The sequence below is a fragment of the Muscardinus avellanarius genome, assembly GCF_963383645.1.
Source record: "Muscardinus avellanarius genome assembly, chromosome: X".
In the NCBI taxonomy this organism is placed as follows: Eukaryota; Metazoa; Chordata; class Mammalia; order Rodentia; family Gliridae; genus Muscardinus; species Muscardinus avellanarius.
In genome coordinates, this window is record NC_137792.1 from 98,863,356 (window position 1) to 99,000,760 (window position 137,405).

General features: G+C 39.3%; 2 protein-coding genes across 4 annotated transcripts; one reads left to right on the top strand and one right to left on the bottom strand.

The window, feature by feature from the left end:
• Positions 1 to 59,398: 59,398 nt before the first annotated feature.
• MORC4 (MORC family CW-type zinc finger 4) lies at positions 59,399 to 118,337 on the top strand (the record flags this gene model as incomplete). Of its 3 annotated transcripts, none has more annotated exons than XM_080718704.1 (17): positions 59,399 to 59,500; positions 59,612 to 59,684; positions 67,020 to 67,152; positions 74,007 to 74,224; positions 75,719 to 75,866; positions 78,707 to 78,839; positions 79,356 to 79,484; positions 81,509 to 81,628; positions 83,409 to 83,509; positions 94,843 to 94,945; positions 97,483 to 97,607; positions 99,420 to 99,488; positions 99,911 to 99,962; positions 101,338 to 101,513; positions 116,640 to 117,324; positions 117,605 to 117,888; positions 118,184 to 118,337. In XM_080718704.1, 17 exons carry the CDS (start codon positions 59,399 to 59,401, stop codon positions 118,335 to 118,337), a joined length of 2,805 nt encoding a protein of 934 aa, XP_080574830.1. The 3 variants fall into 3 exon arrangements, with proteins under 3 accessions (XP_080574830.1, XP_080574831.1, XP_080574832.1); XM_080718705.1 differs by having other exon boundaries at positions 94,843 to 94,936; XM_080718706.1 differs by having other exon boundaries at positions 117,605 to 117,850; positions 118,184 to 118,264.
• Positions 118,338 to 132,540: 14,203 nt separating this feature from the next.
• CLDN2 (claudin 2) lies at positions 132,541 to 133,233 on the bottom strand (the record flags this gene model as incomplete). The annotated part of the gene is made up of 1 exon (XM_080718418.1): positions 132,541 to 133,233. One exon carries the CDS (start codon positions 133,231 to 133,233, stop codon positions 132,541 to 132,543), a length of 693 nt encoding a protein of 230 aa, XP_080574544.1.
• Between the last annotated feature and the right edge of the window lie 4,172 nt (positions 133,234 to 137,405).

The window sequence follows — 137,405 nt, forward strand, 5'->3', positions numbered from 1 at the left end:
CGCTACACTCTTGGCCTCAAAGAGTATTCTTACTTTCTCCACCTTGAGTATTAGGAGACTTAAATTCAAAGCAAAAATTCATTAAAATTTATCTTTAATGGAACAGAATAAAGAGCCCTAAAATAAACCCAATGTATATGCTCAGTGGATTTTCAACAAAAGCCTCCAGAATACACAATGGGAAAAGATACTCCCTTCAACATATGGTATTGATAAAACTGGATATCCACATGGAAAAAAATTAAAATCAGACCTTTATACCATACAGAAAAATCAACTAAAATGGATTAAATATCTAAACAAACAACCTGAAACTAAAATTACTCAGGAAAAAAGTAGGGGGAAAACTTCATGATATTTGTCTAGGCAATGGATATTTTGATATAACACCATAGCACAAGAATCAAAATTGACAATAGACAAGTAGGGCTACATTAAACTATAGAGCTTCTACACAAAAAAGGAAATATTCAAGAAAATGAAAAGGCAGCCTATGTAATGGGAGAAAATATTTGCTAAGCATATATCTGATAAGACAGTAATATATCCAAAATATGTAAAGAACTTCTTGAACTCAATAATAAAAAGAATGCAATTGAAATATTGGCAAAAGACTTGGACAAATACTCCCTCAAAGAAAACATATAAGTAACCAACAGATACACTGAAACATGTTCTGCATCACTAATCAAAACCATAATGAGACATCTTACCTTCAGTAAGAATGGATATTTTCAAAAAAGACTAAAGATAATATGTGCTAAGCAAAGATGTAGAGAGAAGAGAACCTTGGTGCATTATTGATGGGAATGTAAAATGGTGTGACTGCTACAGAAAACATGGAGGTTACTAAAAAATTTAAAAACAGAACTGCTATTTTGACCCAGCAACCCCACTTCCGTATTCAAAAGAATTGAACTCAGCACCTCACTTGTATTTCCAGTAACTCAAGAGGATGAGGCAGGAAGTTTGCAAGTATAAGGCCAGCCCCAGAAACTTAGCTAGACCCTGTTTCAAAATTAAAAAGGTCTGGGGGTGTAGGTCAGGGGTAGAATGCCTTTGGGTTCAATTGACAGAGAGAAAGTGAGAGTGAGAGCGAGAGAGAGCGAGAGTGAGAGCGAGAGAGAGAAAGAGAAACATGGTTCAACCAGAAGGACATTATTTTAAGTGAATTAAGCCAGTCACAAAAAGACAGGTTTTGTGTTATTCCACTTATAAAAAGGAATTAGAGTAGTCAAATCATAGCAACAAAGAGTAAAGTCATGGATGCCAGGGGCTGGATGGAAAGGGGAGGGAGATTTATTGCTTAATGAGTATAAAATTTTCAATTTATAAGATGTAAAAGTTATAAAGGTGGGTGGTTGTGATGAATGCACATTACTGAACTATATACTAAAGTGAACTATACACTAAAATGGTTTCTTCATATGAAATTTAGGACTGATATTTTTAGGTCTGTGAAAATAGCATTGGTATTTTGATAGGGGTTGCATTAACTGTGTAGATCACTTTTTTGTGGCACTGAGGATTGAACCCAGGGACATTCTATCTCTGAGCTACACCCCCAGCCCTATTTTTTATTCTTTACTTTTTTGGAACAGGGTCTCACTAAATTGTGGAGGGCCTCACTAAGTAGCTGAGGTTGGCCGTGAACTTGCAATCCTCTTGTCTCAGACTCCCAAGTACTGGGATTACAAGCATATGCCACCACACCCGGCTTTTGTGTTTTTTTAAAAAAATATTGGTGCATTGTAGTCATACATCTTTATGGGGTTCAAGATGGTAGAGGCATACATGCACACATCACCCATTTAGCCCTTCCCTATTTCCCACCCCATTCCCTCCCCTCTCCTTCCTTCTCATGTTTGGCTTACTGATCGACTTTGATATGTTTATGAATGTATATTATGAACATTAGGGAATTTACCTCCCCCTCCCATCTCCCTCAGTTAGGTTGCCTTATTTGTTCATCTATGGTTTCTCTTTTTTCATCTAGGGTTCCTCCTATGACCCGTTTTCTCCCTAGCTTCTGTAAAGCAAAGAAAACTATCAAAAACCTCAACCAAGAGCCAACAGAATGGAGGAAACTTTTGCCAACTACTCCTCCAGTAGAGGACGAATCTCTAGGATATACAGAGAACTAAAAAAAACCGCATAGCTAAGATAACAAATAACCCAATCAAATAATGGGCAAATGAACTAAATAGACACTTCACAAAAGAAGAAATTCAAATGGCCAATAAAGGTATGAAAAAACACTCAACATCGTTAGCAATCAGAGAGATGCAAATCAAAACTACCCTGAGAGCCAGGCGTGGGGGCGCACGTTTGGGAGGCGGAGACATGAGGATAGCGCTGGTTTGGAGCCACCTTTGCTGGCTTAAGAGACCTTGTTTCCAAATAAAAGTATAACTAGGTCTGGGAGTGTAGCCCAGTGGTAGAAGGGCTTCCACGAACCCCAATACCACCAGAAAAAAAAAAAAACTACCCTGAGATTTCATCTTACCCCAACTAGAATGGTAATCATTTAAAACACAAACAACAACAAATACTGACAAGGATGTGGAGAAGTGGGAACTCTAATACATTGTTAGTGCAACCACTTTGGAAAACTCTATGTAGGATTTTCAGAAGCATGGGAATGAACCTATCATATGATCCATCAATACCACTTCTGGGTATCTAACCAAAGGAATGGAAACCAAACTACCAAACAAAACATAGATGCATATGTATCTATGTTTATAGCTGCACAATTTACCATTGACGAACTATAGAACCAGCCAAAATGCCAATCAAAAGATGAATAAATTACAAAACTATGGGTTATGTACACAATGGAATTTACTCAGCTATAAAGAAGGATAAAATTATGTCATTTTCTGGGAAATGGATGGAACTGGAGAACATTATGCTAAGTGAGATTAGTCAGTCACAATGAATATAGATAACTTTTGGTAGAATGGCCATTTTGATAATATTTATTCTGCTTATCCAAGAGCAAAGGAAATCTTTCCATCTTCTAAGATTTTCAATTTTTTCTTTAGTGTTTTATAATTTTCACTGTAGAGGTCTTTTACCTCCTTATATATTTTACCACAATAAAAATTTGGGAGAAATATGTGCACAGACTGTTTTGTATTTTTTCCACTGAGAGGCAGGGTCTATTTATATACTGTTTCCTTTAATCTAGGCTTAGTTACTCATTCGTTTGAAACAGCTTACATTTAAATGTCCTTTTACTTTTTTTTCTTTTTGTGGTATTGGGGATTGAACTCAGAGGCATTCTAGCTCTGAGCTACACACAGAGTCTTATTTTATTTATATTTTTATTTGAAACAAGGTCTCATTAAGTTGCTGAAGTCCTCATTAAGTTGGTGAGGCTGGCTAGGAAAGAAGGTTTTATTCAATGGTCTTTCTAAAAATGAACTAACCTGACAATAGAATTTAATATATCAGTAGTCTCTAACCCTGCTGGAATATAACACATATAAATGTACCCATGACTTTTACCAAAGCTTTTAATCATTGAAAAATTAGTCAAACAAAAGTTTATGAACTGATGTACTTCTACTACATCTGTATTAGTCTGCTATAACTACAGTAACAAAATACCTCAGATTGGGTAGCTTAAACAGCAGAAATTTATTTTTTACACTTCTGGAGACTATATGTCTGAATCAATTTGTTCTCAGGGTGGGTTTCTGGTGAGGACACTCTTCTTCTTGGTTGTAGATGGCCACCTTCTCACTGAGCTGACATGACCTTTCCTGTCTACAAATGTGGAGAGGGAGAGAGGGAGAGAGAAGGGGGGGAGAGAGAAAGAGAGAGGGAGAGAGAGAGAGAGAGAGAGAGAGAGAGAGAGAGAGAGAGAATGAGAGAGAGAGAGAATGAGAGAGAGAGAGAGAGAGAGAGAGAGAGAGAGAGAGAGAGAGAGAGAGAGAGAGAGAGATCTGGCATTTATTTCTCTTATAAGAACACCAAATCTATATAATTAAGGCCTCGCCCTTTATTTTGTGTGGTACTGAGAACTGAACCCAGAGGCATTCTACCTCTGAGATACACCCACACACCCCAACTGTTTTTATTTTTTATTTTTAAACAGGGTTTTAGTCAGCCATTGTGGCAAATGCCTGGAATCCTAGTACTTTAGAAACTGAGATGGGAGGATCTCAGGTTTGATGTCAATCTCAGCAACTGAGTGAGATGCTCCATTTACCTAGTGAGACCTTGTCTCAATAAAAGTAAAAGAGGGCCAGGGGCATAGCTTGGAGGTATAATGGCCTCTGAGCTCAATAGGGCTAGAGGGTGAAGCCTAGAGGTGGAATGCCTCAGAATTCAATTCCAGGAAGAAAGGAAGGAAGGGAGGGAGGAAAGGGAAGGGAAGGGAAGGGAAGGAAGAGGCGAGGATGGGGAGAGGAGAGTAGAAGAGGGGAGAGGAGAGGAAGGAAAGAAGGGAAGGGAAGAAGAGATGAGAGAGAGTAGAAGAGAAGAGAAGAGAAGAGAAGAGAAGAGAAGAGAAGAGAAAGAAGAGAAGAGAAGAAAAAGAAGAGAAGAGAAGGAAAGGGAAGGGAAGGGAAGGGAAGAAGAGGTGTCACTAAATTGCTGAGAGCCTTGCTAAGTTACTGATGCTGGCTTCAAACCTGTGATCCACTTGTCTTAGCCTCCCAAGTACTGGAATTTTTTTTGGCACTGGAGATTGAACCCAGGGGCATTCTACTCCTAAGCTATACCCAGCCCTATTTATTTTTATTTTGAAATAGGATCTCAATAAGTTGCTGAGAGCCTCCCTAAAAAGCTAAATCTGACCAGGCACCTTAGATCCCCCAGTCTCAGCCTCCCAAATACTAGAATTATAAGCGTGCACCACCACACCTTGCTTTTTTGCCTGGCTCCAAGTGCTGGGATTAAAGGCATGCAACACGGCAACTGGCTAGGCTTCACCCTTCTAAAGTTCATAGGCTCTATCTCCAAATGTTGTCACATTGTGAGTTAGGGATTTAACATGAGTTGGAGAGAGACACAATTTAATTCACATCAATACCCTAGAGTTATCTGAAGCAAACTGGGGAAAAACTGTTCTAATCCATTCAGACTGTTCCCTTTATCCACAAGGAAGTGGGCCCCAAAGATACTTTCCTGAATGGCTTTCCAAAGGTGGCTTTCCGAATTCACACTGCACTGTAATTCTGTTTTCTGAATTCTGTGGGATCTTTCCTGGCATAACAAATATGCTTTTCTTCTTCTTTTTTTTTTCTTACATATTCTTCCTCTCAGTTCACATACAGCTTTTCACCTATGAGTCTTTATTTCTTTTGTACTGGGAATTAAAACCATGGAGTTCTGCCTCTAAGCTAGAAAACCAGCCCTATTTTATTTTTTTATCTGGAAATAGGGTCTTGTTGAGTTGCTGAGGCTGGCCTCAAACCTATGATTCCTTGTTCAAGCCTCCCAAATATTGGGATTATAGGCATGTGCCACCACTCCTGGCTCTATGAGTCATTTTTAACTGAATAGTTTAAAAACATCTATTTTTCCTAAGCATCTGGCAGAGAATTGAAATCTAAATCCTAGCTCACCCTGGACTCAGCAGAACCCTGGCACTCTACACCACAACACACAGTTGACTCTGGCAAGTCATTGTCTCTTGGGCCTCAGCCCCTGGTAACATGGTGTTAACTATGCTTTACCTGCCAGCTGGCTGGGGTGGAGCAGCAAAGCCACAAAACTCCACAGCTTTAGCTTTAACAGAAAACTGAGATCTCCAGTTCTGTGAAAGGGCCCACTTCATCCCTCCTTTATTGGATTCTATGTTTTACTCTCTCATCATAGTCAAGGATCAGCAGAAATACATTCTGAAACACATCAATCTCATTCTCAGCCAGAATCTCTTCCCATTTCCAGGATGGTGGAGGAGGTAGTGGTGGATTTGACATCAAACTGACAGTCAGTAGATGCCCCTTAAGGACCTGGTTTGACTTATGATTATCCAGAAAATCTGCTCTTATGGAGGGTAATTATTTTTATTGATTGAAATATAATCCACATACTGTAAAATTCACCCTTTTAATATAAGTGCAATTTTGTGGTTTCTAGTACAATAACAGAGTTTCACATCCATTATCACAATTGTCAACTATTTTCATTCCTCTAAAAAATAGCACTGTATCCATTAGCATTCCCTCCTCTCCTAACACACATCCTAACTCTAAGCAACCATTAACTCTTTATCTTTACAGATTTACTTATTCTGGGTATTTAGCTGGGTGCTGTGGCACTTGCCTGTAATCCTAGTACTTGGAAGACTAAGACATGGAGATACCAGGTTAGAGGCCAACTTAGTGAAGCCCTCAGGAACTTAGTGAGGCTCTCAGCAACTTAGTGTGTGTTTGTGTGTGTGTATGTGTGTGTGTGTGTGTGTGTGTGTGTGTGTATTTGTGTATGAGTATGATGCTGGGGATTGAACTCAGGGGCATTCTACCTCCAAGCTGTACCTCAGTCCTGTTTTTTTATTCTTTATTTTGAAACAGGGTCTCACTGAGTTGCTGAGGCTGGCTTCAAACTTGAATCTTCCTGTCTCAGCCTCCCAAGTACTAGGATTACAGGCGTGTACCATAATGCCCAGCAAGACTATGTTTTAAAATAAAAAAATAAAATAGAACCAGGAATACAGTTCAGAAGTAGAATGTCTCCCAGTTCAATCCCCAGTGACACACACACAAACACACACACATTTGGCCAGGCATGGTGGTGCATGCTTGTAATCCCAGCACTTGGGAGGCTGAGACAGGAGGATCACACAGGTTCAAAGCCAGCCTCCACTAATTAGTGAGGTTCTCAGCAACTTAGTGAGACTCTGTTTCCAAATAAAATATAAAATAGGTCTGGGAGGATAGCCCTGAGGTAAAAAGCCTCTGGGTTCCACCACCTGTACCATCAAAACAAAACAAAACAAAACCAAAAAAACCCACACAAATATTTGGGTTATATGTATTTTATTTTTTATTTATTTCACTTAGCAGAATGGCTTCATCCTTGTCACATGTATCAGTACTTCATTTCTTTTAATGGAGTATTATTCATTGTATGGATATTACATATTTTATGTATTTGGTTATTAGTAAGTAGACATTGGAGTTGTTTCCACTTTGGCTATTGTAAATAATTATGCTATGAATATTCAGGTACAAGTTTTGGGGTAGACAAATATTTTAATTTTTCTTAAGTATACATACCTAGGGTTGAAATTGCTGTTTCACATATCAACTCTATATTTAACATTTTGAGAAAATGCAAAACTGCTTTACACACTGGATGCACAATTTTATGCTCTGACCAGCAGTGTGGGGAGGCTCCACTTTCTCCACATACTCACCAACACTTGTTATTCACCTGTCTCTCTTATTATAGCCATTCTGGTGGCTATAAAGTAGTAATGTACCATGGTGTTGATCTCCATTTCCCTAATGACTACTAATTTAACCGAGGAGACAAAGATTTCTACAATATAAATTATAGAACACCAAAGAAAGAAATCGAAGAATACGTTATAATATGGAAAGACCTCCAATGTTTTTGGATAGGCTGAATGAATATTATCAAAATGGCCATACTATCAAAACCAATTTACATATTCAATGCAGTTGCTATCAAAATACCAATGTCCTTTTTTACAAAGCCAGCAATAACAGTCCTAAAATTCATATGGAAAAATAGAAGACTCAGAATAGCCAAATCAATTTTGAGAAATAATGAATATGCCGGAGGCATCACAATACCTGATTTCAAATTATACTGCAAAGCTACAGCAACAAAAACAAAATGGTATTAGCATAAAAACAGACACATGGAAAAAAAGAATAGAAGAGAATTTACAAATCGTCACACTTCAGCTAGCTGATTTTTGACAAAGGCGCAAAATCATACGCTGAAGTAATGACAGGCTTTACAACAAATGGTGTCGAGAAAATTGGGTATCCTAATGCCCATTTAGCGATGAAGACTTGAGCATTCTTTCAGTTGCTTATTCATCCTTTATGTATCTTCTTTGGAGAAATGTATATTCAAATGTTTTGGCTAAAGCTACCATTTATCATTTTTTCCGCATTTTGTAAAACAGTGAAGAATTATGTGATGGAGACCTTGCTGAAGATTCAGCACATGTGAAACTTCTAAGTTACTTATGTTTAATTTCTACTTATTCAGTAGAAATTGTGCTGTGAATGTATCTGTTCTGAAAAATATTTTTTCAACTCTGCATGCTTTCTGACTACTTTGAAGTATACCACAGGATTGGAATGTTCTGGAACAAGATAGGTTGAAATAAAAGGATAAACACTTTAATAAAACAAAAACAAAATAAAAAAATATTTTGCCTATTTTAAAAGCAAATTATTTGATTTAATTTTCAGTTTAAGATTCCTTTATATAAACTGGATACTAGATATTTATCAGATACATTTGGTGTTCAAGTATTTTCTCCTATTCCTTGGGTTATTTTCTTTTTTAAAAAAAACTTTGTCATTCTCTTTAAAATTTTTTTATATTCACTTCTTGATTTTATTAACACTTAGGAGATAAACCAATCATTTTTCTTTTTTTTATTAATTTATTTTTTAAATTGGTGCATTGTAGTCATATATCAATCACATTGGAGTACAGAACTTGAGAGGATATACAAGCACACATCATCCAATTAATTAGCCCTCCTCCAGCCCCCATCCCATTCCCTCCCCCTCCCTCCATCGCACGCTTCTTTGGTGATTTACTTTGATACATTTGTTTATGTACCTCCTGCGTTTTAAAGAGGCTCCGTCCTCCAGTATTACATACCCTCTGATTGGTCACATTAGTTGCTTCACTATAGGGCCCTTTCTATAGCTCAACCTCTTCCTGTTGCCCTTTTCCTCCTAGTTATTGCTGATTAAGAGAAGCGTCTGATTTATATTTTCTGCGATATTTCTCTGTGCATGCTGCGTTGCAAGTACCGATCCCACTCTTGATGGTCCCAATAGTGGCCTGGCTACTCAGTGGACTGATCCAGACCTCACTGGCTCAAGCAGCGGCCTTGCCTCATGGGAGGCCCCAGTTCTGGTCTCACTGGCCCCTGCACCGGTCTAACCCTTAAGCTGGCTTTGGTCCCGGCCTTGGAGGCCGCAGGAGTGAACTTGCCTCACGCCAGGCTCCGATGCTGGCCATTGGCCCCTGCACCGGTCTAACCCCTCGGCAGGCTCTTATCCTAGCCTCGAGGCCCCAGTACCAGCCTTGCCTCAAGGCAGGCTCCAATGCCGGCCTCACTGGCCCCAGCACCGGCCTAACCCCTCGGCAGGCACCGATCCCGGCCTCGGAGGCCCCAGCACTGGTCATGCCTCACGGCAGGCTCCGATCCCGGCCTCGCTGGCCCCAGCACCGGCCTAACCCCTCGGCAGGCTCTTATCCTGGCCTCGGAGGCCCCAGCACTGGCCTTGCCTCACGGCAGGCTCCGATACCGGCCACACTGGCCCCAGCACCGGCCTAACCCCTGGGCAGGCTCTTATCCTGACCTCGGAGGCCCCAGTACCGGCCTTGCCTCATGGCAGGCTCTGATGCCAGCCTCGCTGGCCCCAGCACCGGCCTAACCCCTCAGCAGACTCCGGTCCCGTTCTCGGAGGCCCCAGCACTGGCCTTGCCTCACGGCAGGCTCCGATGCCGGCCTCGCTGACCCCAGCACCGGCCTAAACCCTCAGCAAGTTCCAATCCCGGCCACGGAGGCCTCAGTAGTGGCCTTGCCTCACAGCAAGCTCTGATGTCAGCCACTGGCCCCGGTGCCCGCCTAACCCCTCAGCAGGTTCCGATCACTGTCTCTGTGGTTATTATTTCAAAGGTTCCAGGTGTAATGTATCAGATCTCTGCCTCCCCCGAGTATTGGCCATTGGCATTGCCACTGCCTCCACCGTTTCAAATCCTTCCCAGGCTCTTTTTCCACTCTGAATGTTGTCCAGTGTTCCTAAGCATGCGTGATGGTAGTATTCGACATTTGGTGTAATTTCTCCAAAAAAATAAAGTTGGTAAGATCCGGTTTCTGTTTCTCCTGAATACAAGTCTCCACCACCATCGCGGAGAACTCTTTCAACACCGCATTTCTCCTTGGTCTCCGCTAAACTCTCTCCTTACAGGTGATGTCTGAGATTCTTAACAATATAGAGAAATAGCAGTCCTCTTTCACGGCGAATTTTTCCATAAGTTCCAGTGCATTTAGATAAGTTTTGTCTGCATCTCCAGTGTCCTGGCATCCATAACGGCTTTCTTACCTCCTCTCCGATATTTTTCTTTATCTTTTTCTGTTCTGGGCCTGGTTTCTCCAGGGGTCTGGCGTGCTACTCGCAGTTCGGCCTGGGGCCCAGAGTCCAGCGACCTGGGCCCCATCTGGCGTGCCCCGCCCGCGACCCCCGCCCAGAACCCAGCTTCTTACTGGGCCTGGTTTCTCCAGGGGTCTGGCGTGCTACTCGCAGTTCGGCCTGGGGCCCAGAGTCCCGCGACCCGGGCCCCATCTGGCGTGCCCCGCGCGCGACCCCCACCCAGAACCCAGCTTCTTACTGGGCCCAGTTTCTCCAGGGGTCTGGCGTGCTATGCGCAGTTCGGCCCGGGGCCCAGGGTCTCTTTAAAATTTTTATTGGTGCATTGTAGTCATACATCTTAGAAGGGTACAATATGGTAGTGGCATACAAGCACACATCACTCATTTAGCCCTTCACCAGTTCCCACCCCATTCCCTCTCCCCTCCCTCCTTCTCATGTTTGACTTACTGATTGACTTTGATATGTTTCTGAATGTATGCCATGGGCATTAGGAAATTGCTCTCTTTCCTCTTTTCATCCCCCACAGTTAGGTTGCCTTATTTGCTCATCTATGATTTCTCCTTTTTCATCTAGAGTTTCTCCTATGACTTTTTTTTCTCCCTAGATTCCGCATATTAGGGAGAGCATCCAATTTTTTTGTGTGTGACTGACTAATGTTACTTAACATAATGTTCTCCAGTTCCGTCCATTTCCCCACAAATGACATAATTTTGTTCTTCAGTTTGGCTGAGTAAATTCCATTGTGTACATATCCCATAGTTTTGTAATCCACTGATTTGTTGATGGACAACTTGGCTGGTTATATAGTTTGGCAATGGTGACTTGTGTAACTATGAACATAGATATAAATGCATTAGTTTGATAGTTTGGTTTTCGTTCTTTTGGGTAGATACCCAGAAGTGGTATTAGGTTAATTCCCATGCTTCTGAGGATCCTCCATAATTTTTTCCAAAGTGGTTGCACTAATTTGCAATCCCACCAATAATGTATTAGAGTACCCACTTCTTCACATCCTTGCCAGCATTTGTTCTTGTTTTTGTTTTGAGGGATTACCATTCTAATTGGAGTTAGGTGAAATCTCAGGGTAGTTTTGATTTGCATCTCTCTGATTGCTAATGATGCTGAGTGTTTTTTCATACTTTTATTGGCCATTTGAATTTCTTTTTTTGTGAAGTGTCTATTTAGTTCATTTGCCCATTTTTTATTGGGTTTTTGTTATCTCAGTTGTGAGTTTTTTTGAGTTCTCTGTACATTTTAAATATTAGTCCTCTATTGGAGGAGTAGTTGGCAAAAGTTTTCTCCATTCTGTTGGCTCTTGGTTGAGGTTTTTGATAGTCTCCTTTGCTGTACAGAAACTCTACAGTTAAATGTAATCTCACATATTGATCCTCCTTTTGATTTCTTATGCCTTTTGGATCTTGTTGAAAAAGTTTTTACTTGTGCCTATGTGTTGAAGCGTTGGACCTATACCCTCTTCAAGGAGCTGCAAAGTCTCTGATCTGACTTCCAATTCTTTGATCCATCTTGTGCATTATGAGAAAGTAGGACTTATTTCCGTATTTCTGCATACGGTTCACCAGTTTTGCCAACACCATTTGTTGAAGAGGCTATCTTTTTTCCAGTGTATGTTTTTGGCCCCTTTGTCAAAAATCACATTGGCTGTAAGTATGCAGATTTGTTTCTGAAACTTCTGTTTTGCTCCATTGGTTAATCTGTCTGTTTTTGTGCCAATACCATACTGTTTTTATTACTATGACTTTGTAGTATAGTTTAAAGTCAGTTATTGTGATGCCTCCTACATGCTTCTTATTTTTTGTTGTTGTTGTTTTCAATGAATTTAAAGGCTGATTTTCTTTGTGAGAAATTACCTTGGTAAAATAATGGGCATTGCATTAAATCTGTAAAACGTTTGGAAGAATGGCCATTTTGATGATATATATTATGCCTATCCAAGAATATGGAATATTTCCCTCTCCTAAGGTCTTCTTTGATTTCTTCTTTCAATGTTTTTAATTTTCTTTGTAGAGGTAGTTTACTTCCTTGGTATTCCTAAGTATTTTTTTTTTCTTGTGGAATATCCTGAAGGGAAATGTTTTCTGGATTTCTTTTTAAGTTACTTTATGGTTGGCATACAGGAAAGCTTCTGTTTTATAAGATTGATTTTTGTATCCAGACACTTTGCTGAATTTGTTGATCAGTTCTATAAGCTTTTTGGTTGAGATCATTGGGTCGTCCACATATAGTATCATGTAATCTGCAAATAGGGATAGTTTTAGTTCTTCTTTACCAATTTGTACTCCTTTCATTTCCTTCTTTTGCCTTATTGCTCTGGCTAGAATCACAAGTACTAAATCGTAAAGAAGTGGTGATAATGGACATCCTTGTCTTGTTCCAGTTTTTAGGGGGAATTTTCGCAGTTTTTCCCTATTTAATATGATGGTAGCATTGGGCTTATTGTATATTGCCTTTATGAGGTTGAGATATGTTTCTTCTATTCCAATTCTCTGCAGCACTCTTAGCAAATTGGGTGTTGGATTTTGTCAAATGCTTTTTCCGTGTCTATTGAAATGATCGTGTGATTTTTGTCTTCGGATCTGTTTATGTGATGAATTACATCGATTGTTTTTTGTATATTGAACCAGCCTTGCATCACTGGGATGAACTCTACTTGGTCATGGTGTTTGATTTCTTGATGTGGTTTTGAATGTGTGTTGCTAGTATTTTGTTTAGCAGTTTTGTGTCTAAGTTCATCCATGATATAGGCTTATATTTTTATTTTTCCTGAGCTGTCTTTATTTGGTTTTAGCATTTATGTGATGTGGGATTCATATAATATATTTGGGAGAATCTTGTTTCTTTCTATTTATTGGAATAGAATAAGGAAGATTAGAATTAGCTCTTAGATAAAGGTTTTGTAAAATTTACTTGGAAAAATATCTAGTTCTGGGCTTTTGATTGATGGCATGCTCTTTATTGCTGCCTCAACCTCTTTGATTGCTAATGGTCAGTTTAAACTTTCTATATCTTCTTGGTTCAATTTAGAAAGGTTGTATGTATTTAGAAAATTAACTATTTCTTCTACGTTTTCCATTTTGTTGGAGCATAGTTTTTTCAAAACACTTTCTAATAATCCTCTGGATTTCTGTTCTCTTGGTAATATTCCTTTATCATCTCTTATTTTAGTAATTTTTATTGATTCTCTCTTTTGGTTAGGTTAGCTAATGATTTATCTACCTTTTTTTGAGAAATCAGCTTTTTGTTTTGCTATTTTCTTTTTCTTTTTCTTTTTTTGTGGAACTGGGGTTCCTGGAAGCCCTTCTACCTCCGGGCTACACTCCCAGACCTATTTTTACATTTTATTTGGAAAAAGGGTCTCCTAAGCCAGCGCGTGCGGCTGGCTTCGAACCTGTGCTGCTCCCAAGCGCGGGGATTACAAGCGTGTGCCACCACGCCCGGCCTTGTTTTGATATTTTCTAATAACAAAATATGTTATTTAATATATTGGCTAATGGTTTAACTGTCTTGTTCAGTTTTTTGAGAAACCACCTTTTTGGTTTTGTTATTTGTTAAATTTTAATAATTTCCTGTCTCCTACTGGCATTGGTGTTAGACTTTTTCTGTTTTTCAAGAGCTTTGAGTTGTGTCATTAGGTTATTTGGTGATTTTCTATTCTTATATGGGCACTCAGTGCTAGAAATTCCTCTTAATACTGCCTTCAAAGTGTTCCAGAGGCTTTTCATATGTTGTATCTCTATTTTCATTTGTTTCTTGGAATTTCTTAATTTCACCCCTTACTTCATCTATGACCCATTCTTCATTCAGCAGTGTGTTGTTCAGTCTCCACATGTTTATGTGGTTACTCTTGGTCTTCTTATAGTTGATTTCTACTTTTATTCCGTTGCAGTCTGAAAAGAAGCAGGGGAGTATGTCACATTTTTTTGAATTTGCTAGTGCTCACTTTGTGGCCCAGAATGTGGTCTATTTGGGAGAAGGTTTTGTAGGAAGCTGAGAAAAATGTGAACTCTGTTGTAGTTGAGTGGAATATTCTGTATGTGTCTAATAGGTCCATTTGGTTTATGGTGTTCTTTAGGTCTGAGACATCTTTATCTTTTGTCTACATTTGAGTCTAGCAGTATGAGAGGAGTGTTGAAGAATCCCAGTATTATTTTATTGGGATCTCTGTGTGACTTAATTTCACAAAGAGTTCATTTTATGAAAGTGGCTGCGCCTATGTTTGGGACATAAATGTTGACTATTATTATTTTCTCTTGATTGGATTGTTCCTTTTACCAGTAAAAAATACCTGCTTTGTTTCTTCTGATAAGCTTGGGCTAGAAGTCTAATTTGTCTGACATTACAGTTGCTACTCCTACTTGTCTTCAAGATCTGTTGGCATGAATTACCTTGCTCCAGCCCTTCACCTTTACTTTGTGTCTATCTTTACTTGTAAGATGTATTTCTTGCAGGCAGCATATAGATGGATTCTGGTTTTTAATCCATTTTGCCACCTTATGTTTTTTTTTTAATTGGAGAGTTGAGACTATGTTCAGCATGGTTATTGAGAATTGATTTTTATTTCTTAACATTTTGAGTTTTAACTTCTGTTTGAATTAGTGTTTGTTCTTTGCTTAGTTGTTTGATGGAAGTTATTGTTTCTCTGGTTCTGGCATTTATTACTTATTTCTTCTTTGCAATTAATCTCTTTCAGTATTTTCTCTAGTGCTGGTTTAGAAGACATAAATTCTTTCAACTTCTGTTTGTCATGAAATATATTTATTTCGCCATTGAATTTGAGAGATAATCTTGCTGGGTAGAAAATTTTTGGCTGCCAGCTGTTTTCTTTCAGAGTTTTTAATATATATAAAAGAAAAGGGATGGAGAGAAGAGAGTGGATATGTGTGAGGGAAGAATCTTATAAAAGGAGCAGGGAAGAGACCAAACAACAAGTACACATACACAAAAACACTCCAAAATAGCAACAAAATAATACAACCCTACAAATACATGCATTTTAACTTATAATCTTATTTGAATTAATACCAATTTAATTTCCATAGTTTATAAAAACTTTACTCTTTTTATGCTCCATTTTATCTCCCTGTCCTTTGTTCTGTCATTGCCTCACACATTACCCCTTTATGTGACACTGGGAATTGAATCCATGTGTGCTCTGCCACTGAATTATACCCCCAGGCCTTTTGATTTTGAAATACGGTATCAGTAGGTTAAAAAGGGTCTAAGTTGCTTTTGAGGCTGGCCTTTTTTTTTTCTTTTGGTGGTACTAGAGATTGAACACAGAGACATTCTACTCCCAGCCTGATTTTATTTCTTGGAAACAAGGTCTTGCTAGGTTGGTGAGAGTGTCACTACTAGCTGAGATTGTCCTCAAACCTGCAATCCTCCTGTCTCAGCCTCCCAAGTATGGGGATTATAAGTGTGAGTCACTATGCCCAGCATTTGAGGCTTGTTTTGAACATGAGATCCTCTTGTCTCACCCTCCTGAGTACTGGGATTACAGGCATGTGCCACTGCATCTGGCTCACATTATACCTTTATACCTTATTGGTTTATATAGATTACTTTAAATAAAATAAAAAAGGAACTTTGAAACAAAAATGAATCTATACAGGATTTTAAGTTTACCTATGCAGTTAAGATTACCAATACTTTTTATTTATGTTGATTAAATTTACTGTTCATTTTGGCCTGAAGGACTCCCCTTAGCAGTTCTTATAGAGCAGATTTGCTAGTAAAGAATTCTTTTTCAGGTTTTATCTGAAAAAGTATTACATTCTTGCTTTTTATTGCTGGGTATAGAAATATTCATTTCAACCTTTTTCAGTTGTTGTTTATATATGCCATTCAATTGCCTTCTGTCTTCTATGATTTCTGATGACAAATAAGTTGTTGCCAGGTGTGGTGGCGCAGGCATGTAATCCCAGTATTTGGGAGGCTGAGACAGGGAGGATTGCAGTTCAAGGACAGCCTCAGCTATTTTATTTACCTGTGAGGCCCTATACAACTCAGTAAGACCCTGTTTCAAAGGGCTGGGGGTGGAGCTCAGAGGAAGAATACATCACTATTCTCTTGTTACTTTCAATAATTTTTGTTTGGGTTTGGCTTTTGAAATTTTGATTATGCTGTGTGGATCTCTTAGAATTTATCCTACTTTGTTGAATTTCTTGAATGTGTAGATTAAGGGTTTTCATCACATTTGGGAATTTGGGGACATTATTTTCATGTATTTTTGCCCCTTCTCTTCTTTTGGCATTTACATTGTACATATATTGGTATCCTTGATGACACTCAACCTTTCTCTGAAGCTCTGTTAATTTTTCTTCATTCTTGTCTGATCTTCACATGGAATAATCTCAATTGATCTATATTCAAATTCACTAATTCTTTCTTCTACCTGCTCAAATCTCCTTTGAACTCCTGTATTGATTTTTAAAATTTCAGTGAGAATGTTCAACTTCTAATTCCAAGCTTTAACCTCAGCCCTATTTTATTCTTTATTTTGAAACAAGGTCTCACTAAGTTGCATAGTGCCTCACTACATAGCTGAGGCTGGCTGTGAACCTGCGAACCTCCTGTCTAAGCCTCCCAAGTACTAGGATTACAAGTGTGTGCCACCATGCCCAGCTTTTCAACTTCACAATTTCTATTTGTTTCTTTTTCCATAATTTATGGTTTATTGATACTCTCTCATGAAATATCATTCTCATACTTCCCCAAAGACTCTTTAGATAGAGTTTTCTTTAGTTTCTCAAGAATATTTTATTTATTTATATTTTTGTGGAACTGAGGGTTGAACCCAGGGACATTCTACATCTGTGCTACATTTCCAGCCCTATATTTTTCTTTATTTTGAAACAGGATCTCATTAAGTTGTGGAGGGCCTCACTAAGTAGCTGAGGCTGGCTGTGAACCTCCAGTCCTCCAGCCTCAGCTTCCCAAGTACTGGGATTACAAGCATGCACCACCATGCCCAGCTTCTTGAGAATATTTTTAAATTGATTATTTATAGTCCTTTTATAATAAATCCAGTGCCTGGGCTTTCTCAAGGCCAGTTCCTCTTCACTGCTCTTTACCTATGTATTGTTCACAGTTTCTTGGATTATTTCTTAAACCTCACTTTTTTGTTGAAAACTGAATGCTTTAAATAATATATTATCAAGACTCTGGAAAAATAAAATGTTTATTGTTTATGCTACCTTTTGTTTGTTCATTTAGTGACTTTGCTGACCTAATTCTGTAAGTCTGCACTCATTGTTTGTGGTCACTGAAGTATCTACTCAGTTAACTCAGTGGTCAGGTACTTGTTGAGAAATGATTTCTTTAAATGCCTGGAGCCAATAAGTTTCCCAGTCTTTGCTAAGGGGCACTGTGTGGATATCATCATGCCTTTCACACTTAGCAGGGCAATGGCAATTCTGTACTAGGCTTCATTTCCTACTTATACAGAGACTCTGGGTCATCCAGAAGTGAGAATTTAGGGCCCTTGCAGGTCGTTCCTGTGCAGATTCACAGCCCTACTTGTATGAGTGGATTTCTAGATTCCCAGAATATGTTGACATTTTCAAAGACCCTTTGAACATCTCATTTTCTGGCTTCTTCTTTGAAGATTTTAGACAGCTTATTTGTCCCAACTGTTGTCACTCCTCTAAGCAGCTGCTATGTTAAACAATTTTCATTCATTATTTTTGACAAATGCTCTGAGGAAAAAGGCTTTTCACAGTGGATGAGCTCAGACTCAAGTCAAATAAAGACAAGCTCCTGAATGGAATTTTCCAAGGACCCACTTGACAGGACAAATCATGAAAGTGATCTGAATATGGTGCTTTGGAGTAGCTGTAAAACCATTTGCCCCTCTAGTGGCTACTGCTTTTCACTGAGATGTTGAGATTGTCATTTTTAAGCCTATCATGGTTCTGAGGAGAGATATGGGAATGAAGTAAGTTAAAATGTTTACTCTTTTACTAAAATTAAATACTTTATAAAACAAATGTTCACTGGATTGTTACAAAAATGTGGTTAAGTTTTAAAGTTTTAAAATGTTTATTTTGACTTTTTTGATAGTGTTCTCATTTCTTTTATAGAAAATAAAATAATTGACAAAGGACCTTACTCTGCCAATCCCATGGAGATAACCATTCAGTTTATAATTCAGCAGCAACCTGGTATAGAGACAGCATAAGCTGAGATGGTAATTGTTTAGATTTGCAATATTTGTCTGTATATAAATTTAAATTTATTGTAGTCAACCACTAAGCCAAGCATGGGAAGGAGGGATGAGGAGTGAATGTGGTGAGGACTGTGTTGGGGCTGGCTGGGTGATGTGTGCATTTATGTCTACACAAGTTTTTACCCCATTATGATGTATAAATATAATGCACCTATAAAAAATTAAAAAATAAATTTAAATTTACATTATTTAGATTGGTACTAGAAATGGGTTCTAGTTGAAATAGTTTTTATGAATTAATTAATACAAAAGCTCAGACAATATTGTAGAATTATATAGACATCAGTTTTTACCATGTAAATCTAAGTGAAGTTTAAGGTTGTAATTGTTAGCAGAGTGCCATGATCCACACCTGTAATCCCAGTGCTTGGGAGGATGAGACAGGAGGATCACAGGTTTGAAGACAGTCTCAGTTTTAGCAAAACACTGTTTCAAAATAGAAAAACAGGTTGGGTGTGGTGGCACACGCTTGTAATCCCAGCACTTGGGAGGGTGAGACAGGAGGATTACACACGTTCAAAGCCAATCTCAGCTATTTAGTAAGACTCTCAGCAACTTAATGAGACCTGTTTCCAAATAAAGCATAAAAAATAGGTCTGGGATACAACCCGGACGTGGAAAAGCCCCTGGTTTTCACACCCAGTAACACACTAACACACACACACACACACACACACACACACAATTGAAAGGTCTGGAAGTTTAGCTCAGAGGTAAACTCCCTGGGTTCAATCTCCAGTACCAAAAATTAAAAATAAATTAAAAAACTAAAAATAAAGCTGCGCTACCACAAATACATGCTGTACATGTCTGCTAGTGTCCATATGCCCTGGAATTCTGCATGATTTATTTCAGAAATAGGCCACCAGGCATGGTGGCCCACGCTTGTAATCCCAGCATTTGGAAGGCTGAGACAGGAGGATCTGGATCCGTGGCCAGCCTCAGCTACTACTTAGTGAGGTCCTCCGTAGCTCAGTGAGACCCCGTTTTAAAATAAAGGCTAAAAAATAGGGCTGGGAGTGTGGCTTCGGAGGTAGAATGCCCCCCCATGGGTTCCATCTCCAGTACCAAAAAAAGAAAGAGAAAGAAAAAAGAAAGAAAGAAAGAAAGAAAGAGAGAGAGAAAGAAAGAAAGAAAGAAAGAAAGAAAGAAAGAAAGAAAGAAAGAAAGAAAGAAAGGAAGGAAGGAAGGAAGGGAAGTAAGTCAACAGTTTCCTGGGGCTGATATAACTATGGGCTTTGGTTTGTATTCAGAAGGTGGAAGACAAAATTTTCCACTTGGTACCTGGTATGATGGAAATGGAAGGTGAGGACAACATAGGATGGGAGGTGAGGCTGCTAGGACACTTCCCTTCCCTTCCTTCCTTTTACTGTTCACCCTTCTTTACCATAGCACAGTCTTGACATCCTCAGGACCAGGATTATCTGTGCATGCATGTGTAAGTGCGTGTGTGAGTGTGTGTGTGTGTGTGTGTGTGTGAGAGAGAGAGAGAGAGAGAGAGAGAGAGAGAGAGAGAGAGAGAGAGAGAGAGACTGGAGGTTGAACTTATAGGCATTCTATCTCCAATCTACACCTCAGCCCTATTTTATTTTTATTCTGAAATAGGGTCTTGCTAAGTTGAAAAGGGCCTCACTAAGTTGCTGAGGCTGGCCATGAACTTAGCCACCCTTAATATATGATACATAACGTCCATGCTGCTCAAAATGATAGAATATCTGCAAGTAGAAAATTTGAGTATAATTCCTTTCTCTAAATCTTTCCAGTTGTGTGACACCATGTGACCAGAACTTAGTTAGCCTAGGTTTCAGTTTTCTCATCTGTAAAATGGAAATACAATTGATTAAAGAGATTGTTGTAAGGTTAGATGAGTTGAAACCTTAGTCATGGCTAATGTGCTATTTTTCTTCTAACTTGAGTTAAATAAACAGTGAACTTATAATAAAAATTGTTATAAATTTTTACTTTTGAGCACTTACCTTTACTTTAAAAATCAGATACTGGCATAAATATAATTCTGTTTAGCTAATACTAGCACTAATAGAACTAATGATTCTGCCTTTGGTCAGAGCCTGTCCAGCTATGGGTTGTACAATGGGTGGACTTACACATACAAGTCATAGTTTGTAGGAGCCAGCCTATTGTTCAGGTGGTTGAATATGGACTCTGCACTTTTGTTTCAGTTATTGATTCCTGCATAACAAATAGCTCCAAAACATAGTGACATATTTTCTCAACATCTTGTGGCTGGCAGGATTCAGGAGGCTATCTGTTCCACATGGTATTAACTGTGGCAGCTCAACTAATAGTACAGAATCCAAAATGGCCCCAATCATATATAAGATCTTAGTTCTTGTTATTGAGTAGTGTGTCTTCTCCTCCATGTAGCTTCTTTTTATAGAAGGAACGCTCCCAGAAGGGCAAAAATGGAAGCTACTAAGCCTTTCCAGGCCTCGTTTTGGAAATTGCACAGCATTACTTCTGTTACATTCTATTTGCCAAAGCCAATCACAGAGCCAGCTCAGACTCAAGGGTAGGGAAAATAGATAATTGGGCTTGATGAAAAGAGAATATGGTTGCAGAGTTGCATAGAAAAGATTGTTGGGTCATCTTTGGAAACAATAATATCATACATAGATTGTGATCTGTTGGATCCTAGCTGTGTCTGTTAGAACTAGATTTGGCTTTATCTCCATGTGCTAGTCCAAATGATGAGAAAGGAAAATATCAAGTCTGTTTTGGGCAAGGATGAATGGGAGAGATGAAGGAAGCAGTGAAGTAGTTTAAGAAGATGAATCCTAGGAGGACAGAAGAGAACCAGGGGAGTGCAGAGACATGGAAGCTAATTTAATACATGTTCAAGGCAAAGAGCATAATTACACATGAGGGAAACACTGCTGAGTAGCTGAGTAGAATGATTCCTGTGAGGTTCCTGATGGCAGAATAGAGGCATATCTTGTGAGCCGGCACTAGTTTGCTCCACAGTGTGATGGAGACAAAGCAACAGATGTGTACCTACTTGTGGAACAGAGTGGCTTTGGATAAACACTAGAAATTGACAGCACAGAAAATGAAACTTGCTGGATTCCAGAGGCTGGAGAGAATAAAAAGCAAGAAAAGCAGAATATTTCATTACCTGGCACCTGGCACGTGCAACCTGCCACCTTTTCTGGGAAAGGGGATTCTTTATTCCATGGGACCACAGGTAAAAGAGAATCCAATCACAGCATGCCATAGAAGGCTGCACCTTACAGGTAAATAGCTTAAAAAGTGACAGGAATTTGCACAACAGCTTAGCTTTAAAGAAGAAATTCATCACATTTCTCAGCAAACTCTGAGTGCTATCATGAAGCAGGAGCCATCATGAACAGACAGGTTCTATTGCCTGAGACTAAATAGCTCTGGGGTCAGAATCAGAAACCCTAGCATAATCACATCACAAGGTCTCCATGGGAAACCCTGCTGTAGTAACTGGACAGGCAGTGGCCACATGAGACTGTTGTGGTTTGGGGGAGTTTGTCTGACACAAGCATATTGACAAGTTTATGCGGCAGAAACTTTGGTCTATGTTGTAAGCCACACCCACAGGTTTATAGACTAAAAACCTCGAAAGAAAATATACTCTATGTGCGGTCAGCATTCCACCTTAAACTGTTGAGTGAGAAGCACCTGGTGTAACCTGCATACCACTCCAACTCGTTTGGTAAGAGCTTAGAAGAATGACGAGTTTAGAAGTAGTACCCACTACTTCTCTCTCAATACCTGCAGATCGCAACCTTTAAAGACATGGATAGAAGAGCCAGGTGTGGTGGCGCATGCTTGTAATCTCAGTACTTGGGAGGCTGAGACGGGAAGATCATAGGTTCAAAGCCAGACTCAGCTATTTAGTGAGGCCCTCTGCAACTTAGTGAGACCTCGTTTCAAAATAAAGAATAAAAAATAGGACTGGGGGTGTAGCTTGGAGGTAGAATGATCCTGGATTCAATCCATAGTACTACAAAAAAAAGAGTCATGGATAGAAGTGTTTCCAAGCACGTCAACGAGGATAATTTTTAAAAGTTTTGTCTTTTTTTTTCATTTGTTAAAATTTTTTTTGTTTTTTTTTTTTGTTTTTTTGTGTGTGTGGGAGGTCTGAGGATGGAACCCAGAGGCATTCTACCTCCAAGCTACACCCCCTGCCCTTTTTACTCTTTATTTGAAACAGGCTTTCACCAAGTTTCAGAGTGCCTCCCTAAGTAGCTGAGGCTGTCTGCGAACTGCAATCCTCCTGTCTCAGCCTCCTGAATGTTGGGATTACAAGTGTGAACCATCATGCCCAGTTTATGTTAAAAATTTTTATTGGCAAATTGTAGTCATACATTTAACGGGGTACAAAATGGTGGAGGCATACTTTCACACATCACCCAATTAGCCCTTCCCCAATTCCTACCCCATTACTTCCCCCTCCCTCCTTCTCATGTTTGGCTTAGTGATTAACATTGATATGTTTCTTAATGTACATCATGAACATTAGAGAATTTCCCTCTTCTCCCTCCCATCCCCTCAATATAGGTTGTCTTATTTGCTCATCTACAGTATCTCCTTCGTCTAGCGTTCCTCCTATGACCCATTTTCTCCCTAGCTTTCGCATATTAGGGAGACCATTGATTTCTTATTTTTTGTGACTGACTAATCGCAGTTAGTATAATGTTCTCTAGTTTCAGTCCATTTCTCTGTGAATGATGTAATTGAGTTTTTTTATGGCTGAGTAAAATTCCATTGTGTACATATCCCATAGTTTTGTAATCCATTCATCTGTTGATGGACATCTTGGCTGGTTCCATAGTTTGGCAATAGTGAATTGTGCAGCTATGAACAACATACACATACATTAGTTTGGTAGTTTGGTTTCCGTTCTTTTGGGTAGATACCCAGAAGTGGTTTGGCTGGATCATATGGTAAGTTCGTTCAATTCTTTTGAGGATCTGCCATACTGTTTTCCAAAATGAAACACTAATTAGCAGTCCCACCAACAATGTTTTAGAGTTCCTACTTCTCCACATCCTCACCAGCATTTGTTGTTGATTGTGTTTTAAATAATTGCCATCTAGTTGGAATTAGGTGGGATCTCAGGGTAGTGTTAATTTGCATCTCTCTGATTGCTAATGATGTTGAACATTTTTTCCTCCATTTATTGGCCATTTGAATTTCTTCTTTTGTAAAATATCTATTTAGTTCACTTGCCCATTTTTTATTGTTTTCTTAGTGCTGAGTTTCTTGAGTTCTCTGTATATAGATATTAATCCTTTATTGGAGGAGTATGTGGCAAAAATCTTCTCCCATTCTGTTGACTCTTGGTTAAGGTTCTTGATAGTTTCCTTTGCTGTATAGAAGCTCTTCAGTTTAATGCAATCCCATGTATTGATCCACCTTATTTTTTTGCGGGTCTGGGGATGGAACCCAGGGGCATTCAACCTATGAGCTATACCCCCAGCCTAATTTTTTATTCTTTATTTTGAAACAGGGTCTCACTGAGTTGCGGAGGGCCTCACTAAGTAGCTGAGGCTGCCCACAAACTGCAATCCTCCAGTCTCAGCCTCCCTAATGCTGGGATTACAAGCGTGCACCACGCTTGTAATCCCAGCTTGACCTGGCTTGACCCTCCTTTTAGTTTTTTGTGCCTTTGGGGGTCTTGTTGAGAAAGTTTTTATCTGTGCCTATGTGTTGCAGTGTTGGACCTATGCCCTCTTCAAGGAGCCTCAAGGTCTCTGGTCTAAAATTCCAAATCTTTGATCCATCTTGAGTTGATACTTATGCAGTGTGTGAAAGTGGGGTTTATTTCCATTTTTCTGCATATGGTTCACCAGTTTTGTCAACACCATTTGTTGAACAGGCTATCTTTTTTCAAGTGTATGCTTTTTGCCCCTTTGTCAAAAATCAATTGGCTGTGTGCTGTCTATTATTTTATTGTTTAAAAGATATATTTTTAAATTTTATTTTTCTTCTTTCCCAGTTTCCCTTTTTAAATATTAGTTTGTTTTTCTCCGTTATATTTGTTTTACTTATTTTTTTCATGTATTGGTACAGGGGATTGAACTCATAGGCATTTTATCTCCGAACTACACCTCCAGATTCTCCCGTGTTTTTTTTTGTTTGTTTGTTTGTTTTGTTTTGTTTTGTTTTGTTTTGTTTTGTTTTGTTTTGTGGTACTGGGGTCCTGGAAGCCCTTCCACCTCCAGGATACACTCCCACGGGCTACACTACCAGACCTATTTTTTAACTTTTTTATGTGGAAACAGGGTCTCTTAAAACGCGATCCTCCTGTCTCCGCCTCCCAAGCACGGGATTACAAGTATGCACCACCACGCCCTGCTCTCTCCTTTTTGAAACAAGAGCTTGCTAATTTTCTGAGCCTGGACTCAAACAAGTGATACTGTCTCAGACTCCCAATTACTGAAATTACAGGCATGTGCCACCATGTCTAGCTTCCCTGCCCTTTATGTATATTTTTTATTTTGAAATATTTTTTCTGAGTTGCTGAGGGTCTTGCTAAGTTGTTGAGGATAGCTTGAATCTATGATACCCATGTCTCAGTCTCCCAAGAATTGAGATTACAGACATGCATGTGCCACCATGTCAGGCTTCCTCCTTTTCCTCCTTTGTTCCTTTGTGTGTGTGTGTGTGTGTGTGTGTGTGTGTGTGTGTGTGTGTGTGTTTGTGTGTGTATTATTGGGGATTGAATCCAAGGGCATTATACCTCTGAGATACAGCCTCATCTCTATTTTTATATTTTTTTAATTTTTTTTTTTTTTGGTGGTACTGGGGTTCCTGGAAGCCCTTCTACCTCCGGGCTACACTCCCAGACCTATTTTTAGATTTTTATTTGGAAACAGGGTCTCCTAAGCCAGCGCGGGTGGCTGGCTTCGAACCTGCGCGATCCTCCTGTCTCTGCCTCCCAAGCGCGGGGATTACAAGCGTGCGCCACCACGCCCGGCTATTTTTTTTTTAATTTTGAAGCAAAGTCTCACTAAGTTTTTGCTTGCTGGTCTCAAACCTGTGATCCTACTGTCTCAACCTCCCAACTACTAAAATTATAGGCATGCATCACCATGCCCAGGTCACTTTTCTATTTTTATTCTTTCTATTTATTACTTGTTCTCCCTTTTACCCTTTTTTTTACGCCCAGTGTTGAGGAGGGCACATCCAAGTCCTTGCATGCATTGAGCAGGTGCTCTGTCTCTACTCCCATCTCAGCTAGGAGGAATTAAGCCCAGCTCCAGCCACAACCCCATCCCACTTCAACCTAGGCAGACACTTCTACTTAAAGAAAAGAGAGACATAAGCTTCCAGTTGTTGACTTGTCCCCACAGTGGGCACAGATGGGGTAGGCTGGGGTCCAGCTCTCAAGCAGACATCCCTACGGAAGCAGCAGAAAGGAAAAACAAGAGGCTTGGTGAGATCACATCCATGCAAGTCCTCTTATGTGGATTGCAGAAGCACCTGGTCAAGTCATGTAGAGCTAATAGGTCTAAAGGTAAGTCTCAAGAGTGGGAGGCATGAGTCCATCCCCAGCTCCCTGTGAAACCCCTAAATACTCACTGTTCTATAATCAGAGAACAAGAGCCTCATACTCTTCAATGTGACTATTGCAACTAGCAGCAGAATCATTTTCAAGTAATAATCTACTGTTAATAATGCCTGTGAAAATCCTAAAATCCTAAGAGGGACTACCACTACCATAGTAGGAATAACCATCGAGGGCTCATCCAATGTTTCTGCTGCTTCTGCCACATCTGCCTGAAGAATCAGAGCATCCCCACTCTTACGAGTCTTGCAGTGACAGTGAGTCCCTCCAGCCCCAATATAATATGCTTTTTGTACAAACCCATGAGTTATAACCAAAGAAGCTACAGGGAGAATACACTAGAGAGCCCAGTTGGAAATAAACTCAAAATTATACAATAGCTGGGTGTGGTAGCATACAGGTTTGTAATCTCAATACTTTGGAGGCTGAGATAGGATGATTGCAGGTTCAAAGTCAGCCTCAGCAACTTAGCGAGGCCCTCTACAACTTGGTGAGATGCTGCTTCAAAATAAAAATAAAAATAGGGCTGGAAGTGTAGCTCAGAGGTAGAATGCCTCTGAGTTAATCCCCAGCAAAACACACACACACACACACACACACACACACACACTACACAACAAACCAATACTGCAAGTCAGAGTGGCAGAAGAAAGCCACATCATGAAAATCACCTCATAAGAGTGAAAAAATTATCCACCCCAATGGATATTCAAATTTCAACAAAGAAATGCAAGAAATATGAAAAGGGCAATATGTCACCTCCTAAAGCCCATAACTCCATATCAACACATTTCTAAGATCTCAAAATGGATGAAATGCTAGACAAAATAATCCAAAGGAATGATTTTTAAATGCTCAATAAAACCCAAGATGATACAAATAAATAAAATGTCAAATGAATTAAGGAAGACAATACAAGATATAAATGAGAAATTCAGTAAAGAGAGATTTTGAAAAAAACAAAAGGTAAATCTTGGAAATGAAATGATTAGATTAAAAAGTGACTTAACAGGTATCTCCAGAATATGCTATCCAAAAGCTGCAGAATGCATCTTCTTTTCTTAGCACATTTTTTTTTCAAAAATATTTGGCCACAAAGCAAGTCTTCTCCAGACATGGTGGCACATTCTTGTAGTTCCAGTACTTGGGAGGCTTAGGCAGGAGGGTCACAGGTTAGAGGCCAGCCTCAGCAACTTCTCAAGACCCTCAGAAACACAATGAGACCCAGTTTCAAAATTAAAAATAGGCCTGGGGTGTATTGTGGGTAGAATGCTCCTGAGTTTAATTTCCAGTATTAAAAAGAAACAAATCTTAAGAAATTCAAAAAATAAAATAATTTATTGCTTTATATCTGACCTCAAATCTCAATGGAATGACATTCAACAGCAAGAGAAACTGTAGAAATTTTACAAACATATAGAAATTGAATAACACTATTGAACAAATACAAATAAATCAGAGGAGAATTTTTAAAAATATCATGAAGTAAGTAAAATGGAAACACAACATAGTAAAACATGTGGGATATAGCAAAAGTGGTACTAAGAGGAAATTTTATAGCAATAAATGCAGACATTAAAAACAGTTCTAAGCTTGGTGTAGTGGCACACACTTGTAATCCCAGTACTTGGGAGGCTGAGATGGGAGGATCACAATTCATGGCCAGCCTCAGATACTTAGTGAGGCTCTCTGCAACTTAGTGAGACCCTGTTCCAAAATACAGAATAAAAAATAGGGTGGGGGTATAGCTTGGAGGTAGAATGCCACTAGATTCCATCCTCAGTATTGCGGGGAGAGAGAGAGAGAGAGAGAGAGAGAGAGAGAGAGAGAGAGAGAGAGAGAGAGAGAGAGAGAGAAGAGGGGAGAGGAGAGAGGGGAGAGGGGAGAGGGGAGAGGGGAGAGGGGAGAGGGGAGAGGGGAGAGAGAGGAGCGATCATGTGTTAGTTCTCAAATATATAACCTAATGGTATATCTCAAGGTCTTAGAAAAACAAGAATAAAACAAACCTTGAGCTGGGGCTGTAGAACTTACCTAGCATGCAAGAGGCTCTGGGTTCAATCCCCAGCCCTAAAAAGAAAAGAATAAACCAAACTCAAGGTGGTTGGAGGAAAGAAATAACAAAGATCAGAGCAGAAGTAAATAAAATAAAAACTACAAAAAGACTACAAAGATCAATAAAACCAAGAGTTGATTATCTGAAAAGATAAAAATATCAATAAACTTTTAACTAACCATAAGAAAGAGAAGATTCAAATAAAATTAGAAATAAATAAGAAGACATCACAACAGATACCACTGAAATTCAAAGAATCATTAGGAGATTTTTGAAGAACTATGCCAATAAATTTGGAAGTCAAGAAGAAATGAGCAAATCTCTGATCATGTAATACACAAAATAAGCCAAGAAGACATAGTAAAAAATAAACTAAACAGATAAGTAACAATTGATTAAATTAAAGCAGTAATCTGAAAAAGTATCTCAAAGAAAAGTACAAGACTTGAATGCTTTCATTGCAGAATCTTATTAGGCTTTTAAAGAAGAACTTACACCAATACTCCTCAAACCATTCCGTGAAACAAAAAGGAATGGAACCCTTCCAACCTCATCCTATGAAGCCAGGATTACCTTGCTTCTAAAACCTGACAAGGATAAAAAAATAAAAGGGGGGGGAGAATAATAATATAGGGCACTACCCCTGATGAACATAGATGCAAAATTTCTCAACAAAGTACTTGCAAATCAAATTCAAGAGTAGATTAAAAAGATGATAGGGCTGGGCGTGGTGGTGCACGCTTTTAATCCCCGCGCTTCAGAGGCGGAGACAGGAGGATCGCGCAGGTTCGAAGCCAGCCGTGCTGGCTTAAGAGACTCTGTTTCCAAATTAAAAAAAAAAAGTATAAAATCGGTCTGAGAGTGTAGCCTGGAGGTAGAACGACTTCCAGGAACTCCAATACTACAAAAAAAAGATAGGGCCAGGTGTCACATGCTTGTAATCCCAGCACTTGGGAGGCTGAGACAGGAGGATCACACAGGTTCAAAACCAGCCTCAGCTACTTAGTGAGACCCTGTTTCCAAATAAAATAGAAAATAGGTCTGGGAATATAGCCCAGAGATAGAAAAGTCCCTGGGTTCCACCCCAGTATCACACACACACAAAAGATAATAGACCAGCTGGAAACAGAGAAATATGCATATAATTCCAGTACTTGAGAGGCTGATAGAGGAGGATTGCAGGGTCAAAGCCAGCCCCAGCAACTTAGCAAGCCCCTCCGAAAGTTAGGGAGGACCTGTTTCAAAATGAAAAATAAAATAGGATGCCCGGCATGGTGGCACATGCTTGTAATCCCAGTACTTGGGAGGCTGATATAGGAGGATTGTGGGTTCTCGGCCATCCTCAGCTACTCAGTGAGTCCCTGTGCAACTTAGACCCTGTTTCAAAATAAAGAATAAAAAATAGGGCTGGGGATAGCTTGAAGGTAGAATGACCCTGGATTCAATCCCCAGTACCACAAAATAAATAAATAGATAAATAAAAATAAAGTAGGGCTATGGGTGTAGCTATGGAAGCTAGAGCTAGGCTGTGGAAGCTACATCTACGCTGTTGAAGTAGAATACCCATGGGATCAAACCCCAATACTCCCATACACATACAAAGATCTTAGACAATGATCAAGTTGTGTTCTGTTCAGGACTGCAAAGATGGGTCAATATATGCAAATCAACAAGCATAATACAGCACACAAATAGGTCCAGGGTGAAAATCACATTAATACCTCTATAAATGCAGAAAAAACATTTTATCAAACATTTATAAATATATATATATATATATATATATATATAAAACATTTATCACCACATGAATAATTTAGGTATAAAAAGATCATACATCAACCTAACAAAGGGCTATATTTGATAAACCCTTAACTAATATCATACTGAATGGGAGAAAATTGGTAATGTTTCTTCTAATGTCATGAAAAAAAGGATGTCCATTCTCATCACTTGTATTCAATATATTACTAGAAAATCTAGCCAGAACAATAAGGCAGGAAAAAGAAATAAAAGGCATATGAATAGGAAAGGAGGAAGTCAAATTATTCTTGTTCATAGATGATATGATTCTACACTTAGAAAATTCTAAAGAATTCACCAAAAGACTTTTAGAATTGATAAAGAAATTCATATAATAGTGGGATAAACAACTGCATTTACATAGGCACAAAATAGAAATCGATACATAGGAATATACCTAACTAGGGATGAAAATAACCTCAACAATGAAAATTACAAAACAGAAAAGAAACTGAAGACACTTGAAGGTGGAGAGATCTTTTGTGTTCATGGGTTGGAACTAATAATATTGTGAAAATAGCCACACTACCGGAAACAATTTATAGATTTGATGCATTTTTCATTTTAAAAAACCAAGGACATTCTTCACAAAAATATGAAGAAAATCCTAAAATTCATATGGAAACACAAAATACTTCAGATAGCTAAAGATATCCTGAGCAAAAAGATAAATGCTAGAGGCTTCATAATACCTGGTTTCAAAACATACTACAGAGCCATATTAACAAAAAAGCATGATATTGATATAAAGAGATATCTGTAAACCAATGGAGCATGTCAACAGTCCCTGAAATAAATTAATGGATCTTCTACCAACTGATTCTTACCAAAGTTTCCAAAAACAAACTTTGAAGAAAGGACAGCCTCAACAAATGGTGCTGGGAAAACTGAATATTCACAAGTAGAAGACCGAAACTAGACCCTTATCTCCTGCCACTGTACCAAAATCAGCTCCAAATGTAAGACCTGAAAATTTGCATGGACTAGAGGGAAACAAGGGGAAAACACATATTTGCACATGCAATGAGTTCCCAGAAAAACTCCTATTGGAAACAAAAGCAATAATTAACAAATTATATTACACTGAATTAAAAACTTCTGCACATCAAATGAAACAATTAACAGAGTAAAGAGACAGCCTATAGAATTGGAGAAAATCTTTGCAGTTGTTCATCTAATGGAGGATTAGTATTCTGAATATACAAAAAACCCCAATTTTTTGTGTGTGATACTGGGGATGAAACATTCTACCTCAAGGACTACACCAACAGCCCTTTTTAAATTTATTTATTTAATTTTTTTGCAGTACAGGGGTTGGAAGCCATGGACAATGTTCCTCTGAGCTACACCCCCAGCCCTACATTTTTCTAGTCATTTTCATTTTTGAAATAGAGTCTCACTGAGTTGCAAATGCTAAGTAGCTGAGGCTGTCCACATGAATGTTAACCCTCTGGTCTCTGCATCCCAAATGCTTGGGATTACAAGTGTGTGCCACCATGTCCAGTTATTTTCATTTTTTTTTAAACAAGGCACAGGAATCAACACGAGATGGATCAAAGACTTAGAAATTAGACTAGAGACTATGAAGTTATTAGAGAAAGACATAGGATCAACACTCCAACATAGAGGCACAGGCAGTAAGTTTCTCTACAAGACTTCCAAAGTGCAGGAAGTTAAATCAAGAATTAACAAGTGGAATTGCATCAAACTAAAAAGTTTCTTCTCATCAAAAGAAACCATCAAGCCGGGCATGGTGGCACACGCTTGTAATTCCCGCGCTTGGGAGGCGGAGACAGGAGGATCGCGCTGGTTCGGAGCCAGCCTCGCTGGCTTAAGAGACCCTGTTTCCAAATAAAAAAAATAGGCCTGGGAGTGTAGCCCGGAGGTAGAAGGGCTTCCAGGAACCCCAGTACCGCCAAAAAGGAAAAAAAGAAAGAAAACCATCAAGAGGAAGCCTACAGAATGGGAGAAGATCTTTACCAGCCACCACTCTGATAGGGGCCTAATATCCAGCATATACAAAGAGCTCAAAGGACTCTACACTAGCAAAACTAATAACATAATCAAGAAATGGGCAACTGAACTGAATAGACACTTCATAAAAGAAGAGATACAAATGGCCAATAGATACATGAAAAGATGTTCAACATCACTAGCCATCAGGGAGATGCAAATCAAAACTATTCTGAGATTCCATCTAACCCCAATCAGAGTGGCAAGCATAAAGAAATCAAACAACAACAAATGCTGGTGAGGATGTGGGGAAAGAGGAACTCTTTTACACTGTTGGTGGGAGAGCAAAGTAGTTCAGCTGCTATGGAGATCAGTGTGGAGATTCCTTAGAAAACTGGGAATAGATCCACCATTTGATCTGGCTATACCACTCCTGGGTATCTTTCCAAAGGGCTTGAAACCAGAGAACTACATTAACATGCATACCCATGTTCATAGCAGCACAGTTTGTAATAGCCAAAATATGGAACCAACCTAGATCTCCATCAACAGATGAATGGATTACAAAATTATGGGAAATACACACAATGGAATTCTATTCAGCTATAAAGATGAATAAAATAATAGCATTTGCAAGATGGAAGGAACTGGAGAACATTATGTTAAGTGAGATTAGTCAAATACAGAATGAGAAGGGACAAATTTTTTTTTAATATGCCCAAGCTAGGGATTAGTGATAATACCAGTGGGACTCCAGATAATGGAGGGGAAATTTCAGCAAAGCTAGAATGGAAAGATAGGAGAGGAAGAAAGCTGAGGTTGTTCAATGGAGGAGCTACATTCGAATATGTGTAATAGTATAAATATAGCATGGTTAACCTGGACATTCTTTATTGGGAGGGGGAAGGGGAATGGGGAGAGAGTGCACAAAGCACAACTAAATGTACACCATTTTCAATATGTTTTACGTATAGATAAAATAAATAAATAAATACCATTTATTAAGGCTATTATCTGCCAAGTACTTTTGTTTTAAATGAATTGTTATTTTTACAAAAAAATAAAAATAAAACAGGGTTTCACTAGATTTCTGAGAATCTCACTAAATTGTTGATGCTGGCCTTGAATCTGTGATCCTCCTGTCTCAGTCTCCCAAAATACTGAGATTACAGGCATGTGCCACCACACCCAGCCCAAGAAAATCTTTTTTAAAAAATAACAATCCAATCAGCAGATGGGCAAATAATCTGAATAGATTCATCGCAAAAGAAAGAGTGCAAAAGACCAAAAATTTTTTTTTAATATTCAAAAACTGGGCCTTGTGGCACATTTTTTAATCTCATTACTTAGGAGTCTGAGTCAAGAAGATCCCAGGTCAGGCCTCAGCAACTTAGTGAGACTCTTATTGAGACCCTGTTTCAAAACAAACAAACAAATAAATAAACAAATAAACAAATAGGGCTGGGATTATAGCTTACCATTAGAATGCTCTTGGATTCAATCCCCAGTACCACAAAAATAATATTCAACATCATGGATATGCAAACCAAAGCCACATTATTCCATCTCACTCCACCAAGAATGGCAGTCATCAAAAATACAAATAAATTGAGCTGGGCATGGTGGCACATGCTTGTAATCCCAGCACTTGGGAGGCTGAGAAAGGAGGATTGCAGGTTGGAGACCAATCTGAGCTATTTAGTGAGGCAGGCCCTCCACAATTTAGTGAAGCCCTGCTTCAAAATAAAGAATAAAAAATAGGGCTGGGGGCATAGCTTGGAGGTAGAATGTCTCTGGGTTTCATCCCGGTAACACACACAAACACACACACACACACACACACACACACACACACACACACACACACACTAAATTCTGGAGAGGATATGGGGCAAAAGGAACGTATATACTATTGGTAAAAATGTAAATTAATACATCCACAACTGAAAACCATATGAAGGTTCCTGGGATTTTTTTCTAGCAGGAATTATACAACAAAAAACTAACAAAAAGTAATTATACAGAAGAGGGTTTGGAGGTGGGGTTGGGCTTTCACTTGTAATTTACCATCCTTTCTTAGAACTTTTGAAACTTGTATATGAATTACTTTTTTCCAATACAAATTATCTAGGAGGAGAGATTATGGAAATTTAAACAAAATCTTTAGAGAGTGATTTGTTGCCAACTTTTCTCACCTTTCAATTAAAGTCAGAAAATAAGAAAATCTAAATGTAGGATTGCTCATGTTCCTATGAATCCAGGGCCACTTCTCCTCTTGAATAGCATATATATTCTTTATTTATTTTTTGGTGGTACTGGGGTTCCTGGAGGCCCTTCTACCTCTGGGCTACACTCCCAGACCTATTTTTATATTTTTTTAAAATTTGGAAACAGGGTCTCCTAAGCCAGCGTGCGTGGCTGGCTTCGAACCTGCGCGATCCTCCTGTCTCCGCCTCCCTAGCGCGGGGATTACAAGCGTGCACCACCACGCCCGGCGAATAGCATATATATTCTAAAGTGAAGTACATAAAAATCTCTAACTTCGAATTTCAACCATGGTTTCAGCTTTTAGATAAGGTTTTTTTAGCCTCTGAAATAAAGATAAAATGACGAATCTAGGGGAAGAAATTGACTCTTTGCATATTTCTGGTGTGTGTGTGTGTGTGTGTGTGTGTGTGTGTGTGTGTGTGTGTGTTACTGGGGATTGAACCCAGGGGCAATCTACTTCTGATTTATACCCCCAGCCATTTTTTATTTTTTGTTTTAAAACAGGGTCTTGGCCAGGCGTGGTGGCGCACGCTTGTAATCCCCGCACTTGGGAGGCAGAGACAGGAGGATCGCGCAGGTTCGAAGCCAGTCGCGCTGGCTTAAGAGACCCTGTTTCCAAATAAAAATATAAATTAGGTCTGGGAGTGTAGCCCGGAGGTAAAAGGGCTTCCAGGAACCGCAGTACCACCAAAATAAAAAAATAAATAAATAAAACAGGGTCTTGCTGAGGCTTTCCTCAAAACTGAAATCCTCCTGTAGCCTCCCAGTTACAATTATCCATGAATTAAATTTATCTTGGAAATCCCAGCATTTCAGAGGCGGAGACTGGAGGATCACAGTTTGTGAACAGCCTCAGCTACTTAGTGAGGCCCTTCACAACTTAGTGAGACCCTTTTTCAAAATAAAGAATAAAAAATAGGGCAGGGGTTGTAGCTCGGTAGCCCAATATCCCTGGGTTCCATCTCCAGACCCACAAAAAAAAATGAAAGTCTGATTTGCAACTCTATTAAGCATCCTCTTGATATGAAATAGGGTTTGACCCTTCAGACTGTCAAATCCAGTTTCTCTAACATTAAGTTCCAGGTGCTACTCTAGGAGAGAGATCTATGCAAATTAGGAAGTGCTACAGAGTTTACTCTTAGCCCTTTGGACTCTGCCACTCTGCCACTCCTTCCTTTCTCTCCACATCCATCAGTCGAAGGCTCGGGGCAAGGCCCATTTTTGTACACTGGATTGTTACCAACCTGTAACTTCCCTTTCTTCTGTTCTCTATTCCTGACCTCCAAATGCTCTGTTCTTTGTCCTCTGCCTTACACAGAGCATTGCCTATGGTCATGTGTAGAGCCCCACCCAGCCATATCTCGTCCTCACGCCAGTGTCTCACCACCTACCCTCCAGCCTTATGAGCAGTGCTGTATGTAGCCTGTCGTCTGTTGCACCACAGCACCTGGCAGAACCTGCTGCAGCCTCTTATCATCCTTCCACTCAGATCAACCCGGATGACCATCTCTGATAAAGATACACATACATACAAACATATACATTACCAGTGCATACAAATGCATGCCACACACATTTAAATACATGTACAGCACATCTATTCATACACATGTGCATGTACATATAGAAATAAAGACACACAATCACAGAAGTATGTGTTCTTCAGTTACAGACATGCTTAGGCTGAGAATAATGCATTCACACAAACATGAGCATATATACATATGCATGCACAGAAATACGCATATGTATGTATTCACATATATGCATATATGCATACACATACAGGAAAAGGACTGCTTTCTAGCCCAGCGAGAAAGGTGCCAGCCAGTCATAGGGAAACTTTATGTGGGTCTGATGTTATTCAGATATGATGAAAAATTCCAAATTTTTGAGTGGTTGATTTTGTTTGTTTAATTGGGTACTCGAGATTGAACCCAGGGGCATTCTGAGCTACCCTCTAAGCCCTTTTTATTATTTTTATTTTCATTTTTTTGGTGGAACTGGGGTTCCTGGAAACCCTTCTACCTCCGGGCTATACTCTCAGACACCTATTTCTTATATTTTTATTTGGAAACAGGGTCTCTTTAGCCAGTGCGGCTGGCTTCAAATCTGCGTGATTCTCCTATCTCCACCTCCCAAGAGTGGGGATTACAAGAGTGCGCCACCATACCCAGCGATTTTTTTTTTATTTTGAAACAAGGTCTTGCTAAATTTCTGAGGGTCTTGCTACTTGCTGAGACTGCCCTTAAACCTGTGATCCTCCTGTCTCAGCCTCCCACATACTGAGATTACAGGCATGAACCATCATGCCCAGCAGAGTGGTCCCTTTAAAGGACATCAGGTCTATATGCCAGTTCACATAAAGTTCTACCATCTTGGACACTTTTACACACAAGAAAATAATCAGGTCAGGCCTGTTACCATTTCTGGAAAGTTTCCTTTGTGCCAGGTACCTTGCCAAGTATTTTACATATATCACCTTGTTTTATTCTCATAGCAACCCAATGAGAAGGGTCATAAACACCATGTTATATTGCCTCTCTCCTTAACACACCACAGGTGGCCTTTAGGTTTCTGAAATACTTTCATACACACTACTTCAAGTTGATTTTGCATCTCCCAATAGCACTGTGAAGTAAGGAAGTTTGACATTGTCATACACATTTTGCATCTGGGTTAAAGAAGTGTGTGTGTGTGTGTGTGTGTGTGTGTGTGTGTGTGTGTGCGCGCGCGCAGTAGTAGTCCTTGGAATTGAATCCAGAGGCATTAGACCTCTGAGCTACATAGTTTGTAAGAGTCTTCCTATTTGCTGAGGTTGTCCCCAAACCTACAATCCTTCTGTCTCAGCCTCCAAATATTAGGATTACAGATGTGCACCACCATGCCTAGCTAAGGAATTTTCTTAACACTGTAAAATCTAAAGAATACAAGCCAGATCTTAAGCATGAATTAGCATGTTCCAGTTCTAGGCCTTTTGTATATTTATGTATTTGTTCATTTTTCACACATTTAAGTTCCCTACAACTTTCCAGAGAGTGAGTATACCAAGTACTATAAAAACAAAAACTGAATAAGACACAACCTTGACTTTAAAATAGCTGCCATTCTAGAGAGGGAGAATGACCAGTAGAGTGAGTGATCATAAGATCACATGCCAGATGCTAGGACAGAGACTTGGAAAAACTGGGTAGAATAACTGGTTCTGCTGGGACAGTCAGCAGCAAATGGAGGTACCATTCTGTGTGCAATAATAGATGGTAGTGAGGCTGGTTGGACTCTGAAATACTAGGAAGTCCAGTTAAATTCATCTATTTTTTTTTCTTCTGTAAGGTGTGAAAGGCAGTAGTCATTCAATGAAATATAGTTTCTAAGCTGGTACAGTATGAATTCATCAATTATTGAGGAGCCAATAGGATTTATGCAAAATTGTTATGGGCAAGAAACCACATAATCAAGTCTACCCTTTAAACTACTTATGTAGTTCCCTTGCTATTTTAGAAAATGAGTTACAGGTGAGAAAATTCCAGTCCTGAAACAAGATTAAATGTTATCTTTACAATGAGATCTTTTGTTTCTTTTAATTTTTAGATCTCTCCTTATGATGATGATTGAGATTTTCAAACATACCCAATTTTAAAGAAAATAGTATAGTCTACATTTAATACCTATTTTCTTCAATTATGAACATTTTATTAATCTTGTTTCATCTATTTCTTCATATAGCCACACTTCTTTTCTGGAGCATTTTAAAACAACATTTTATTTTTTGAGAAGGATTTGAAGGAATGTTAAAGTAAACTGAGAAAGTCTATGTCCTTCCAAACTTTAAGAGCCTTTAGCCCTAATTAACTTGCCAGCATATTTTTTAAAAATTCCAGTTTTAGTGAAATCTCTCTTATGGCATTAGCTCAGCTAGCAACACATAGCTCAGCGGAATAAGGTGTCTTTGGCACTTCTTTTTAAATAGTTTTGCCAGAACAAACAAAATAGAGAGTTTTTTTGACTGGACACGTCAGATAAGAACAATGCACAAAGCAGAAATAGATGCATAGGAGTTTTGGCTAAATATAAAGATACCATTGTTTTTGTGCTGGAAGCTCATTATATCTGGATTTTAGGATGACATGTTTGTCCTTTCTGTCATTGAAATGATGATTTCATTTGTTTCCTTGTACTCTATTTCCAGAAAATTTGCCTTTTACTTGGTAAGCTTAAGATATCCTGGAATTCACTATGATAATTAGAAGGGGAAAAATTGCAATGACCGTAGAATACGGCTGCTAGGCAACACCATAGACAGCATTAAAAATAGTGATGGTTTCAAATAGTTTTATTTCCAAAGATATGAGCTTCAACATTACTTTTATAATAGAAACAACCTAAATGTAAACAAAAGGAAGAAAGTAATCAGAGTTTATTTAAGTAAAATCAAATGCTATAAAAGTATGATTTATTGGAAATCACTTATTTTATCACATCACAAAATAAAAAGCAGGATACAAAATTACACGTCCAGGATGAGTTCAACTATGTAAAAAGTGCGTAGAAATAAAATTGGAAGGTAACATGACAAAAGGTTAATAGTGGTTGCTTCTGAGTGGTAGGATTACAAGTGATTCTTTTTCTGTTTCTTTTTATACTTTTCCATCTTTTTCCAATTTTCTACAGTGAGCATGTAATTACTTGTATAATCAGAAAAACATTTTTTCTAAATAAAAGGGACAAGCAAGTCTCATAATCCCCATGCCTAGAACCAGATCAGCAATCTGTTTTGAATGTTTCCAAGGTAGTGAACCAGGCAAAAGTAAGAAGGATGATTTCAGAGTCCCCAGGGGAGACTTGTGTAGTTAGTTCCTAGGAAACCAGAAGTTTTAGCCACTCAAAACACATGTAAGTGTTTTTGGTGTGAATCAAAACCTTCCATTAGACATAATTTCAACAGCAGCTGTTGCACAACCTGTATAAACTATGTTTGGTGTGAATCAAAATTTCAACAACATAGAAACTCTGTTAACTATTTCATGGTCCCATAGGTATAAACCACACCTACCACGGCTGAAATTGAACTGCCTTGCTGTAGGGAAAATGCCTGCTACTTGGGTGGACCTAACAAAAAAGATTTAACCAAGAATTAAGATAGTTTTCATGAATGCTTCTTTTACTTTTATATCTTATTCTTAGAAACAAAATGGCAATTTGAAATGGCGTTAAAGTTACTAGATTTAAGCAGGCTGCATGACACATGCCTGTAATCCCAGTACTTGGGAGGCTGAGACAGGAGGATCAGCTGTTTAAGGCAAGCCTCAGCAACTTAGACCCTCAGAAATTTAGTGAGACCTTGTTTCAAAATAAAAAAATAAGCCGGGCGTGGTGGCACACGCTTGTAATCCCTGCACTTGGGAGGCTGAGACAGGAGGATCGCACAGGTTCAAAGCCAGCCTCAGCTACTTAGTGAGGCTCTCAGCAAATTAGTGAGACCCTGTTTCCAAATAAAATAGAAAAAGGTCTAGGAGTATAGCCTGGAGGTAGAAAGTCTTTAAGTTCCACCCCTAGTACAACAAAAAATAAATAAATAAATAAATAATAAAAGGTGTAACTCAGAGGTAGAATGCCTCCCCACAAAATTACTTAAAAAGTCCTAAGTAATTCATATGCAGTAATAATAACAAAAAATATAAACAAAGACACAATCTCATTACTTCTGGCTCCATCCACTGGAAGTATATGGTACACACATACACGCACATTCTTGCACAAATAGAGAGTTCCTCACTTTATTCCCTTTACAAATATGGAATGATAGGGCTGAGGATGTGGTTCTTGGCAGAAGCACTTAACTAGCCTGCATGAAGCTCAGGGTTCATTCCCTAGCGCCACAAACAGACAAAATATGGAGTGGTATTTTATTTTATTTTTGCAGCACTAGAGGTGGAGACAGGAACTGTACCATGAAGCTCCATCTCCCCAGCCCTTTGTATGTTCTATTTTTTAAATATTTTTTTCAGGTCTGGGGATAGAACCCAGGGGTATTTGACCTCTGAGCTTCATTTCCTGTCCTGTTTTTTAGTCTTTATTTTGAAACAAGGTCTCACTAAGTTGTGGAGGGCCTCACTAGGTAGCTGAGGCTGTCTGGGAACTGCAATCCTCCGGTCTCAGCCTCCCAAATGCTGGGATTACAAGCGTGTGCAACCAAACCCAACTGTATGTTCTATTTTGAAACGGTCTCACGAAGTTGCTGACACTGACCTAGAACCTGGGATCCTCCTGCTCAAACCTCCAGAGCAGATGAAGTTGTTACAGGTGTGTCCCACAGGGCCAAGACTGGAGTAATAATTTATACCTAATCTTATTTACTTGCAGAATTGCCTTGATGATATGTTAAATACAGATTCCTGAGCCCTACGTATTCTTTTTGAATCTGAGTTTTTAAAGTTTAGTGAGTCCTATGATAAGAGTTGATAAGTGCTGCTCTATACATGATTCTGCATTGTGCTTTTATCTCTTAATAATATATCATACTTTCTTTCAGGTTAATATCTAAACACACAAGTCATTAACTTTTCATAGATACATAGAAAAAATGAAAAATCCTATTATAAAAATGAATAAGTTATTCATTTTACAAAAGATACTACAAACACAGGTAAAAGGCAAAAGAGAATATTTCAACAAAATTAGCAATTAGGGAAATGCAAATCAAAAGTACACTGACATTCCATCAAACTCCAGTTGGAATGGCAATCATCAAGAATACAAACAATAACAAAATTGGCGAGGATGTAAGGAAATAGGAACACCTATATAGTGTTGGCATTTTAAACTAGTAAAAGCACTATGGAGATTTGTATGCCAAAACAGCAAAAACAAGACAAAACAAAAAAAAACAGGAATGGAACCATCATATATGATCCAGGAATACAACTTTTCTGTATCTTTCCACAAGAATTAAAGTCAGAATATTATAGGCATATATGTATCTCCACATTTATAGCAGCATAATTCACAATAGTCAAATTATGGAACCAACTCAGTTGTCCATCTGCAGATGAATGGATAAGAAAATGTGGTACATACACACAAAGGAATTTTATTCAGCCATAAAGAAGAACAAAATTATGTCATTTGTAGGAAATAGATAGAACTGGAATATATTATGTGAGATCAGTCAGTCTCAGAAAGTCAAGTGTTAAACGTTTTCTCTCACAAGTGGAAGTTATAGAGAAAATAGGAAACAAAAGGGACTCTAAATAATGTGGACAGAGGCCAGTAGAATAGTGAAAGGGGACTGGAGAAGGGGGTTGGGGAGGAGTCAGGGAGGAGAAAAGGAAGATTGAAGAAGGAAACAGTTCAACTAATACTATTGCGATATATGACGTTATTACTACCAATTTCACTAACATATACGGGGAAATAGAAGGGAGAACAGGGTGGGATGTGGAGGGAAATATATCAAGAGCTGTTTGCATGTATATGTCTATCACATTGAATCTCACTATGATGTGTAATTTTAATGCATAAATTAAATTATTCTCATTTTTATTTGTGTGTGTGTGTGTGGTGCTAGGGATTGAAGCCTGATGCATCCTGCTTCTGAGATACACCCCCAGCACTATTTTTATTATTTTTTTGTTTTGAAACAGGGTCTCACTAAGTTGCAGAGTGCCTCAGTAAATTGCTAAGACTGGCCACGAACCTGCGATCTTCCTTTATCAGCCTCCTGAGAACTGAGATTATAGGCATACACTATCATGCTTGGCTATTTTTAAAATATTTTTAAAAAGACAGACTAGAAGAAATCAGTAACATGTGTAGTAATATTTCTAATATACAAATAATTCTTTAAATTGGGGGGCAGGTGTGGTAGCATAGGCCTGTAATTTCGGTACTCTGGAGGCTAAGACAGGAGGATCACAGAGTCATGACCAACTTAAGCAATCTAGCGAGACCCTCAGCAACTTAGCAGGATTATGTTTCAAAATAGGAAAAAATAAAATAGGATTGGGTGTAGCTCAGAGGTAGAATGATCTTGGGTTCAATCATCAGTACCATAAAAAGGGGAGGTTGAGAAAAATGGGGACTGATAGCATAGGAAGCACTCCAAGACGGTATTAGTAACAAGGATGTTAATTAAGAAGTAATCATTGGATTAATATCTATAGAAGAGAGAGAAAGGAAACAGAAGTGGATAGATGGAGAACTTAATTTATGATGCAGGCCCAAAGATGGTGTCAGCTGAAATGGCCCTTCAGATTTATCTTTCATTACTATCTTTCAAGGCCATCATGAGTAGTGTGATTCACTCATTTTCAGCTTACACCTGCATGCCAAGGCAATCCATCCATTAACCAAACTCAGGATTTCCCTCCTTTGTCAGGGGGATAACGAAAGATGCACACTATAAGTGTGAGCTTAAGAAGAGATGCCACTGAAATAGCAGTAGATAGCCTGGGGTTCTGGGTCACCTGCCTACATAGCCACTTATGTTCTTTGGTCATACTTGGACTGGATTTATCTCTTTCTTGGGATAGATTATTTCTAGGCCCATTTAAACTTAGGAGTTGGTGCATCTCACAGAATCCAGGTCATGATGACCAGTTATAGCTACAAATTTGCTTGGTCTCTCATCATCAGCTTTCTCCATTTATACCAGAACTAAAAACATACCACAAGCTATTTTCAAAGATGTATAATTCTCTTTTGAATATGGCATGCCACTGCTCCAAAATTCCAGGGATTTGTATTGTGACTATCCTGAGGGGTTTACTATGGCTCCATATAGCACATTCCCTTCCACTACTACTTTTAATACCATAGAGTATTCTAGTCCTATGGATCAAACACAAAACAATATACCACAGACCTGCAATAGAGTGTTGTCTTCTTTGAGTTCCCACAAAGCTGTCAGTAGCTAGAATCATCTAGTATACTTATCAGAGGAGTATTCCCAAATGAGGAATATACTGCCTTCAGAACCTGAGAAAGCCTACAGATATTGCACTTTCTGACTCTGTGATGAGAGGGGCAAGATGCAATAATTTGTCTTTTACATGGGATGGGATTACTCAGTCTGTCTAACTAATGGACTTCCAAACACATATTGATGTTGTAGGGCCCTTACACTTCATAGGACATGTCTCCCATGTTGGGATTGATTGTGAATTGGTAAAGCAATGACTGTGCAAACCACTTCTTGTTCACTTCTGGTTCAGTGAACATGATTTCATTAGAAAGCAGATCAATATGATATTCTCTGGGATAGCCAGATCTCTTCAGCATATAGTATAGCAGTAGGCAAGAGAGTTAACATAGACATGTAGCAAAATTAAAAATTGATATTCTTGGGCTGGGGTGCAACTCAGTGGTAGAGCATTTACCTAGCACGCACAAAGCCTTGGGTTTAATTCCCAGTATCACAAAAAAATATAAATTTCACAAATGTATATTCTTATTTGTACTATAAGAATCTGAAAATTTTCTGTTCTTCTTCTCTGAATACTACAGAAAAGAACACATTACTGAGTTAATGGATACATACCATATACCATAGGCTGTGTTGGTCTGCTCCATCCAGTAAATGTAGCACATCTAGAACAGTGGTAGAAATTAGGACAGTACACTATTGAGTTTATAGTGATCCATTTATTTTTCAAGATCTCCCCCCAACCCTGACAGGGTTCACAAAGACATGATAAGGTTTAACACTCTTGCACACTTATTACTTTACAAATTATTCTGGGTGTGGTGGTGCACACTTGTAATCCCAGCATTCAGGAGGCTGAGACAGGAGGATCTCAGTTCGCAGCCAGCCTCGGCTACTTAGTGAGGACCTTTGCAACTCAGTGAGACCCTGTTTCAAAATAAAGAATAAAAATAGGGTGTAGCTCGGAGGTGGAATGCCCCTAGGTTCCACCCCAGTACTACAAAGAAAATAATTATACTATTTTCTACAGGTCCCTGCTAAATACAATATTATATTCCCAAATATTCCTTTATGAAAAAATTTTAAACCTATGAAAAGTTGAAGGAATCATGCTATAAACATCCATATAGACACCAAATATATTTCAAATTGTATATTTTATTATATTTCATTATCATATATTTACCTATGTATCTATCCATCCATCAATGCATCTAGTTTTCTATATATTTCAAAGTAAGTTTTGGACAGCATTAGGACACTTCTTTTGAAACACTGCAGCTTGCATATCTTTCAAGATCAATGTTTGTTTACAGTTCTTTCCTATGTAAAATTTTTATACAATGAGATGTCTAATTATTAAATATACCGTTTGGTGACTTTTGGCAAATATATACAGCCTATGAATTATACCATTTAGGTGTTTCTCCCTAAATATACATAAACACTTAGAAAGTCCCGCTTAGGTGAGCCAACAAGCTACTCAAGACCTTTCTGCACAGATTAGACAAGTGCCTTCTTCTCTCCAAACACTTCATACAAGGAACACATCTCCTTGGCTCACCAATCAATACTGGTGCCCATGGCCTGAAATGATCTGAGATCCTTGTCAGGTAGGAGCCAGAAGGGCATGCTTCCCAGATTTGTTAAGATTGTAAAACAGAAATCACTAAGTACATATGTTCTGAGTTAATCCAAGGCCCAAATCCTGGGGCAGGATCATTAATGCTCCTAGTGAGACCCTAGGAAGAAGGAAAGGGAAGAGCTCATTTAAAAGCAAGCACGTCCCAGGCAGGAGAAGGCTTCCTGGTGATGAGCAGGAGGAAAGTGACTTGGAGCCTTGGGTCTCAGCTCTGCCTCTGCTAGAGCTCCCTGCCCACTGGGAACAGGAAAGGAACCCACCCAGGCCTGATTGGGTGCAGGGGCTCTGGGAAGGGGCAGAGGAGGCTAATTTAACTTTTTGTTCCTGTTACTTGCCTCTGCTTGGCAGGTGCAGGGTGAGCATGGACACCTTCCCAGCTCCCCACGAGGCTTCCCCTTTGTTTTTATAGCAAGCCTTTGTTCCCCTACCATGCAGAAGTCACTCTGGCTGGGAAGGGAAGTCCTTTATCAGCCCACACCCCAGTACTTAGGCTGAGCCACCAGCACCCTGTGCCTTGGCCTTGGTATGCTCTCCTGAGCTTTTGCTATGAGCTCCCTAAGTCCCTGGAGTCTCCTTCCCAGGCTCTCGGCCATCCCTGCTGGGCCCCAGCCCCTCCCTCTCCAGGGAGGCTCCATGGTACAACCATGCCCAGGCCCAGTGGCCCCTGCTCCCCGTGCTGTAAAACATCCTGACTCATTTAGCTCTCTCCATCTATTTGGATCTCTAATTGATCTGACAGTAGTTGGGGAGTGTATCTCCCTCTCTCCCCACCCCACACCTCTGCATCCTATCCTCTCTCTTTATTCTCTGAGATCTGTTTGCCTTCCCAGAGTTTTCACGACTGAAACTCTAATCACAGCTGTAAAACACACCATGCCAGTGGCTGTAATGAAACTGATTTAAATCTCTGTTTGAAATGCTTATTTATATTATATTCAAAATGTTCTGTTTTGGTGCCAAAGCTTTTTACCAGAGGCAGCAAGCCATTGGAGAAATCAATACTAAGTACAAAGCAAGTTAGTCCAGCCACAGGCCCTATTTCAAATCACTGGTCAGGACAGATAACTCCAGAGGAAAGTGGAAAAGGAATCCCTTCTAATTAGGAAACATGGCTTTAGATATCCTCCCCATTAATATGTTTTTGTCTTCCTTTGTATCTTCTGTGTAGTAAGATGGGGAAGCAGCCAGAGTGTGCAGAGGTTGAAAAAGCAAATTACTTTCATCCTGTATTGTTAATCTAGTTCATACAAAAGCCAATGTTTGATTCCCAAACTTGAGGCTGTATCAGAGTCATCTATAATAGGTTTGGGGTAAGGCCTAAATAATTTGCATTTCCAACATATTCCCAGGTACTGCTGGTGCATTTGGTCTGGGGCCCATACTCTGGGGAAACCCATGTTACAGAGCTGTGCTGAGTAGGCTCGAAGGTCAGGGGGTCTCTCATCCTATAAAGACATCCAGGGGCTGCAGCTCGATACCTGGAGGAGGTTTTAGTTCTATGAGGTTTTCTATCATGGGCAGAACTCTCTAACTAGTCCTTGGAGCTCTCACAGCTACTTAGAAGAGCACAGGTTACACATGAGGCCTCCTGGCTAAAGCTCAATCTCTTCTGGAGTTGTCTTACTCCTGCTGTCAGGACTCCTCTTTGTGAGTGAGGGTCAGATATTGAGGTACCAGTGTTTTAGTAAGATTTTTCATCACTGTGACCAAAATCCCTGATAAGAAAAACTTAGAAGAGGAAAGGTTTGTTTGACTCATGTTTTCAGAGGTTCCTTCCATGGACACCTAGCTCTAAGGCAGAACATACTGACATCAGAGTGCAGCGAAAGAAGACTGCTTAACTCCTGGCAGCTGAAAGGAGAGACAGAGACAGGAGTGAGGCCGGAGACATACATAATCCCCAAGGCCACATACCCAGTCAACAACCTGCCCCAGCCACACCCTTTCTGCCTACATTTACCCAGTAAGTCCATTTCAATTACTAAGCCATCAGAAAATTTATCCACTGATGAGATTAGAACTCTAATTCAATGATTTCTCCAAATGATATTGTTGTATTTCCAAAACACAAGCTTTTCTGAGGGATACCCCACATCCAAATTATAACCACCGGTAAAACTTGTAGCAGGTGGCCCAAGATAATGCCTGAGGACTAGAGAGATGGCTGTCCAGAATCCCCTGGGGAAACACATAGGTCGCTGGCCCCAACATGGGGATTCTAGTCAGAGGCCAGGAGTGGTAGTAACTGAGAACATGCATTTCTAAAAAGCTCCCAGGTGATGTTTCTCATCAAAGGGAATAAAATGCTTCCTGTGTTCTCATGACAGGCAGAGGTTTCTTTGCCAAGGGGAGTTATGCAGACTAGGGAGCAGCTTGGACATACTTTGGGAATTTATTTGGCTCTAGACAAAATTCAGAATGACTTGACTTTTCAAGAGTAAAGGATTAGCAAGAAAATTACAAAGTCATATTCAGCATTTGATCATGTTAAACTATGTTTGGAACGAATCATTGGATGATTTTGTTTAGTTCCAGCTATTTGCACAAAGGGAGGAGGGAAGAGAAGGAACACTTACTGAGCTCAATTAAGCTTTTCACTAGACACTTTACCTATGTTATCTCACTTGGTTCTTAAAACAGCCATTTGAGAAAAACATCAATAACTCCATTTTTTTTACACATAAAGAAACAACCTCAGAGATTTAAGGCCTGCCTAAGTCTCAAGTCCTGAGCTAGGCTCATTAGGGCTCCTAAAAGGACCCCAGGGAAAGAAAGACAGACAAAAGAAGAGTTCAGTTGAAGCCAAGAAGCCCAGGCAGGAGAGCTGGAGCTGGATTGCAACCCGGGTCTGGTACCAAAGCCCTTTCAGGACACTCTGCTCACAAATGCAAGAAAGATAAATTACTGTTATAGAAAGAGCAGAGGAAAGGAGAGGAGAGGGTTTTCAGGGAAAACATACTAGAAACAAAATGTTCACCATGGAGAGTGGGAAATGAGGTAGGTGGCTTAAGTGATAGCCTGCAGCTAGTTCGTGGAGGGCCTTGAAAGCCATCTAAGGGCTCTGTGCTGTCATGGTCAATGAGACAACATGGGTAACACTTAAGAAGGAGTGGGTATTAAATCCAGGAGAGCTTGGAGGGTCATAACGTGGGGGGGGGCGGCGGAATCATGGAGCCCTGGGGCTGGAAGGGTCCCTAAACCTCATGCTAGTGAGAAAACAGGGGCTCAGAGCGGGTTTTCAGTGACTTGCTGAATTGCATGCTGTGGGCAGCACCGCCCCTCCTCTTCAGTACTGGAGCACTCATTTCCCCAGCACACTTCAGAAGCGCTGGTGGCCCAGAGCATGCAGCTGAGTCCCTCTCCACTTGGCTGAAGAAAACCACCATGCCTGAGGCCTTACCCCACTTTCAGCTGGTGGACTGCGTCCAACAACTGCTCCATGCAAGAGCACGTCTGGCCCTTTGCTGTAACGCAGGACCTCTGAGCTTCTGTGGGGTCAGCGGAGGCCTTCCTTGTGTCTGGGTCACAGTTCCATTTTCCTCTGCCCATAAAGCTCTGGCTCAGTGTCTTTCCCTGGAAACATGGCCCGTGACATGATTCCGAGGCCATGAACTGATTCGGTGCAGGAGTCAGGACAGGAACCCGTGCCCTCTGACTCTCAGCCTTTCTGCCACACCTGGCTGACCTCCCACCCTGATAACACTTCAGCTTCATCATACTCATCCAGAAACTTAGGACATGTGACCTTAGGGAATGGCTCAGAACATTCTGGAGAAAACTCACACACGCATGCTAGGTGCCTGGTTTGCTAATGGTTACATGTACTTAGCACTATCTGCTAAAGGTAATTGACCAGGAGGAAATGCCAAATGCCTTTCTGGCTCCTCCATGGCATGGGCCTGGACCAAGAGAAGGGACTGCTTGAAATACAAAAGATAATGTGGCAGTTCAGAACTGCAGACCCAAAGCCCTGCCCCAAGACAGAGGCTGGCAACGATTCTCCAGGGACACCACCACATCCTGCTGAAGCAGGTTCTGATCCTCGTTTTGCAGCAAACCCCAGGGTTTCACCCCTGGCACCCATGCTGCTCCAACTGACAGGATCTGTTCACTGGACTCCTCCTTCAGAAGCCTGGCATCCGTTGCAGAAGCCCTGCTGTACTCAGTGGAACTTTGCATTGCAGCCTTCTGTAGGCCTTTGGGGCCACAGTGATGGGGTTTCTGTGCAATTTGTTTGCTACTTTGGTTTTTGTTGTGCAGTGACCACAAGGCCAGAGGAGACCAAACCCTAAGCTCTTGGTTTTTCCCTTGGCTTCTTGTGATTGCCTCTGTTTTGGGGAGCTGGAGAGGAGCTGAGAGCAGGCCTCTGACCCCAGCTGCCAATCAAGAGGCCAAATGCTTGGGAAGGCCCAAAGCTTTTGTTTAAACACCAAGTCCCACAAGTAGTAAACACGGGCATACTTGTTGTGGCATTCACCATGCCCAGCAGCAAGGAAGACAGGTGGAGCACACAACCACATCTCAGAAGAATGCAGTGTTAGGGCCTTTTAGACATCATGTCTTAAAATCATAGGGCTGATAAGGCTTTAAAATGCTTTGCTTTGCTCTGGAAGGAAGAAATGGCAGTGGGTCATTCTGCAACAAAAACTGAATGTTTTATCCAGACATGTGGGTTTTTGCTTCACATAGCTCACAAATTGACATTTATTGTCCCCTGCCTATCTATTTTTCCTCTAGGGAGGCCATGTTCTGTTGGCAATTTCCATAATGGCTCTTAAGTTTCTCTGGCTATTCCTCCAATATTTTCATTCATTATGATAACTAAACCTACCTGACTTTATCTTTTGTAATTTTTATTATGTTGGAGATTGAACCTAGAAGCAGTATACATCTGAGCTATACCACAGATCTATTTCATTTTTATTTTGAGACAGGATCTCCCTACATTTCTGAGAGCCCCACTAAATTGCTGAGGTTGGTCTCAATCCCATGATTGTCTTGTCTCAGCTTCCCAGATACTAGGAATACATGTGTGAGCTACCATGATGGATCCTATCTGACTTTAGATGGTTAAAATCCACCATGCTGTCTCTATCATTTCAGAGCCCTACAAACCCCATTGCCATAGTGAGCCTAGTTGTGAGGTTCCCACTCTGAAGCTTGGTTTACAGAGGAGAGCCACCTCTGTTTAGTGGTGCTGGTGCCCTTTCACCAGCATGTTCCTTATAGCTTTGGCAAATGCTAAATCCTGTGACTTTCTCTTTGAGTTTTCCATGCTTATTTATATATCCACTTCAATATGCTCGCTTCTACATCTTTTCATAATTGCTTGTTCTCCTGCTACAGCTGGCCTTTCAGCCTCATTTAGTATGGGTCATCACCTTTTCCTATACTTCCTGGAGTCATGTAGTAGTAAGTTCAACGGTTTTCCTGTTGTCCTCATCAGGGTGCTCAATCCTATACTCTTGGAGAGTGCTCCCACATTGATAAACTCTCAGATATCTAACCTTTTAGTCTAGCTCACTTAAGCAGCCTAAGATTCCTATTCCATGGAACCCTTCTAGGGCCTCCCAATCCATGCTGGCTAAGTCTTACAATTCCTTGGAGAATAACTCTCTTCCCTTATCAGATGTAGCATGCCGATGCTGTGCCTAAGATCTTGTTATAGTCCTAGCACTAGAAGAAGAGAGGCATTCACCTGCCATTTTTTGAGGAAAAAGCTTTTAGCTTCTCCAAGCAAGGGGGTGGGACAGGTATGACACTCAATAGGAGAGAAGAGTCAATTCTGCAGGCTCAGGGAATTACAAGGGTTCAAGATTTTGGAGTCATCAATTTATTTTATTTTTTGGCACTGGAGATTGAACCCAGGCACATTCTACCTCTAAGCTACACCCCAAGATCTTTTTTTTAAATTTTGAAACAGGGTCATGCTAAGTTACCACATGCTGGCTTTGAACCTGTGATCCTCATGTCTCAGCCTCCCAAGTAATGGAATTACAGGGATGTACCCCCAGGCCTGGCTGGTGGCATAAAGTTAGATACCCTCCAACCATGTGTTATAATCCTATTCTTTCCCACACAACATCTTCTTTTTCATGTAGCAATCCTGTTTTCATTGAATTAATTAATTACATTGAATTTATAGCTATTGAATTGAATGAATTACATTGAATTTATAGCTATTGCTTTCTTCATATTTCTCAAACACTTGATTAATACATTCTTTTGTACAAGTATACCATACCAATTCACCACCTGGTGAAAATCTTAACAAGAATAGGACTAAAATTTGTGGTTGAGGGCTATCTATGCTCTATCTATGCCATTTTGATGTGGTCTTCATTGACAATGGGCAGTAAGTGATCTAGCTCCCAAATAATGATCTTAGTTTCAGCTTTTTGGGATCACTCCCAATTTTGTGGCACAGTTTGAGTTCCCTAAACTTTAAGACAGAGTTTAGTAGTGCACAGAATGTTTATTAAGAGGTATTCATGGGAATGATAGCTATGGAAAGAAGCAGGAATGGGCCAGGGGGAAGTTGACTTGCAATGTAGGCTCAAAAAAAAAGTCCTTGTGAAGCTCACAGAGGAATCTGGAGTTAACATGACCCTTTCAAATGGAATCAAGCTGACCTGAGACACTTAGATCTTTAAATTACCTCTTTGGTCAGTCACTATGGGCTACCACAGGACACTTTGTGAATGCTTACAATGCAAAGTGGGTGAGGCAAACCCTAAAGGGGCTTAGAACTAAAGGCATCCTGTTGGCATACCTCCCAGGAGCTTGGCTAACATGTCCTTTATTGAAACAGGAGATGAGCTGGGATATTACAGTATCCACCAAAGGCATCAACTCTTTAAATATTGTCAATTAAAAGTAAAGAGTAGCCAGGCATGGTGGCATACATCTGTAATCCCAGTATTTGGGAGGCTGAGAGAGGATTGTAGGTCTGAGGCTAGTGTCCGCAATTTAGCAAGACCCTGTTTCAAAATAAAATAAAAGAGGGGTGGGAGTGTAGCTCAGAGATAAAATGTCCCTGGGCTTAGTCCCCAATGCACGTGCGAGCACGTGCATGCACACATACACACAGACACACACACACATACACACACACACACACACACACACACACACACACACACAGAAAAAAAGAAAAAAAAGTAAAGAGGTAGCTTGGTGCAATAGTGCATGCCTTGCTTACTTGGAAGGTTTCTTAGACCCCAGCTACTTGAGTGGATGAGGCAGGAGAATCTTAAGTTCAAAGCCAGCCTATGCAATTTATTGAGATCATGACCTGAAATTAAAAAAGTATTTTTGGCAATATAGCTCTGTGGTAGAGTTCTCCTGAGTTCAATCCTCAGTACCACAAAAAAGTAAAGATTTATGCATTTGTTCTTCTTTCCTATATAAATTGGAATACAGAGAAACAAAATAGCCATGATTGATGAGGGTAAATTCTATAAAGAAAGATCCAGTTAATCAATTAGAAGAAATTATGGGATTAAAATAAGAATTTTGCAAGCCTAATACATTTTTCAGACAATGAACATCAAACCATGAAACCATAATATTAAAAGCTAATAGGAAAAATAATAGTGGAAAACTTCAGGCTGTCCCCACATGAACCCTTGATGAACCTGAACATCTGTAAATATTGTGCAGTACGTGCCTTGTGGTGTTGTATGGTTAAGAGAAAATATACAGCACCATCTACGAGCATTACTACTTAAAATATCACTGTGCTAGAATCTATTTGAGCCTTTAGAGCCAACTTATGATTTATAGTTAAGTTACACTTATTCCTCTAACAAGAGGAACAAGTTAAGTAAAAACATGACGAAGCAAACAGAAAAATGAGAACGTAGGGCATGTAGCAATAAAACTGACTTGGTTTCTTTGACAATTCAATAGCATGAAGAAAAAAGAGGAGACTGTTTTAGATTAAAACAGATTTAAGACACACAGCAAAGTACAATTCATGCATTTTGTTTGAATCCTGATTTCAACTAACTATAAAGAAGATATTTTTGAGACAAGGAAATCAGAGTACTAGAGGATAACAAGAAATTATCAGAAAATGTCTGTTTTTAAGAGGACACAAGTATATAGGGTAAAATGACATGATGTTTGAGATTCTCTCTATAATGCTTACAGAAATGAAAAAAAGAAAAGGATATATAAAACAAGTATCTTGGTTCAGGTGGCTATATCAAAGTACCACAGACTAGGTGGCTTATAAACAATAGAAAATTATTTTTCACAGTGCTAGAGGCCTGAAAGTTCAGAATCGGGGTGCCAACATGGCCAGTTTCTTTTTCTTTGAGGGAGTGGGATACTGGGCATTGAATCCAGGGCCACTCTATCTCTGAGCTATATCTCCAGCCCCTCATAATTTTTGTTTTGAAACAGGGTCTCCATCTCATCTCTACTGATTTATGACTACAGTGCACCAATATAAATATTTTCAAAAGAAACAGGATCTCACTAGGTTGCTGAGAATCTTGCTATGTTGCTAAGGCTGGCCTCAAACCTGCGATCTTACTTTCTCGGCCTCTCAACTACTGGAATTACAAGCATATGCTACCATGCCAGGCTATGATGAAGGCTCTCTTCTGGGTTGTGAATGGAGAACTTCTCCTTTTGTCTTCACATGGATAAAAGAGGATAAGAGAGCTTTCTGTGATCCCATTCACAAGAGCATTAATTCCATTCATGAAAACCTCACAAAGCCCTGTTTCTGAATGCCTCACATTGAAGGTTAGCATTTCAACATATGATTTGTGTCTGTGTGTGAGTGAGTGTGTGTGTGAGTGTGTGTGTGTGTGTGTGTGTGTGTGTGTGTGTGTGGTACAGGTGATGGAACTCATGGGCTTTCTACCTCTGAGCTATACCTCTAGCCTTATATTATTATTATTATTATTATTATTATTGTTATTATTATTATTATTATTAATTTTGAAACAGAGTCTCACTAAGCTGCAGAAGGCCTCACTAAATTGCTGAGAAATGCCTCCAACCTGTGATCTTCCTGTCTCAGCCTCCCAAGTACTAGGATTACAAGTGTGTGTCACCATGTCCAGCTCAACAGAGGAATTTTGAAGGAATACAAATGTTCATTCCTTTGCAGCAGGTATGGCAGTCTCGATTTCTGCTCAAGAGTAATAAGTATACTGAAATTCATTTTATTATTTTCTGCCATTTTGTGTATTTTGAAAATTAAAAAAAATTAAAAGACAAATGCAAAGGATTCAGTGGAGGAAGGGAAGAATGGTGCTTGAAGAATATAAACATGAAATTATAGAAGAGGAAATGCAAATGTACAATAAAACATTTAAAAAGATATTCAACTTCATTGTTAGTTAGGAAAATACAAATTTAAACAATAAGGAGATATTATTTCCTATTCAAAAGTCTGGCAAAAATGTAAAAGCCTGAGACCATCAAGTGATTGATACAAACATAGCCAAAGAGCTGGCTATTGCTAGGAAGGCAAATTGCCTCTCTCTTACAGTAATTATGAAGAGTAAATCACACACATGCTTTTAGATACAGCAATCTTAACTTTTGGGATTTTTTTCTGTAAAATTAATGAAAAAGTAACCAGAAATTAGTGGCCTGTACATGAGGGTGTCAAAAGTAGCACTTTTCAAATTGCCAAGAGAGAAGAAATTGAAAACAACGTAAATTATCACAGAGGAATGGTCAAATAAATCATGGTCCATTCATAACATATGAATGTTATATTTTTACAAACTTTTTCATAATTAGTGCATGCTTGTGTTATAAAATTTAGAAAAAACTGGTAAAAGGTAGAAATCTGTAATTCTAGACCCAGAAACATCAGCTCGGTATATATTTTTTTTTATTTTTTTTACTGGGGATTGAACCCAGGGGCATTCTATCTGTGAACTACACCCCCAGCCTAATTTTTTATTCTTTATTTTGAAACCCAGTCTCATTAAGTTGCAGAGGGCCTCACTAAGTAGCTGAGGCTGGCCACAAATCTGTGATTCTTCTATCTTGGCCTCCCAAATACTGAGATTGCAAGCATGTACCACCATGCCCAGTGTTAGCTTGGTATATATTAAATACTTTTCATTGTGCATAGAGAGAGAGAGAGTTGGCTTTATCTGTGGTGGTTTTTTTTTTTTTGTTGTTGTTTTTTTTTTTTTTTTTTGCTTTACTTGGGATGGAACCCAGGGGAATTCTACCTCCAAGTGACACTCCCAGCCTATTTTTATTTTTTATTTTGAAACAGGGTCTCACTGAGTTGCAAGGGTCTCACTAAATAGCTGAGGCTATCTGCAAACCACAATCCTCCTGTCTTAACCTCCCAAATGCTGGGATTACAAGCTTGTGCTAACACTCTCGGCTTTTTCTGTGGGTTCTGTATGCGCAGAATTGTGTGTGAGATGGAGTACTGGGGATTGACCCCATAGGCAGTTCACCTCTGAAGTACAACCTTAGGACTTATTTATTTATTTATTTATTGTGGCACTGGGGATGGAAGCAAGGGGCATTGTACCTCTGAGCTACACCCCCAGCCCTATTTCTATTCTTTATTTTAAAACAGGGTCTCACTGGGTTACAAAGGGCCTCAATACGCAGCTGAGGCTGTCTGCAAAGTGTGATCCTCCTATCTCAGCCTCCCAAATACTGGGATTACAAGTGTGTGCCACTCCACCCAGCTTATTTATTATTTGGAAACAGGGTCCCACTAAGTTGCTAAGGGCCTTAATATGTTTCTGAGGCTTTCTGTGAACCTGTGAACCTCCTGTTTCAGCCTCCCAAGTACTAGGGTTATAGTCATTCACCACCACACCTAGCATTGCATCCACAGATTTAATCAATGGGAGACTGAAAGGATTAAGAAAAAATTGTGTTTATTGAATATGTACAGACTTTTTCTTGTTGTTATTCCAGAAATAATATAATGACTTATATAGCATTAGCATTTATTAGATATTATCACTAGAGATGATTTAAAGTATATTGGGTACATTATACGTAAACATTTCATCATTTTACATAAAGAACATGAGGATCCACAGAATTTGGTATCTGTAGAAGTCCTAAAACCAATCCTCTGCAGATACTGAGGAATGACTGTGTGCATATATTTTTATGTGTGTATGCATACATATATGCTGTGTTAGTCAGGTTCCTGTCACTATGACTGAACATCTGACACTTGGAAGAGGACAGGTTTAGTTTGCCTCATAGTTTCAGTCCACAGCTGGTTGTTTCCATTGCTCTGGGCCTAAGGTAAGGCAGAACATCCTAGTGGAAGTGCATGGCAGTAAAATGTTGCTAAGTTTATGGCACCTATGTCCCCACCTGCCTACATTTTCCACCACCTCCAAATAGTCCATGTAGCTTCCAATGGATTGATACATTGATAAGATCAGAGTCCTCATGATCCAATCACTTCCCCCAAAGTACCATCTCTGAACAGAGCTGCATTGGAGACCAAGCCTTTAACACCTGAGCTTTGGGGTGACAAACCAGAATGGGTCAGGTCCAAACCAGAACATATGCGTATATTATACTTTATTTTCAAATAAATTATCATGTTATAAAATATATTGTAAACTGTTGTTGCCTAAATTCCCTAATGAATTTATCTTATATCAAGAAATATTCATATAGGGATTAATATCCAGAATACTTAAAGAATTAGTGCAAAAAATAAAAAGACTAAAATAACCTGATAAAATGGACAAAAGAGTGCCGGGCGTGGTGGTGCATGATTGTAATCTGGGTTCACAAACAGCCTCAGCTACTTAGTGAGGCCCTTTCCAACTCAATGAGACCCTGTTTCAAAATAAAGAATTAAAAAAAAATAGGTCTGGGAGTGTAGCTGGGAGGTAGAATGTCCCTTGGTTCCATCCCCAATACTACCAAAAAATGGACAAAAGAGATCAACAGACATTTCTCAAAACATACAAAATGCTAACAGGTCTATGAAAGCTACTCAACATCACTAATTATGAGAGAAATACAAATCGAAACCATGATGAAATATCACTTCACTCCTATTAGAATGACTACTACCAGTCAGGTATGGTGATCCACATTTGTAATTCCAGTACTTGGGAGGCTGAGACAGGAAGATTACAGGTTAAAGACTGGGCTCAGCAATTTAGGGAGTCTCTGAGAAACCCAGCGAGCCTCTGTTTCAAAACAAAAAAATAAGAGGGGCTAGGGGTGTAGCTCAAAGGTAGAATGCCCCTGGGTTCAATCTGCCCTTACACCCCTCCCCAAGAAAAAATAAGTACTGTCTTGGTCAACATTCTCACTGTATAATCTAAAAGACCTGACCATACAACTTAGAGGAAAGAAGATTTATTTGCTCACAGTTTCTTCTTAGAGATTCTGGATTTAGTCCAAGTGAGACTGGGTTGTTAGAGCATGGTGGAAAGAAGCAAAGAGAAGGATCATGGGCTCTGCTCCTCACATCACAGAGGCCAGAAGCAGACAGAGCTAGCAAGCAAAGGGATTCAAAGACACAATCATAATCCCTAAGGCCACACCCTCAATGACCCACCTTCTCCAGTCTAGGTTAACACTCAGATGAATCCATATCTACTGACGAGATTACAACCCCCATGACTCAATTATATTAACTCAGAATACTAATTTATAAGCTTGTCAGGGGACAGTCTATATCTAACTATAACAAGTGTTATAAAAAAAACAAAAGAAAGAAGTGCTCATGTGAATTAGTACAATTATAGAAAACAATAGATTCTTCAAAACAGTAAAGATAAAACAACCATTTGACCCTGCAAGCCCACTACTGGGTATATATCCAAAAGCAAGGAAATCAGTAAATCAAAGAGACATTTGTGCCTCCTTGTTTATTGCCACACTATTCAGAATAGCCAAAACTTAGAATCAATCTAAATGACCACCAAAAGATAAATGGAAAAATAATGAGAATACTATTCAGCCATAAAAAATAATGAAATTCCATCATTTAAGATTTGAACAAACCTAGAGGACATTAAATAAAATAAGTCAGACACAGAAAGACAAATACCATATAATCTCACTTGTATACAGAATTTAAAAAAGTTGAGCATATAGAAGTAGGGAGCAGAATATGTGATTCGCAGAGGTTATACAGGGGTTGTGGAAGCCAAAGATGGGTAGAGAGTGGTCAACAAATACCAAATTAGATAGGACAAATAAGTTCTGGAATTCTACTGCACAATAGGGTGACTATAATTTACAATGTGGCTCCTTCCTTCCTTCCTTCCCTCCTTCCTTCCTTCCTTCATTCTTGGGGATTGAAACCAGGTGTATTCTACTTCTGAGCTATACCCCTACACCCCAGCCTTAAAAAAAAAAACCAAAAAAAAAAAAAACCAGGATCTTCCTAAAGTGCTGAAAGTCTTGATAAACTGCTGAGGATGGCTTCAAATCTGGGATCCTCCTGTCTCAGCCTCCCAAGTACTGGGATTACAGGTGTGCACTGGTTGTATATTTAAAAATAGAAGAAAGGTTTTGTAATGGTTTTACCAGAAAGAAATTATAAATACAGGAGGAGATAGATATGCTAACTACCCTCATTTGCTCCATTTAAAATCATGTATAAATTAAACTGTGCATGGTGGTGCATGTCTGTAATCCTAATACTAGGGAGGCTGAGGCAGAAAGATCACAAATTCAAGGGCAGCCTGGGCAAGTTCACGAAACCCTGTTTCAAAATAAAAAATAAAAAGGGCTGGGGGTGTAGCTCAGTGGTACAGCACCCCAGGCTCAATTCTCATTGCCACACAGCCCCACAAGCATACCTCGAATTGTACTCCAAAAATGCATACAATTATAAAATGCCAATAAAATAGATTCATCTACGAACACGGCCTTCAAGAATTGCATACTATTTTGTGTCATAGATATTAAGCAATGCACTATTTGGCAGTATATTATTTAAGCAAATCCAATTTTTTCTTTTTTAAATAGTCTTCCTGCAGACTTTCCAGATCCTTTGCCAAAATCATTCTAGAAAGTTCTGGGTTCTTCCAGAGGCATCTGAGGTAGCTAGACAGAATGATTTCCCTTCACTGGAGCCTGCTATCTCCTCAGATAGCAAAACTGGAGTCTTTAGAACTTGAAAAACTTGTCTTATCCTGCCCGTTAGTCATGCAGTCTAAGCGGGACTCAGTTCCAGAAATCCCATACACCCAGTCACCAGTCTAGCCTCACTCCCGCCCCTCCCCACGCGTCCTCCCCCCCCCCCAACCTCCGGCTTTCCCGCTCGGTCGTCTGGCCTATGGCAAACGCCAAGAATTAATTAGGGGCGGGGATCAAGGAGAGGCTGTCTGGAGGTCGCCATATTTCTGTACGGCCCGAGGCAGCCTTGGCAGTTGGTGGGTCTGGAGAGGTGCTGACAAGGCGGGGCCGGCGCTCCCCTCCTCCGGCCTCACCCCTCCCGCTGGGGACAGGTGGCTGGAGTGCGCCCCGCCTCCGCCAGCTGCGCGGGGAGCGAGGGAGGGCCAGGCCCGCACCGCGGCTGCCAGCTGCAAGCGGGAGGCAGCGAGGGCTGGTCCGGGACGGCCGGGCGAGGAGTCCCGGCGGCAGCAGACGAGTATAGTGGCGGCCAAAAAAATGCTCCTGTACCGAGGGGCCCCCGCGGTCCCAGGCGCAACAGGCGGCGGGCTGGCCCGGCCGGGCACTGGTCCGCAGGCCTTTGGGATCCGCCTGAGCACGGTAGGTCGGGGGCCCGAGGGGGCGGACGCGCGCGGGCTCCGGGCTGAGGGCGCGCGGGAAGGGCCCGGCCGGCAGAGGCCTCACGCGGGACGGGACCTTCTCTCCCCCCAGATGAGCCCTCGCTACCTACAGAGCAACTCCAGCAGCCACACGCGACCCTTCAGTGCCATCGCGGAGCTGCTAGGTGAGTGGCAAGGGCGGGCCTGGCCGTGATCGCCCGAGGCAGTGGTGCCAGCGTGGTGCCGCGGACGCGAGCGGAATGCGTGGAGCGCGAGGCGGGCGGGCTGGGGTGGGGGCCTCGGGACAGGCTCGGGCTCCGCCGACGGAAGACTCGGACGGCTAGCTTGCAGGATACTAGGTGGCGCGGATCAAGTAGAGGAAATAAGGTGTGCCCGAGGAGTTAGAGCTCCCGTGTTGTTGTTTGTTTCTTTTTCTCGCTCGCTCGCTCTCTCTCCGCTCGTGATGTTCCGGGCAGTTTAGGACAGCTTCGTTAATAATCAAAAAGAGATGCATAAAAATATTAGGCCGGGGCAACTGAGTTCCTTAAGGGCTGTCGACAGACGATGCCAAGCTTGCACTGGCGCCTCTTAGAGGACCGGGTTAGGGTCGTTAGGAAAATTCTGGAAAGCAGAGTTTTTTTTTTTTTTTAACTTTGGAAACTAGAAAGTCTAGGAATGATGGGACATCTCTGAAAAGATGACACGAGTGCATTTGGCTCCCTGAGTCTGCAGAGGGCTGGGCTCCTGGTCCACGAGCGCCCTCACACCGTTGGAATGAATATTGAGAACTTAACCTCTCGCTCCACCGGTGTTTGCTATTAAAGCGTTTTCAGTTGATCCCTTGAAGCCAACCAAGTACACGAGCTTTTGCAGTAGTGTGCTAAATACCATGTGGAAAGCAAAGAAGAAAAAACAGCCCAGTACAGAATGCAGCAGCATACAAAGCGCATTACAAATGCTTCAGAAATTGGAAAAAGGGAAACATTTATGGGGCTGGAAAACACCGAACAAAATCCTGAGTATGGTCTCCAAGCTCCCTGAACGGGCCCCAGATTTCCATTTAAGCCATCAGTGTGTCCATCCCACGAGAGTTGTCTTGGTCAGAGAGTCAGTGGGCAGCAGGAGGAGAGTAAGAAGAGTTACTTTGAAAGCACTAGAGAATTTTTATTAATTTCACTATAACACGGAATGCTTTACAGTATATATGAATGACATTTTTTTTGGTACTGCGGATGGAACCCAGGAGCATTCTAGCTCTGAGCTTTTTGAATCCTACAGAACAGGGACTACTTCAGGTTTTGCACTGTGCTGCCAGTGAACCTCTGCTGAGTGGAGTAACACCTATGTGCTCATAACTTAGAGAGAGAGAGAGAGAGAGAGAGAGAGAGAATGAATTAACAACAGTGGGAGATAGGAGAAAGAAATGTGAAAAATATCTTGTTCTTTCACAGTTTCTGTACCTGTGTTATATTGTGTTTATTATTTTTATCAGTGATTTAATAAGTTTTCGATGCGTAATTCTGAATATATTCAATTACTGTCTTTAGCATCAACTTAAAAAACCTAGATGTGGCCTAAGATGTCCAACATAAATGTGAATATGTATGTATATTATACAGATATATTCATGCATGCACACATACATAAAAACACAGATTTTTTTTTTTCTCGCTACTGGGGATGGAACCTAGGGGCCTTCTACCTCCAAGCTGCACCCTCAACCCTATTTTTTATTCTTTATTTTGAAACAGGGTCTCACTGTGTTGCAAAGGACCCTACTAAGTAGCTGAGGTTTTCCACGAACCCAGATCCTTCTGTCTCAGCCTCCTGAATGCTGGGATTACAAATATGTGCCACCACGCCCAGTTAAACATACTTTTTTATAAACCAAATCACAAATATTTTTCATAATAGAAAGGAGATCAGAGTGTTAACTGGCAACCTAAATTTTCATTTGGGGTTTTCTTTCAACAGTTTTCTCTACTTATGTATTAATTTTCTAGTGCATTATTCACTTAGTCAATTTTTGAACATTTAATGTGCACAAGGCCACTGTGGTGAGTAAAAAAATGAATATAATACAGAATCAATGTTTCAGGTAAGGGAACTAAAACATATACAGAAGGCTTTGCTTTGTATAACAACAAAATAGAAAATGATAAAGATATATACAAGTGCTGTGGGAGTTCAAAGGAAGAATGAATGACTTCCAATTTATCAGGAAAAGAAGGGTTAGGAAAGACTATTGAGGAGGCAACATCTGAGCTTATTTTGAAGGATTGGGGCATGTGGATATGACAAAAGGAACAACTGTATGAGCAAATCATGAAGAAAACTGAGTTTTTATATTCAACAACATGAACTCAGCATGTAGTTCAAAAATAGTAAAAATTTATAGGTGCCTAGAGAGTTTGCATAGATCATTTAGAAGTATCTTCTTAAAATTTACCCTTTGATACCCAAAACGATCTCGAAAAAGAACATGATAGTTTCACCTAAAAAAAAAAAAGAAAAAAATATTCTCTGGTAAGAAAGAAAGCAAAAAGAAATATTGAAATATTATCTTTAAGTCATCAAAAGCTTGGTATCAGACAAATGAAACTGTTCTGTGAGATTATCATTGTTAATTTTGGATAAATTGCTATAATACTAGATGTCAACCACTAAGCCAAGCGTGGGAAGGAGCGATGGGGAGGGAATGGGGTGGGAATCGGGTAGGGGCAAATTGGGCGATGTGTGCATGTATGTCTACAAAAGTTTTTCTTTTTTTATCCCATTATGATGGGATAAAAAATTTAAGTTTGCACCAATTTTAAAAAGTAAAAAAAAAAAAATTTACCCTTTGAGATAAACATGATTTTTTTTGTCTTGCACGTGAGAACACAAATTTTCAGGGAATGAATTTGCTTCCCCAAAGTTACATATCTAGTAAATGGCAGATCAGGACTCAATCACAGGTCTTTCCACTCCAAGGACAAAGTAGTAAATGAGGTTAGAAAAGTGACATGGGACCAGGATGTGACTGGCAGGTTGTGGTAATTGTACTATTAGTCTGCTTCAGGTTAATCTTGTAGCACCTTATCAAATGAACTGGAGAAGAAAGAAAGAGATTTGAAACGTAGTTAGGAGGCTATTGCAATAATCCAGATGAGAAGGAATAAACTGTAAACTAAAAAGGACAATAGGAATAGAAAAAACAACATGTAAGAGAATCTAGGAATGTATGAGACAGGAAAAGGGAAGAATAAAAAATGTGATTTTTTGTGATACTGGAATTGAACTCAGACTTTCACATGCTACACAAGAGTCCTACCACTGAGTTTCATCCCCATTTCAAAAAAAAAAAAATTTTGAATTTCAAACTTGAGGTCATTTGCATGTGGACACTGTGTGTGTGTGTGTGTGTGTGTGTGTGTAAGTATAGGCTTGTGACAGAAAGTGATGACCTTACTTTCAGGCAAGAATACTTCTATCTATTTACAGGATATCTATAGGGTAACAACCTCACCCTGGGGATCTTGTTTGTATCCACATTCCAGAATGGGAAAGGACCAAAAGCTTATGAAGCACTACCCCAAAGCCTTCTCCCGTTAACCATCTTATCTTTCCTGGGAGGCTGGAACTGAACAGATTTTCATTGACTCCCAGGTTCCAATGGGATATGAGACTTCAATTTCACTGCTTTTTCTAGAAGACAAGAGATCAGGTGGATCAGATTAGAGTTTTACATTCCCTGTGATTCTCATGCTCTTGTCAAAGTGGTCTACTAAAGAAAAGGTAGAGATAGAATCCTCCCATTAAGTTAGAAGAGAGAAGACTCCCTGAAATCTGGTAGCACATGGGATTGTGCAGCCATGCTAGGCGATAAAGGTTGTATAGGACCTGATAGTGTAGCTCTCGTCTAAGTAGTGAGTGAGGGGAGAGGCATGTGGATTTTCTCATTGTCCTATCTGTTCATAGGCTAGGTGAGCTGGCATTTGATAGCATATGTTGCATGTTAGCCAATTTTTAGAGGGTTAAGCAGCAAGAATTGACAACAGCTGCTAGATTGGTCCTTTTTCTAAGTTGATCTGTTGAGACTGACCTTGTTATTACTATAACTTCATTTGTTGAGGCCAAGTGAAAGGCCATCTAAAATGGAAAGTAAGTGCAAAGCTGTGCTTGCCAGTGTCCACCCACTGATCTCACTTTCCTTGCTGTTCCAGCTGATCCTGGCCTCTCACGTATGCCCTTCCCCCTTGTACTTCATGCGCTTTCAGCCAAGGAGATAAAATGTCTAGCTGCTCCTGGCAGCTACCGTGTAACTCTTGAAGTGCCTGTGTTAAAAATATTTGGCATGTTCCTATAGTAAAACACCAAGTAAAATTTGGGCAAAGCTTGCAGCAGAAGAGAAAGGAATGAAAGTGATGTTACTAGAAATCTGTGAGCTGATTTTTCCTATTTATTGTTGTGTAAGTGTATAATTGGAATTGATAGGTATTTTATGTGAATTGTGAATGTTCATAAAGTCTTATCTCAATGTCTAAAATTTTCCATGTATAAACGATACCCAAATGGTTGACAAGTTGTATCAGTTTTAATGTCTTTGGCTATCTACCAACAGGAGTGATTGATAAGGGAATGCTTGCCAAGTAAAATTTGTTGAAAGAATGTAATCAGTTATACAATGCTGAATCTTTCTGTCTGTTAAAGAAAAAATGCTGCCTCTTACAAAATAAAGAACTATACTTCTAATAAAGCCACCATTGCATGCCAACTTGTGACTCCTGCCCAATGTAAGACTGCTTATCTTGCAACATTATAGAGCATGAGGCTCCCTCTGGCCCTGAAAGATTGACTCTATCAGAACTCATACCCTGGTTCTGGGACTGTTGTTGATCCCTTACTGCTGTTCAGATTTTTTTTTCAGGTTACAATCAGTGGAAGTTTTATCAACAACTCTGTCAATACTATTGTGGGCCTTATAATTAATCTGTGTCTTGTTTTATTTGGTGGACATTTCACACATTCAAATGTTTTAACTGTGATATCATTTATTGTATTATAGAAGTGAGTATTTTGAATATGTGTAATACTTTTCCTGATTGCAAGATATATTTCCAGTGGAGAAATGACATAATTAGTAGTAATGAGATAAGTATATGATCAACACCTGGGTGGGGTACAAAAAGCCCAGCCATGTAGAATCAATATAGCAGTATTAGATTCAGAGAATGTAAAGAGAGTGGAAGGGAAGGTTTCTCTTAGCTAATAGAAACAAGAATGATTAAGGAACCTATCTGTAATAGTCTGTTTTGTGATGCTATAGCAAAATGCCTGAGGCTGGATATTTTATCAGGAGTGATTTTTTTTTTTTGGCTCATGATTCTAGTAGCTAAAAGGTCCAAACAGCATGGTACCAGCATCCTGCAAGGGTCACCAGGCTGCATTACAACATGTTGGAAAATCTGAAAGAACTAGCAGTGTGTAGAAGGGGTCACACACAAGGGCCCCTTGATTTATAAAAATTCATTCTAGTTGGAACTAATCTAGTTCTATCAGACCTGGCAGCATTAATCCCTTCCAAGGTGTCTCCAATGACATAATTACCTTGTATTAGACCCCACCTCTTAAAGGTTCTACTACCTCAACACTATTACACTGAGGACCAAGTCTTTAGCACATGAATCTTTGTAGGACAAACCGTACCCAAACAATAGCATTATGCAACAGATAGTACAAATTGCTATACATCTCAGACCAGTGAGCCCTAATGAGACGTTGAGCTATATATGAAATGATTGATAATTACATAAACTAAATCATGTGGCAAAGAAATGTGACCACTAAACTATGGCACCCCCTATGTTTGGGGACATGGAACATATGTTATAATATGGCTAAGTCTAATGTCTTTAACCCATTGTAAAGATATAATTCAGGAGGAATTGTGCAACTTTCTAGGTGTTTTTCCACTCAGCCTTAGTTTGAAGAGAATTGCAGACAAAGACAGCAGAATTGCTCTTATCTCTAAGTTATGTTTCTTACCATCACTGGGGTTTAAATGGGTAATTAAATTTTTTTGCCTTTTTTTGTGGTACTGGGGATGGAATTCAGGGACATTCTACCTCCAAGCTACACCCCCAGCCCTATTTTTTATTCTTTTTAATTTTTTAAAAATGTTATTGGTGCATTATATTAATACAGCAAATTGGGGTAAAAAACTTGTGTGGACATACATGTACACATCATTTTTAAAATTGTTTTGAAATAGGGTCTCACTGAGTTGCAAAGGGCCTCACTAATTAGCTAAGGCTGTGATCCTCCAGTCTCAGCCTCCTAAATGTTGGGATTACTAGCATGTGCCACCATGTCCGGTCTTTCAATGGCCCTGACACTATAAACAGGGATGGTGATAATATGTGTTCTTTAACAGAACAGGTGATGTTAAAAATGTTGAAAATATTGGGTGCTATTATAGGCACATCCTATAATATCAGCACTTGGGGATCTAAGACAGGAAGATTGCAAGCTTCAGGCCATCCTCAGCAATTGAGTGTGACACTCTGCAGTTGCACAAAACCCTCAGCAACTTAGCAAGACCCTGTTTTATTTATAATTTTTTTTGGTGGTACTGGGGTTCCTGGAAGCCCTTCTATCTCTGGGCTACACTCCCAGACCTATTTTTATATATATTTTTTATTTGGAAACAGGGTCTCTTGAGCCAGCGAGGCTGGCTCCGAACCAGCACGATCCTCCTGTCTCCACCTCCCAAGCACGGGGATTACAACATGTGCCACCACGCCCGGCCCTGTATTAATTTTTTTTTAAAAAGGGCTGGGAGTATAGCTCAGAAGTAAAATGGCCCTAGTGCCCCCATATAAACACATAAAAAAGTATGAAAATTAAATTATGACACATAAGCTACAATGTGTGTAATATGCATCAGTTTTTACCAAAATTGCTGGTTCAGCTTTTCTCTGGAACCACCTTTTATGTGTTTATGGGCAGTAAAGTGACTAAAAGACAAGAAGAGAACATTAAAGCAAAATGCTTTATCAATAGAAGCATTTACTTTTCAAATAACCCATGAAATTTGAAGGGAAAATGCAGATTGCAAGTTAAGTCCTTACATGGAATCTAGATATCAGCTTCATAACTCCATTTGCCGTAAAATGTATTGTTCTCCATAACTCAGTAAGTATACAGTATTAATGCCTTATGCTTACCTTCTGGGACATTCTTGTGAGGGGAATACAGGACAATTTCCCATGTCTTAGGGGATTTTTTTTCCTTTTTTTGTGATACTGGGGATTGAACTCAGGGGCATTCTACAGCTGAGCTACTACCCCAGCCCTTCTTTTATTCTTTATTTTGAAATAGGGTATTACTAAGTTGCGGCTGCGAACTTGTGATCCCTCTTTCTCAGCCTCCCAGTACTGGAATAATAAGCATGTGCCACCATGCCCAGCTGTCTTAGGGAATTTTAATAGAATATTGGGAAAAGGGGATCTAATATCACAGATTTCTACCTTTTGCAGATAATGCTGTAGATCCAGATGTATCTGCAAGGACGGTCTTTATAGATGTAGAGGAGGTCAAGAATAAACCTTGTTTAACCTTTACTGATGATGGATGTGGGATGACACCTCACAAACTCCACCGAATGCTCAGGTAAAATGTTTTCATTCTCTTTCTCTTCAGTTCATGAATTCTATTTAAGGTTTAATAATTTTTTTTTTGATATTTTAATTTACCTTTACTCAACAAATATTGAGTAAACATCTCTTAGTGTCAACGCACTCGTTATGAAGCAGAGGTTGTTCCTGCTCTCACAGAACTTACACTCTACCTGGCAATTAAGCAAGCAATTATAATAAAAAAACAATAAGCATACTGATGGGGAAACAGGGTACATGGAATGAGTCGACAGGGTAACCCAATCTTATCCTGGAAGCCAGTAAAAGCCTATGAGGTGAATTTTAATTTAATAAAAAATCTAAGATTTAGTAGGGTTTAGGTAAAAAGGGACAAGGAAAAAATTGAGATATAAAGCAAAGAGAATAGCAAGTATAAGGACTTGAAATCCTTCACTGATTTGAGACCTCCAATTTCTAATTAACCTAAGATCACTCTTAAATTGAAATATTGAAGCTGGGATGATTTGTGGAATTGAACCATGAAGATTTCTGGGTAAAATCAAGCCCCTTCAAAAATAAATAGAAGGCATTTCCACATCTAATCTTTGAGGATTTTGCAGTAAAATTGCAAATATTTCTATTGCCACTCTCAGTTTACTTAATTTTTTGAAAATGTTTGTAGTTGAGAATGTAAGTTTGTACTTTATTATCTTCACATATCACAAAGTGCAAGATGAGTGTTTCCTCATCTCTTTCCTTCTCTCTTCCTTTTTAGCAGATCAGATTACTCTCCATGTGGCTTCTTGAACTAGTGTGAAGCAAAAGTAACAATGAAGGGGTGCTGAGAAGGAGGAAAATGGCTCAGAACCCTAAAATGGAAAGCAAATTTATTGGTTGTAGTTCTCTTTGAAGGTATTCTAAATCAATAATCCTGTTCATAGGAAAATCCCTTCAATACATCAAAGAAACAAAAATGAAATTTGGGTAAAGTAAGTGGTTATGCTTTTTTGTACTAGAGATTAAACCCAGGAATATTCTACATCCAGGCTACACCCTTACCATTCCCTTTTTGGTACTAGGGATTGAACCGGAGGCCATCCTACCTCTGAGCCATACCCCAGCCCTTTTAAAACAGGGTATCTCTTATTGTAAAACAGGATATCTAGGTTGTTAAGAGTCTCACTAAATTGCCTTCAGCCCCTTTTTTATTTTGAAATAGGGTCTTATGAAGTTGACTGGATTCAACACTGCAGTTCTCCTCTCTCAGCCTCCCAAGGGCTAGGATTACAGGCATGCACCACTGCATCTAGTTGTGTTTTACTACTCTGGAGTTTGTAGTCCTTGTGTCTCAGACCTTCCTACTTTGAAGAATATTTAAGGAAAGCCTCTAGATGTGAGACAAAAAAAACATGATTAGTATGTTAGCACAGATGGAAAGTTTATCTTTTAACTGACATCAGTTTTTTTTTCCCTAAAGTTAATATGTAATATTAAGAAAAATACAATTTTACAGCCGGGTGTGGTGGCGCACACTTGTAATCCCAGCGCTTGGGAGGCTGAGACAGGAGGATCACACGGGTTCGAAGCCAGCCTCAGCTACTTAGTGAGGCTCTCAGAAACTTAGTGAGACCCTGTTTCCAAATAAAGTATAAAATAGGTCTGGGAGTATAGCCTGGAAGTAGAAAAGCCCCTGGGTTCCAACCCTCGTACCACAAAAAAAAAAAAAAAATACAATTTTAGATGGGATGCAACCAAAATATTTTTTGGGGTACTGGGGTTCCTGGAACCTTTCTACCTCTGGGCTACCCTCCCAGACCTATTTTTTATATTTTTTTATTCAGAAACAGGGTCTCTTAAGCCAGCACGGCTGGCTTCGAACCTGCGTGATCCTCCTGTCTCCGCCTCCTAGGAGCGGGGATTACAAGTGTGTGCCACCACGCCCGGAGAACCAAAATATTTATATGTCATATTTTCTAGGTACTAATTTTTCCCTAAAATCACTTTTCTTTTTTATTTCTTCTGGGATTGATCCCTGGGACACTCTACCTCTGAGCTACATTCCCGGCCCTATTACTCTTTCTCTTTTTTTTTTTTTTTTTTGTGATACTGGGGTTCCTGGAAGCCCTTCTACCTCTGGGATACACTCCCAGACCTAGTTTTTTATATTTTTATTTGGAAACAGGGTCTCTTAAGCCAGCGCGGCTGGCTTCAAACCTGTGCGATCCTCCTGTCTCCTCTTCCCAAGCACGGGGATTACAAGCATGCGCCACCACGCCCGGTTTACTCTTTCATTTTGAGACAACCTCACTAAGTTGCTGAGATTGGCTGTGAACGTGTAATCCTCCTAACTCAGCCTCCCAAGTACTGAGATTATAAGCACACACTACCACAGCTGGCCCGCTTGATTGCTTGCTTGCTTGCTTGCTTGCTTTCTTTTGTGGTATTGGGGATGGAACTCAGGGGCATTCTACCTACAAGCAACACGCCCAGCCCTATTTTTGATTCTTTATTTTTTGAAACAGAGTCTCACTGAGTTGCAAAGAATCTCACTATGTAGCTGAGACTGTCTTTGAACTGGGATCCTTCTGTCTCAGCCTCCCGAATGCTGGGATTACAAGCGTGTGCTACCATGCCTGGCTCATTTGTTTTCTTAATGATTTCGTTTAGCCACACTTTGTCCCAGTGACATGGATGTCAAACAGTAGACCCAACAAATCTTATCACCTTCAGTTATTCTATAAAACTACATATATAAAAGTTGGTATAGTTAAAGGTAGAAGGAAGGAATAAGATGATTTTTTTTTTTTTGGTGGTACCCTTCTACTTCAGGACTACACTCCCAGATCTAATTTTTTATACTTTTTTATTTGGAAACAGGATCTCTTAAGCCAGCACGGCTGGCTTCGAACCTGCTCGATCCTCCTGTCTCAGCCTCCCAAGCGCTGGGATTACAAGCATACGCCACCACGCCCAGTGGAAGAGGATGATTTTAAAGTACTTGTGGCAATTTTTGTTTCAGACTTATTTATTCATTCAATAAATTCTTACTAAGCACTTATGTTCAGGACACTGGAAATAAAGTGGTGAAGTAGATAGATATGATCTTTGCTCTCAAAACATTGACAATTTAGTGAAAAAGAAAAGTTGACTAGTAGTACTACTAAATAGGCTTTTTAATGTAACACTATAATGCACCAATAAAAGTGCAAAATAAATAAGTAGGCTTCTCTACCAGGGTATGTGCTATGAAAGAAGAGTACCATGTCTTTGAGAATAGGTAATAAAAGGGGCTACCCTGAAGAAATGAGATTTAAAGTAAAGTATGAAGGATCAGTATCATCCATTCAAATTTTGTGTTCCCTCCCCTGTAGCAAAATAGGAAGAAATTTCTTTAGGCATAACATTTTTCCTCTCATGCCAAATTTGGTTCCCATTAATTTGTCCTGGCAGGATCTCATATTTAAAAATTAATTTTAGAGAACTATTTTAATGAATTCTGAATATAATATACGTAGTGTACTTTATTTGGGATTATATCTTTTTTTTTTTTTTTTTTTTGGTACTGGGGGTAGAACCCAGAGGCTTTCTACCTCCGGGCTATACTCCCAGACCTTTTTTATATTTTATTAGGAAACAGGGTTTCACTAAATTGCTGAAAGCCTCACTAAGTAGCTGAGGCTGGCTTCGAACCCTTGCGATCCTCCTGTCTCAGCCTCCCAAGCACGGGGATTACAATGGTGCGCCACCACGCCCGGCCTTGGGATTATATCTTAAACTTGAATCAGCTGAAATATATGATTTTTTTTTTGGTGGTACTGGGGTTCCTGGAAACCCTTCTACCTCCAGGCTACACTCCCAGACCTATTTTTACATTTTTATTTGGAAACAGGGTCTCCTAAGCCAGCGCGCACAGCTGGCTTCAAACCTGCGTGATCCTCCTGTCTCTGCCTCCCAAGCCCGGGGAATACAAGCATGCGCCACCATGCCCGGCTAAGATATGATTTATTTAAAAGATCATTTAGCCTGATTATAACTTATAACCCAGGACTATACTTAACTGTATTTTCTTCTTAAATAATTGACCTTTAGGGGTAGCTTTGGAAATTATTAAGTATATTATTCTTTTTTTCTTTTGGGAGAATATTAATTTTATATTTGGAAAAATAATAGAAGTGATTTGCAAAATTAGTAAGCCTATAGAAATTCTGTTTGACCTATATTATTGTTGTTCTGTCCACATTCACCAGCTCTTTATGATATTCTTCCTGTTTTCAGGCTGATAAAATAGCTGTTTTGCTCCATAAATATGGAAATACATGAAAATTAAATAAGAAAGGCTATCATTAAATTCCTTAAAGGTTTATTATTAATTTATCACCAGTTTATCTAGGAAACAATAGTGCCCATTCTTGTATGTTTATGGATTTTTTATGGTTTGATTAATTGGTTAATATCTTAATTTAAATTTATCTCAGTCTAGATTTTGACATTTTAAGATACTTAAGAGGAAGTTGCTGTTTTCTTGGACTCAAAGAGCTAGTTTTGAAGCCTGTTGGTATGTAAGCAGTATTGTCTCTAGTATTGTTTCTATACAAGAATATAAAAAATGACTGACTTACTGAAGAGAAACCACCTGTCTAAGCCAAGCTAGATCTGTAAATAATTATTAAGCTGTGCCAAACCATATGAAATTTATTTCTACAAATGTAGCATATGTATGATGAGGGCTTTGTGTACGTGTGTTGGTACTGGGGATTGAATCCAGGGGCATTCTACCTCTGAGCTATACTGCCAGCCTTGAACCTGCAATCTTCCTATCTCAGTCTCCCACGTACTGGGATTACAGGCTGTGCCACCACTCCTGGCTGTTAAGGGCTTTTATATTAGGTATTATTTGATTAGTATCAAGCACCCAATTTGCATACTTGCAGTTAAATAGAATACCTAATGTAGGAAGTTAGGTAGAATTAAAAATGAGTTAAATGAAAAATAATAACAAAAATACAGAGCTTCTAGCTCTTTTCATCTCATTATTTTTCCCTTTTCCATTCTGATTCTGGCCCTGTCCTCCTTATCTCCTCAACTTTACATATTCATCTGGTCTCCCCAAACTAAGTAACATGAGAGTATATACCTACAAAGGGAAAAAGAGGTGGTAGATGGCAGATTAGGAAATAAGGAAAGCATTATAGTCTTTCTAATTTTGACATTTTCCCCTGACCACCTAATTAAGACTTTTGTAGAATTAGAGAAAATTAATCCAAATAATCTTACAAATTCATTTCACATGGTAGATAAAATTCCTATTCATGAAGGTCCCTGAGTTATAGATAAGGCATTAGTTCTGAAGTAGACAGCAAATAGTGCATGGCAATTCTCAAAATAGGTTAAGAGTTACTTTTGAAATTTGAATACTACTTTATAATTAAAACTGTTGCATATGGTATATAATTTAATCCTCTTAATGACCCCATCTTTCATAATCAGTTCTTCCACAAGAGGAATGAGAATTTCTTAATCTTCTATTTTCTTGAATATTAATGCCCATAAACAACAACTCATTACTCTTTTGGTTTTAACAAAGAACCACTTCCCTGGAAATTACTTTTCTCTGTCATTAAAGCTATTTGTAGGATGTACAAGGTTCTAATAAATTCCCTACTCTCAAAGGACATATGATATTATTGCATGAGACTTTGAGATAAAAAATTCAAAGCTAGTCTACCCTTTCTTGGGGAGGAAACATAAAAGTATAACCTTCAGGAAATGGAAAACAGGCACCTCAGCCTTCACTGATAGAAAACATAAAGCTGAGACCAAACTGCAAAATTGTGGCATACAGTGTCTTATTGATGTTGGAGAGCCATCTAATCTGCAATATATGAACCCCTTTTTAGGCTCTAAGCTGTGAGGGCAAGAATCGTGTATCTTTTATTAACAATTCTATCTCCATTGCTTAGCACATTGCACAACACATAGCAGATGTTCAATGAATATTTATTTGAATGAATGCAGTGTAGAACCTCATAAAATTAGTAAATCTGGAGAGAAATGATCTTAAAATTAGTTGTATTTGTGGTGAGGGAAGACATAAGAGGAATATCATTTTCTAGACTTCATATCTTTTAACATTTTTAGGTTCTGTTATTTTGGTGTATATCTGTGTGGGAAATACTGTAAAGGAAAAGTTTCTGGCTCCCAGGTTAAGTCAGTCATAAGGGGCTACAGAGTTTGCCGAGGTGACTCAGTGAAAGGCCCTTAATAGAACAAGAGAGACTTTATGCTGCAGCTGTTTGCACATATTCAGAGGCTGAACTACCTATTTTTATATCTTGGCCATATTCCAATGAACTATCCCAGCAGATGGAGCAGAGGGTAAGAATTTGAAGGGTTGTCCTTTTGGTGGAGAGTTGAAATTGTCTAGATATGTGATCTCTGACTTTCAGATTTCTAGAAGGCTGTATAACCAAGTTAGGAGATGCCTGGTCTAATATTTTTTCTCTGATGCTTTTGTTATGATCTCTAGGTTACTACATTTTGCACTTTCCCCTAACTCTTCTTCTTGCCATCAGGGCCATTTTATAAGGCAGCTGCACAAGATTTTCTCCAGCTCTCTCCACTAGCCAGTGAAAAGGGGCCTTCATTATATTTACAAAGTGAGACGCTAACGTAGTGGAACTATTGAATATACACAAATCATATAGGAAAATCTGTGTCCGTCACCGCATAGTAATTTCCTATGTTTTTAACTTAATAGTTTTGCCTGGAAATACCAAAATGTAGGACTTTTTACAAGTGTTTTTCAATTGTAAGCCAAACATTCTGCCTGTCACCTATCTTAGGATGCTTTGTACCTTTCTGATTTCTCTTTTTCTTGTGTAATTACAGCTTTGGCTTTACAGATAAAGTAATAAAGAAGAGTCAGTGTCCCATCGGAGTCTTTGGTAATGGTTTCAAGTCTGGCTCTATGCGGCTAGGAAAGGATGCTCTTGTCTTCACCAAGAACGGGGCTACTATCACTGTTGGACTCCTATCACAGACCTATCTGGAATGTATCCAGGCCCAGGCAGTTATTGTACCAATTGTTCCATTCAGCCAGCAAAACAATATCCTTTCTGCAAATGGAGCTAGGAAATAGTCTGGATACCAGTCCAGTGTCAGATAACGGAGGAGGAATTCCAGTGGAACAAGGGAGGTGGTCTTGAGGAAGTTGGTGGAGGGAGGGAGAATCGATGAAGAAATCATTTCCATGGACTTTTTATACTGTGAGAATACCAGTGCCAATGTCAATATCTTCTATGGGGAAAGAAGGGAGTGGGGAGGGAGCCTGGGGAAGGTCCACCAAGTGTGCTATTGTGTGCATGTGTGTCCCTATCACTATGAACTGCGTTATGATGTGAGACTACAATGCACCAATAAAAATAAAAAAACACAAGAGGGTTGCCTTATCAAAACAAACAAAAAATAGCATAATCTGACTGTTTAGACAAGAACCCCTTCAGGTCAAATCCAGCTATCTTTTGATATTTCATATAAGTTTTCATATTTAAAAAGATATTAAAAGTTATCTTAAATGTAACTGGAATTTCTCTCTATTATATATATATATATATATATATATATATATATATATATATATATATATATATATTGCAGTACTGGGGATGAAACTCAGGGGCATTCTATCTCTGAGCTACACCCCCAGGCTCATTGTTTTTAGTCTTTATTTTATTTTATTTGGTGATACTGGGGATGGAACCCAGGGGCCTTCTACCTCCAGGGTACACTCTCAGACCTATTTTATATTTTATTTGGAAACAGGGTCTCTTAAGCCAGCTAAGGCTGGCTTTGAACCTGTGCGATCCTCCTGTCTCAGCCTTCCAAGCATGGGGATTACAAGCGTGTGCCACCACACCTGGCTTATTCTTTTTATTTTTTGAAAGAGGGTCTCACTGAGTTAGTTGCAAAGGGCCTCACTAAGTAACTGAGACTGTCTGTGAACCGAATGCTGGGTTTACAAGCATGCACCACCAGCCCCAGCTTAAATATTTTTAAATAAATGGACCACTGACAGAAGCTTTGAGATATTTTTGCTATATTTAAACTTCCATTATTATGCAGTTTGATCTATATAGGATACTACCCTACAAAGATAGTTCCCACGATCTTTTCTTTTTTTTACACAGGGCTAGCTACATAATGTGTTTGTACTCTTAAAAACACAATATTTATCAGCTTATCTGATAGCACAGTAGCTCATTTCCCTAAAGACACCAGGTTGTCCTTTTGGGAGCAGCATAGCAGTAAGATTTGAACTTATTGTTTCAAGTTTAAAAATCCAGCCTGTAATTATTCTTATAAATATGGCACCACCTTTGTTTACATTGCATCTTTGAAGCTGTATCCTGCTGATAAAACTGATTTTGATGTTTGTCTCTAAAACCTTTCTCCATTTTCCCCCTTTTCAATTCTTCTGTAGCAATAATTCCCATGCTTAAATGACTATATTTTTGTCTAAACATACAACCATAAAAGTGCTCTTCCTTCTCAGCAGCATCTTCTTAAGATATGAATTTTTCTTTGACTGCATTTGGTTTTACAAAAAATGATTATTACTGAGGATTCCTTGCCCAGCCTAGAAGCCATCTTGAACTATTCAATTTTCAACAGTGAAAATGACCTGCTGTCTCAGTTTGATGCCATCCCAGGCAAAAAAGGCACTCGTGTTCTCATTTGGAATATCCGCAGGTATAGTATTCCAATGGCGATAGATTCTAATAAGAAAGGTAGCATGTATGATATTGCATATTTTAATAAGTCTTTCTAGAGAAGCAGAGTAAATTTGATACATATTTCTATCTTAGTGCCTAACTTTATTTAGTTCTTACCTCTGTTTGAAACAGTGGTTCTTATTGGTAAAATGTACATTTAAGGTAAAAAGATGCATATTTTGAGACTATTGCCACAAATAATCAAGATAGTGCCGTGTTATTTAACATCCTCAAAATCCTTTATAAATATATACTTCACATTCATGAATAGTTATTTCATACATTTACTAATGAAAATGAAGTATAAGAAAGTAAATAGAATAACAAAACACTGCGTGATCTTCAAAAATAAAGACTTCTGTAGTAATGCTTTTAGAATAGCTGGAGAAGTACAGAAACCTTTGCAGCAGATCAATTTTAACTATAATGTAGCTTTCTTAGGACCATGTCTTTAGAACTAATAGCAATGAAGAAATTATCTATGATATATCATTTGTTTAATCTTGGTATGTCAAATGGAATACATGTAAGAGGGTATTAAAACATAAACACTAAAAACCTGTAATATAAAAATTATTAGTGGCATGTTTTTAATAGACCCAAGTATCAGATTAATTTATTCTTCCTTTTCTCTTTAGATCAAGTCATTTGTATAATTTCATATCTGAGTAAAACATATATTAAAACAATACTGGTTTATACAGAGTACTAACAATTAAAAAGAAAAGTAAGAAGGGCTTACACAGATCTACCCTGTGTTCTTCTTGGAACACTTAAGTAATATAATTTTGTATTACAAAGGAACATCTTCCTCAGGTATTTCTAGTGATTTATACTGTTTTTTTCTTTGTGGCACTCGGAATTACGTGAGGGGTATTCTACCTCCCAGCTACACCACCAGCCCTATTTATATTTTTTGCTTGAAATAGGGTCTTGCCAGGTTGCTGAGAGTCTCACTAAGTTGCAGAAGCTGTCCTTAAACTTGTGATCCTCCTTCCTGTCTTAGGTGTGCACTACCAAACTAGATGTGATTTATATATTTTAAGCAGACTTTTCCCATTGTACATCACTTCATAGTTACATGATACTTATGTAAATAAGTATGTTACATAAATAAAGGTTTACATGGTCAAATAAATTTGGGAGAAGCTGACTTAAATGAAGTCTACTATGTTGCTTTGGTCTAGGACTTCTCAGAGGTTTTCATATTTTAATGTGCATTGGGAATAATTAAGGGAACAATATGTAGCATTTCCCAGTTTTAAAAAAGGTTTTCCCAGCTGGGCGTGGTGGCGCACGCTTGTAATCCCCGCACTTGGGAGGTGGAGACAGGAGGATATCATAGGTTCGAAGCCAGCCGCACTGGCTTAAGAGACCCTGTTTCCAAATTTTAAAAATGTATAAAAATAGGTCTGGGAGTGTAGCCCGGAGGTAGAAGGGCTTCCAGGAACCCCAGTAACACCACACACAAAAAAAGGTTTTCCCAGACCTCTTTTTCTTGGATAGGAAAGATAAGAGGTAGGGACAACAGGGAATTTCTTCAGGGTGTATGTACAGTAGAGTGGGGTTGTGAGAACCAGGATTATTCTGAAAATTCCAGAACATACAGTTATTATGGTATGGCTTTAGGCGACATGTCACAATGGGTCTGGTTCAGCTTTCAGAGTAGAGCTAAATTTCCATTGCAGCATCTCTGAGCTTAGGAAGTTCTGGAAATATGAGGGAGGTATAACTAGAGCTTGTTGACTCTGAGGGCTAAGAATTGTTTCTCAATTTTATTTGATCATACAACTTTTATTTATTCCCATTTACGAAGAGCTCCAGGAACTACTCTTCCATAGAACAAATTTGGGGAACCACAGTTTTTTTTTTTTTTTTTTTTTTTTTTACAGTACTAGGGATGGAACCCAGGGGCATTTTGCCTCTGAGCTCTACCCCCAGCTTTATATTTTATTGTTTATTTTGAAACAGGGTCTCACTGAGTTGCAAAGGGCCTCACTAAGTAGTAGCTGAGGCTGTCCTGAAACCATGATCCTCCTTTCTCAGCCTTTCAAGTGCTGGGATTACAAGTGTTTGCCACCACACCCAGCTGAGAACCACTATTTTGATGTATACATTTTCTGTATAACCCATCATTTGTTTTGAGTTTTTACTGGGAAAAAAGATGGATGTTACGTTTATTCCCTGGCAGTAGTTAGTGAAGTAGCCGAGTTGTGGGAAGGACCAAAACTACATGGTCCAAACCAATTAATAGGCCCTTATAAAAGGAATACCAATACTATTATACTTAAGTGAAAATTTCATGATTAGCTACTAGAGGGCCATTAAGTATAAGATTTTTAACAATATTCTTTTTCCTTCTAAGGCATAGGATTAAATCTGGGGAAATCTTGGTATCTCATTAGTCCTTATACTATTGCTGAAGTTGGAAGTAGATTTTGATTCATCTAGTCATTCAGTTGGGGAAGATGATATTGAGTGATTTATCCAGCTACCCAGAAAGTTGGGATCTATTTTAAGATCTTCCTTTGAGGATAGCTGACATTCATTTGATTTATCAGATAACATTCCTTTTCTTTCCTTATGAATCTAGCCTCACCACCGCATGAAACAACATATATTTTGTTAAATGGAAATATCCTTAAATATTGTGTGATCTCAAATCAAGTACTTTGTAGTTCCTTTGCAGTAATGGTAAAGGACAGAAACAGATACCTGAGTATTGGCTCATATTGTTTCTTTTCTCTTGGGTTCCTAGTGCATTTTTGTCCTTTGGAGCCAGTTTTTGTTAGATTGGTACTTGTTTCTTTTACCCAGAAACAAAGATGGAAAGTCTGAATTGGACTTTGATACAGATCAATATGACATCCTGGTATCAGACTTTGGTGCAGAAGAAAAAGAGACCGATGATGTTACCTTTGAGCTGCCAGAAACAGAGTATTCTTTACGGGTGAGTAAGAGTGTTTTTTTTTTCAACAGTAGGAGATAAGATTCCCTATAATATGAAAACACTGTAGCCTAAGATCCAAGTTTACCTAAGTAAATATGATAGTCTTTCAGTCCTGTGCTAGGATTCCTTTTCAGCCTCTCCACTGAAACAGCATAGCTAAAATAGTCAGCAGCATTTTCTTATGGTATTTGATATAGTATAAAAAGTCATAGATCTGGGCATGGTGGTACATGACTATAATCCTAAGAGCCTGAGACAGGAGGATTTCAGGTTCAAGGCTAGCCTCTGCAACTTAGTGAGGCCTTCCACAACTTAGTGAGTTCTTGTTTCAAAATTTAAAAAATAGAGCCAGGGTTGTGTAGCTCAGATGCAGGATGCTTCTGGGTTCAATACCCAGTGCCATAAAAATCAAGCCAAATCTTTGCTCAGCACAGACTCAGTTGGCTAGCAGTGTTTAACAGGGATTCAGTAGAATGGACAACATGGCACAATAATTTTTCCTTTACTCTTCCATAGGCATTTTGCAGTATTCTATATATGAAGCCACGGATGAAAATTTTTCTACGTCAAAAGAAGGTTACTACACAGATGATTGCCAAGAGCCTGGTCAATGTAGGGTATGATATATATAAACCTACCTTCACAGTATCCTTACAGCTGAATATAGTTAACTTAGTCATTTTAGGATTAAATATTGAGGTTGGCACAGAAAAACAAAAAACTTTTCTCACTCAAAATTTGTGTTTTAGTACAAATCTTATTACAGTTTATTTTAAGGAAGTATTTTTTAAATGTCAATCTAGGAACCAGTTTTCTCAAAGCAACTTAGAAACTTTTAACTAAGAGCCTTGAGATCTTGGAGATTCTGATCCAGTAGATTATGAAATACTTTTTTTAAATAAGAAGCATTTATTTTAAAACCCTCAGTTTATTTTAGTGAGCAGCCAGTTTTGAGACTCTCAGTTCTAAGAAATAATCCGTATCATGTTTGGTTTTATACTGAGGTTTTGTTAATATTACAATGATTCAAAAAATGATGACTAGAACTTGTTAATCTTATATACTGTGATTTTTGTTGTCCTAAATCCAGTCTTAGGCATTGATGGGAGTTAGGAGACTATAAATTAAAGGTTGATTTCTCTAGTGTGAGTTGAATGATTATCAAGCTTGACATGGATTTCCTAGCAAATTCTCATAGTGGCAGCCATTCAGAGGAGCAGTTTCTCATTTTTACTTCTACACTTCATTTAAATGAATTTTCGATACTAGAGAAAATCTAGAAATGAACTATGGAAATTTGGTCAGTCTTCATTGATGGCTTTTTCAGCAAAGAATGTCTTCAAAAGGCAGAGAACTTAACAGTTATAAAAGCAGAATTGCTCTTTTAACGTATTTGCTTTATCAAAGGCATTATCTTGCTTTGTCTTTTGTCACCTGACCAAATATTAGAAAAAATTTTAAATGTAGTTTTTACTTATAAGCAGATTGATTTTTCTCCTTTTTGGGAGCATATATTTTTTCCAGGAAATCCTTTTAAGCCCTAAAAAATCCAGCTTAACAAAACTGCTGACACTGCATAAATTAGTTATAAATCACGTTTTATGAGCTAGGATCTTAGGGCTGTAAGTTTAATAGAGCCAGTCCAAGGAAGGCTTTCCGACTATTGTTTTAGTATCTTTTACACATCTCTGTCTCCAGGTTTTTCCTTTTGAGAGTTTCTATCAGGGCAGCTTCTGTGCATGCATTTTAAATGTGCTTCAACCCTCCATCCCATTACACCACTTACCTTCCCATATTAGTATTTTAGTTAAATGGATTATAGGTATGAGTAAAATGAAACTCCTAATAGAATTTCTCCAAGGTCATTGAGGAACAAGATCATTGATGCTGACTTACTTACTCTTTAATTTTCAAAGGCTTCATCTTTCCTCTTTGTTCTTTCTCCTATTTCTAACTTGGGGAGCCCTCTACCTCAGTATAATTTTATCTCATAATTTAGAATTATAAAAGTGTACAACAGAAATAAAAAAATTTGATGATATTTATCCTTAAAATATTAATTTTATGGTATGGGGATTTTGGTTTGTTCATTTGGGAGAGTTTTTCTGAGCATCTTCTAATATTTTGAAGTAATTTTCAAAGATATAATTTAATAATAGAACATGTGGGTTATCAATATTTATCTAATATTTTGTTGTTAGACATTTAAATTTTTTATTTTTATGCTATTATGTAATTGGAAAAATCTCTGTGCCTTATAAACCTTGGTGTGCTTCCTTAACAGTTCTGTGGAATAAATTTCTGAGAAGAGAATTATTTGGTCAAAGGTTAATAATTTTTTTGGTATTTGGGATAAACCCAGGGGCATTCTACCTCTGAACTGCACTTCCAGCCCTTTTAATTTTTTTTTAACTTTGAAGCAGGGTCTCAATAAGTTACTGAGGCTAGCCTCAAACCTTCAATCATTCTGTCTCAGCCTCCCAAGTACTGAGATCACAGGTGTGCACTACCATTATTAGCAGGTTAAGAATATTCTTAAGTTATTTTATTGAATACCCTCTAGAAATGTACCAATTTTTCCAATGGTGTTTGGTGCTTTTTACTATAAAATGCAAAATTTTGTCTACTAAGTCCTCTGGTGTTTGTTTCCTTAATGATTTTTTTCTCAGAATAAGCAGGTGAGAATCACTTTTGGATTCTCTTGCAAGAAAAGTAACCAGTTTGGAGTAATGATGTATCATAACAACCGGCTCATAAAGTCCTTTGAAAAGGTGGGATGCCAAGTAAAGGTGAGTGGTTAATGTTTTTAGCATAAATATTGAAAAAAGTAGGAAGAGAATTTAAATTATATAAAGGTAGATAGGTTTATTGATGGTTTTTACTTACATCTTCAAATGGTTGTTATATTCTGATATGGAATTTAGTTAGTGGTCCCATGTTGAAAACCTCTTGCTACTTCTCATTCTTCACAGAAGTTATCTCAGGAAATTTACTGAATCTTTTTTCTAGATATCTGTTAATATAAGGTAGAGTTAAAACAACAGCACCTTTATCATGTGTATCAGCTCCTTAGTGTGTAAGTTAGTTCTTTCCATTATTTTGGGGACTCAGTAAGGCATCATGGAAGGTGCATAAAAATTTTGTGGCTGAAACCAAGATTTGGGACCTGGATTTTCTACATATAGACTGTGTCAAGGATTTAATTTCTTCAAGGCTGGATATTCCTGTCTTTAAAATGGAAACAATAGCCGGGCATGGTGGCGCTCGCTTGTAATCCCCGCACTTGGGAGGCAGAGACAAGAGGATCGCGCAGGTTCGAAGCCAGCCGCGCACGCTGACTTAGGAGACTCTGTTTCCAAATTAAAAAATGTAAAAATAGGTCTGGGAGTGTAGCCCGGAGGTACAAGGGCTTCCAGGAGCCCCAGTACCACCAATAAGTAAATAAACAAATAAATAAATATAAAATGGAAACAATCAAGCCGGGCGTGGTGGCACACACTTATAATCCCTGCGCTTGGGAGGCGGAGACAGGAGGATCGTGCAGGTTCGAAGCCAGCCTCACTGGCTTAAGAAGAGACCCTGTTTCCAAATAAAAATATAAAAATAGGTCTGGGAGTGTAGCCCGGAGGTGGAAGGGCTTCCAGGAACCCCGTACCACACACATAAAAATGGAAACAATAAAATAATCTTACCTTCTTTGCCTATTGTACAGCTTATAGGGTTGAAATATTTATATGTGAAAATATTTTATAAACTAAACTATGTAATGTTATCATATTTAATGTTTTAATAATTTAAGATAGCAATTTCTACAAGTATCCCTTTCATTCCTGTTGACAAATTGGATTACTAAAGCACAAGAAATGATAAACAGCTTTATTTTACACAGCACACAATTACATAAAGCCAGGGTAGCTAATTTTCAGTTTATTGTGTTTGTTCTTCTTCTGTCACCTTTAGACAACTCATGTTTGTATGCCAATCAAAGTACACCTTAACTCAGTTCCTTCCATTAAGGAATAAAGAAATATTTAAAATCCCAAAGTCTCTTACATCAATTTATGCTTAATAACAGTCTAATTCTCTTTAGTAGTCATTTGGTAGCCTGTATATGTGGGGAAATGCTTATTTTAATAGATGAGATGTGACAATCACATAACATTCCTAAAAGTTTTTTCAGATGAAGCTTCATTTCAGTTCCCTTGAATAATAATATATAGTCATGCTTTTTAGCTGTGTAATTCTTTATTCCATGAAATCTTATGTCAATCCTCAAATATGAAAAAGTGGAGGTTGTGTGAATGAAGTAGAGATAGTTAATTATCCCTAAAGAATCCTAGAGATCTGTGAATCGTTTTAAAATCTCTGCTCTGGGAGTTTTCAGTTCCATGTAATACTCTCAGCGTATTGAAGTACATTCTATGTGTTTCTCTAGATATCAGTGGTCTTTCCGTACATTTAAACATTATGTAACCTTTCTATCATTATATTATCATTTGGAACTGAAAGGAAATGCCCCCCCCCAGAAGTCAACAGTAATGTAACTGTTAAATTAATATTTTTCCTAAGCCAACTTGTGGAGAAGGTGTGGGAGTAATTGGAGTCATTGAGTGCAATTTTCTTAAACCTGCCTACAACAAACAAGACTTTGAGTACACCAAGGAGTACCGGTGAGTCATTCCCAATCTGAGAACACTTCTGTTAATCTATTCAGATATAATTTTATTCTCTGAAATCTCTAAAAATTAGCCAGATATGTTAACTGAGATTAATTCAAATCTATTTCTAAGATCAGAGATAAAATGCTTTATTTTTTAAATTTAAGCTTACTGATACTTGATATATGGTGTCCAGTTGGGATAAATCTTACTTTTAGAAGTTATAGAAAGAACATAAGACTCTTTTGGTAACTATTTCTGGTGAAATAAGGAGCCGTTCTATTGATCTTAGTTTAAAAAGATGAATATATCTGAAGTTATTGAGTACATTGGGGGAAATTTTTGAAGTTTCTTCCAAAATATTTTCTTGAAGCCAGTGAAAATGCTTTAGAGAAAGAGTTGGAACATCAACAAAGACATGTGTGCTTTTATGGAAGTATCTAGTATTTGTTCCTGTTTGTCTTCACAAAAGAATTAACACTGAAGCTGAACCAGTTGTGATACTTTTAGGAGATGAAGAATGAAGTTGTTAAAACCAAGCTAGAAGAGCTTTTTGTTTTCTTTATTTTTGGTGTTACTGGTCTCACTAAGCTGATGAGAGCCTCGCTAAGTAGCTGAGGCTGTCTTTGAACCTGCATGATCCTCCTATCTTAACCTCCCAAATACTAGGACTACAAGCGTGCACCACCACACCTAGCTCTTGTTTTGTTTTCAAATTTTTGGAGACCAATGAATCATTCATTTTTTTCATCAGTTATTCTGAGATAGCTCTTATATATCCGATAGGACGAAAGAGACATATGGCTGAAAAATTAAAGACCGTAGGACATATAGATGAAAAATTAAAGTTTTTAATGCCCTTGAACAAGTGTGATAAGATATATGCAAGTAAGAAACTTAAATACCCATAAAATAATTGCTTTAATAGGGCATATCTGCAAAATGGGGAAGACCTTAAAATATGCCGAAAGGAATCAAAAAAGACTTCTCAAAGTAGATTATATTTTACCTGGGTGTGGTGGCACATGCTTATAATCTCAACATTTGGGAGGCTGAGACCAGAGGATCGCGGTTCTCGGATAGTCTCAGCTACTTAGCCCCCCGCCCCCCACAACTCAGTGAGACCCTGTTTCAAAATAAAGAATAAAAAAATAAGGCAGGGGGTATAGCTCAGAGGTCGAATGCCCCTGTGTTCTATCCCCAGACCTGCAAAAAAAAAAAAGAAAAAGAAAAAAAGTATATTACATTTTAGCTTAAACTTGAAGGAAAAGTTGAAATTTTCTAGATAAACAAATAGGGGATGAACATTCTAAGAAGCTAAGAAGAGAGAATATATATATATATAATCTCCATAGAAAGATAAGGGAATTCTGGGAATGTAAAGAAAAAGAAGGCAAAGGGGATTTTGGTTTCATATTCCTTTATATCCCATTAGCAAATTTTTTTTTTCTTAGTGTGGGAGAAGGCCATTTCCCAGCTCTCTCCTTTGTGCCTCAAACCATAATAAACTTAATTAAATATTGGACCTTGTTTTATCAAGAATCATAAGAACTTTAGGCTTAGTTGTTTGACAAAGGGACACTAATTTGAAAGGCAACTTTAAATTAATTTCAGTGTAATTGGGTTTTGGTCACTCAGGCTACTCAGTGATTATGGTAACTTTATTCCTTCAATCTGAGTAAATTAGTTGTTTAAATACAAGTCTGACCCATAATAAAGTAGACCTTTGACCGTGTGTGTGTGTGTGTGTGTGTGTGTGTGTGTGTGTTTACCAGGGATTGAACCCTGGGATGTTCTACCTCTGAGCTACACCTGCAGCCCTAATTCATTTTTTATTTTGAAATAGGGTCTTACTAAGTTGCTGAGGTCTTCATTAACTAAACTGCTAAGATTGTGCACAAAACTGCAATCCTCCTGTCTCGGTCTCCCAAGTACTAGGATTACAGGTGTGTGCCACTATGCCTGGCTTTGGACTTTACTTTTTTTTTTTTTTTTTTTTTTTTGCAGTACTGGGGATTGAATCCGGGTCATTCTACCTCGGAGCTATACCCCTATCCCTATTTTTATCTGGGTCTGGGGATGGAGCCCAGGGACATTTGACAACTGAGCTACACCCCCTGTCCTATTTTTTATTCTTTATTTTGAAACAGGGGTTCATTAAGTTGTGGAGGGCCTCACTAAGTAGATGAGGCTGTCAGTGAACCACGATCTTCCTATCTCAGCCTTCCGAATGCTGGGATTACAATCATATTTTTTATTCTTTATTTTGAAACAGGGTTGCACTAAGTTGCAGAGGGCTACACTGAGTAGATAAGGCTGGCTGTGAACCTCCGATCTTCCTGTCTCGGTCTCCCACATACTGGGATTACAAGCATGTGCCACCATGTCCAGCTCTGAACTTTACTCTTAAGAGTGAAAATTTAGAAGTGACATTAAACAGAAGTCTCAGAGCCAAGTTATTCTTTCTCTTGAGTGAAAAGAAGACTGTGAACTTCTGATGATTGTCTAAATAGTTAAAATCTTTGAAATTCAAATGTCAGATATTGAAATTATTTAGTAACTTTCTATATCATATTTGCCACCTTACCATCCAAATCTACATTTTAAATGTTGGACACATTAAACACTTTGTTTTTGATGTCTAATTTTGGTATGATGAATTCAAAGTAATTGCAGAGGATCTAAAATAGAGTAGATTTATTTAGTTAAAGCCATAGGATTTATGACTAAAGTAGCTTAAAATGTGCTACAAATCTTATTAAAACAGAATTAGGCTGGGTGTGGTGGCATACAATTGTAATGAGACAGGAGGATCGCACAGGTTCGAAGCCAGCCTCAGCTACTTAGTGAGGCTCTCAGCAACTTACTGTGACCCTGTTTCCAAATAAAGTATAAAACAGGTCTGGTAGTATAGCCCTTGGGTTCCACCCCCAGTACCATGGGGAAAAAAACAGAATTAGAGCCGAGCATGATGGTGCATGCTTATAGTCCTTGTACTTGGGAGGCTGAGACAGGAGGATCACAGGCTCAAGGTCAGCCTCAGCTACTTATTGAGACCCTCTGCAACTTAGTGAGATCCTGTTTCAAAATAAAGAATAAAAAATAGAGCTGGGAAAGTAGCTTGGAGGTAGAATGCCTTTGGGTTCATCCCGCAATACCACAAAAAACTAAAACAAAAACAAAACAGATTTAGTATACCATCCTGCATACAATTTTTGAGGATAATGAGTTTGCATAATTGCTATCCAATTTTGGCACTGTTATTCCCCTTTTTGTGGCACTGGGGATTGAAACCAGAGGCAGTCTCTCTCTGAGCTACACCCCCATCCCTATTTGTTCTTTTCAAATATGGTCTAAGTTTCCATGTGCTAGCCTCAATCTGTAGTCCTCTTATCTTAACTTCAGAAATACTGAGATTATAGGCATGTGCCACCATATCTGGCTCCCCACTTCTTTTTATGATGCTGGGTATTGAACACAGGGTCTTACATATGCTGAGCATACACTCTACCATTGACCTACCACTGGCTCCATTGTCCTTTTGTACTTAATTTCCTTTATATAAAAATAAGTTTTTTCGATAAAAATATGGGAATTTGAGAGAGGGATTAATAAAGGTTATCTCCTATCACAAACTCATCCTATAAGTATCATGAATATCAAAACTAAAAATTGTAAAACACACCAGCCATCATACTTCTGGAATGTATACCAATAAATCATCTGTGATATCACTTAACAGTTGTACATATCAGATTTCAGCTGAAACTATCAGGGCTCAAACTTTTAAAACATTTGTAGAGTGAACTTCATCATAAGAAATAGAATCAATGCACTTTAACCATTCCATTGGTACATAAAAAAGTGGATAAGCTTTGTGGAATTTTCTAGAGGAAACAAAACCATTGTTACTTTCTTTAAGTATCTTATAGACTGTTTGTAATAGTAGATTGCCATGTATATAAAATAAATTAGCAATAAAATGGCTGCCTTATTGATGAAAGCCTAACTGGTATGGTATAAAAAAATGCCCTGATAGAATGGATAGAGAAAGTTTTAGGTACACAGTTGCATTTATGATATGTCTTAAAGGATACAAGATTTAGAAAAGAGAAGGAATGAAATTCCAAGATGAATTTGTGTCCTGAGCCTAAGGTAATGATAGGAACTCAGAATAGTTAACCGTATGGGAAGTAAGGATATGTGGATATATCTGGAGTGAAGGGAAATCAAGTTATATAGATAGAATAGGGCTAAATCCTAGAGCAAGAATTGCCAAACATTTTCTGAGAAGGGCAAAAGGTAAATACTTGGGACTTTGTGGGCCATACTGGCTTCTTTCACAACTACTAAATTCTGCCATAGTATGAAAGCAGATATAGACAAAGTAAAGGAATTGGAATGGCTCTATCCAATACAGTTCTGTTTACAAAAACAGGGGATGAATAGGAATTGTGTCCTGGGCTGTAGTTTGCTTACCCCTGTCCTAGAACCGCCATTCCTGAACTGTGTGCCAAGCTACACATAATGAACCCACAGGGTAGCCATGAGATATTTTAAAATTTTGAGGGAAATATAGTTGATAATCATCTTAAGTCTAGTGGCTTAAAACAGCACTAAACTATTGTAGAATTCTGTAGGTTAAAAGTCTGAAACAGATCTCATGGGGCTAAAATCAAAGTGTTGGCAGGCTGCATTCCTTTCTGGAGACTCTAGAGGAGAATCCATTTCCTTGCCTTTTCCAAGATCTAGAGGCTGCCAGCATTCCTTGGCTCAAGGCCTTCTTCTTCCAACTTCAAAGTCAGCGGCGATGGTTGAGTTCTCCTCACATTGCCCTCTTCCAGTGACCTTGTTTCTATTATCACATCTCCTTTACTTATGCTGACTCTTCTACCTCACCATTCCACTTTTGAAGACCTTGTCTTCAAAACACTCCCTGTATTAAGGTCAGCTGATAAGTAACCTTAATTCCATCTGTGATCTTAATTTCCACTTGATATGTAACCTAGCATACTCAAAATGTTCAGGCATTAGAACATACACATCTTTGGAGGACCAGTCTGCCCACTGATAACTGAATATTCATTTACTCCTCACAAGCAAAATATGTTTACCCCATCCTAATGTATTTTGTTCATGCTACAACTCTATCCTAGAATTCCCAGCAGGATCAACCTATTATTAGTATTAACTCAGAGTATAAAACTTCAGCTAATTGTTATCAGTTCAAAAGTCCCAAATATCATTGTCTTAATCACATATGCATAATACTCTGAGTATGATACATCATGGGACAAGATTCTTCTTCAGGTGTGTCTTTCTCGTGACCTCTGTTTTTGTATTTTACACGTAAAATACAATAGTGAAACAAGCACAAGACACTGGCTTTATATATTCTGGGTCAAGTGGGAGAGAAAACAATAGGAATAAATGGATTTATAGGTAGCAAGGAATATCAGAAATCCAGCTAGGCAAACCCCATTGAATTTCAAAGACTGGTTTTAATTTTCTAGGGCTTACAACTCTGCCACCTGGTATTGGAGCTTTCTACTTTGGGCTTATAGTTCCACCCTGGAAATCATCTTTCCTTTTTCATGAAGGGTAGAATATGTTTGCAGCTGAGTAGTATTATTAGCTGGTTTCATGACTTTAGACGTATGAGGTTTGAACATCCGACAGGCTTCTTTTATTTTATATTCTCTTCATTCCTTTCAGTCCAACTACAAGTTTTTGTGTTGGTGCCATTCATAAGAACCTTGTGGATCTCCCCTGAATGTCATGAATATTCACTCCATTTAACAAGAGGCTCTTGACAGGTCTATCCTACATAATCCTATTTCTTTTTTTGGCTTCAGCTGAGATGGCTGTGGAGAACCATGAGTCATACGCTTAATCTTTTCAAAGAGTCTTTTGTGTGACTGAATATTCTGACCTTTTTGTTTTTATTGAGATATTACCACAAGGTTGTCCAATGTCACCCTCAGCTTTTTCTCTAAAGCATACTTCCTTAACAGTAAATCTCTAAATTTTAGCATCTCTTACAATTTGGATAGGCAGAAACTTTACCAAATCAGTTCTGATTCTTTTGTGCTTCTTCAACTCTTTTCTTTTCTTTTCTTTTCTTTTCTTTTCTTTTCTTTTCTTTTCTTTCTTTCTTTCTTTCTTGGTGGTACTGGGGTTCCTGGAAGCCCTTCTACCTCCGGGATACACTCCCAGACCTATTTTATATATATTTTTGAAACAGGGTCTCTTAAGCCAGCCCGGCTTACTTAGAACCTGTGGGATCCTCCTGTCTCCGCCTCCCAAGCGAGAGGATTACAAGCGTGCGCCACCACGCCCGGCTCTTTCTTTTTTTGTGTGTGTGTGAGTCTGGAGATGGAACCCAGGGGCATTCAACCTCAAAACTACACCTCCTGCCCTATTATTTATTTATTTTTAATTTTGAAACAGGGTCTCACTAAGTAGCTGAGGCTGTCCGCGAACCGCCATCCTCCAGTCTCAGCCTCCCGAATGCTGGGATTACAAGTGTGCGCCACCACACCCGGCTTCAGCTTATTTCTTTGCCCTCAAATTTTACACGAGCATATAGAGGATACAGGGCCAGACCTCCAACATTTTTCCTGGAGATCTCCTCAGCTGAATGTCCAGTTTCAACATTTACAAGTCGTGCTTTCCACAGAAATACAGATCACATTTTTTCTGAGCTTTCTACCACTATGTAACAAGGATCACCTTCCCTCAAGTTTTCTAGTTGCATGTGCCTCGTTTCCTTCTGAGTCTTCATTAGGAATTCCTTTAACATCCACATTTCTGCTAACAGTCTGTTTAAAATGATTTGAGTATTCTCTAAGGCATTTTGTGTTTTCTCTACTGTTCTTCTTCACTTCCTTCTGAGCCTTCACCAGTGAAGTGTTTAACATCCATATTTCCATTAACAATTGGTTCAAGGCAGTTTAGACTTTTTATTATGTTCCTGAAATTCTTCTCGCCTTTGCCAATGTTTAATTCCAAAGTCACATCCACATTTTTAGGTATTAGTTTCAGTAAAACCCCAATTCTGGGTAACAAAATTTGCAATTTTTACATCATATTTTTGTGAATCTGGGTTTAATTTATTTACATATAAGGTAATCAGTATGAGTTTAGAGACTTCCGGGAAGATGGCGACCAAGAAAAGCGGGGCTTAAGAGCCCCGCTAACAACCAATCTCCATTACTACAAAATCAGTGCCTATCATAGCCAGAAAACACCATCACCAGAGAAACAGAAAAATCACCAGGCTCCAGAGAGGAAGGGGACTCAGAACGGAGCTTAGAGCCACAGAGGAGATACACCGGCCTCATGCCCGGGGGCGCGGCAGCAGTGCCTTACTACCAGCGGCAGCAGCGAATTCACCGGACGGCTACAGTGAGCCAAGGTGAGCCGCTGCAGAACAGCCAGGCGGGATTTTTCAGCGCAGGGAGCATCTAAAGCTCCCAGTGGCTGAGCTCAGCACACGCTGCATGGACTCAGAGCTGAGCTCAAAACCAGCGAAGAAATACGCCAGCCTCACGGCCGAGGGCGTGTCAGCGGCACCATATTGCCACCGGCGGCGGCAGCAGTGAATTCACCGAGTCCACTACAGCTCCATCTGCGTACTCAACAACAGTGAGTCAAATTGCAGGCCCCAGAGAAGAAATCCCAGTACTGCACTCCCAGGGACTTGACCCAGTGGGGGAGTGGCAGTGGCAGAGATATCACACCATAGGAAAACGCCCAACCTGTCACCCCCCCCCCATGGTCTAAAGCAGCCTCGATTGACTCCCTGGGTCTGAGACTCTGTGATACAACACAGTAAAGGAGTAGTGGGAACTGAGATACCACAGACTTGAGATCCAGAGCACCTTAAATGAAGTCATAGTGACCCAAGGGAAGAACCCAGAGAAGGCATAAACTTCCGAAATCATGGGAAAGAGGAACAACAATGGAGCAATGAATGCCCACAACTCCACAACATCAGAACCCAATAAAACAGAAATTCAGAGATTTCTAGAAGATCAAATCAGGAAAATAACTGTAGAAATAATAGAGGTGTTTCGAAAAGAATTCAGAGAGAGCCAAAAAGAGATAAAGGATGCAATTAATGAAGTAAAGGCCTCAATTCAAAGTACAAACAACCGATTAGACCACATGGAGAATAGAATCTTGCTCCTAGAAGATGATCAATCCAAAAATGAATGCATAGTTTCTAATCTAGGAAAAAATATCTGACAGCAGGAATCTGACATTGAAGAAATATGGGCCCATTTTAAGAGAGCTAACCTAAGAATTATTGGAATAGAGGAGGGAAAAGAAGGTGAAACCAAAGGGATCAACAATCTCTTCAAGGAAGTAATAGCAGAAAATTTTCCAAACATAGAGCAAGAGGTCGATATACAGGTCCAGGAAACTTATAGAACTCCCTTGACAGGATTGGAGAAGAGGATCCCCACGCCACATAATTGTCAAAATGACCAATGTGGAAGCCAAGAAGAGAATCTTAAAGGCAACAAAAACAAAGGGCCAAGTGACATTCAGAGGCAAACCAATTAAAATCACTCCAGACTTCCCAAACCAAGTCATGAGAGCCAGAAGGGCTTGGAGTAACATACTCCAAACTCTGAAAGAAAACAACTTCCAGCCAAAAATTTCCTACCCAGCAAAACTTTCTATCAAATTAGATGGGGAAATAAGAAGTTTCCACGACTAACAGAAACTGAAGGAATTTATGTCTTCAAAACCAGTGCTAGAGAAAATACTCAAAGAGATTAACTACAAAGAAGAAATAGGTAACACACACCAGAACCAGAGAAATAAGAGTTTCCATCCAACAGACAACTAAGATTGGTTATCTGTGGAGATTCATTATTTATGTTAGTCTTTTACCTATCTCTAAATGGTATTGTTTGCCTTTATTGTTAATTTTTAGGATTTCTAGTTGGAATATTAATATACCTTCAGATATAGCATTTAGAAATATTTTATCCCATTCTATCAGTAACTTTTAACTTTGTTTACATTGTCTTTGGATATACAATATTTTTTATTTTTTAGGGAGTTTTATACTCTTCTGTTGCCTATGCCATTGAAATCATATCCAAGAAATCACTGCCAATTTCAGTGTTGTGAGATTTTATGACCCATATTTTCTTCTAAAAGTTTATAGTCTTAAGATTTATATTTAGGGCCTTTTATCTATTTTGAGTTAATATTTGTATATGGGATTAGGTAAGGGTCCAATTTTATTCTTTTTCATGTAATTATTATTTTTCAACAATATTTAGTTAAAATATTATTATTTCCCCCACCAAATGTTCGTGGAAATCTTGTCAAAAATAACTTGACAATATAGGGAAGAATGTGTCTCTAGGCTTTTATTTAACTCCAATGGTTTATATATCTGCCTTTAGAACAGTACTACACTGTTTCAATTATTGTAGCTTTATATGGTTTGAAATCAGAAAATATATATCTTCTAGCTTTGTTCTTTTTCGAGATCGTTTTGGGTATCTAGAGTCTATATTCCATATTAGGATAGATTTTTTTTCTGAAAAAGAAATATATAAATACATGATAGTTTCACCTAAAAAAAAGAAAAAATATTCTCTGGTAAGAAAGAAAGCAAAAAGAAATATTGAAATGTTATCTTTAAGTTATCAAAAGCTTGGTATCAGACAAATGAAACTGTTATGTGAGATTATCATTGTTAATTTTGGATAAATTGCTATAATACTAGATGTCAAACACTAAGCCAAGAATGGGAAGGAGGGATGGGGAGGGAATGGGGTGGGGATTGGGTGGAGGCTGATTGGGCGATGTGTGCATGTAAGTCTACAAAAGTTTGTATCCCACTATGATATATTAATACAGTGCACCAATAAAAAATTAAAACATATATGAGTTTAACCTATTTACATTTAAAATAATCGCTGGCAAGGAGAGACTTACCTTTGTCATGTTGCTATTTGTTTTCTATACACCTTATGTAGCTTTCGTGTCCTTCATTCCCTAAATTGCTATCTTCTTTTTTGTTCAGTTGTTAGTTTTGCAGTGAAATATTCAAACTCCTTTCGCATTTCCTTCTGTATGTTTTATAGCTACATTGTGGTTATCATGGGGAACACAACTAACATCCCTAAGTTATACTATTTTGAATTAATCCCAGCTCAACTTCATTTATACATAAAAATTCTCTTTAATAGCTATTTACTACCTTTTCATTATAAAATGTGGAGTTAAAAACCAAAGTTACAGTAGTACTTAGCTTTTAGACTCATCGTTTTAAATGAATTCTCTGAAGTAATGTAAAAATCAGAAAGTAAAGTTACAAATTCCAAGTACCCCTTAAATATGATGAGTTACTTCTTGCTTGCTTTCTTGCTGTTTTCAAGACTGTCTTTGTCTTTTAATGGTTTTATTATAATTGAGTCTTAATGTGGACCTCTCTGAGTTCATTCTACTTAAAATTTGTTGTTGACCCTGAGTCTACTATTGCTCATTTGGGAAAAGAGATAAAAAGAACAAGAACCAGAGCTCAGATACACTCTCCAATACCAGCTATGTAGTACAAGATTATAGAAGCTTTCTGTTAATTAATGCTGTTACTGCTGTGTTCAACATTTGGATATGGAGGAACTATATAATCATACTAAAGTTAATATTTGCCAGATATAGTGTTGTATACCTGTAATCTTAGTACTTGGGAGGCTAAGACTGGAGGATCCCAGGTTCGAGGCCAGCTTCAGCAACATAGCAAGATCAGTAACTTAGCAAGATCTCATTTCAAAATAAAAATAAAAAGGACTGTGATGTAGCTCAGAGGTAGAATGTCCTTGGATTCAATTCCTAGCACTAAAAAGTTAATATTTGATTAATTTATAATAGATATATAGCATTTGATCCTGACTTTCAGTTTGATCCTGAATTACCTGTCATCATCTGACAACTAATTTCCTATCACCTTACCAGTATTTGGCTCTGTCCTAGCCCTGCAATTTGGTCCTCTGACATAGTCTCTAAGATCTCATAGTCTTGTAGTCTCACCTTTTTTGTGATGCTACAAGCCCTGAAAATTTATAGAACTCTACTTTTTAAGCATTGTGACTTTACATTGTCAGTCAAAGTATAACTATTCAGCATTATGACTGGTGTTATGATACGTAGTGTTCAAAAGCAGTGGATTTTTATCTTACTTTCTTAAGGTGTAGATGTTTGAAACTATGCTGAATATTCTAAATTGTTGGTTTCTGTTAATGGGAGCTCCCAAGTGAGTGAAAATCTGTTCAACAAGTACTGAACTTTGACATACTTCTTGCATCTTTTTTCAGGTTGACAATAAATGCTCTTGCTCAGAAGCTCAATGCTTATTGGAAGGAAAAGATATCTCAAGAGAATTTTGAGACCTCAGCCATAGCCAGGCCAGTACCTTCAGTAATAAAATATAGAATACAAAATATTATGGGTAATATTAATTGATCAAGTGAAAAGAACAAGGGTAAAATGATGCTTTCCATATCAGGAAGTTTAACTAAAAATGAGAAAATAAAGGTACTAATTGTATTCTTTTCTAAACTTCTTTTGGTTTTCTACTTGTGAGGTTTGGGTCATAAATATGAAGAGTTCAGTACTGTCAGTTTTATAGAAGCAGTGTAATATATTGGAAGATAATGGCCAAATAAATAGGACACTATGCGGTTGAAAGTTGGGATCTGCTTCTTAATGGTTGGATGGGCTTGAGTAAGTTACTCCATTTCTCTGAGTAGAGTGAATTAGGAAGCATTAACACTTTAATGCCCGGCATAAAGGAGGTGTTCAGACATGTTAGAAAACTTCCCTTCTCTTTATTTCTAGTGAATATTGTTGGGACCAAACTAGTATTTCAGAATGGAAATAGCACAGCATATTATAGAGCAGGTCGAATTTATTGAATTGAAGACAGAACAAGATGAAAATAACTTCTTTAAATGAGAAAAGGAATATAATATAGAGGATATACTGCATAACCACACACAGTCAGTTACACCATCTATTAAGACAAAGATTTAGAGTGTTAGAGTTCATTTTTGGGGGAGGCATCAACTTCTTTTTAATGAAAGCTACCACACAAATGTATAAAACCTTGTTTCAAATGCATCCTAATGGCTGTATATACGTTTCCAACTTATTCTAAAAATCTTAGTTCTTGTCCATCCACCATCATTTTCAAAGAAATGCAAATTAAGATGAGATGCCTGTTCTGCCTTACAAATTAGCATTAATTAATGCAGAGAAACAGATGTTCATATACTGCTAGAGAGTGTATGTGCTAGAGGCATAATTATAATAATGGCAATTATTTATTGAGTACTTATTTATATGCCTTGTGATATTCTGAGATCTGTTTTTGTGTGTATGGTACTAGGGATTGTAACTCCAAGCTACACCCCTAGCCCTATTTTATACAAGGTTTCTCTGAATTGCAAAGGGTGTCACTAAGTAGCTGAGTCTGGCCATGAACCTGTGATCCTCCTGTCTCAGCCTCCCAATGTGCACCACCATGCCCAGCTTTAGAGTTCTTTACCTGTAATAATTTATCTAATAATTATGACTCTAAGATAGATATTATTTTCCTTACAGAGCTAGAGATTGATACACTAAGATCTTAAGTAACTTGGTTAGACAGGATTAGACAAGTAGAAAGTGGGAGAGCTGAAGTTCAGACATAGACAGTCTGGTCACTAAACCCAAATTCTTAACCCCTACACTTTTCTGAAGGGATATGGTAAGTAAATATAGTACAGTTCCTTCAACTTCCTATTTAATATAAAGATGAGTGAAAACCCCTTTCCTACCTGCCTGGATTGAAGTATCCACCATGATCTGCGTGTAACCCAAAGCAGACAGTTGCTGCCTCTCAGTGTGCTTCTCCCTAAGAGCATAATACTGGCATCTTTCTGCAACAGACTCTTGTGTACATATGCATAAAGAACTAAAGCTAATATGACCTTTCCTCTGCTCCTCCCACTCCTCTTCACCCCCACCACTAATTCTAAAACTGCTTATTGCTTGGTTTTGACTCTACAGGAAAAGGAGGTTGTGTGGAAATATATAGACACCAGAGGTCAGTCCTGAGCTTGGAGCTTAAAGGTTGCAAATCTGTAGAAGCCTGGGGCTAAGAGATAGGAAACTATAGGTCTAAAAATGTGTATAAACTGTATTTGTTAAAATAGATTATTTAAAAGGAAAGGAAATTGTATTTGAATGGTATAATAACTAGAAGAAAAACGATTTAAACAAAATTACTGGACCAGTGCTAAAATGAACCACAGCACCCATCGTAGTGGTGAAATTGAGCCTAGTACTTTTTAAGATCAACTTTGGGACTATCAACCTAATAAATTTTTTATTAAAGCATTGTAAATAAAAGGTTATTTTGAAAGGACAAAGAGGAATAGGGAGCATCTGCAGGAAATGGAGAAAATGTTTTGATGACAATACTTCAGGGATTTCTATAAGTATATCTTAAATCTGTTATGTGATTAGACAAATCACATAACATAGAAGCAAATAAAATGATTCTATGGATTTTATTCCTTGGTAATAATGTAATACATAATTAATAAATTTTAGAGTTAAAATTGTTCTATTATTTGTTTAGAACAAAAGATTCCAGAATATTATTGACCTCCATAAATAATTGTATCTCACCATGTTATTTTCCTATCCCTATCTTGTATCTCTATCTAGTATAGTTCTAACATTCTTTTATCTCTGAAGCTCAAAATATATGCATTTTAGACATCTTTAAAGTTCAAAATATACACATTTTAGACATCTGGACCATAACATTTCATTTCTAACACTTTTCATATATAAAATTGTGTGTGTGTGTGTGTGTGTGTGTGTGTGTGTGTGTGCATTTCTAATCTATGACAAAGCAAGAGCTAGGATGTACAGAATCACGCCTCTATTTTCCCTCATTCAGGGAGATTCCTGACCAGACATGGGTACAGTGTGATGAGTGTCTTAAATGGAGGAAGCTTCCTGGCAAGGTGGATCCATCTACATTACCTGCAAGATGGTTTTGTTATTATAATTCTCATCCAAAATATAGGTAAGGTTCCAGGACTTAGTATTATGCCTGAGACAACTCCTGATGTGTCTTTATATTCTAAAGCACGTTAAGTCTTCACCCTTTAGCCTAACATTCAAGCCCCTGTGCTGACCGGCCCCATCCTACCTAGCTGGTCTAATTTTTTTATTTTACCTTCACACAAACTCTGTTCTTTAATTAGGCCTATGGGTTCACTATTCCACACACCTGCCATGTTTATTCTCTCTTCCATGACTTAATGGCGTTTCTCCTGACTGCAAAGACCTCTTCTGTATGCCATCTGTCTACCCAAGTCATACCTATCTCAGGAGGAGAACCTTTTCATGTGACACTTTTCTTGGACAATAGTATAAAGTGATTTTACATCGACTTCTTCCAGTGTTTGACTCAGTATTTTTTCACATACTGTTTTATATTTCGTAATGTCATTTTTCCTATATATGTATATATGAAAACATATATAAACAGGCGTGGTGGTGCATGCTTGTAATCCCCGTGCTTGGGAGGCGGAGACAGGAGGATCGCACAGGTTCGAAGTCAGACGTGCTGGCTTAAGAGACATGTTTCAAAATTTTAAAAAGTATAAAAATAGGTCTGGGAGTGTAGCCCAGAGGTAGAAGGGTCTCCAGGAACCCCAGTACCACCAAAAAAAAAAACATATATAAAACATATATATGTTTTTGCTCTTCAGGAGATTTAAAATTCTTTAAGAACATGGTCTTTATATTTCATGTTGAGTGAATTTTTTATATGCCTCCTATTTGGGATCAGTGTTAATAGTACCTATTGTATATCCAGTGCTATTTATTTATGTGTTTGTCCTAATAAACCTTATGTTTCTTTTAGCTTCCAACATCTAAATAGTACCTGATGTATCTGTGGATGTTAACTTCAATCTAACAATTTTGTATTTGATTCAGTAGTCACATATATTCATAATAAGTCACTTTGTGTAAATCTAATTGTGACTTTCTTAAAATTCATTTTGCAAGATAAATACTGATAGAAAACTGCTACCAGGGTATGCTTTCTAGGGAAAATATCTAAAATGGAGTAAATTAAATTAATGAAGTATAGGTCTTTAATGTAATTCCTTCATAGTTTTTATATGTGCCTAAGCACCTTTTCATGAAGAACAAATTAGATTGTGTGACTAGAATTTAGGATTGAGTTTCTGGGGCTGGACTCAAACCTGAGTGTGTAGAGGTTTCATTTTTGTTTGTTTTCATTTTTTTTCTTTTTCTTTTTTTTTTTTTTTTTTGCGGTACTGGGGATGGAACCCAGTGGCATTCTAACTCGGAGCTACACCCCCAGCCCTATTTTTTATTCTTTATTTTGAAATAGGATCTCACTGAGTTGCAAAGTGCCTCACTAAGTAGCTGAGGATGTCCTTGAACTGTGATCCTCCTGTCTCAGCCTCCCAAATGCTGGGATTACAAGCTTGCACCACCACGCCTGTCTGAGGTTTCCGTTTTAAATAATCTTTTTTCTGCCTATACTTAGTCCAGGGACAGTCTTCCAGGGCACCTGAGTCCATTATAAAATGGGTATAACCTAGTTTCTAATAATTATTAATGTTTGATTTTAGGGATTATTTTTGCCACCGAATAAATCTCCAGTGCTCTTTCAGTTTTTACTCCATAAATTTTCTTCCTTATGCTTTACTTATAGCAATGTTTTGTCCTGTAAATGGCGTCTAAACTTTATGTTAGAGAGTTGTTAAATTACCCTATCATAGTGGTAAGGAAAGTAAAGGATAAAAGTAAAGAATGCTTTTTACTTCCAAAAGATGATTTATTCTCTGCACTGTAGGAGATGCTCTGTTCCAGAGGAACAAGAACTCATTGATGAAGACCTATACTTGAGCAAAGCTAAGAAACAGTTGAGTATGCATGATGTGGTATTCTGTATCATACAGCAAAAGATACTGAACTTTTGTAATAAGATAGTTTTGAAAAGAGGAATAATACTTTGGTGTTTTTAATGATTTACCTCTTTACTTCTCCATTTTATCATTTATTCCTTCTAACCATCTCCTGAATGTCCTAACTTCTTGTGGTTGTCTTTTATCTCTCTGTATCTATCCATCCCCTCCCCCCCCCTCTCTCTCAGAGAGAAAGAAATAGCATCTGAAAACTCTTCAGTAGCATAGTTCAGGAAGGCAACCCTAGTTACTCAGCAAGGCTAATATTTTTTCTAATTTGGAATGAAAATTATAGTCTAATATAACCTAAATCTACAATTGGTAATCCATTTCCGACTGAGATGTTTTGAGTGAACTAAATAGCATTTTTATCTTTTAGAGATCAAACTATTGAAAAGAAGAAGATTCCTACTGAAAATGAGAACCACCAGGTGAGAGATAGTATGGCCCTTTTCTTTCCTCACACAAAATTTTCCCCAACAGAATATATAGGTTGAAGGAAGCAGCAATTTTAAAGCTGCATAGAAATAACAAACCATTTCTTCTTGTGGTCTTTCTTTTTATTGGATCTTTGGGTTTTGTGTTGATCTGCTGTTACTGAAGTACTGACCACCTAAAATAGAACAGTCAAATAATTTCCCTGATTTTGATTCCTTACTGACTCTGGACAGGGTGAATGTCATATACGGTGTTACAGAATATTCAGGGTTGTGTTCCATCCTCATACAGGCTGCTCCTGTTGAGTGTCTGGTTTTCCTGTCTCCTTTCTTCCAGGATTCAGGGATGATTCCTTCCTCCTTCCTCTTGGGAAGAAGGGTGGTTCTTTGTGTCCCTCCCCGATCCCTGCTTTCAGGCTGGCTGGCTTTATAAAGACTCTGCTGTTTTGAATTTTCAGGAGCACTGTCTCTCGGACATGGTTGCCCAGCTCCGGACGCTGAAGGGTGCAATAAGGTTGGCCGTCCTTTCAGGGACACTCCTCTCCTGACAGCCACCATAGCACCCATATATCTTCCCTACCCAACCTTGCCTTTCTGCATGATTTCCCTCTTGACCCTCTTCCCCAGAGAGATCTGCTAGTCTAGTCGCATGTTAGAATCATCTTCTACCCACCCAATCAGGGTAGGTCAGACTGGTGACGATAGAGGCAATTTAATATGGATTCTTCTTCTGATATCCTGCTAAAACCCAGGCACATGAGTAATCAGGTTTTATACCCTAATATCTTGGCTTAATGGTCTAATGTCAAGATCGGGAGATTTCCTAGGACTGCCCTGTCCTCATTCAGTTTACCTCCCCTTTGTATTCCTTGCCTAATCATTCATACTATCTTCATAAGCTGGCTCTCCCACAGTTCCCAGATGCATGTCTCTGTGTGTGTGCCCTGTGAATATATGTTAGTCTCTTGCATGCATTTCTCCCAAACCAGCACAGACACTTGATGCAGTGCTTTTTCCCTCCACCTATACTCTCATCACAGATCTCAGAAGACTGAAACCCAGCCTTCAACTGGGTCACAAAAGAGAGAAATAGACAGTGATTGGGGGCCTTGGTTCATGCTGTGGGTGGGATATCTCTGAGAGCCAATAAATAAGTTGTGGGAGGTCTGTTGGTGTCTAACTGATAAGGTTAATAACCGGATGTGCCTGGGTTCAGTGTTCTAGTGTACATTACTGCGCGCTGTTTGTTTTGTGTAGGAAACAGTTTCTTTTTATTTGGCTACGCGTTCTTTCCTAGCATCAGAAGGATTGACTCATCTTCTGACATTTGGTTTGAATTTGGGATTTTTATAAATCTTTTTTTTTCTAGGTGTTCAGTAATCCACCAAAGATTCCTACTGTTCAAGAGATGGCTGGACTGAATGAAAAGACAATTGGATATGAGGGAATTGATAGCCCTAGCCTGCTTCCATCTATGAGAGAAGAAAGCAGATCACCTTCTCTTCAACTTAAGCCTCTGGATTCCAGTGTTTTTCAGTTTTCCAGGTGACTGAAAACATATTCTGTTGTCAATAGTAAGCCACAAGGTTTGTTTTCCTATACAGTAAGTTGGTATATCTTACTATGTTTATGTTTTTCCTAGAGCCTAGCATAGAGTTCACAAGGAAAAACACAATTTGGGGTTGACAGAAATATGTTTTGTGTGCACTCCTGGTTTTTCCACATTACAACTGCCATTTCAAGTCTACATAATTTTCTGATGCTCTTTCATGTATTATGTATTACCATTATGTTGGGAATTGTATAAGTCAAATAATGGGCATAACTTTGCAAAACATAAAGTGCTATATAAATAAGGAAATGTTACATAGATGAGACTTGTTTTTCTCCTTAAGTTTATGGATACTGAAGATCTTTGGGACTTCAGAGGCCTAGCACATGTTGGCCATGTATAAAAATAACTATTAAGCCAGGCGTGGTGGTGCACGCTTGTAATCCCAGCATTAGGGAGGCTGAGACAGGAGGATCGCAGTTCGCAGACAGCCTCAGCTACTTAGTGAGGCCTTCTGCAACTTATGAGACCCTGTTTCAAAATAAAGAATAAAAAAAGAGCTGAGGGTATAGCTCAGAGGTAGAATGCCCCTGGGTTCCATCTCTAGTACTGAAAAAAAAACCTTAGAAATTCATGCTATTGGGTAAGCCTTAGCACTGTTTCCTAGAGTAAAGCATTAGTAAAAGTATGGCTTGGGCTTTACTTGATCGTCATATAGTACTTCATCATTGTTATTTTATTAATTTTATAACAGGAAGAACCGTAGCTGTTCACTTTCTTAAATATTAGGAGTATTTGAAGCACCAAAACATATGACTGCCCCCTTACTGCCACATGAATGAGCTCGGAATTCTTAATTATGTCTCTTTTCTTTCTCTTCTCTACTGTGTTTCTCACTCTGAAAGGACGAAGCCATAGGGCATTTACCAAGTTCCTTTCTAGTACAGTAGAAAATTGTATCATCATCAGTAATATGACTTTCATATATGTATTTGACCTTGTCAGTAACCACTTTCAGTCTAGATGTCTTCTTAATGTATTGTAGGATAAAGGCCATAGAATACATCAAAGGATAAGATGAATCCTGCTTTGTTTATTTTTTCTGTTTGTGGCTTCTTAGGTCATTTTGTCCTCTGATCTAGATAAGCATTTGTATAGGTGTGCAAGCCCCCTAAATGATTCTTCCACAATTCATCCCTATAAATAATGGAGAAACCTTAAGACCCTCTGAACATGGACAAATAATCTCAAGAGAAAATATGCTTTTAGGAGAAAAACTAATAAAACTCGTAAAAAGAGTTAAATGAGTGTCTATATAAAAGTCGTTAGAACAGTGCCTTGGAATATATAGTTCGTACTCAAGAAGTAGTAGTTGAATTTTAATCATATTTACAGAGAAATTTCTAAGACTGAATCTTCTAGCAAAGAGATAAAGAACATAGTTCAGCTTTAGTCTCAGGAGTTTGAACTGGACTCTACCCTGTTTCCATATACAGTTTTTCAGATCTTATTGTAGGTTTAGAGAAGTATATAGTCAGTGCTATGTTTTGTTTTGTTTTGTTTTGTTTTGTTTTGTTTTGTTTTGGTGGTACTGGGGTTCCTGGAAGCCCTTCTATCTCCGGGCTACACTCTCAGACCTATTTTTACATTTTCATTTGGAAACAGGATCTCCTAAGCCAGCGCGTGCGGCTGGCTTCGAACCTGCGCAATCCTCCTGTCTCTGCCTCCCAAGCGCGGGGATTAAAAGCGTGCGCCACCACGCCCGGCAGTGCTATGTGTTTTTGAAACACATTGTTACCTCTTTACGTTGGTCTGCTAGAGATACCCATGTCATTACTTTTCAATCCTTTTTATACTACAGCTCCCTTCCCCTTTTCCAGTATTTATTAACTCTGTAGTGCTTTTTGTAACCTCAGGAGGATTACAAATGCTTATTTGTGCATCATGTTATATATTTTGTGGATGTAATACTGTATTATAGCCATTGGGTGGCATACTTAATCAGTCTTCATTGGGATTTTTGTCTTGAGTCTTAGGGAATGCTATATCTAGATTGAGATTTTGGCTCTAGAGGACAGACAAAGTACTTTGAACATTCATGTGTAATTTTAATTTATTGGTAGTAAGATTCAGTAGAAATAACTGTGATATTGATGCTGCTAATATTATATGTGTTATGTAAGATTACTAACTGATGATAATTCTGTCATTTTGAGCTACTTATATGGGAGATTCAGATTAGGGAGCCAGGCATGGTGCTTTTTACCTGTAGTCCTTTCCAACCTTAGCAAACTGAAGAGGGAGAATTGCTTAAGCCTAGGAGTTTGAGGTCAGACTAGGTAATATGGTAAAATCCTGTCTCAAAAAAAAAAAGAAACAATTGATTGGGGAGAGACTGTCATTTTGGAGTGGGGGAAATAGAGGTACCTACAAGTTTAACAAAATATACAGGGTTTATGATATAACAGTGTTAATGAAATAACAGGCTTAATCACAAGTTACAACACTCTCCTTTGTTATCAAAACCTAAAACTGATAAGAGTCCTTGATTCATGTACTTCAACTTACTAACTAGATAAAATAAAGTATACACTATTCAAGAGAACTTTAAGAATTTTTAGTGGGGTAGGTTAGCAGGATTTCCATAGGTATCATTAGTATCATAGGTAACCTTATGCATCTCACAAATCTAACAAGAAAATAGACAAAGAACTACAATAAAGATAGATTCAGCTGGGCGTGGTGGTGCACGATTGTAATCCCCACGCTTGGCAGGCTGAGACAGGAGGATCACATAGGTTCAGAGCCAGCCTCAGCTACCTAGTGAGGCTCTCAGCAACTTAGTGAGACCCTGTTTCCAAATAAAATATAAAATAGGTCTGAGAGTATAGCCCGGAGGTAGAAAGCCTCTGGGTTCCTTCCACCCCCAGTACCACACACACACAAAAAAAGAATAGATTCAAACTGGGCATTGTGGTGCATGCCTATAATCCCAGTAATTGAGAGGCTGAGACAGGGTTGTAAATTTGAGGCCAACACATGGTAACTTAGATGCTGTTTTAAGGTAAAAAGAATAAAATAGATCTAAGAGATAGCTCAGAAGTAGAATATTCCTGGATTAAATCCTTAGTACCACATACAAAACAAAGAATTGGTTCAGGAGCCAAGTATGATGGTACACAGCTCTAGCTGTGCAGGAGGCTGAGGCAGGATGATTGCAAGTTTGAGGCCAATCTGAGCAATTTAGCAAGACTCTCTTAAAATACAATTTTTAAGATTTCTCAAAACACAAAAATTATGGGGAGGGGAGTGTGACTCAGTAGTAGACTACCCTGGATTCAATCCCCATTAACACATACTCAAAAAGGAGTAGAATCTGTCAGTACAAACGCCATTCTAACATTTTAAGGGAAGACAACATATTTCTGTGAAAGGTTGTAACTCATTTCTCTTCATTTATTCTGTACATTGTTGAATGCTTTCTGTATGAAAGGAATTGTTCTAGGGTAACGAGTGGATCTAAGGTTAAGGAGCTTAACAGTAGTCAGTTTTATATGTAAATATCCCCATATACATGCTAGTTTCCTTATGGGTGGTACAAACTAAGGCCGAAAATAGCCATAGCTTATGAACAAAAGCAAGAATGAATGACTATAACATATTTGATTATTTGGGGCAAACTGTATCAAAGGATAATTTAGTTCATGCTATTAAAGGATAACAAGAAATCTGAATTCCACTATAATTGTAGAGGGAGAGGACATTCTAATATGTTTAAAGAAATATTTGGAAAAAGCATGTAAAATAGTTTTTCAAATGAATAAAATTAATTCAAAGGCCACATATAAATATTATCTGGGAGAGCAACTTCTGGACTGGATAAGTGATAAACCCAGTAGATTCTCTCACCAATATATAGCCATTTTGGGGGTGGAAATTAAGGAAGGGCTAAATGAGTGATGTGTGCATATAAGCCTCTACCAATTTGTACTACATTAAGATGTATGACCACAAGGCACCAATAAAAAATAGCCATTTAACTTGAAATATTTTTTTTAAATTCATATTTCCTGGTAGTTTTTCTAGGTGTATACAGCAAATAGACATATATTAATTCAAGAAAATTCACTAAATCTGAGGAAAAACAGCAAGAGTCAATGGCATTTAAATTATGACATGCTCCTATTCCCAACCCTTCCAAGCTCACCGTTATGGAAACTACTCTACAGAGCTCTAATCCCAGGTTGAGATGGTCAAAAATATGAGCGCTCTCTCTTAGTCCCTATTTGAAGCTGTGGCTTATCCTGGGAGGGACAGAATTCTGACTTTGCATCTCCCTCCGTTCAGTATTATAAAAGCTTCACAGGGAAACACAAAAGGAATGGGGTCTCTCTTTTCCCACCCAGCTTTCTCTTCCCTCGCTAATCCCCACAGATAGAATGGAGGCACTCACCAGGCAAGGTAAGCTGACAATACTAGGCTTCTATTGCTCAAGCCCAAGCTTGTTTACAGATCAGAGGTTCATGCTGGAAGGTGCAAGTCAAAAGCCAACCTACTGGAGGCTAAGGCACGAGGAGCACAGGTTCACAGCTAGCCTCAGCTACTTGTGAGGCCCTCTGCAACTGAGTGAGACCCTTTTTCAAATAAAAAAAATTTAAAAATGGGGCTGGGAGTGTAGCTTGGAGGAAAATGACCCTGAGTTCAATCCTCAGTACCAGAAAAAAATGCCAACCTACCCCCATTCATAAAGAAGGAACTTCACTCTGAAAGAAGTGAGGCATTGGCTCTGCCTTCAGATCTTACATAGTGTTGCAAAGATTCTGCTTACAGAGAAATATAGGCCTTAAGAACAAACTCCACAACTCTACCTTGAAGGAATTGACTTTATGAATTTATGACAATGCCTAAGGGCATTGACAAAAACAAGGGATCATAGTGGCACAATTAAGAGGGAACTCATAGCTCCATGATATGTTACAACAAAGAAAATGACCAAATAATCAGCCACTTGGTTACAGAGAGGATCAGAGAAAAATAGTCAAAAAGAGTTCTCCTGGGGACTTAGTTCTAGTTGTCTGGAAGTCTCTGCATAAGCACAAGCAGAAGTTGGCACTCACTAAGAGCAATAAGAGCAGGACATAAAGTAGATTTAAATCCGGTCCCCAAGCCACACAGCGATCTAATAGCAAAGGGCAGAGTTTCACTGACATAAGAACTTAAGTACTACCTGTTTCCCACTACTGGCTAAAACAATATTCTGAATCAAGGGCAAATTCTATGAAGCCAGGGTTAAAAATAAAATTATAAAAATCCCTGGAAATCTGGAAGACTGTGTACATGCTCTGGAAGGGCTGTGCTCTCTCAGTAGTGGTTGAAGGAGGGAAAATCTAAACTACTAATATGGAGATAAATGTGGTTCAGAAATGTAAACTCCCTATAATTTTATAGTAGCCTCCTATGCACACACACATTCCATAGTAAAGGCTAAAGATCTAAGTAACTAAGGAGGTTTAATCACAAATATAATTGGCATATGTAAAGCCAGGAATGAACCCTAGGTTGCCAGGTAAAAACATAAAATCAAGAAAAAACATGAGCAAGGACATCAGAGTCTTCATAATAAATGGGAAATAGACTTCATGGAGCTAGTTCTGTCCAGTCATTAAATTAAAAACCAAGCAAAAGCAACAATATCAATCACTATAGGGGGGAATCAGTGCCCAGATTTTCTATACCACATTATCTAAAATGTCCAGGTGTCAACAAAAATTATCAGACATACAAAGAAACAGGAAAGTGTGACTTGTATGTGGAGGAAAACCTGGCAAGAGAAACTATTCTTGAAGAGATCCAGATATCAGGTTTTTCAAAGACTTCAAACCAGCCATTAAAAATATATTCAAAGAAATATATAAGACTGTTTAAACATTTGAAAAAGATATAAAGATTGGAGGTGCTATCATTACAGTGTCTCATCAAGTACAATACATAAATAAAGAGGCAGAAATTATTATTTTTATAGTACTGGGGATTGAACCCAGGGACGTTCTACCTCTGAGCTATACCTCTAGCCCTATTTCATTTTAATTTTAAACAGAGTCTCATTAAGTTGCTGAGGCTGGCCACAAATCTACAATCCTCCTATCTCAGCCTTCTAAGTACTGGGATTACAGGTGTACACTACCATGCCTGACTTCATTTTGATATTTAATGGCTAGTGCAACAAAATTGAGGGGTGGTAGGACCTTTAAGAGATAAATGGGTTCATAGGGGCTCCACCTTCATGAAAGGGTTAACGTATTTCTCCTGAGAAAATATTAGTTGCCATGAGAGTGAGTTGTTATGAAGTAATTTCAAGCCAGGCACAGTGGTACATGCCTGTAATCTCAGTACTTGAAGGCTGAGATAGGATCATAAGTTCCAGAATATCCTCAGCAACCATAGCAAGAATCTCAACAAGCTAGTAAAACCCTGTTTCAAAACCAAAAATAAAAAAGGGCTAGAGGTATAGCTCAGAGGTTGAGTGCTCCTGGGTAGAGTAGAATCTCCAGTATGAGAGAGAGAAGAGAGAGAGAGAGAGAGAGAGAGAGAGAGAGAGAGAGAGAGAGAGAGAGAGAGAGGGGCAGACAGACAGACAGACAGACAGACGGACGGACGGACGGACGGACGGACGGAGACAGACACGGAGAGAGAGAGACACGGAGAGAGAGAGACACGGAGAGAGAGAGCGCGCGCGAGGGAGGGAGGGAGGGAGGGAGGGAGGACAACAAAACCTATAAATAAAACCTATAAATATATACTTGCTCTGCTTTCTTCTCTGGGCTTTCTCAAAAGATATAACATTGTACAGAATAAAAACTCTAATGATGTGGTGTTATTAATATGCCAGAAAATATCTACAAAACATAAAAGAGTAAAAATAAAGGAGTAACAAAAGAATAATCGGATGTTTTCCCTAATATGTGAAAGCTTAAGTGAAATGGGTCATAAGAGGAACTCCAGGTGAAAAAGGAGATCCTATAGAAGAGCAAATAAGGCAACCTCACTGAGGGGATGGGAGGGGGGAAAAGCTCTCTAAAACACATGATGTACTTAAACATATCGATATCAACCACTAAGGCAAGCATGGGAGGGAGGGTTGGGGAGGGAATGGGGTGGGGATTGGATGGGAGCTGACTGGGTGATGTGTGCATGTATGTCTACACAAGTTTTTTTTATCCTATTATGTATGAATACAATGCACCAATAAATATTAAAAAATAAAATAAAAAAGAATAAAGAAGGTATAACATATATATATATATTAAAAAAACTAAATAGCAAAGGTTCTACTATATCAGTAATAAAAAATAATATAAAATAAAAATCTCTGGAAATCTGGAAGACTGTGTACATGCTCTGGAAGGGCTGTGCTCTCTCAGGAGTGGTTGAGGAGGGAAAAGTGTGAAAGAATTAAACAGTCCAATCAAAAGACAGATATTATCAGATTGGATTTTTAATGTCCAAATATATATTTTAGATTCAAAGATACAGATAGATTAAAAGTAAAAGTATAAAAAATACATGCCTGTAAGCAGCAACTATAAGAGAGATAAAGTGATTCTATGAATATTAGATAAGATATGCTTTTAAAAAAAAGTCACCTAATAAAAGGAGAGATGCTCCATAATGATAAAGTCCATCATGAAGGTATAATAATAAAAACACTAAATCCAGTCAAGCATAAGGAAGGAAATATTAAAGATTAGAGTTGAAAGGAAATCTTTAGAAATAAATTTACTGAGAGAGGTACAAGTAAGACATAAACAGAAAACTACAAAATATCAAATGAAATTAAAAATGACCTAAATAAATGGGAGTGTATTTCTTGTTTGTGAGTGAGAAGATTTAATATAGTTAAGATGGCATCATTCCCAAATTGATCTACAAATTCAGTGTAATCCTGATGAAAATACCAGATGGCTCTTCTACAATAACAAACATCCTCCCCTAAAAGTCATATGGAAAAGAAAGGGATATAGAATCATCAAAACAATCTTGAATAGTAAGTTAGAAGAATCACACTTCCTTACAGTAATCTACAATAAAGCTACAGTAACCAAGACAATATGGTACTGGTATAAGCTTAGAACTATAAATATCAATGGAATAGTCAGAAATACACCCTTACATGTATGGTCACCGAATTTTTGGCAAGGTGCCAAGGTAGTTTAGTGGACGAAAATATACTCTTTTGAACAAGGAGTACTGGGAAAACTGGATATCTGCATGCAAGAAAATGAAGTTGAATCCCTACCTCACAGTATATTTAATCAACTCAAAATTGCTTACAGACACAATCACTAAGACCTGAAACTATAAAACTCTTAGAAGAAAACATGGGAGTAACTCTTTGTGACATTGGATTAGGCTATCATTTCTGATATATGACACCAAAAGCCCAAAGGGCAATGAAAAAGAGTTAAATTGGCCTGCATAAAAATTAAAAAATTTTGAGCTTCATAAAACACTATAAAGAAAGTGAAAAGAACATTCACAGAAAAGGAAAACAACTTGGAAAATATTATATCTTCTAAGGGATTAGAATCCAAAATATATAAAAACAATTACAAATAACTAATAACATGGCAAATTGCACAATTAAAATGAGCAAAAGATCAATATAGACATTTCTTCATAGAAAATACACAAATGACCAGTTAAGCACATCAAGATATACTCAGCATCACTAGACCTCAAGAAATTTTTTTTGGTGGTACAGGGGGTGGAACCCAGAGGCTTTCTACCTCCGGACTATACTCCCAGACCTATTTTTTATATTTTATTTGGAAACAGGGTCTCACTAAGTTGCCAAGAGCCTCACTAAGTAGCTGAGGCTGGCTTCGAACCTGCGCGATCCTCCTGTCTCATCCTCCCAAATGCTGGGATTACAAGCGTGCGCCACCACGCCCAGCTCGACCTCAAGGAACTTTAAAATCAAAACAACAATGGGCTGCTACTTCACACTTACCAGGATGATTGAAATCTGTAAGATGGAAAACAACAAATACTGGTGAGGATGTGGCAAAACTAGAACCTTCATATATTGATGTTTTAAATGGAAAATGTTGCAACTGCCTTGGAAAAGTCTAGAAGCTCCACAAAATGTTAAAAGTAGAGCTACTCCATGATGAGTAATTACAGTCCTAATACAGCCAATAAAACTGAAAATATATTCACATAAAAATTGTATACACATTTACGGCAGCATAATTCAAGTAGTCAAAAAGTATAAGAAAAAAAAGTATAAGCAACTTAAACATCTATCAAGTGATGAATGGGTACATATCCATACAATGGAATATTTACTCAGCCATACAATATAATTGCATCATTCACTTTTTTGTTATAATTAAATACCTGGCTGGCCATGGTGGTGCATGCTTGTAATCCCAGCATTTGGGAGGATGAGACAGGAGGATCCGGGTTCGTGGACAGCCTCAGCAACTTAGCGAGAACCTCTGCAATTTAATGAGACCCAGTTTCAAAAATAAAGAATAAAAGCTGGGCGTGGTGGCGCACGCTTGTAATCCCAGCATTTGAGAGGCTTAGACGGGAGGATCGTAGTTTGAGGACAGCCTCAGCTGCTACTAAGTGAGGCCCTTTGCAACTCAATGAGACCCTGTTTCAAAATAATGGGTGGGGATCGGGTGGGGGTTGACTGTGTGCATGTATGTCTACAAAAGTTTTATTTGTATCCCACTATGATGTATGAATACAGTGCACCAATAAAAAAATTAAAAAAAAATAGGTCTGGGGGTATTAACTTGGAGGTAGAATGCCCCTGGGTTCCATCCCCAGTACCACAAAAAATAAAAATAAAAATAAAATAAATACTTGAGGCAGGAAAACTTTATAAAGAAAATGGGTTTAACTCAGTTCTGTAGACTGTAAGTCCAAACAGCATAGTACTAGCTTAGGTGAAGGCCTTTTTGCTGGCAGAGTACTGAGGTGGTGGCATCACATGGCAAGAGACAGGGAGTGCCCATGTGTGTCTATCTATATCCGCTGATCTCTCTTATATAATCGCCAATATTCAATCAAGTCTTCTCTTACTGATGACCTTCTCTAATCCTAAACATATCCCCCAAACCAGCTGTAAGCACCACAGTTGAATTAAGCTTCCACCCTCGTGTGTGTGTGTGTGTGTGTGTGTGTGTGTGTGTGTGTGTGTGTGTGAGTGATATGAGGATGGAACCCAAGGGTATATACCTCTGAGCTACAACCCCAGCCTTATTTTTTATTCTTTTATTTTGATACAGGGTCTCACTGAGTTACAAAGTGCCTCACTAAGTAGCTGAGGCTGTCCTTAAACTGCGATTTTCCTGCCTCAGCTTCCTAAATGCTGGGATTACAAGTGTGTGCCACCACGCCCGGCTATCCACCCTCTTAATATGTCATAGTGGGCACTAAATTTCAGCACAGCTCAAATCTTATCCACACCAAAGTAGTAAGGAAATACTGATATATGCTACAACATGGATGAATCTTAAAAACATGCTAAGTTAAAGAAGCCAGTTACAAAAGATCACAAAGGGGGCTGGGGCTGTAGCTCAATGGTAGAGTGCTTGCCTAGTATATGTGATGTCCTGGGTTTGGACCCCAAAATTACACTCCCCCCACAACAACAACAGGCTGAGCATGGTAGTGCATGCCTTGTAATCCCACATACTTGGGAGATTGATAAGGTAGGATAAATTGAGACCATAAATTTAAGGGCAGTCTGGGCAACAGGGTGAGACCCCATCTTGAAACAAAGCACATATATTATCATTCCATTTATATGAAATGCTTAGAATAGTTCTGACTATTCTATAGAAATAGAGGCAGAAATTAAATTGGTGGTTGTCTACAGGTAGGTAGAAGTATAATGAATGACTGCTAAGGTGTAGAATGCTTGCTTCTCTTGGGATGGTGTAAATTTCTAAAATTAGATTGTGGTGATGGTTATAAAATTTAAAATATACTAGAGCCATTAAATTGTACATGTCAAATAGGTGGACTTGTGGCATCTGTATCTCAATAAATATGTTTTAAAATATTTCATGTGAGCCAGGCATGGTGGCACAAACTTGTAATCCCAGAACTTGGAAGGCTGAGACAGGAGGATCACAGGTTCATGGCCAGTCTCAGCTACTTAGTGAGGCCCTTTGCAACTCAGACCCTGTTTCAAAATAAAGAATAAAAAATAGGGCTGGGGGTGTAGCTCAGAGGTAGAATGTCCCTGGGTTCCATCCCTAGTACCACACACACACACACACACACACACACACACACACACACACACAAATTCATGTGGAGTACAAAGAGCACATATGTGTGTGTGTGTGCGTGTGTGTGTGTGTGTGTGTGTGAGAGAGAGAGAGAGAGAGAGAGAGAGAGAGAGAGAGAAAGAGAGAGAGAGAGAGAAAGAGAAAAGAAGGATTGAACTTAGGGCTCTCCAACTTTGAAAATTACCCCTGCCTTATTTTTTATTTTGAAACAGAGCCTCACCAAGTTACTGTGTACTGGCCTCAAACTTGTGATCCTCTTGTTTTAGCTTTCCAAGTACTGGAATTACAAGTGTGCGCCACTATAACTACCTTTTTGGTCCTTATCATGGAAACATGTGGAATAAGTGAACGAAAAACTACACTAATTTGAATGTAGCATCTCTGTCTTAGTGATGTGCTAAACTGATAGTGGTCAAATATGGAAACCGCTAAGAAAGCAATTTTGAGGAGCAGAAGTGTTGTATATTTAGATTTTGTCCAAAATGTAAAATACTTAAGAGGGAAAATAATTCAAAATATACCTACAAAATGACAGTGGAGAAATATGACAAGAAGGAAGAAATGAGAAGAAACCATGTGGTTGGAGAAGAATTCTTAGGATATTTTTTAAAAAAACTAATTAATTTTCACTAAATGAATAAATACAGGTCTGGTATGAAAATCAGTTCCTAGAGGGAAGATCCAGACTTTCCAGAGAAGTATAGAACCAATAAGTAAAATCCATTAATTTTCCTTCATTTACATACCAAGTTCTTTTTTGATCGCCACTTATGTGAAAGTTCCTTCATCTGCATCTAGTAGAGTTCATTACAGTTCCCTGTCAAGGAGGTTATACTTTTGTGCTTTGGTAAGGCACCTAGGAGGCATTCAAACACACACACACACACACACACACACACACACACACAGTAATTCATGTTATAAGAGAGTGCTAAAAAGTATTGTAGGAATTAAGAAACAGTGTTTGAGCTTCATTTAAACATGCAGTGTTAAAGGAGGAGAAGGGCATCCTAATGCAAAGGAGCAGTGTTGAGAAATCATGGGGCTTCAGTTTGCCTGGAATATGTAAAGGATGTAATGGGACATAAAGTTAGGGCCAAAATATGCCCCAGCTCTGCAATTTTCTAGGCCTCTTGAGAAAGTTACTTATTGTCTTCCTGAAATCTTCCTAAGACAATTGAGATACTAATACCACTTACCTCAGGGTTATTGGGAAAATTAGATAAGACAATACACGTTAAGTATTTATCACACTATCTGGCACAGATAAAATGCTGAAGAATGTTTCCCATATTTTGGCATAGAAAGGCATGGATATCAGGCTAAGACATTTGAGCTTTTATATAATGGCAAGCAACAAATCAAGGTTTCAAATAGAGGAGTAGCTTAATCAAAAGCAGTGCTTTAGGATGATTAACTTGGCAGGTGAGAGAAAAGTAAGCCTGAGATCAGAGGAAGCCATTTTAATAGTCCAGGAGAGTAAGAGTTTGGGCTGGAGTATTGATAGTATACAAATCACTATAAAACTCTATAAAATTATTGAGTTTAATGGTATTAATACAAATAGGAAACAGGAGAGGAAGATGGTTTGAGGTGAAAATGAAATCAAGTTTTAAACAAATTAATAAGATACTGTGTTACCTCCAGAAGAAAGATGTGATAGGCAGTTGGAAATTCAACGCTGGAGGTCAAGGTTTAAGAGAATATGGGAGTTATTGTCTGTAAGTTGTAGCCAAGAGGTTGTTTGGGTTACCTAGAAGAAGGAATATAGGGCAAAGAGAAAATAGTTAAGGAGAGAACTCTTCAGGGTAGAAAAAATGAAGATAAAGCAAATAATATGAATTTGATTGCCTTTAATAAAACTTTGTTGATGCTATCTCATATTACATGTACCTTTCCTTCATTTCTGTCTACTTATTGTTTTACTATATTTTTATTTTTATCCATTGACATACATGAACCTTTAATGCATGATGAAAGACACTAACCTCAAAAGATTATATATTTATACATAACTATTTGTATAAACTTCTATATGGAATTCTCAAAAAGGCAAAACTATAGGGACAGGGAACAGATCAGTTGTTTTACTATATTTTGTTTTGTTTTGTTTTTTTTATTTTGGTGGTACTGGGGTTCCTGGAAGCCCTTCTACCTCCGGGCTACACTCCCAGACCTATTTTTACATTTTCATTTTGGAAACAGGGTCTCCTAAGCCAGCGCGCGCGGCTGGCTTCGAACCTGCGTGATCCTCCTGTCTCCGCCTCCCAAGCGCGGGGATTACAAGCGTGCGCCACCATGCCCGGCGTTTTACTATATTTTTAATTCCATGGTTAAATGGACCATCTGTAATTTTCCCTTATACCCATTTAAAAATGGATGCATTTGTTCTTACATAGCCCCTAAATCCTTTTGCTTTTCCCCTAAGGCTAACACAAAATCTTTTGAGATTGCAGGACAGTTGTATTATTGAAGAACATAGAGATTAAAAGAATCTAAGGTTTGAGATGTCTTACAGGTATTCTCAGAAATTGCAGAGATATGGGCAACCTTCAGGTACTATGATGTAGCTAATAATATGCATGATTCTTTCTCATTAAAAGTTTTGTGTGGGTGTGTGGTACTGAGAATTGAACCCAGGGACATTCTATCTCCAAGCTGCACCCCTAGCCTGATTTTTTATTCTTTATTTTTTGAAACAGGGTCTCATTAAGTTGCATAGGGCCTCACTAAGTAGCTGAGGCTGGCCATGAACTGATCTTCCTATCTCAGCCTCCCAAGTGCTGGCATCACAAGCATGCACCACCACACCCGGCCTCTCATTAAAAGTTTTAAAGTTGATTTTTACCTTGAAATGTGTTGTTGGTTATCCAGAGAGAAGGCAAAATAGTTATAAGAAAAACAAAGGGTATCTGTGCTTCTGCATGATGTAAGATTGCCCATGAATGTTGTTAGTGCTAGTTGTTTTGCTAGTTCCTTCAACTGATAGTCCCTATAGCAGCCAAAAATGGAAGGTGATTTGAGGCTGTCATCTTAGGCTTCTCTGCAAAACTTGAGCGAGTGCCTTTGTCACATTGGGGAAGTTACTTGAATTGGCCAATTCATTTTCTCTATTTCTGATTGGGGCATTTTGTTTTCATTAACTTTTACAAGTGAATAACGGGCAATAGCCACAATCCAGATGCCTGGCAAAGGAATTGTATGGCATTGTAATGCAATATAAAAATGTGTCAGTTTTGATAATGGAAGATTTTGTGGCACTGTAAAATTAACAAGCTGGTTTTATCCTGTGCATATAGCACTAGATTTTTTATGACTTTTTATTCCACTTTCATGTTTGAAGATTTTATGTGTATGCTTTGTTTCTCTTTACTTGCATTTAGAAACTCCAAATCCATTTTTAGAATATTTTTTACCAAGGTCAGCCTAGTCCTATTTTATCCATATGGTGACCCCTAAAACTTTTCAACTTCACTTTTCCCTTAATATCAATCATTAACTCATCTAGTTGTATGAGTGAAGGGGTTGAGGCTGGAGATAGTTGGTTATTTTTTTGTCATACTAGGCTCCACCTATTAAAGGTTTCATATTACTTATTAACCTAACCACACTAGAGCCATAGTTTCTAACACATGAAACCTTACTGGACCAACAACATGTAAATCATAGCAATTATATTTCTAACTGAAATAACCTGTGAGCAACATCTAGAGGCAGTTTTAATGTGGGAAATTTGAGGAAGGGCTTTATAGGATAAGAAGTTAGCCTGCATTACTACAGTTATCATTTTATTTCCTCTTTTCACAGTAAATACAAATGGATTCTAGGTGAAGAACCAGTGGAGAAACGGAGAAAGCTCCAGAATGAGATAACAACATCTCCTCTAGATTATTCCATGCCTGGCTCTTACAGGAAGGTAGAGGCATCTGTTGCCTACCCAGAAGGCGAGAACAGCCATGATAAATCCAATTCAGAGAGGAGTACACCACCATACCTTTTCCCAGAATACACAGAAGCAAGCAAGAATACAGGACAAAACAGAGAAGTGTCAGTTCTGTATCCGGGGACCCAAGACCAACGCCAGGGGTCTCTGCTTCCTGAAGAATTAGAAGATCAAATGCCGAGACTGGTAGCAGAAGAATCTAACAGAGTTAGCACAAACATAAACAAAGAAGAAGTGAACAAGGGACCTTTTGTAGCTGTTGTAGGTGTTGCAAAGGGTGTTAGGGATTCAGGAGCCCCCATTCAGCTAATCCCTTTTAACAGAGAAGAGCTGGCTGAGAGAAGAAAGGCAGTTGAATCCTGGAACCCAGTGCCTTATTCTTCCACTACTGCCACCACTGCAAACACTGGGGGAAAAGGAAGAAGCTATGAGGAGAGTGAAGGTCGTGATACACCAAAGATGAAGAACCAGAGAGAGCTGGAAGAATTGAAGAGAACCACAGAAAAATTGGAACGTGTTTTGGCTGAAAGGAATTTGTTCCAACAAAAGGTTTGGACAACACCTTACCACTTGGAAAAAGAGATCATTGTAACCAAGGGACTGGGGGTGTTGGTATTCTGATGGCTTCATGTTCTGGGCCTTTAAGCAAAATATGTCATTGAACCATTATATGGTATGTATCAGATGAAGCGAACCCTAGTGGGCTTCCCTTTCATATTTTAGGGTTGAAAATGCAATCACAGGGTAAAATATAATGGCAAATTGGGGCACTCTCTTAGCTTTCAAGTAGTATATGGGGGTCACTGAATTTCTATTTCTTGGACTTCAGGTGGAAGAGCTGGAACAGGAGAGGAATCACTGGCATTCAGAATTCAAGAAAGTTCAACATGAGTTGGTAACCTACAGTACACAGGAAAGAGAAGGCTTGTACTGGAGCAAGAAACACATGGGTTACCGCCAAGCTGAATTCCAGATTCTGAAAGCTGAGCTGGAAAGAACCAAAGAAGAAAAGCAAGAATTAAAAGAGAAACTGAAGGAGACAGAAACACACCTGGAAGTACTGCAGAAGGCTCAGGTCTCCTACCGGACCCCAGAGAGAGATGACCTAGAAAGGTTAATTACTAGGGTTTAGTTATCAGCTTGCAAGCACTAATGGGAAGCATCTTGTAGGACCCCCAGTTACTGATCATAGACAAGGGAGGAAGCCTTAATTCACCAAGGAATGAGTAATTACTTCTTAGAAAGCTGCAGCCAGTCTCCCTGTGCATGGTGGCATTTTATTTTCTTCTTTCTAGCTAATGCAAACATAATTGTTGAGAAATATAGGACCATTTTGAAGGGGCTTCATTTTATTCTATTGGCTAATGACTTCATGTCATCTCTTCTGCCCCCTCACTCCATCATACAGGGCTTTGGCAAAGCTTACGCGGCTTCGCATCCACGTCAGCTATCTCCTTACTTCTGTCCTCCCTCACTTGGAGCTTCGTGAGATCGGGTATGACTCAGAACAAGTGGATGGGATCCTGTACACGGTGCTGGAGGCAAATCACATACTGGATTGAGCACTAGATTAAATATACTTTTATCTATCCTCTTTTCAGCCTGTCTACTGTATATACTCTTTTCTATACTTTCTTTTTCCTTCCTTACCCCTTCTTTTATCTTTTCTTTACCCTCTCTCCCCCAATACCGCACAGAGATCTTTCTCTCTCTTTCTCTCTCCCTCTCTCCCTCCCTCTCTCCCTTTCACCTTTATGCCTTATATAGAGAATCTCTGAGTAAATCCTGGCTCCAATCAGTCTGCTTCTTATTCAGTTTTGGTGTGGAGAGAAATCTTCTCCAGTTAAATATATTTTCAAGAGTCCGGGAACAGAAAAACAGTAGTCACCAAAAACAGTAGGTGACCAGAAAGCTTTAATTTTTATAACTTAGATATTTGGCCTATTTCATATACTTTTTGAAATGGTTCATATTCATTTTGTTTAAACCAATCCAGTCTACAAATAGTGTGTCCAATGTACCTGGTGTACATTGATAAGCTAAGAATTATAACTCATCATTTCAACCTACCAAGGTTCTAACAATCTATTTGGAAACATAAGACACACCAAGTTAACTAACTGTACACAGAAATTTTGTCATATACGAGTGAGTGGTGCAAACACTACATAGAAGATCTGGGGGAGGAAGTTCAAGGAAGATATCACACCAGAAATGGGACCTAAACAAAGGTTTAAAGAACAAGCATGACCACAATGTTAATGATTGTTGTTCCTTAGGTGGTAGGACTATGATATTTTTTCTTCTTCCTATCTTGCCTTTTTCAAATTTTCTATAATTAACTTGTTATTCTTCTTACATTGGAAAAATAAATTGTTTTTAAAAAGAACAAATAAGCTTGGATTGGATATCAAATGAGAGACTGTGAAATTATAAAGTAATACTCTACTTATAATTTATGTTAAATTTAGCATAATCTCTGGAAGAACAGCATGAACAAAGAAAATCCAGAAGGTGAAAAATGTGTTTGGTAGAGGTTTTGAGTTAATGTAAGGTAACTATACTTAAGTCATGGTCCACCTAACTTCCCACCTCTCTTTGCATTTATTAAGGGATTCTTGAAAAACAGACCTTTAAGGCCCCAAATTTTTAAATATGCATCACCACATTTTAGAATTTCAGGTTGTGAGTGCAGTATTTTAGAGTAGGAATATCAATCTGATGTCCCTCAGAGGACATCTACCTACTTCAGGGTATACTAAGGGAGCAGTAGATCTCATACTATCAGGAATACTAAAACTTGTGTGTAAAGGAGATGTTTTATTAACTCATTGCTTTATTATATTTATATAGCACATCCTCCAAAGAGTTCAAGGTACTCTTCAAAGAACATTGAACAAGAATACATAAAATATATAAACAGTGGAAAATAGGAAGTCAAGTAGAGGAATAATAAAAGGAAGCTGGGATCAAGCAGTAGAAGAAAGATTAGCTATTCCAGAGAAAATGCTTTGGATATTCAATCTGTTCCCCCACTGCAGTTACTACAAAAGACTTTTACAAACATATTTTAAAATACCATCCTCAAAAGGAGGCTCATCATATATAATTCAGTGAGACTACAAGGGGAAAAGAGAAGCCAGAACCAGACTTCAAATTGGAATGAGTACTTAAAGATATCCCCTGAGCCAGGTGTGGTAGCACATGCTTGTAATCGCAGCACTTGGGAGGCTGAGACAGGAGGATTGGAGGTTTGAAATGACCCTTAACAACTTAGCAAGATCCTATTTCAAAATAAAAAATGAAAAGGGTTTGAGCTATAGCTCACACAATATCCCTAGGTTCAATCCCTAATACCAAAAAAGATACTCCTACCCTCAGCTCCAGCTTGCCACATGACTGATTTTCATGTCAAACTTTTGGATCATGATAGTCAAAACCTGATTTGTAATTATTACTAAGAAAATGGAAGCACACTCAGCCATTTTCTCAGTGATGCTTTTATCAGATGGGAGCTGGGAGAGGTGGGACTTTTTCCAGATATAAAGAATATGAATGGGAGGATTTGAGTAGAGGGAAAAGTTCAGGATTGAAATCTCAGCCTGTATGTTTGTTGGGTGAATGATGGGGCAAAGTAGAAAGAAGGACAGGCAATTAGGCTTTAAAAGTTTTAAAAATGGAAATCTTTAGTTCATCTTTACAAGTGCTAGTGGTCAGCCCACTCCCTAGACCATGTGCTATCAGCAGATGGTCTTGGCCCCACACTGCTCTTTCCAGCAGCAGTTACTTCATGGGTTCATTCACTTTAATACCAGAACTATCACTTCATTACCCATATTCTGAAACTATACCAGCATGAGTTCCTTTTAGTGTTAAGTACCACTGTGAAGAGATTGAAAAATATCTCCTAGCTTTACCAGAGTCCATGACCTAATATAGAAGCAAATTACAAGAAAGAATAAGTATCTCCTCCTGGCTTTCTTGTTGGTTACCATGATCATAATCCTCCTGTGAAATGTCTCTTACATTTGCCTTTTAACTTGCCATTTCCTTGTCAATATTTAGGTCCTTATTTCTTTATGTCTTGATAATTTAAATAGATTCTGTTGTGTATGTATGGTACTAGGGAGTGAACCCAGGGGCATTCTTGAGTTACATCCTCAGCCATATTTTTTTTAAATTTTGAAACACGGTCTCACTAATTTGCCAAGGCTGGCTTTGAACCCATGATCCTCCTGTCTCAGCCTCCAAGTACTGGAGTCTTAGGCATGTGCCACCATGCCCAGAAATGTGCCACCATGCCCAGCAATAATTAAAATGTCCGGCATTTGGGAGGTGGAGACCGGAGGATCGCGGTTTGAGGATAGCCTCAGCTACTTTGTGAGGCCCTTTGGAACTCAGCGAGACCCTGTTTCAAAATAAAGAATTAAAAAAATAGGGCTGGGGGTATTCGGAGGTAGAATGTCCCTGGGTTGCATCCCCAGTATGACAGAAAAAAAAAGTATTAAATTGGATTCTTAGCCGGGTGTGATGATGCAAGCTTGTAATCTGAAACAGGAGGATCACAGATTCGCAGCCAGCCTTAACCAGCATCTCTTGCCTCCTAGCCTCACTTTTCAATTCTCCCTACTCATTGTTACTAAATAGCTTTTGGGTTTTTTTTTTTCCAGTACTAGGGATGGAACTCAGGGGCATTCTACCTCCAAGCTACATACCCTAGCCCTATTTTTATTCTTTATTTTGAAATAGTGTCTCACTGAGTTGCAAAGGGCCTCACTAGCTGAGGCTGGCTGCAAACCCTGATCCTTTTGTGTCAGCCTCCCAAATGCTGGGATTATAAGCATGCACCATCATGCCCGGCACTAAATAGTTTTTAAAACGATATCGTGTCATGCCTCTGCTCAAAGACTTGCTAGTATTCACAGTTGCCACCAACTGCAATACAAGTTCCTTGCCATAGTGCTCAAAGCCCACTGTGACCTGATTTCAACCATCCCTTCTAGATTCATCTTCCAGCATTCCAAACACAAACTATATTCCATTCGAACTGAATTCTTTTTCAGTTTTGAACATGCCTTAAGATTTTCTGTTTCTCCACCTTTGTGATTCTATTCCCTTTACCTGGAATGTTCTTCCTCATCATATTTCCTTTGGTTCAAATGTCACTTTTTTTTCTATATATCCCTCTGGTTAACCAAGCTAGGTATGACATTTCTCTTTGAACATTTGTTTTATGTTATTTATGAGGTTCTTAGCACAAACTTCCTTGTCCTGTCTTTCGTATTAGCTCCAGATTCCGATATTCAACGGTTTACTTGACATTTACACTTACAAATCTCACAGACATTTCAAACAAAACATGTTAAAAATAAACAGTGGTATACCCCAGGAGACTGTTCTTCCCCCACAACTTTCCTCTTAGAAAATGGCACCTTTTCCCACCCAGTTACTTGAACTAGAAAACTGGAAGTTATCCTTAATTTTCCTCATTTGTCTTCCCCCACATCCAGTCTGTCAGTTCTGTTTCCAAAATATACCTTGACTTGACTCACTTTTACCACAGCAGCCTCAGTACACACTGCCATCATCTCCCATGGATTATAACAACTCCTCACTAGCATCTTTATGTTCACCCTCCCACAATTATCACGAGTCATGGCACATATGCGCGCGTGTGCGTGCATGCGTGTGTGTATGTGTGTGTGTGTGTGTGTGTGTGTGTGTGTGTGTGTGTGTGTGTGTTAGCGATGGAACCCAGGGACCTTCTACCTCTGAACTAATTCCCCAGTCCCCCTTTTTTGTTTTGAAACAGGGTCTCACTAGGTTGCTGAGAATCTTATTAAGTTGCTTGAACCTGTGATCCTCCTATCTCAACCTTCCAAGTACTGTGTACCACTATGCCCAACTTTGAGTCAGCTTTGACCTTTAAAAAAATGCAAATCAAATTGTATGACTCCACTGCTTAAAGCCATTATATAACATCTCATTGAACTTAGAATATGTAAACCTCTTCGATATCCTGAACCCCCCCCCATGGCCTGCTTCTACTTTGTATTGTGTGCCTTCTCATTATTTATCCTTTTTGCCTCTGCTCAGTGGTATCCTGCTAAAATATGTCAAGCCCTTTAGCCAGGCTCTTTCCTTTCCTGGCACATTCTTTACCCAGATGGTTCTTTTTCCTGGAATGTGTGTGTCTCTAGTCTTAACATGACTGGCCATCCTTCATCATTCAGATCTTGGTGTATCAAGTCCTCAGATAGGCCTTCCCTTTTTTCTCTATCTATCCTATTATTTTCTCATTGTTTCCTGAGGGTTTTTTTCCTAACCCAGCACCACTCAAGTTTTTTTTTAATTAAATATTTGGTCACTTTAAAAATATTTATTGGGTCCCTACTGTGTGCTCTGTGATCCACAATGATGAACACAACACACACAGCCCCCTCCCTCGCTCAATAAAAATTCTATGAGAGGAAGGGCTATGCCTGCTTTTGCCACCCACTCTATCCTACTGTTTATCTTAGTACATGGAATCAACAAATGGTTGTTAATGGATGAGTTCATTATCAGAACTGTTTTATTCATATCCCCATCTCCCTCAAGGGTATAAAACAGTGTCCCATTCATAGAAGTGGTTGGGTAAATACAATATGAGAGAACTAGAACCAAGTCCTATATTTTAAACTTTGAAATGAACCACTGAGACAATAAGTGCTGTAAGTTTATAGGGGTGGTCAGAATGAGTGACTGGCCTGGTATCTTTCTTTTCAGTTAATCTGTGATGTGAATAATTGGAAAGGCTGTCAAAGTAGGAAAGGAATATGGGTATTCTTTACCTCAAACTTTCTGAATATACTCAAAAGGAAGCTGCCTAGCATGCAATTGTGTGTGTATGTATGAGTGTGTGTGTGGGGAGTGATGCTAGAGATTGAACCCAGGGGTGTTCTACCACTGAGCTACCTCCCAATCCTTTTATATTTTTTCTTTATTTATTTTAAGATACAGAAGAATTTAAGGCAGTGCTAAACTGTATCTGAGCTATACCCCCAGCACTATGTATCTATTTATTTCATGGTACTAGAGATCAACCCCAGGGGTATTCTACCTCTGAGCTGCAACCCCAGCTCTATTTTATTTTTACTTCGAAACAGGATCTCACTGAGTTTCTAATGCTTGCCTTGAACCTTGATGCTCCTGTCTCACCCTCCAAAGTACTGGGATTATAGGTGTAAACCACCACACCCAGATAATAATGCAGATTTTATTTATTTTATTTTATTTTTTGAGGTACTGGGGATGGAACCCAGGGGCATTCTACCTCCAAGCTATACCCCCAGTGCTATTTTTTTATTCTTTATTTTGAAACAAGGTCTCACTGAGTTGTAAAGGGCCTCACTAAGTAGTAGCGGAGGCTGTCCGCAAACCGCAATCCTCCTGTCTCAGCCTCCCAAATGCTGGGATTACAAGCGTGCCCCATCACACCCGACTAAGCATGCAGTTTTTAAATACTGAAAACTACACAGTATTAGCCAGGCGTGGGGGTGCATGCTTATAATCCCAATATTTGAGAGTCTAAGACAGGAGAATAGCAGATTTGCAGCAAGTCTTGGCAACTTACTGAAGCCCTCTGCAACTTAATGAGATCCTGTTTCAAAATAAAGATAAAAAAGCCGGGTGTTGTGGTGCACACTTATAATCTATGCGCTTGAGAGGCCGAGACAGGAGGATTGCACAGGTTCGAAGCCAGCCTCAGCTACTTGGTGAGGCTCTCAGTAACTAGTGAGATCCTGTTTCCAAATAAAATATAAAATAGGTCTGGGAGTATAGCCTGGAGGTAGAAAACCCCCGGGTTCCGCCCCAGTACCACAAAAAAAAGATAAAAAATAGGGCTGGGAGCATAGCTTGAAGGTAGAATGCCCCTAGGTTCAATCTCCAGTACCACACACACACACACACACACACACACACACAAACACACACACAAAAAAAACAACTGCAGAATATTGCCTGGAGAATGCCGTAAAGACTAGAGCTTGACAGTAAAAGCTTAAAGAAAATAAAAGTTCTGAGAATGTTTCTGTTAACTTTTTTCAAGAGTGACAACAATTTCAAGTGAACAAAGAAGAGCTATCCACAAGCAAAGAACTGACAGAGTTGTTACCTCAGAGAAACAAGTCTCCATGCCAACCACATCCCTTACCATTGTGTTCTTGGGGCAGGCATGATAACTTTAGGCAAGAGCTGAGGAAAATGTTCTTCAAAGGTCTGGTATTCCATATGGGCTCCACAAATCTGGAAGAATTGGAAAATAGCAATACGGGGTATGGGGGGAGTTTTCCAGTTATAGGAAATAGTATAAACCCAGTCACAGGATGGAGGGAAAGGGGTAAATACAGAAACACGCACAAGATTTTGAGAAGAGTGAATTATCCAATTTGGAACATAAGGAATGGAATGAACCAAGGACTTGGCAATGCTGCCAAGAGGTAGAATATGCTGAGTCTTCTTAGCAATAAAGCTTTTGAGTGCTACAGATTAAGAAAGTGACAATTGTAATCTCCTGTTATCTTTAAGAATTGAGCCCTACTCTGCGCTTAGACTGTGCTTTTCTCACATTGGGACATGGTAAATCATGATTCCACCCTTAGATTCTTACAGATCTGGACAGAGATCAAAGTCATCGCCATTCCTCCCCACTCCAGCTTCTCAAGTCTGCTTTTCCCCTTGCTTCTCTTAATAGAATCTTACGAGTGTATGCTCTTCCAAAGTCTCTAGAGTATTTAAACATTGGGGAAGAGTCTTAAGACATTTTGGTCTGAAAAAGACTATTCCCCTACTAAATGTAGAGTTGGATCCATGGTAGAAAATATACTTTGTATCTGCCCCCATGACCATACCTACACATTTTGGTGTGACCTAGGTCACTAGTATGCTTAAATGATGACAGCTGTTTATTAGAACTTACTGTATGTCACAACTATTCTGAAAGCAGGTACTATCCCCATTTTACAAATGAAGAAACTAAAATATAGAGAAATGAAGTGACTTTCCCATTGTTCCAAGCTCTGTCTGATCCCAGAGCCCAAGCTCTTTGCCAGTTACAGTGAGTTTCATCTTTTTGATAGGAAAATGCTAAATCCAGCCCACACTAATAGGAATTTCCAAGGAAGAATGTTCCACAGTCCCACACAATGTTTAACTGCCCTCATGATCAGGAAATTGTTCACTTATGTAACAAATATCCCTCCAAACAACGTGGAAATTCATTTCCTCTTGACTGAGTTTTCACTCAGGGTTGTTGCTTGGCAGCTTTTCTGATATCAAAACAGTCATCAAGATCCTGTTCTTACACTCTAGGAGGTCTTGGACTTGTTAGCCTCTGCCCGGTGGGTGTTCTTACTGGTTCCTTTGAACCCCTCTCCCCAGACAGTGCTGAGTTGGGCAAATCTCATGGGGAGTGAGAAAGTGACACTTGAGAACATACTGGTTTATTATTATACACAGAGGAGTAAAATTAACCATACAAGATGCCTCTGTAATTGCCAACAGGAGGATGGCACCATCTTTCTCATACAGTCTGCCTTTTTCTTGATTTCTCATCTCTGCCTTTGAAGCTATTGATTCATATAGTTGAATGGTGCATGTGTAACTCAGAAAAATACTCTGCCTCCCCAGATTCCAGTGTCTGCTGTCTCTGAAATGCTATTCTATTTTGTCAACCCATTGGCCTCATCCTTTCTGGCTTGTTTTAGGGCTAAACTGATAAACCAATGCAAAATCAGATGTTAGTGACTGATTTGTAGCTGAATGTGTTTCTCTTCCCAAAAACGTACTTAAATTTCAAACCAAGCCTTCAGTGCTTTGAAATAGAGAAGGATCTTCACAATATCACTGGATAGCCCCTGTGGGGGATGCTGATCCATCCCAAGTAATTCCAGAACAAACTCAGGCAAAGAAGCTATAAGATGCATCCTCTCTGTACTTTTGGGGTGATTGGTTTTCCTCCCAAGCAACCCCTACAAAACCCTGTCATCTCTAAAAGGACTGTGCTGTGGAGAACAGGAGCTACCACTCAAATGCCACACTGTTCATTCTTATTTGGCATCTAATGTCACTTCCCATCAAATTTCCTACTATTTTTTGGAAGTATGTGGCTATTCTCAATGTTATCTTGACACAGCCGTTGAGTATTTGCAAACAAATCCCTCTAGGAGATGACTTGTGGCCAAGGTACTGTTCTGGAGTCCCTCTCCTAAAAGAAGTAGCTATCTTTTAAAAGATGGCATGAGATGATGTGCCCTTGTATGGTGGCTCCCTGTTTTGTCAACCCTTAAGATGCTCTTGCATGTCTTCTAGAATAATGAAGCCTAGAACAGGGAATTGTAGGTGAGACTTAACTAGGAATTCCTGAGTACAAATTCTCAGGAAAGTGGTGGGTTGTAGATGTGGAGGGGGTGGATTATAGTATCTGTATCAGTTTGCCTGATAACATCCTGTTAATCTTTTATCAGTGATCATATCATAGCATATAGTGAACCACCACTTAGGGCAGAAGCGATAACCTGCTGGACTTCCTGTTTGAGGTTTCTTTCTTGAGATAACAAGAATTTCTCATCAAAGCAGGGACATGCTTAGGCCAGGAACCAGGCTGGGCGAAGGCCAGGTTTCAGCCAGCTGAAGAGGAGCACAGGCACTTCCCAGCCTGGGGCCTCTCTGTCCTGGAGTGGGCAGCTAGCTACGGGCATGAAAGAATTCCTTGTCCATGGGTCTGAGGCTGAGTGGGAGGAAGCAGTTGAGCCTGCAAGGCCTCCTTGGCCTGCCTTTAGCACTGAGCCTCTACTCTCCTCCTCCTACCTCATTGGTATTTCTCCTCAGGGCGAGAGCCAAATGGCCCCAGGCTACCTAGATGGGCCACTGCTGCTGCTGCAGCAATTTTCACAGAACTGCTCAGCAAGAGATGAGGAAGGTGAAGCTGAGCTCCAGGGTCACAGCCTATCTTAAAGCTCCTTAGGGGTCCTGTGAAACTGACTCAAAAGGATATTGGCTTAGCTGTCTATTTCCTTCATAGCACTGCTATTCACATCATTTGCCTTTTATTATTATTTTTTTTTTGCAGTACTGGGGATGAAACCCAGGGGCATTCTATCTCCAAGCACTATACCCCCAGTGCTATTTTTTATTCTTTATTTTGAAACAGGGTCTCACTGAGTTGCGAAGGGTCTCACTAAGTAGCTAAGGCTTCCCTTGAACTGCAGTCCTCCTATCTCAGCCTCCCAAATGCTAGGATTACAAGCATGCACCACCATGCCTAGTTATCATTTGCTATATCAATTTCCCATAGTTCTTCAGTGCAGAAAGCAGTTTCTTCATATCATCTTTTCCCTCAAAATGCATTTCATATGGGTTGAGATTTAAGGAAACTTGCCTATTTTTCTCACCCCTAACACCTCTAATTCAGTTCACTTTTCCCCATCTGTCCCATGGCAGTCTATATCCTGCATTCTACTATAATTAGGTGTGTGTGGCTTTTCTCCCCTAGATCAGCTGTTAACTCCTCTAAGGCATCCTTGGATCTAATGTCAGTTATCCTCAGCACATTGCCTGACACCAAGCAAGAGTTCATTTGAGTGTGGGCCAGTGAGAGGGCCAGCTAAGTGGCTGTTTGGCTAGATGAAGGTCTCTGGGGACATTGGAATATGCCTTTCCGCTAGGTAACCAGTTTCAGTCTCCCCACCTCCATTAATGATCACATAGTAATGGGTCACTTGGGGCCCAAGGAAGAGAAAATATGAGTCACACTATTATCAGGAGGAATGGAGGGCAGAAACATCTCTCCTTGTGCAAGGGTCAGAGCCCTAAGGTGGTGGAATAAACACAATGGCCTTCACTATTCCCTAGGTCTGTGTTTAATCTAAATTACTTTACAACAGAAGGCAACAGGGAAGCCGAAAGCTATTCAACTTGGACCCAGACTCCAGGAGATTTCGAGGAAAATATCTAGAGCAGGGCTTTTTTTGCTCAATCACCCAAGGAGACCAGTGGCTCTCTGTCACATATACCCTGCTTTTTCTAGTTCCTGATAAACTTCTGCGTTCTTCCATTGAAACTTCACCCTCACAAAAGTCAGAGGGACCCCCAGGCTAGCCTTGCCCTGGAACTAAGGGAAGCTGTGTGTCATTTCCCTCACAAGCCTTTCTTTTCCAGTGGCACACAGGGATAGAGTATCTAAAGTAAGGTGAGGAGCAACAGGCCCCTACACAATTTCTGAGACAAGAATGGCAGACACACATGGCCGTGGGAAGTTTCTGAGCTTAAATCCAGATTTCTCTGACGCTCTGCAACTTTAGGGATTTTACTTGCTTTTCTGGTCATCTGTTGTGTCTCCTGTGAAAGACTTACTTCACTTAGTGATTTGGAGATTAGAGTGAAGTCTGTAGCTCTGAAAGTGTTTTGACTGCCAGGTGCTGGGTCATTAGAGCCCATGCCAGATTTTGGCCCACTCTGCACAGCAGAATTAATGAAACAACCCCATCTTTCAACCTCCAGAGGTCCCCAGTCAAGTGTTCTGGGACTTCTGGTGCCACATCAGAGATGTGACTTCTTACTAAGTTGGTCTCCAGAGATCCCTCTTTCTCTTCCCATTCCTGTCTGCTGCCAAATTCCCTCTGAATAGGTTTGAATGTTGGGTTCTAGCTTCTCTAACAAAGAAGGCCCAATTTGGAAGTGCGAGAGTGCTGTTTGTTATCATGGGTTCCTATGTGCTGAGGCGCTCTAGGCTCAGGGACTGGTTAAGTTGAATCTCATAGGCCTTGCTATTGCCAGTGCTGCTTTAGTGAACACCCTGATGGATTCAGACTTGGTTAATTCCCAATGAGGCTAAATCATGAACCTCCCAAATCCCCCTCCAGAGTTAAGGGAATTGGAACTGAGGTGCTGTGTCTTATTGAAAGGTGCAAACCTGGTATCTCCTGGTAGGACAGCTAGCTGGGCCCAGGTTGGCAAGTTGGATGGCATGGCAGGAGGGGCTAGTCCCAGATCCTGTACCTAATGAACTCCTGCTTTCTCACATCACTCTTATGGAGACTAGGAGAACCTGTGTGTCTCCATTGTCACCTTCCTGGCTATCACTTATTTTCTCCAGGCTACTTGGGGACCTTTGTCAAGCTCCTGCTATTGGCTCTGGATGTGGTTGAATGAACAGGGTCCTATGTGGGAAGTCAGGAGATTAGGATACTAGTACTAGCTGTGTGGCCTTGGGAAAATCTTATGCAAGAATTAGGTTTCCTATCTTCCAAGTGAAGATGAGCAGATCTATTTCACCTTCCTCATGATGGTGGTTCAGAGAATGAAAGAAATAACCAGTTAGTTTATAACTTAATTGAAATACTGTTCTAAAAAAAGGAGGAGTCCTGGGCAAGATGAAGAAGTTAGCTTCTTTGGTGAGGGCTGTTGTCATGTTTGCTAATTGTTTCCAGTAAAATCTGGAATTTTCTATCTACTCTGTGGGTAGAAGACCAACTTCCACCTCCCATAAGCTTAGCCCAATTCCTTCTGGATACATGTGCCCTGTCTGGGTCTCTTTTTTCTTTTTCTTTCTTTCTTTCTTTTCTTTTCTCTTCTTTTCTTTTCTTTTCTTTTTTTTTTTGTGGTACTGGGGATTGAGCCCAGGGGCATTCTATATCTGCAGTATACCACCAGTCCTATTTTTTACCCTTTGTTTTGAAACGGGCTCACTGAGTTGCAAAGGCCACTAAGGAGCTGAGGCTGTTCACGAACCACAATCCTCCTGTCTCAGCCTCCCGAATGCTGGGATTACAAGAGTACACCACCACACCCGGCTAGGGTCTCTTTTAATCAAGAAAACAGATACTCAATCAACAAACGTTTATTGATCACCTATTGTGTGCCCAGCACTGTTACAGATATATACACATACACACACATGAAAATAACTATCAATCAAAATTGTGAATAAGCATCAAGGAGCAATCTGTACCTTGAGGGTGGAGGAGAGAGGAGTATGAGAGGGATGGAGTGGTCAGAGAAGATTCAATGGAAGAGGGGGTGCTCAACCTGTTCTCGGAGTATGGAGAGGTCCTGGCTTAGGGGAGAGGGCTTCCAGGTTGGGAGAATAGCTTGAACACAGGAAAGAAGATGGAAACATGACAGGCATGTTGGAGAACACAATCGGGCCCCTTTTGCTGACACTGAGGTCTGGAGAAGTGTACTGGATTTCTTCAGAAGTTGATCATATTGGTCTGGTAAGGAAAATGCCTGATTTCTCACCCCTACTTCAGCTCCAAGGGAAACAGAGCATGTTCTTACCTTGGAGGTAGAACTGTCTGCCAGGAACCATCCTCTACACTCCCACCTCAACTGCAATCCCAGGCAACAGTTTAGAGCCCACTCAGATCATGGACATAGCACCTTGGGTGTGAGTATTCCACCTTGTGGCCCTTGGGTGCTCTCTAGAATATCTGCTGATGGATGATGATGAAAAATTTAAGAATGACAGGGGACCCACCTGATGCTGTGTGTGGTCTTTCAGAGGCTCTGGGTAGACCCTGATGTGTGTGTAGTGGAATGCCTGGTCTCAACCTTTTGGGATAATTTTCCATTAGATCTCAAGACTGGGGAGCTGCCTCTCTCTGGGACAGCAGAAACACCCACCAGAGCTACCCCACATGTCCAACCTGCTTCTTAGATACCTGCTGCTTATCTTTCTTGGCCAGGGTCAAAGAATATTATTTTCCTCAGTCCCCTATGACTCCCATGTTGGCATCCCTCAGCCAAGGACCAGTTGTAGAAAAACTTGTTTGTTGTTCCTAAGGAAACCATTGTCTAGGGCCCTTAGCCTTGTGGTTTAGTCAGGAGGTCAGGTCAGGTGCCCTGAGGGAGGCAGAGACTTCAGAGACGGCCGAAACTGCAATTTCCATGGCAGTTCCTAGTAGAGTCAGAATCTACTGCTGCCTTGAGCTCTCCACCACCTTGTCTTTCCTTGTATTCACCTCTAGCTGCAAGCTCAATCTTCAGCCCACAAGTGGGAAAACAATCTGGTAAATGCCCTGGGCAATAATAGTTCTAGTGGATTTTGGTCCCAGGCTGCTTTTCTTTCCTCCCATCCTGCACTCAGTTGCTTTCTCTTCCTTGAATATCATGGGTCGGCTTTCTTTCCTTTCATGCACAGATCAGTTTGAACGCTCGAGAGTCATAAGAAGTGTGGGTTGGAGGCTCCATGGCCCATTACTAACCATTCAGTCTTTTTGAAAGGAGGTTTGACCAATCAATCTTTTTGGAAGGAGGTTTGAGAAAGAGGTTCAAGCCATGCCCACATAAGCCACCACTTCTCCCTACTCCCCCCACCCCTCATCAATGAGCTAAGACCCACCCTCGGCCAGAGGGAAAAAGGTTTTTGATCACAAAGAGAGTCAGTCAGTGGGATGTGATTAGTGGATTTGGGGGTAGATTTCCAGGTAAAACAGGTAGGAGGGAGCCTCCGGGGCCTGGCCGAAGGAAGAGGGAGTGGGCATTGAAATTTAAGGTTGAGAAGGGAGTCAAGGTGAGGGGAATGGGCTGGCTTGGCGAGTCTCCTTGACAATTCAAACTGCATGCTGTCATTACTGTTTCTGCCTCCACTCCATCCAATGGCCAAAGTCAGCAGCACCTTCTGACACGATCCAGTGGCAATGTCCCTCACCCATGGCCCTGGGGGTGCTGTCCACTGGTTTTCACAAACCCAGCCGCCCCCCGGCTCTGGCCCCAGGTTCTTCACACATACCCTGTCAGACTGTAGGAGTTGAACTCACTCTTGGATTTGGGTGGCTGATTAGGCCTTGGAGAGCTCCTCGTGGCAAGAGGCTGAGCCTGGTAGCTGTCGTAGTAATTGGTACGATTTCCCTGGGATGAGCAGGAAAAGCAGAGGATGATTCCAGCGACCAGGGACAACAGGGAAGAAATGATGCCCAAGTACAAAGCCTCTCCAATCTCAAACTTCATGCTGTCAGGCACCAGCGGCGAGTAGAAGTCCTTCAGGATTCCATGAAGATTCCAGGCCACAGGGATGAAGCCCAGAAGGCCCCCGAGGATGAAGAGCACCCCGCCCACTACCGCCACTCTGTCTTTGGCTCGGGAGTCTTGGCAGAAGACAGTGCATCTCATGCCCACCACAGAGACAATGCAAGCCAGTGAAGATATCGTGCTGGATGTTACCATCATGGCCTGGGCAGCCTGGATGTCAGCAGGCAAGCCTAGAAGGGTGCTGTAGATGTCACACTGGGTGATGCCTGTGCTGTGTGTGGCACACTCCATCCAGAGGCCCTTGGAGAAGCCAACCGCTGTCACGATGCTGGCACCAACATAAGAACTCGTTCGCCAGCTGGGGAGCAGCATGGCAACCAACGTGCCCAACATCCCCAGTAGGCCTAGGATGTAGCCTACGAGTTGGACACCAAGAGAGGCCATGGCGGACCTCTCAGCAGAAGTATATCTCTGGAACAGGTTCCTTCGTCTCTGGCTACAGCGCTGGCTCCCTGGATCCCGTCCTCTAAACGCTCATTTCACAGTGTCTCTGTCAGGCTGACTTCTCTCCTCCTTCCAAGTGTCTGTGGGTGGCTACAAGTAGGCTCAAGAAGGCATCTAGAAAACCTAAAAAAAATCCATAAACTAGATTAAATATTGACTAGAAGCTTATGAGAAACCAGAAAATGCTGGATGCCTTTTGACCTTTGTTATCTTTAGAAATAACACACGAGAAAGGAAAAAAAAAAAAAAACTTTGAAAGTGGAGCCAAAATGTCATCACCTCCTGCGTAGGCATATGCCTTAGATTGGCAGTTGGACAAAGGCAGGGGCCAGACAGGTGGCAGCTTTCCGAGAAGGTAGCAATGGCAGTGGCCATTGTGGTGGCTGTGTTAACTGCACTGTTAGTCTCCAAGGCCCGATGTTTAACACATTTCCAGGCAACAGTGCCAAAGGCCCCCCCTCACTGCAGACTGAGGCCAAACTCCAGGGGACTGGATCAGGAGGAACAAGTACTAGAGACTAGAGCAGAGCCTTGGACTCCAGCTTCTCAGAGACTACCTGAATGTCCAAGGACCTAGAGAGTAAAGTCTACCCCTGTATCATTCTTCCCCCTCTCAAAAATAAACTACTGTGGTGGCAGATTGGGGCAGGCAACAGCTTTCTGTCTATACTCCGGAGAGTTCACATCCCTCTCTGAAAGCTGGCTTAAAGCCCCTGCTTGTATACCATACCATATATTTTCTGTCTGATCTAATAGATGGCCCCTTATCAGCCTCTCAGTTGATGTGGGAGGATTCTAGAGAAAAAGCGGTCCAAGTCTTAGAGAAGTCCTAAGGTTCCTTGAGCTGTCTGTTAGGGTAGAAGAGTAGACAGGGGAGAGAAGGCTTTGTAAGAGGCAGGTGTCTGAGCCAATCCTTTGACATCTCAAAGCTGGATAGGATTTTGCAGCATTCAGGGAATCCCCACTATTTTTAAGGTTCAGAACACTAAGGCACAAAAGTATATCCTTCTTCTCATTCTCTACAAGACCCACTGGCTTGCTAATTGTTCAGTGCACTATGGTCCAGCTACTCCATTTTTAGCCTTCTCCAAAATTTTTCATTCTTCATCTCATCTAAGAGACTTATCTCTTTAATGTATTTCTTTCTTTTTCTTCTTTATTTTCTTTTTCTTTCTTTCCTTTCTTGTTTTGTTTGGTATTACTGAGGATTGAACCCAGAGTCATTCTACTTCCAAACTACACCCTCAGTTCTTTGTATTTTTTATTTTGAAACAGGGTCTTGCTAAGCTAAGTTGCGGAAGATCTCACTAGGTTTCTGAGGCTGGCCTCAAAACTTGATCCTCCTGCTTCATCCTCCCTGTACTGGGATTACAAGTTGTGCCACCACAACATATTTAAATGTATTTCTCAGAAGTCCATTATTTTAACAATCAACACTCTACCCCTTAGCATATACATCCATCCCTATGAAAATATATTACCCATTCACTGGCATTCCCAAATCTAAATTTCCAGCATATACCATCCTAAGTTTCCAGACTGGCAAATGATTTTCTGTCTCTGTCTCTCTGTCTCTCTCTGTCTCCCTGTCTCTCTCTGGCTCTCTCTCTCTCTCTCTTTTTAATTTTATGAGTACGTTTTATTTGTTTTTTAAATTATTTTATTGGTTTATTGGTGGATTCTAGTCTCACATCATAATGGATTTCAGAATGATAGTGACATACATGCACACAGCACTGGATGGGCTTTCCTCTGGCTCCCTCCCCATTCGCCACCCCCTCTTTCCCATGCAGGATATTGAGATGGGCATTGATATTCTCACATATGTACAGAATGTCAATGGAAGTGATTCCTTCATTAATTCTCCCTTCCACCACACCACTCTCCCCTGGAACATTCCCTTGCTGCAATGAAGTTTCTCCTCCATTATCTCATGCCTCTCTTGTATCTTGATTTCTCCTTAGTTTCTGCATATTAGAGAAAACTTGTGACCCTTCAGTTTTCGTGACCAGCTAATCTCACTTAGCATATTGTTCTCCAGATCTGTCCATTTTTTCTTCAAATCACACAATTTTGTTCTTTTTCATTGTTGAGTAGAATTTCACTGTGTGTATAGCTCCTAATTTTGCGATCTATTCATCTGTTGAAAGACACCTGGACTGTTTCCATGATTTGGCTATTATGAATTAATTGTGCTACTATAAACATGAATATGCATGTATTACTATAATATTCTGATTTCAGTCCCTTGGGAAAGATACCCAGGAGTGGTATAGCTGGATCATATGGTAGATCCAGTCCGAGTTTTCTGTGGAATCTCCACATACATCTCCATAGAAGCTGTACTCATTTGCAATTCTGTCGACAGTATAGAGTTCCTATTTTCCAACATCCTCACCAGCATTTATTGTTTGACTTATTGCTATTCTGACTTGAGTTAGATGGAATCTCAGTGTAGTTTTGATTTGCATCTGCCTGGTTGCTAATGATGTTGAACATTTTTTCATATAGTTACTGGCCATTTGAATTTCTTCTTTTGTGAAGGGTCTACTTAGTTTACTTACCCACTTTTTGATTGCGTTGTTTGTCTTTTTTAGCAGCAGATTTCTTAAGTTATTTTCATATTCTAGATATTAGTCCTCTATCAGAGGAGTTTTTGTTTTCATTTTTGTCTTTGTTTTGTGTCTGGTTCTGAAGATAAAACTCAGGGGCATTCCAATTCCAAGCTATACCCTTAGTCTTATTTTATTTTTATTGTAAAACAGGTTCTCAGTAAGTTGCTGAGGGTCTCACTAAGTTTCTGAGGCTGAAATCAAACTTGAAATCCTCCTTTCTCAGTCTCCCAAGTACTTGAATCACAGGTGTTTGCCACCATGCTCAGCAAAAAGAAATCTCCTAGTCAAAAATTTCACAGGGAAATCTCATAGGCACCTTGAATTTGATATGTCAAAAAATGCACATTATCTCTCTCATTACACCTCTCCACAGAAATTCTTTCTTTCCTAGGTTCCTGTGGTCATCAGATGATACCTCTATCTATCCCTAATACCAGACCCTAATCCCCAGACTGACCCTTGACATCTTTTTTGGTCTTATTACCTGTGTCTTACAGTTACTGTATCCCACCAATTTTATCTCTTGGCTCTCCCTCAAATCCATGGCTTACACACACACACACACACACACACACACACACACACACACTTTTTTCATCTCGACTGCAATTTCCTAGCACAGGGCTTTAGCATCCCCTCTCAAGTCAAAGCTTTCTTTTTCTTTCTTTCTTTCTTTTTTTTAACAGTACTGGGGGTGGGATCTAGGGGCATTCTACCTCCCTGAGCTACACCCCCAGTCCTATTTTTTTTAGTCTTTTTATTATGAAACAGGGTCTTACTAAGTTGCCCAAGACCTTACTAAGTAGCTAAGGCTGGCTTCAAACTTGTGATCCGCCTGTCTCAGTATCCCAAGTGCTGGGATTACAGGTGTGTGCCACCATGTCTGGTTTGCAGCAGCTTTTTAACTGCTCTAACTCCCACTCTTGCCTATTCCAATTCATTTCACTTCACTGCTCCCCACGCTGTTGCCAAGGTGATCTTTCAACAGGTTAATCTGACCAAGTAGTTACTGTAAATAAGACAGTTCATTGGCTAAAGGGTAAAGTCCAAACATGTTCGTACTCCATGACCTCCCCAGCTTTATCCCTTGCCCTTCCCCTCCACGTACCCAATGCTCTCACTGAACCGAAGCACTGTCCGCTTCTCCATCATGTCCTGTGAGTGTGATATCACAAATATAAGCACAGACTGTTTTATGTGGAAAGCCCTGCATGTATTGCCTTCTGTTTAGCACCTTCTCATTCATTAGGACTCTGCTCAGATGTCTTTCACTAGGTTGAAATAAATGTTCCTCCTCTATATCCATTGATTGATTGAGTGGTTGATTGATTGGTTGATTGATTGCAGTGCTGGGGATTGAACCCAGGGGCATTCTACCTCTGAGCTACACCTACAGTCTTATTTTATTTTATTTTTTTAGTTTGAAACAGGGTCTCCCTAAGTTGCTGAGACCCTCAATTGTTGCTGCTGGTCTCAAAACTGTGATCCTCCTATCTC